We start from the raw sequence: 137,615 nt of genomic DNA, 5'->3' as shown, positions 1-137,615 counted from the left end.
ATATATATTACAGGTGAAAAATGTAATCACACATTTGTCAATCACGTAGAAACCACTGTTGGAGTAGAAAAGACTGGAAACGGGGAATCTATATATTTCGATAGCAAACTGCAACTTAGTAATTTAGCTTACCCGGATTGGTTCTTGGTCAAAGCCCTCAGCCGAGCGAGATCCAATTTTTTCAACACCACCCCCACTTCCTCTAATTTTTCATTGGGCAAGAGCTCTTTAATCGTTCCCTTTTCTGAGTCATTCATTCCCTCGACCAAGTTTCTTCCCAAAGACAAATTAAATTTGATTGATTATTACCCTAACACCATTAATAAAAAGGTGGTAAATGCCCACCAAAGGTTAAATGAAGAGCAGAGCCAAGGGGTATATTCGATTCCATGTAAAGGTTGTGACTTAGTTTACATCGGACAGACTGGAAGGGATTTGAATATTAGGATGATTGAACATAAACGTTCCATTAAATATGGACAAGAGAGCTCAGCTGTGTTCCAACATGTTAAGCAATTTAAACATTGTTTAGATTGGGACAAAGCTGAGCTAATATATAAATCCAGATGTGAGTTCAGGAGAAAAATGGTAGAATCTACTATCATTGAATATCAGCCCAACATATTTCAAAGGGGCAATGGTCCCCGGATATAATGTCCGGACTCTTCATCACCAACCTATTGAAAACTCATTTGCCTCCTGACCTCACATACGGAGTGAGCCGAGGGTAGAGACCTCTTCCCATGTTCCCCTTTCTTTTGTTAAGGGTGCTACTTAAGCAGCACGCTCTCTCTTAATTGTATCTACTGAAGAGGATTGCAGTTTGCAATCGAAATAGATTCCCCGTTTCCAGTCTTTTCTACTCCAACAGTGGTTTCTACGTTATATATATATATATATATATATATATATATATATATACATATATATATATATATATATATATATATATATATTGGCTGGGGGTTCCCCCATTGAGTTTTTTCTTTGTACTTTTCAACAACCATATGTGTTCTAAAATGGATACAATTTTAGTTATACACGGTAAAAGTCTACGAAACTTGCGTACAGATATTTTCTGAAGACATTGTATATGTTTTCTAACCTAAGTAATATTCAGCAGTTGTAGGATTTTTGTACCTGCGATACGTCATAATAACGTATTTGTATACAGAGAAACAAGTTCGTGCAGGCATTTTCTTGGAAAAACACGGCATTTCATTGATAAATTGAAATAACGGTTAACAATCTTAAACTTTTCATTATTATTTATTCTATTTGATGTATACTAATATCTGTTGAGCCATGAAACATATTAAATTATGTAAATGAAAAATACAAGGTTTGGTAACATGCAAAAATGGATGAAATTGAGATAGTCTACAAAAATAAAAAACATGTTGACGATAATCCGTCACTTTTTTGTGTGTTGAGTTAATGTGTATAAAGATATGCGATGAATATCAGTTGGAATTATTGTATTTGCTAATAGTGACCATTGTCCACATCTTACCCGAGTGGAATCAGACTAATTGCATTTGTTTTAAATTCAAACATGTGCCACTCTCAGTAACAACACAAATCAAATAAGAAACTAGTCTCTATCGAGAAAAGCGGGGTATCAGTCGGACAGAAAACGAAATTGTGTAGGCAGAAAAACAAAATCACTACAGATATACCCAAAGGGAGTATATATATGCAAAAACGCATACTATAATCAAACAAGCATGCAGTTGGACAAAAATCCCACCAGACCCATATTAGCATAGCTCTCCGTACATCAAACCTACTATATATACTGTTGGTGTGCTTACGTCAGCAAGGAGGAAAAGCATCATGTGCTCAGAGATGTATCTTTTCGTTTGTTCGTTTTCCGTGATTTATCCATGGAAACAAGTATTTGTTCACTAGAAAATAATACATAACTATTTGGTTGGAAAGCACTATAAAGACTTGTTCACTTATAGTGTCATAATCTGTACTAAAAAATATGAAAACAAGGGAAACTTAATGTTCATGGACTATCAACGGAAGTTGCCAACCCGTATGAAATTTTTAACTTTGTTAATGGTCTTTAAAAATAGATTAAACAAAAATAACTAATAAATAACAAGTATGAATAAAAATAACATTAATAAATAACAACCTCAGTAGAGTGCCTTTCCTGGAAAGCTCGCCATCGCAGAAGCTCTAATTTAAGTTATCCTCACAACGACTCTGTGAACAATGTGTGACGTGCACAAAATAAATTGATCACATTTCAGAGCGGACAAATGCACTAGAAGTCATGGAGGTGTTGTGATACATTTCAGAAATGATGTATGAAATTATCTTACACGAGGCACTAAAGAAGAACAAATACAATAAAAACTACTACTAGACGCTACGAACAAATTCTACTTGGCTCAGATAACAAAACCAACCCATTCAGCTAACATTTTGGATTTATTCTTCAACAACGATGCTATCTAATACCACTCTTGAAAATACTTCATTAAACTGTGGATGCTGTATCTCTAGGGATTCAATAAACACTGCTCAATATATTATCATAATTATATTTACAGAAACAAATTACAAATAACAATAACGAATACTCCAGCCAACTTTGCACAATGCTAAGGTAAACAAAAATGTGTCCATCATAACGTGTCACACAACTCTCTAATATTCGCGATGGTTTTCCGTAATTACAAGAACGTTCGTGCTCTTTATGGAACAATCAAGACTTTAATTGTGAACAAGCAAAAATGTAATTACACAATAGGCCAATCCAAGGTCACTTAAATAACTGCACAGATGTGAGTAAACCAACTTTTACAACTGACCGTATGGGTGTGTGTGTGACGACTCATCAACCAAACAGGTCTACAACAGTGGATCAATACCATATAGCTGAACATACCAACATACAGGAAAGTTAATTCACTCTGGTCACAATGAGGCCTCTCAACAGGGTGGGTAATCGCACTAAAGAGGTTTATTATTTGTCTGTCTATTATCATTTGTTTGATTTTTATTTATTATTATTTGTCAATTTATTATCATTTACTATTTTCCTGTTTTTTATTATTTAACTATACCTATGCATTTATTTTCTTTATTATTATCTATGCTGTTATGATTTTTATTTTATATATGATTATTATAATTTTTTCGATTCTGAACTAGTTATGGACCAAAAGGTCTCCTGTTTGCATGCTCCTCCTTTGTAATCCTTTGACATTGATGAGACTGTAGTGCAGAGGTTGGGTGATGTTTCGAGCTAACTCCTTGATCGTATGCCCCAGTGATTCAATTACTAGGCCTAGTACGTGACATCTAAATTAAGTCCCTTATGAGAAAGCTGAACAGGATTCTTTCCTGTATGGCTCTCCGCGTGACGTCTAAGATTACTTTTTTTTTATCTTAGAAAGCTGTAGGGCACAGGTCACACTTGAAGTGGCTCTCCACTGTGGGTCACCACGTGTCGTTTGAGAGCATGCTTTCTTGAGAAAGCTGCAACGCAAAGGTCGCATTTGAAAGGCTTCTCTCTAGTGTGGGCCATCACATGATATTTGAGAGTACTCTTTTGTGAGAAAGCTGCATCGCACAGGTCACACTTGAAAGGTTTCTCTCCAGTGTGGGTCATCACGTGACGTTTGAGAGCACTCTTTTGCGAGAAAGCTGCATCGCACATGTCACACTCGAAAGGTTTCTCTCCAGTGTGGGTCATCACGTGTCGTTCGAGAACTCTCTTTGTTGAGAAAGCTGCATCGCAGAGGTCACATTTGAAAGGAGTCTCCCCAGTGTGGATCATCACGTGGTATTTGAGAGAACGCTTTGTGGAAAAAGCTGTATTGCACAGGTCACACTTGAAAGGCTTCTCTCCAGTGTGGATCATCACGTGACGTTCGAGAGCAGTCTTTCCTAAGAAAGCTGCATCACACAGGTCACACTTGAAAGGCTTCTCTCCAGCGTGGGTCATCAGGTGATATTTGAGTGCACTCTTTCCAGAGAAAGCTGCATTGCACAGGTCACATTGGAATGGCCTCTCGCCTGCGTGGATCATGGTGTGATATTTGAGATAACTCTTTCGTGAAAAAGCTACCTCACACAGGTCACATTTGAAAGGCTTCTCTCCAGTGTGGGTCATCATGTGGTATTTGATATTACCTTTTTGTGAGAAAGTTGCATCACACACATCACATTGGAAAGGTTTCTCTCCGGTGTGGGTAATCACGTGACGTTCGAGAGCACCCTTTGTTGAGAGATTTGCATCACAAAGGTCACACTTGAAGGGTTTCTCTCCTGTGTGGGTCATCGAATGATATTTGAGAGCACTCTTTCCTGAGAAAGCTGCATCACACAGGTCACACATGAAAGGCTTTTCTCCAGTGTGGGTCATCATGTGATATTTGAGAGCCCCCTTGTGTGAGAAAGTTGCACTGCACAGATCACACTTGAAAGGCTTCTCACCAGTATGGGTTATCACGTGATTTTTGAGAGCAGTCTTTTTTGAATAAGCTGCATTGCACAGGTCACACTTGAAAGGTTTCTCTCCAGTGTGGGTCATCATGTGATGTCTGCGATGAATCTTTTGTGAGAAAGCTGCATCACACAGGTCACACTTGAAAGGCTTCTCTCCAGTGTGGGTCATCATGTGATATTTGAGAGCACTCTTTCCTGAGAAAGCTGCATTGCACATGTCACACTTGAAAGGCTTCTCTCCAGTGTGGGTCCTCACATGATATTTGAGAACATTCTTTTGTGAGAAAGCTGCATCACACAGGTCACACTTGAAAGGCTTCTCTCCAGTGTGAGTCCTCACATGTCGTTGAAGCGTAATCTTTCTTGAGAAAGCTGCATCACACAAGTCACATTGGAAAGGTTTTCCACCAGTGTGTGTCATCGTGTGATATCTAAAATCACTTGTGCGATCTGAGTGCAGCAGATGACACGCAGGATTCTCTTAATTATATGATGAATATACGGAATCTTCCAAGGAAATATTGATATTTACCCCTCGACCTGAAAGAAAATATATATAAGTTTGACACATAACTTTTTGAGAGCATGTAATAGTAGTAACATGAGCATATATAAATACAGTGGGGCATTAACAAAAATGCAGTAAGAGATGGAAACAAACAACTCATACTAACGGCAAAGCTTAACGGAAGAAGAGAGAAATGGAAGGTTGAGCATATTCTAAAAATTATGAGGTTGTACAGAAATTGTGAAAAAAAACACAAAGACTGTGACATTCATTAATAGATCATGAAATATTAAGGAAAATTAGCAGCTGAATAAATACTGCTAAGAAATAGAGGACATGAGAAAAAGAGACCGGTGTATAATGTAGGACACTATAGCTTAGTTGGAAATAAGAAATCTTTATCAAAATTTCACAGATGACCACTACACACATTGACACCAATCAAGGATGTCATAAATCACCATTTCCCCCCAACCTCAGTGTTGGCAGGAAAACAAGTAACATTCAGCAGAAACACCATCAGAAGCCTGTATGTGTGTGTGTATATAAATATATATATATATTATATATATATATATATATATATATATATATATATAAATATATATATATATATAAATATATATATATATTATATATATATATATATATAAATATATATATATATATATAAATATATATATATATTATATATATATATATATATGCACATTCACAACCTTAAGTGAGAAGTAAATTACTTCTAGTCAATCCTAACCTGACCCTACCTACACCTAAGATAGGTTAGATTTACTCCTTCCTTCCATCAAATACTAAAACAAGGCACTCAGTCAGAGTACATTCTTGAGTTCTATTTATTCCATGAAAACAGCCACTTCAAATGAGTTATAAGTAATTTGTGTGAATATTTGTGTACCGTAAATCAGCATATAACTTAATTCTTTAAGTGAGTGGATGAATAAATATTACAAAGAACAACAAGCAAAATAAATAATGAATGGCAGAATAGCACAAATGACCTAATATAAGAAATATTGATATTTTTTGCAAAGGCCTACTCTCATTCTATAATCAAGGATGTCAGAAATCAATGTGCATCACATAGGTCACATTGAAAAGGATTCTCTCCAGTGTGGGTCACCATGTGTTGTTTGAGATCACGATTATGTGAGAAACCTTTATAGTGGGTGATTTAAGCCTACGATCATGTATTTTTGGGTTAAAAGCATGAAACTTGGCTCACTTATAGAGTAACCCTAGATGTACATTTTGGGATATGGAGACAAGCTGTCAGAGTTCCCTAGTGGCCACAGCAGGAATTAACATCTTTTATATGGCAGACATCACAGAAATTAATAAAATAAACTTAAATATTTTATTCTTTAAGTTAGGAATATGAAACTTGGCAGACTTCTAAAACAATTAATAAGCTCTATCTCTTAATAATAAAAAACGAAATCAGAGCCCCCTAGTAACCAAAACTGCAGTTTTTGTTGTTGTTGTTGTTGCAACCTCTAAATGCAATTGTAAAAGAAGCTGGGCCTTTTTTATGCTTTTTGTCAATATAAAAGCTGAAATTTTCCACCACAATGGATCAAATATTTAATATACAAGTGTTCTTGAAGAAATATCTATCTGAATATACACAATAAACACTGCAGTTAACACTGAACATTTATTCCAATAAGTAAACAGACTGAATGACAGTTATAATCTTTACAAATGACAAAACAAGTTGTTTTGTTGTTTGTTACATAACTTTGAATTTCATAACCACTTGCCAAAATGAATACTGTTGATTTATCAAGAGGTACATTTAAGTCACAAAAAGTTTCAATTTAAGGTGCATAAGTTTGGAAACAGTCCCCCTCACAGTTGCACAATGCAGTGTATTTGAGCTGTGCTTTGCTGCATTTACACAGACCTTTGTAAGATTTCTTGCATTTGCAGCATATCAATTCATAGTACATATCATGTGCTTGTTGAATAGTCCACTTTGGTGTCCCCCTGGAACATGCTGCATCCCATTCCCATCCAACAAGCAATGGGCTGGGCAAGGCTGAGTTTTTCTCCAGGGATTGACCCCCACACATGTCCTTCTTAGAATGCTGCTCTCAGAGTGTGTTGCTTTAAAGCAGCTTCTGTAGGGGGAATGCTTTCCAGACACTTTGATTTCCTGGAGAACATCTGCTGCCTTGCTTCGTTGATGTTGGAGAGCTCAATGGTGCGGTCATACCACAGCACCACGAATCTCTCAATGAGAGCCAGTGAGCTCTCCGTCAACTGACATTGTGGATTTGATAGTGATAAGAAAGCTTCTGTGACCTGAGGGAAAACATACCATATCTTGCATACTTTGTTTTGCCTCTCCTGGCAAAGAAAGATGTCACATCACAGCCTGTGAAAGCATGGAAGAATGGCAGAGCCTGGGCCTTGGATGATGGCAGAGCAGCAATGATCTCATGAATGGCTATGTACCTTTGAGACTTTCCAGTCCCAAATGATATCCACAGTTCAGAGGTCTTAAACTGGTGGAAACATGCCACAGCAAGTACAACAACATCAGTGTCTGCTGTTCTGATGAGGATGCGTTGGTGGCCTTTGTTGGCAGCATCCATGACATGCAGTATGGTATGTGTGTATGCTTCCTCCTGGGTGCAAGGTTCCAGGAACAGCTTGTCTGTCACTGCTGCATTGCAGAACACTTGCTCATTCAGAGTACAGAGAACTTGTTTGTTGTCCTCCTCAAAGCCTGCAGTATGTTCAACAAGAAAACAACACAGGTTTGTTGTCATTATTGTGGAGAATACTCTGCTAGTTTCCTGGGATCTGGGTGGTGAGAATTACTTTCCTTCTCCCTGGTTAATGTCTTGAGGCTTTGTTCATTGTAGACATAAAAAACGATTTCTATTCTGTCTACTTTCTTCAAGATGTTTTAAATGTGGGGCATAAAGACTTGTGTAACATAGTAAGAGAAGGCCTCTGAAGCAACTGGAGTTAGAGAGTGCACCACCATAGCACCTTCCAGCACAACTGCAGTAACCTAAGGGACTGTGTGATCAGAGTTATGTTGTGCTAGGGAAATGCTGGTAAATTAGAAAGAACCCATTGAAGTGGTAGAACTGGGGTTGTGGTCAATGCTGTCAACAGCAGCTGTTATGAATGTGCCACTAGACAGCTGTGGAGGACACACAACCCCTTGTTCTTCATTCATATGGCAAACACTGTTTGCCACATCTGCAGACACAGAGAGCAACCTTGGGTATGAAATACAAAGAACCATAGTATGAAATGTGTCCCCCAGCTCACACTTTCTGGTTTCACCATGCACTTTTAACACAAGACAGAATGAAGCTTGGGTTTCACGATCTCTGTTGTGGCAGACATGCCCCATAACGAGAACAGGTAGTGACCTAGATTTTACTGTGTTGAAAGGAACTGAGATATTGTTAAAGATGCCTGTAAATCGATGCCTTCTAGCCCTAAATGATCTTTGATATTTGGACAATTCAGTGTCATGCTTATCAGTGAAGTCCATGTTGTTGGAACAGATTTCTGTTGACAGTTCTCTATAAACTGACCAATGAATATTTGCTTGATCTTGAAAATATCTCTGTGTATAATATTCGCAGCCTCTGCTAACAACATACCCTCTGTATCATAGTCCGTGTCCCATGCATGTTTTAAAGGACCAATATCTCTCGTGAATGCCAAAGCACTTTTCCTTTATCAAATCAGGCACTGCAGCAAGAATGCATTCCTTAAACCATGTTGTGTGCAACTGCCCATTCTCAGCACCTAGCTCTTCAATTCTATGCGAGCAGAGTTTTTTAAGAGCTTGTAGTTTGAACACAGGCCATGTTTCAGGAGACTCTAAATATGACTCAATGTATGATAGCTCAGCAAATGCAATGCCATGCATAGCACTTGACTCATTTAGATTGTCTTGATTTCTCTCATATTGTTTGGCACATTTGTAGAATTTTGCTAAGCAGAGAATGTGATATTGGGCCTCTATTGTCCCCATCTCTCCTGCAACTAGTTTTGACACCACCTCTGTATTGCTAAAATCAGTGGCAATTCTTCGGAACTACCCAGCTCAAAGGTTAAAGCCCTGTGCAGGCAAAATGACCCACCCTTCTCATAACAGAAGAAGCATATTGACTCAGTCATCAGTTGACACATGTTACCTAGTTTCGACTGGACTTGCTGTATCTTGTTTCACACTTGCACCTGACTGCTCTTTCAAGCATCCTAGTGTTAATCTTAGCTCAACAAGATTTATGCACTATAGTATTATGTAACAAAAGAGTTTCTTCTATACACCTTCATCTGACCGCTCAACATTTACTGAGAATGGTAGCTGGTTCATATCATGGAACTTCTTGATATTTTCAGCCATGTACTTGTACTCAACACCTTTATCTTTCCTCTTTGAATAAGCAGGATATTGTACAGGCTCATTTATCACTGCTTGGCATAGAAAAAACTTCTTCCAGTCCACAATAACTGGTTCTGTTTGACCACAAGTGTTGGGGACTGGTCCATCAATTAATTGAAATGACATCATTAGAGTAATTCAATACACAGCATTATCAACATAAAGTGTACTACTTTTAATGGACTTGCAAACCAATTAACTCAATGCACAACAGTATTAACATAAAGTGTACGACTTTTAATGGATTCGCACTGGTTATGCACTCCAGCTCATTGATCGGTGGTGGGGACAGCTCAGTGAGTTGAGCTCCACCTTGGTTCTTCTGCTGCTTCCCCTACTTATTTGTGGGATTTTCCACTGATGACTGCTCCTGATGTGGCCTGGACTACACTCAATGCTCAATTTTCAATGATATTTAGTCCAACACCATAGAACCTAAAAAGAAACATCACTTGTGCTATACACTTAAACACCTATCTATATATCAACCATGGTGCCCTTTAAAGAATGCGACATATGATTTTTCATTAACCTTGGTCATTAAGGGGCTCCAATTAGATTTTTTATTATCAAGAGATAGTTCTTATTAATATTTTAGAAACCTACCAAGCTTCATATTCCTAACTTAAAAAATAAAATATTTAAGACCATTTTGAATAATTTCTGTAATGTCTGCCACATGGTAAGATGTTCCTCCTGTGGCCACCAGGGGACTTACAACTTGCCTCCATATCCCAAAATATTTCAAAATATTTGCCTAGGGTTACTCTATAAGTGTGCACAGTTTCATGCTTTTAAGCCAAAAATGCACGAAATGGCTCCAGTGTTGGTCTCAGATCCCCCACTATATCACAAAGGTCACACTTGAAAGGTTTCCCTCCAGTGTGGGTCACTCTTTCTTGAGAGAGCTGCATTGCATAGATCACATATAAAAGGTTTCTCTTCAGTGTGGGTCATCACATGTCATTTGAGAGAACTCTGTAATGAGAAGGTTGCATCAAACAGGTCACATTGGAAAGGATTCCCTGTCGTCTGGGTTATCACATGTCATTTAGAAATCTTTTGTGAGGAATCTGCATCACATAGGTCACATTGGAAAGGCTTATCTCCAGTGTGGGTAACCACGTGTCATTTGAGGTCATGCTTATGTCAGAGAGCTTTATGACAAAGGTCACACTTGAAAGGCTTCTCTCTAGTGAGTCCTTGCATGTCATTCGAGAGCAATCTTTCCAGAGAAAGCTGTATCACACAGATAACATCAGAAAAGTTTCTCTCCAGTGTGGGTCATTGTGTAATATTTAAGACGACTTATAAGATTTGAGTGCCGCAGACACTACAAACAATTCTCTTTATTATATGATGATTTTACGGAATCTTCAGATACCTTGCCCAATGAAATATTCATATTTACCACTCAACCTAAAAGAAAATATATAACAAGTTCAACATCTAACTTCTTGAGAGCATGTAATACAAGTAACATGAGCATATACGTACAAATACAGTGGGGCATTAACCAAAATGCAGCAGGAGACAGTAACAAACAACTCATATTAAAGAAGAATCTTAATGAAAGAAGGAAATGAAAGGTTATCCATATGCTAAAAATGATGTGGTTGTGCAGAACATGAAACAAAACAGACTGCAACAGTAAAAATTAATCAGCAAAAAATAAAGAAAATGAGTGGCTGAATAAATACTGGTAAGGAATAAAAGACACAAGAAAAAGAGATTGTATAATGTAGGATACAATAGCATTGTTGGAAATAAGAAATATTTGTCAAATTATTTGCAGAGGATTACTTCACACCCACACCAATCAAAGATGTCATATATCACCATTTGAGAGATTCATGGAAATTGGATATCTTTATCTGCAGCAAGTGACTTGTTTTCCATTATGCAATTAACCCTCCTCCTCCCCTAACCTCAGGGTTGGCAGGAATACAAGTAACATTCCACAGAGATATCACCAGAATTATATAAATCTATAAAATGTTGATTTTTTTTTATGTCCGTGTGTGAGAAGTAAATTAATTCTAGATAATCTATCCTAACCTACCCATCACCACACCTAGGATAGGTTAGATTCCCTTCCATCAAATACTAAAACAAGGTGCTCGGGTGGAATATCTTGTTGAATTATAGTCATTCAGTGAAAACAGCCACTTCAAACGAGTTATAACTAATTTGGGTGAATATATATGTCCTGTAAATCAATATATGATTTAATCATTTAGGTGACTAGTAAAGTGAAAATTAATATGAGAATAATTAGCCACAGGAGTGGTTGAATAAAAATTATAGAGATGAATTTATATATATCTATACTGTATGTATGTATGTATGTATGTATATATATATATATATATATATATATATATATATATATATATATATATATATATATATATACACACACATATGTATATCTTGATGGCGTAGTTGGTTAGTTACTACGGCACTTGTCATATGATTGCTGAGTTCGAGTCCTCGGCAGTACCATATTTCAATTTCTGCATGTGGCCCCATTGGGTTTCCCGATGCTGATGGCTTAGAATTAAAGTGCGTTGCAGTTGTTTATATACATATATATATATATATATATATTATATAAGTATAATGGAGGACACAATAGCACAGATAACCAGAAATAAGAAATACTGGTGATTGAACGAGTAAATTTTGGCAGACACAGAACATCATAAACAAAACAATAAAATGTTTATATCTATCATCTTAGACCGAGGAAAAAATAATCTAGTCAGCCAAATCTTGCCTATAGCTATGTTAAGTTACAATCACCTCCCCCCCATCAACTACTCAAACAAGAAGTATGGTGGGAGCAGCTTGTTGAATTATGGTTATTAAGTTAAAACAGTCACTTAAAATGAATTACAATTATTTCATCATGAAAACTGATTTGTGCTCATGGCAATCTTACTCTTAAACAAGAAAACGCTATTTCTGGAACATTCTGATATAAAGTAAATTACTAATATATTTTGAGGCAATAGTTCCTCTTGGACTTGTGAGATATCTTGCTTTATGCATTTGATGTATTCCTGTCCCAAATAATGTATGATACTCCTGTAACTCGCAAACTTTGCATTAAAAAGAACCTCCCAAGAATATAGTAACCTAAGATATGTATTGCCTAATTTGTGGCTTTGTATCTGTGGTCATTGCATACCTATCATGCAAGAATGTACACAAATAATAATCATTTGACATGACTGCATTCTGCCTAACATACTGGCAATGCCCATATCTTATGCGATTGGAAGTAACATCAAACCAGGAAACATCCACTAATGAACAGATGAGGAAAATAACCTCTATCACAGAATAAATACATATACACCATTGACGACTGCCCAGAATAACAACTGTTTATTATTTGGATGACTGTTGCCCTTCCAAATTCTGTCACTTATTGATCTCACAGACGTCCCGGGAAGCTCAAAGATTCCTTAAAGTCTTATATAACTGCTCATAATATGAAGCACTTGTTTGTATTCAATTAATGCGAAGTGGATTTGTGGAGTGCATATAAAGAACTCGTAACCATATCTCAATCAATGTACAATGAATTGAGAGATCAGACAATGAATTTCTTAAATTGGATTTTTTTGACTGGGGAAGACGAAGTGTTGGCCCACCAAGAAAAATGTAAACTAAAGAATACGTCCATTTTTCTTTGCAATCCTCAAAAAATATATTTTTTGTTTATAAATATTGATGACACTTTTGGCCTGAATTAAGCATGTTTAATGAGTGGAAATACATATATAAAACATGCAAAATATACTTAAAAGTATTGATTTGTCAAAGACAATGTAATGAAGACTATTATTTAAACACATATTTGTATCCTTCATACATGCGTGTATTCATGCAATATTAAAATAAATATTAAAATTTACCACTGAGAAAACTGTATACTGTATACTAACCAAATTCGATTCACAAACTAAAGAAAGTGGCCTACTTAACATAGACATCCATAATGGCAGTCTTTTTACCTGCCATCTCCATGAGTTTTCTTTTGTCCAGATATCTTTTACATATGGCTAGGCACTCTTTTGAGAAATTGTTACGTATTTGGCACTTGCAGACGGTGTCTCTTGTTTTCCCAAGCTGAGGTCATCACTGAAAATAAAATCGTTGTGTGAGAATTTCTGCATGGGAAAGAAGAAATATAAGCGCTCATCTTCTTTGTGAATGGGACCTTAGATTTACTGAACAGCTTCAGATAACGTTCCTCACTATGGTTATCTATCATCTCAGGAGTATTGATATTTAATTGCCACCAAAGTCCCATAATCTTCATATAATTGATCCATATCCCTATTGCATGTCTTTATGGTCACTTGCCTGATTTCTGTGGCATTCCCGTTTCTCTGGTTGATTCTGCTTCACTGTTTAATCCCCCGACACGCTTCTCTCACTCTGGTATGCACGCTGTCGTGCACCCTCCGCCCACCTGTGACCTTTTTGACCCCGTGCCGGGGGTGTCAACTGTGCACCCTTATCTGCACCACATTCACACCACACACACCCTTGATCTCGAGATCAACCTATTCTTCGTCTTCTCCTCCATTTCCTACTTCGTAGTCCTGCAGCCATCTTGGAGGATGTCTGTCGCGCTGGGGTCTTCGGGGCGTCGCTCCCCCATTCACTACCGCGTCGTGACTCTCTTCCTCATTTTCTCCGTCACTCACCACACGACGAAGATCCAAGATATGTCGCGGCACTCCCTCGACAGAGATGTTCCGCGAATTTACCTCCGTTACAAAGCCCTCTGTGAGGGGCACCGTTCCTGCCTTCCGATAAGGGGGAGTTTGTGACGTTAAACCATATCATAAACCATATCACGATCCCCCTCGTCCAGTGTGACGTGCCCTACCATCCTTTGTCTTCACCCATACCCCTCCCCCCCCCCCAACACGCACACCTGTACTGAGGCAGGGCATTATTCAGTATTGGCTGGTAGCACCGGCCCTACCCGGGGATGTCGCCAATCATATCTAAATAAGGCTTTCTGTGAAACTGAGCCTTCGTCTTGGCCTGACCTAGGGGACATTCTATACCAGAAGAATGCCTCCATGGGTTGTATTAGTTCCCTATCGGCGATGGACTTAATCGTGCAATGGTGTCGTTGGACTATTACGTTTCCGCTCGGGCGGTGAGCAGCCCTAAAGAAACGGTACTCCACTTGTCCAGCGTTTCTTTCAACGCTCCCGTCCGAATCGCAGTGCTATTATCCATCAGGACTTCATCCACTGGATCCCGTTCCAAACATATCTCATTCATCACCTGTGATTTTTTTTTTTTTTTCGTCTCTTTCTTCAGCTCCCGCTAGATGGCGAAGTGTCCTGGGCCGCACTCAACCATCGATAAGTACATGCCCCGCCGATAGTGGGTTACATCAACCTCAAGCCTCCTCTAGTTCTCTTCTACGCTAAGTTCTCCCGCCGTGTGCGGTCTAGGGGCAGGATCTATTGACTGACATCAAACACACGCTCTCATCGCCCGCCGGACTTCTTCCCTAGTTATATTTGGATCAACTTTCCTTGCTAAGAGCAGTGACCTATCAACACCTAGGTGATGAGTTCTGTGCCACTCTTTTGCTTATAGGGACCCTGGGGCGCACCTTCTCCTCGTCCTGTTCTTCCGGCACTTTCAGTCAGTTTTTGTTTGCGTATCCGCGAGCGAAGCGAGGAGGACTGACGTCATATTTTTCTGGTGTTGGATCAAACATTTTGGTGTTTTATAATTTTTTGTTTTATTTGACCAAATGACAAGACATCTTGTCATCGGAGTTTAATGGGTTTATTAACTCCCTCAGGACCCCAAGGCGCCCTTTCACGATGACCTCTGTTGCCCCTTTCGTGCGTATTCTCTTCTCAGCCGTCAACACAGTTCATTCACCCCGCTACTGTGGCTGAGTCAGTCCTGATTTCGATCTCGCGTACCCCCCATTTCAGCGCTAAATTGACTCTATTTACAACTGCATCCAACTCCGATACGTTAATGTGATGGTAGTCACCTTTTTTTCGCTGCCACTCACCATCTTCGACAACCACACCTGTCTCTAAGATTACGCCGGTTGCTGTGCTGCTAGCATCACCCCCATTCTACACCTATACCCTGCTGTGGTGCATTCCACTATCCTCCCACTGGATCATCGTGCCTTATCCGTTGCACGACATCACGTATCATCGTGAGCGTGCCCTCATCAACCTCCTCTCCCCTGATCGCCTTTTAATATAACTGCATGCTACACGGAGCCAACCAGTAATCGGGTAATGACCAACCAATTTGCCACAAAGGGAGAAGAGCTCTCGATTGCTCATCTCGTCCGTTACGTTCAGGATCTCGTTGCCTCTCCTGAACTGCAGGTTTCCGGTTCAGTCTCTCTTAGTCGAAGTCCCAACTCCGTTCCTCCTTCCATCGCTTCCGGTTCCTTCGAGACCAATCTAAACCGAGCCAAGTGTTCCACTACGTCTGACGCCGGTACAACAGTATCACCCACCAGTATGTCATTGAAGTAGAAGTCCATGCCCTTCTTCATCCTTTCAGTCTCCTCCATTATGGTCTTCAGGGCCCTCGTCATTATCCTCGGAGCTGAGCACAGCCCAAACTCCAGTCTCGCCGAGCAATATGTTTTGCCTTTATATTTTATTAGTTGGTATTTCCATAGCTTCTTCGCCACGTGAATTTGTAGGTAAGCCACCTGCAGGTCTATAATTGAGGACGCCCCTTCATTTCATCAGCGTAGGGTCTCGTTACATATGTCTACAAAATCATTTCCAGTATGACACCTCATGAACTGGTTCAGTTCTCGGAAATCCAACACCGGTCGCACTTTGTTCATGGTTGGTTGCACCACTGCCATCAAGGGCAAGATTCCACCCTCCACCGGCTCCTCCCAGGGACTCAAAATTCCCTCATCAATGCACCACTCTACTTCGATGTCAAAGTCATCCCTCACCCCCTCTCTGATAGTCTGTTCGTAGCAGTCGACTTTTTTCTTCAACAGAGGTCAGCTTTTTTCAGGTACCACTCTACCTCCCACTTCTGTCCATCAAATTTCGCATGGAAGTCTTTGTCCTCAATTGTGCAAAGCATCGCCTTCTCGTCAAAGTCGAGCTTCGCGGCGACACTGCCCTCCATGGCTCTCATTGTCATTTATACATCCATTTCCGGCCCTCCACCGTCATTTCAACTTTCGTACTTTGTCTCCCTCCCGTCGACTGTCATCAGGGCTATCTCTCCCATTCTGAATTCTCTAATCAGGAACAACAATGGTGGCCTTTCAGAGCTCCCATCACTAGATGCAATGCTACAGTGCAATATATAATCCTTTATAAATAAAACGAAATAAGTAGAGTGAATAAACTTTAATAATAAAACTGATCATTTTTATGACAGTCGCATGCAGCATTCGAACCCACTGCATGCGACTGTCATAAAAATTATCAGATTGGTGTCGCTGTTACTAGCGAATTTCTCTTATAATAATAAATATAATAAATAATAATAACCACAATTGTGTGTCTCCTAAAAAAGCTCACCATCGAAGAAGCTTTAATGTACGTTGCCCTAACAAACTCAAAGGATGAATTACATACAGATAAATCAATTGAGAACTACATTTTATACAAAGGCACTTGAAATCATGGAGGTACGAGTATAGTGATATATCTCGGAAATTATGCGACCATTAAATTCTATCTCAGGAGGTACTAAGAAAGAATACAATCAAAATTGTTCCTAGATTCCACGATTTTTTTTTCTTGTCTCAGATAATGACAAAACCAACCAATTCAATTAATATCTTGGATTTATTCTTCAGCAATGAGCAAGTCACCATATTCAATCTGACATCATTCTTGAAAATGCTTCATTAAACTGTTGGTGTTGTATTTCCAGGGATTCAATAAATACTGTTCAATATTTTACCGTAGTTATATTTACAGTGACAAAAATTACAAGCACCAATGGCGTATATTCCAGACAACTTTGCAAAATGCTAAGATAAACACAACTATGTTATGACACGCAGATATCTATATCCACCAGTCACGCCATTAACATTCTCGATGGCTTTCCTTAATTACAAGAACATTCGTACTCTTAATGGAACACTCAATACCATTACGATGAAGCAAAAATGCAATTACACAATATGCCAATCAAAGGTCATTTAAATAACTGCACAACTGAGAATCAACCAACATTTAGAACTGACAGTATGCATGTGTGACGACTGAACCAAACAGGTCTATAACAGTGGATCAATACTTAGGAGCTGAGCATACCATCAAATAGAAAAGTTTGATCACTCAGGTCATACTAGAGAAGACTCTCAACAACATGGTCCATCACGCAAAACACCTTTCGTGAGGAAGTGTAAGTCACTACGTGAATTTGAAATAAATGTCTCGTGAGAAAGCTAAAAAATATATATTTTCCTGCATGGGTCACCACGTGACGTCTCATATTACTTTTTTTTCTAAGAAAGCTGCACTATGTGATATTTCAGATTAGTAAGATGCATTGTACATGTTAAGATCTAAAGTCTTTTCTCGAGTGTTGGTCATCACTTGATATTTGAGAGCACTCTTTTGTGAGAAAGCTGTATCGTGCAAGTCACACTTGAAAGGCTTTTCTCCAGTGTTGTCCAACATGTGATATTTGAGAGTACTTTTTCCTGAGAAAGCTACATCACACAGGTTTGAAAAGCTTCTGTCCAGAATGGGTCACCACGTAATATTTGAGAGCATTCTTTCCTATATAAAAAAAAAAAAAGCTGCATCCTGCAGGTCTTACTTGAAAGGCTTCTGTCCAATGTGGGTCCTCGTGTGATATTTGAGAGCACTCTTCCCTGAGAAAGCTGCATCGCACAGGTCACACTTGAAAGGCTTCTTTCCAGTGTGTATCATCACGTGTCCTTTGAGATTACCCTTTAGTGAGAAAGTTGCATCGCACAGGTCACACTTAAAGGGCTTCTCTCCAGTGTGGGTCATCACGTGATATTTGAGAGCACTCTTACCTGAGAAAGCTGCATCGCATAGGTCACACTTGAAAGGCTTCTCTCCAGTGTGGGTCATCACGTGATATTTGAGAGCACTCTTTCCTGAGAAAGATGCATGGCATAGGTTACACTTGAAAGGCTTCTCTCCAGTGTGGGTCATCATGTGATATTTGAGAACATTCTTTCTAGAGAAAGCAGCATCACACAGGTCACACTTGAAAGGCTTCTCTCCAGTGTGGGTCATCACATGATATTTGAAAGCACCCTTTGTTGAGAGAGCTGCATCGCACAGGTCACACTTGAAAGGCTTCTCTCCAGTGTGGGCCATCACGTGTCGCTTGAGGTTATCTTTTCTTGAGAAAACTTCCTCGCACAGGCCACACTTGAAAGGTTTCTCTCCCGTGTGGGTCATCACGTGCTGATTGAGAGAACTCTTTCGTGAGAAAATGGCATCGCACAGGTCACACTTGAAAGGCTTCTCTCCAGTGTGGGTCACCACGTGCTGTTTGAGTTTACTCTTATTTGAGAAAGCTGCATCACATAGGTCACACTTGAAAGGCTTCTCTCCAGTATGGGTCATTACGTGGTATTTGAGAGCGCTCTTTCCTGATAAAGATGCATCACACAGGTAACACTTGAAGACTTTCTCTCCAGTGTGGATCATCATGTGTTGTTTGAGAGAACTCTTTTGTGAGAAACTTGAATCACACAGGCCACATTGGAAAGGCTTCTCTCCGGTATGGGTCACCACGTGTCGTTTGAGATCACGGTTATGTGAGAAAGATTTATCACAAAGGTCACACTGGAAAGACTTTTCTCCAGCGTGGGTCGTCACGTGATATTTGAGATCACTTTTTTGTGAGAAAGCTGCATCACACATGTCACACTTGAAAGGCTTCTCTCCAGTGTGGGTCATCATGTGATATTTGAGAGCACCCCTTCCTGAGAAAGCTGCATCGCACAGGTCACACTTGAAAGGCTTCTCTCCAGTGTGGGTCATCACGTGATATTTGAGAGCACTCTTTCCTGAGAAAGCTGCATCGCACAGGTCACACTTGAAAGGCTTCTCTCCAGTGTGGGTCCTCATGTGATATTTGAGATTACTCTTCCTTGAGAAAGCTGCATTGCACAGGTCACACTCGTAAGGCTTCTCTCCAGTGTGGGTCAACATGTGTCCTTGGAGATTACTCTTTCGTGAGAAAGTTGCACTACACACGTCACATTGGAAAATCTCTCCGGTGTGGGTCAGGTGTTGTTTCTGATTACACTTATGTGATAAAGCTTCCTCAGTCATGTCACTCTTGAAAGGCTCCTCTCCTGTGCGAGTCCTCACGTGTCATTCGAGAGCACTCTTTCCTGAGAAAGCTGCATCACACAGGTCACTTTGGAAAGGTTTTTCTCCAGTGTGGGTCATCACGTAATATTTGAGGCGGCTTGCAAGATTTGAGTGCCGCGGACACCACACAGGATTATTTTTTATACAATGAAAATACGGGTGCTTCGGATACTATATTGAGATTTACCCCTTCGACCTGAAAGAAAATATACAATAAGCTCGACATCTACTTTTTAGAGCACGTAATAGGAGTAACACGAGCGTGTACAAACACAGTGGGGCATTAAACAAAATGAAGTAGGGGAAGGGAACTAACGACTCATATAGTTGTGTAGGATACAAAAGTATTGTTGGAAATAAGAGATCTTTGTCAAATTTTTGTAGAGGACCACTATTCACACACACACTAACCAAGGGTGTCATAAATCACCATTTGAGATATCCATGGGACTCTGACATTTATTTATACAGAAAATGACTTGTTTTCCATTTTTCGGTATAGCCCCCCTCCCCTAACCTCAGGGTTGGCGGGGAAAAAAATAACATTCCATAGAAATACCACCAGAGGTCTATAAAAATATATATAAGATACTGATTTTTGACATCCTTGTGTGAAAAGTAAATTACTTCTTGTCAATCTATCTTAATCTGTCCCTACTAACATATAGGTTAGGTTGGATTCACGCCCCCCGTCTATCAAATAATAAAACAAGGGGCACGATTAGAACAGCTTGTCGAGTTAGTTATTCAGTGAAAACAGCCACTTCAAATGAGTTATAAGTAATTTGCGTGAATCTTCGTGCCCCGTAGCAATCTTACTCGTAAATCAACATAAAATTTAATTCTTTACGTGAAAATTAATAGGGAAATAATAAGCCACACGGGTCAATGAATAAACATTGCAAAGAAAACGGAGCCACAAAAAAATTATAATAGGAGTATAATGAAGGGTAAAATAGCACATAACTAGTGAATTTTTTTTTTTTTTTTTTTACAGAAATATCACCCAATAATCAGGATTGGTGAGTAATTTTGGCAAAACGAATATAAATTTTTTATGTCTATCATATTAGAGAAAAAATCTAGTCAACCGAACTACCTATCTCTACCTACACCTAGGTTAGGTTAGACACCTCACTCCTCTTCCCCCCCTCCCTAAAACATACCGATATAAAGTAAATTATTAAATATTTTGGAGGCAATGGTTATTCTTTCGAGATATTTCGCTTTGTGTATTTGATGTCTTCCAACCACATAAGCTATGATACTCCTGTAACCTGCAAAATTCACAATATAAAAATTCCCAAGAATATAACAACCTAGAAACGTATTACTTAGTGGTTTGGCATCTACGGTCTTTGCATACTCACGGGAGAATATAAATGATTAATAAGCCATTGACAAGACTACATTTTACCTACGAGATTGTCTGTGCCCATATGCGATCGGAACTAATATCAAACCAGACAACATCAAGTAATGAACAGATAAGAAAAATAAGTTCCACCTGGTGGCGGTTAGCCAAGAATGTAAACAAAAATACGAGGGTGTATCGTAAAGTATTAATTATCACCCAGAAGTTATTCAGCTATGCCGATGAAATTTTGTCAGTGTAATCACTGGTCCTCATGTACATGATGGTGCAAAAAAAAATCTCTTAAGTTTGTTTATTTTTTACCGGTGGCGCTAGATGTCACTAACCTGAAAGATGAAGAATGAGGATCGCAGCGTGAATAAGTTCCTGCATTTGAAGGGTTACAGTGCCTGGCAAATCCATGATGAAATGAAGGCTGTCTATGGTGATGATTGCCTTTCATATGACACTGTTGTGAGATGGAAAAGGAATTTCCATACTGGCCACATGTCCCTCACAGACGAGCCAAGAACTGGACGATCATCACTTTTTGGACAGTGAGGCCACAGTGAAGAAAGTGGAGGATCTTATCCTCGAGGACCGACAAGTAACCATCCGTGTGATCATGCATGAGACTGGTCTTATTTACGTCAGTGTGTGGAAAATTATTCACAACGAACTGCACATGTCTAAGGTGTCAGCACGCTGGGTTCCACGCTTACTGCTGACTCCTCTCCAAAGTGGCGCCAATGATTTTAAGAGAACATTTTTCTCTATTTCATTTTTCTTCACAATTCAAACTCTGTAGGAAATAGTGAAAGGCTTCAGAATGTTGATCCATTTTACTGACAGCTATTTCAACCATTACAAATGGTCATCTTCTGGGCAATACATTACTTAAAGACAAACAAGGGTATAGAAGGCCGAGTAACAACGAGGTAACTTGTAATGCGGGAATCTGTCTCATCTAATAAGACGGAAAGAGCACCCGGGACAACCTCTTAGTCTAGACACAATCCTCATGAGGGTTTATGTCCCGTGGTGGAGGTCTGTATTTTCTACTGGAGGGGGAGAAGACATAATCAGATTATACCTGTACCTTTAAAATAGGCTTTTGTAAAGCGATGCTCACTGCTTCAGCTACTATCAAACTTCCATAATTGCTATGGAAGTTTGATAGTGGCTGAAGCAGTGAGCATCACTTTGTTGCACCTTTGTTTGAAGCATTAGTTGCTATTGAAAAGGGAAAACCACATTCTTTGATGTATTCCATATGTGTTTGTATAGGAAACAGTGCTAGGATGTTTTCATAAAGATCTTTTGTTGTAGTTTTCCCACATGTATGTAGACACTTTATTTAGATTGAGATCCAATGCTTCTAGTTCAGATAGTAGCTGATTTATGGCCCCTGATGATTAATCTCCATAAAAGTGAATGGTGCACTACCTTCTCAATATTAAAAAATCTCTGAAGTATTGGAAATAACTTTAATACATTTTTAAAGCATCAGTTCCTATTGAAAAGGAAAAAAAACACAATCTTTAAGTACTTATGTGTTTATATAAAATAGTGCTTGGAATATTTTCACACAGAGCTTTTGTTTTTGAAGTTCATTATAGTGATTCTCGATAAGTCATCATGAATTTCTGTCAACATTTGCTACACAATAATTCTGTATGACTGATGAGGCTTCACAGCATGATACACTTTACACATTTCTGTAGCCATTATTTTTTAACATTGAGATTATCAAGCTGGGCATATTAATGGCTAATAATAACAAACCCAAGCGATACAACTAATATTTTGGATTTGTTCTTCAACAACAATGAGCAACTCATCTTATGCCATCTAATATCACTCTTGAAAAAAATTCATTAAACTCTGGGTATTGTATCTCCTGGGATTCAATAAACACGGCTTAATATATGATCATAGTTATATTTACAGTAACACAAATTACAAGTAACAATGTCATAAATTTCAGGCAGCTTTGCAAATACTAAGGTAAACAGAAATGTATCTGTCATAACGTGCAGATATCAGGCCCCAGTCATGCCACTTGGCAATTTTCCATAATTACAAGAACATTCCTGCACTTAATGGAACCCTGAAGATTTTAATTATGAACAAGCAAAAATGCAATCACACAATAGACCAATCAAAGGTCACTCAAATGACTGCACAATTGAGAGTCAACCAACTAACTTACCAACTAACTTTTACAACTGACAGTATGCGTGTGATGACAAAAACAGGTCTATACAACCGGATCGATACTTAACCCATTCAACTCCGATGACAAGATGTCTTGTCATTTGGTCAAATAAAACAAAAAATCATAAAACACCAAAATGTTTGATCAAACACCAGAAAAATATGACGTCAGTCCTCGCTTCGCTGCGAGCGAAGCGAGGACCGGCGTCATATTTTTCTGGTGTTTGATCAAACATTTTGGTGTTTTATGATTTTTTGTTTTATTTGACCAAATGACAAGACATCTTGTCATCGGAGTTGAATGGGTTAATAGTTGAACATTCCGTCATAAAGAAAAGCTAAATCGCTCAAGTCACACTGGAGATCTTTCTCACCACTGTGGATCATGCAATAAATGAGATCAACTTTCCCTGAGGAACTATGAGTACATACATACATACATATACCACGGCTTTTTCCCCCTTTCAAGGGAGGTAGCCAAAAAGGGAAAGGCATAAAAACACTCCCACCCATTTCATCCCTAAATACAACTCCACACCCACACCCCTCCCATCCTCCCTCTCATCATGAGTGACCACATAATATTTGAAATGAGTCTTTCGAGAAAAGGGTGAAAATGCATCGTTCCTGTATGGATCACCACATGACACAAATATTACTTTTGTTTTCTGAGAAAGCTGTACGGCACAGGTCACATTTGAAGTGACTCTCCACTGTGGGTCACCATATGTCCTTTGAGATCATACTTTCTCAAGAAAGCTGCATCGCACAGGTCACACTTGAAAGGCTTCTCTCCAGTGTGGATCATCATGTGATATTTGAGTCCACTCTTTCCTGAGAAAGCTGCATTGCACAAGTCACACTTGAAAGGCTTCTCTCCAGTGTGGGTCATCACATGATATTTGAGACCACTCTTTGTTGAGAGAGCTGCATCACACAGGTCACACTTAAAGGGCTTCTCTTCAGTGTGGGTCATCACATGAGACTTAAGAGTACTCTTTGTTGAGAAAGCTGCATCACACAGGTCACACTTGAAGGGCTTTTCTCCAGTGTGGGTCATCATGTGTTGTTTGAGACTGTTTTGTGGGAAAGTTGCATCACACAGGGCACATTGGAAAGGCTTCTCTCCAGTGTGGGTCACTACATGTCGTTTGAGATTACTTTTAAGAGAGAAAGCTTTACTACACAGGTCACACTGGAAAGATTTCTCTCCAGTGTGAGTTGTCACGTGTCGATCCAAAGCAATTTTTTGTAAGAAAGCTGCACTGCAGAGGCCACATTTGAAAGGCTTCTCTCCAGTGTGGGCCATCATGTGATATTTAAGATTACCCTTTTGTAAGAAAGCTGCATTACACACATCACACTTGAAGGGCTTCTCTCCAAAGTGGCTTTTTCTATGCTGTTTGAGATTACTTTTTTTTGAGAAACCTTTATTACACAGTTCACATTGGAAAGGCTTCTCTCCAGTGTGGGTCATTATGTGTTGTTTGAGAGAACTGTTTTGTGAGAAAGTTGCATCACACAGTTCACACTGGAAAGACTTCCCTCCAGTGTGGGTCACTACATGTCGATTGAGATTACCCTTATGAGAGAAAGCTTTATTACACAGGTCACACTTGAAAGGCTTCTCTCCAGTGTGGGTCATCACATGATATTTGAGAGCACCCTTTGTTGAGAGAGCTACGTCACACAGGTCACACTTAAAGGGCTTCTCTTCAGTGTGGGTCATCACATGAGACTTAAGAGTACTCTTTTGTGAGAAAGCTGCATCACATAGGTCACACTTGAAGGGCTTCTCTCCAGTGTGGGTCATAATGTGTTGTTTGAGACTGTTTTGTGGGAAAGTTGCATCACACAGGGCACATTGGAAAGGCTTCTCTCCAGTGTGGGTCACTACATGTCGTTTGAGATTACTTTTATGAGAGAAAGCTTTACTACACTGGTCACACTGGAAAGGCTTCTCTCCAGTGTGGGTTGTCGCGTGTCGATCCAGAGCAATTTTTTGTAAGAAAGCTGCACTGCAGAGGTCACATTTGAAAGGCTTCTCTCCAGTGTGGGCCATCATGTGATATTTAAGATTACCCTTTTGTAAGAAAGCTGCATTACACACATCACACTTGAAGGGCTTCTCTCCAGTGTGGGTCATTATATGTTGTTTGAGATTACTCTTATCTGAGAAACCTTTATTACACAATTCACGATGGAAAGGCTTCTCTCCAGTATGAAATATCACATGTCAATTGAGAGCACTCATCTGTGATAAAGCTGTATTGCACATGTTACAATTAAAGGGCTTCTCTCCAGTGTGGTATTTTATATCACTCTTTCTTGAGAAAGCTGCACTACACAGGTCAAACTTGAAAGGCTCATCTCCAGTGTGGGTTATCACATGTCATTCATGATCACTCTTTCCTGAGAAAGTTGTATTGCACAGATCACATTTGAAAGGCGTGAATCATTATGTCATATTTGAGAGCCCTCTTTGTTGAGAGAGTTGGACAGATCACAATTGAGAGTTTTCTCTCCAGTATGGCCACGTGTAGCTTGAGAAAACTCTTTTATGAGAAAGCTCCTACACACAGGTCACATTGGAAAGACTTCTCCAAAGTGTGGGTCACCATGTGTTGTTTGAGAGAGCTCTTTTGTGAGAGAGCTGCATAACACAGGTCACATCTTGGATTACTTAAGATGACTTGTAGGATATGTGTGCCACACACACCATACCAGTTACAGTATATGAATATATGGAATATTCAAATACTTTTTCCAAGGAAATATTGGCATTTACCCCTCAACCTGAAAGAAAATATATAATAAGTTTGACATCTATCTTTTTGAGAACATGTAACAGAAGTAACACGAGCACATACAAATACAAAGGAGCATTATCCACAATGCAGTAGGGGAAGGGAACAAACAACTCATGATAGAGACGAAACTTAAAGGAAGAAGAAAGAAATGAAATGATGAGCATATACTAAAGTTGGTGCGTTTGTGCAGAATATAAATTAATCAGGAAACAATGAAAAAAAAAATGAGTGCCTGAATAAATACTGCAAAGATATAGAGGACACTAGAAAAGGAGATCAGTATATAATGTAGGATACACTAGCATGGTTAGAAATAAGAAATCTTTGTCAAATTTTCACAGTGGACCAATACACACACACTAATGTCATAAATCAACATTTGAGGGATTCACAAATAACTTATCTTCCATTTTGCAGTGACCCCCCCCACCTTACCTCAGGGTTGGCGGGAAGAAAAGTGTTATTCTGCAAAAATACTGTTATTCTGCAGAAACCTAAGAAAATATAAATTGTTGATTTTTGACATCTTTGTGTGAGAATTTACTTCTAGTAAATGTATCCTAATTTGTCCCTACCTACACCTAGGATAGGTTAGATTCACTCCTCCCTTCCATCAAGTACTAAAACAAGGTACATGGTTGGAGTAGCTTATTGATTTATAATTCAGTGAAAATAGCCACCTCAAATGTGTTATAAGCAATTTGCCTGAATCTCTGTGCCTCATAGCAATCATACTCATAAATTAACATAGCCTAATATTTAAGTTTTTAGGTTGTGGTGAATGATGCCATTTCTAGAACATTCTGATACAAATTATATTACTTGCTAATATTTTAAGAGTATGATAAAAATAGAGAAATACATTCAGGCATTAACCAAAGGGCAGCTAGGTAAGCCAACATACAACTCATACCAGAGAAGCTAAAAGAAGAAACTAGACAATTGAACAAATATCAAAATGATCAAGCACAGAAACTGGAAAAGTGAAAATTAATTATTAGTGAAATACAAAGCCACAGGAGTGTATGTATAACAACAATAATAATAATAATGATAATAATAATAATAATGATAATAATAATATGATAATAATAACAATAATATTACAATAATACTAATGATGATGGTAGCAGCAACAATAATAGTTCTAATAATAATAATAATAATAATAATAATAATAATAATAATAATAATAATAATAATAATAATAATAATAATAAATGGTAATAAATACAACAGATAACTGGAAATAAGAAATTTTTGTATTATTTTCACAGAGATCTACTCCAACTCAATTATCAAGGACTTTGGAAATCCATGTTTGTGTAATCTTTGCAAATCATTTAAGGTACAGTCACACTAGTCAACATATTGGTTGGATTCCGAGCCTAGGGATGGATTTCATCCAGGACTGGATGATTTGGGTTGGAATCCAAGCCACAATACCATTGTAGTCCACACCTCAAAAAAAGAAAGAAACTGAAGATATATGTTAATAATATTCATATTTACATTCAAAATATATGTATACAACTTATCCAGTAATATGAGATAAATTACTTAATAGTATAAAATTACCTTGAAATAGAAAATGAAAATACTGGAATGTATATTGTAACAATAATCAAACAGTCATTTGAATACTGCAGTATGTAAACATTGGTAATTTTTCTTAATTAAGCATGAAAATTCTTCTCATCATTTCCTTGATATCTACACTTTTCACTGTGATAGAGTGGAATACTGAAGTTATCCACGTTCTATTAGGGAAGATATGACCACAAGAGGTGCTCTGGTATGTGAGGCATCTTGACTATATTGAGAAATAATGATAATATAATCAGTCTATGGATGACAAATATCTTCCCCCTAGTGCTCAATAATCTATGTGTATGCATGCGTGTGTTCAAAATTATTTGAGATAAAATATTCAAGAGAGTGCTATAGGCTCTGCCCCCAAGAGTTCCTCATTCTGGATAGAGAGTGGGACTTCCTGTAACTCCTTTGTTGTGATTGGTGGGGCATTCTCTACACTGTAAGGCTGGATTTACACGTAACCACTTATTAGAGGTTGAACAAATGCAAAAGTTGGGCTGCGAGTTTTTCATTGACTAGTATAAACGTACCTTAACTGGTTTCCATTTATAGCCTACACACAAGACTGCCAAGTAATCGAGTAAACTTTGGCAGAAACAGCACCAAAAGCCCAAAAATAAAAGTAAAATGTTCATGTCTATCATCTTAGAATGAGAAAAAAATCATCTAGTCAATCGCACCTTACGTAGCACTACCTATACTTAAGTTAGGTTAGATTAACCCCCGCCCCTATCAACTACTAAAATAGGGCGCACGGAGGAAATTGCTTTAAAAAGAACTTCCCAAGAATATAGTGACATAAAAACCGTATTACTTAACTTACAGTTTTGTATCTGCTTATCATGCAAGAATGTCAACAATGAATATCCGTTTCGACAAGACATTCTGCCTACTATATTTCCAACATCCAAGTAATAAAAAGATAAGGAAAATTACCTCTACCATAGAATGAATACATGTACACGATTGAAAAGTACACAGAATAACACTTGCTTATTACCTGCATGATTATTGTGCTTCTAGATTCTCTCACCTCTTGATCTCACACGTCTTACGCAACTGCTTATACTATAAAGAATTTGTTTGTTTTCATTTAATACGAAGTGAACATGTCGAGTGAATATAAAGAAATCTTAACAATATCATAATCAGTGCACAATGAATTGAGATATTAGGCACTGAATTTTTTATAATGGATTTTCGTACCGAGGAAGACGAAATGGCTCCCCGTCAAGTAGCATGTAAACAAATATATATATATATATACATATATATGTATATATATATATATATATGATATATATATATATATATATATATATATATATATATATATATATATGTATAAAATATATATATATATAATATATATATATATATATATATATATATATATGTATATGTATATATATAATTATATCAGTGGCGGCGCCGGGGGGGGGGGGGGCTTGGGGAGGGCTTTAGCCCCCCCAAAAAAGTGGCCAGCCCCCCCATTAGCCCCCCAACTGAAATGAGCAAATTGAACATTTAAAACACTCATTGAAATAATTCTATTAAGTGGAATTTTTAATTGCCAGGGCTAAAGATTTGTCAGCCATCAGTGCTAGCCCTACCATTAACCCCCTCCCTTCCTGAAATGAGGATGATATATGTGTATTATCATATTATTATTAGCCCCCCCCCCAAATTTGCTCAGCCCCCCCTTAGCCTCCCCAACTAAAAATTCCTGGCACCCCCGCTGATATATATATATGTGTGTGTGTGTGTGTGTGTGTATGTGTGTGTATACACATAAATATATATACATATATATATATATATGCAAAGTAGACCACTTGGAAAAAGAAACTAACGAAGCAGAGCGCTTTCGTATATTACATCTTCTGAAGATGTAATATACGAAAGCGCTCTGCTCCGTTAGTTTCTTTTTCCAAGTGGTCTACTTTGCATAAGTGAACACACGTACCCGTGTTCTTATTAGCATATATATATATATATGTATATATATATATGTATATATACATATGTATACATATATTTATATATACATATATATATATATACATATATATATATATATATATAGTGGATATTGAATTAGCTCTGGTCTTCAATCGAACATGTCTACAAGAAAACTTACTGCCCATTTATACTAATATATATATATATATATATATATATATATATATATATATATATATATATATATACATATATGAATATATATACACATATATAATATATATATTATATCATATATGTATATATATATATACGTACATATATATACATACACACACACACACACACACACACATATATATATACATATATATATATATATATATATATATATATATATATATATATATATATATACGTACATATATACGTGCATAGATGTACATATATATATACAGACGCTCCTCTACTTACGCTCATTCGTTTTGCGTTTCTTCGATTTTACGTTTGAACTGACTGTGAAAAAATGTAAAAAAAAAAATTTTAGTGAATTTTTTAGTTTTTTAGTAAATTGAGGAGCGTCTGTATATATATATACCGACCACAACTACGAGTACCGTAACAAATTAGAATATGGTTGCATTATTTGAACTATTTTCTTTAAAATGTGTGATTTTCATGTAAATTTACCAAAGAGAAGTTACGTTTTTATCCTCTGGAAAATTACCGACCACAGCTGCGAATATCGTCCAGCCCGCCATCTATGATCACTGGTGGTATGAATCAAACTTCACTCTATTAAGTTTCTTACCATTGTGTTTTAAAGGGGGAATAGCTCTTGGTACGTTTACACACACACACACACACACCCGGTGGCGGATTGGTAAGGCACTGGCCTCACAAGCCGGAGAACCGGGGTTCGATTCCCCGGCCGGGCGGAGACAAGTTGGGATTGTCTCCTTTCACGTGTAGCCCCTGTTCACCTAGCAGCGAGTAGGTACGGGACATTAGTCAAGGAGTTGTGACCTTGCATTCCCGGTGTGTGGAGTGTGAGTGGTCTCAGACCTACCCAGAGATCTGCTAATAATGAGCTCTGAGCTCACTGCCGTAGGGTGGTGTCTGGCTGTCTCGAAAAAGAGGCTGCAGCAGATCCGAGGTGAATACACACATATACAGACTTTGCAAAACTAAAGACGTTCTTCCAGAATGAAAACTGGGAAAAATTCTATATGGAAGAGACAACAGTGGAAGAGAAATGGAACATACTGTTGGATAATTACAATGAAGGGGTAAACAGGCATGCACCAAGACAAAAGCGAGAGAGAGAGTACATTAAATGTTGGTTCAACAAAAGATGCAGTGAGGCAAAAGACAGAAGGGACAAAACTTGGAAAAGGTGGAGAAAAGACAAAAAAACAAAGCAAATGGCAAATTTATATAAACTATAGAAATGAGTATTAATGTGAGAAGAGAGGAGAAAAGGAACCATGAGAAGGATATTATAGATAAATGCAAAGATCAGCCCAAGCTATTCTACCGGTATGTAAATGGTAAACAAAAAACCAAACAGGAACTAGTGAAACTACGCCAAGGAAATATAGAACACACAGAAGAATTAGAGATGGCCGAAATCATGAACAACCACTTTAAATCTGTCTTCACCAGAGAGAAAATACAAAATTGGGACGTAGATAATAACAAACATTCTCCCCACATGAGTGAATTTACAACATCACAAAAAGAAATACCAGAACATCTATCAAAACTGGACGTCAGAAAATCACATGGCCCGGATGGTATTGCAAATTGGATTCTAAAAGAATGCAAAGAAGAGCTAACGGACAAAATACACATCATGATAAATAGCTCACTCAAGGAAGGAAAGATACCTAATGACTGGGATAATGCTAACATTGTACCAATATATAAAGGAGGAAACAAGGAAGAACCCACCAACTATAGACCAGTATTACTAACAAGCACTATAGCCAAAATTTGTGAGAAAATCATCAAGAATAGATGGGTAGAACACCTGGAAGATAACAACATATTAAACCCAAGACAATTCGGGTTCAGACAAGGTAGATCACGCACCACAAACTTGATATGCTTCTACTCAAGGCTAATAGACATAGTGCAAGAAAGAAACGGATGGGCTGATTGTGCATTCCTAGACTTGCAAAAAGTATTTGACAAAGTACCACACAGAAAACTAATAAAAAAAAAACTGGAACACATAGGAGGAATACAAGGGAACCTACTAAAATGGATAGAGGACTTCCTGACTGGAAGAAAGATGAGAGTAGTACTCAGAGAAAAATATTCAGATTGGAAAGAGGTGATCAGTGGAGTACCGCAAGGATCTGTACTGGCTCCAATAATGTTTTCTATCTATATGAATGATAAGGACGAGGGCGTGAACTGTTACATGAGCTTCTTTGCTGATGACGCCAAACTATTAAGGAAAGTAGAAACTGACAAGGACTGTGAAGCACTGCAAGAAGATCTGAATAGGGTATGGAACTGGAGTCAGAAATGGGAAGTGGATTCTAATACTAAGAAGTGTAGCATAATGGAGTTTGGAAAAAGCAAAAACAGAATATCAAGAAAATACACAATTGGAACCAAGGAAGTAAAGAAAGTAGGATCCGAAAAAGACTTGGAAGTTATTATCACAAACGACTTGTCCTATGATACACAGATTAACAAAATTGTCGGGGAGACTTACAACTTGCTAAGATCAATAAAAGTGGCTTTTGCTTACCTGGACGAAGACATGATAAAAAAAAAATTGGTTACATTGATAAGGCCTAGACTAGAGTATGCGGCGACATTGTGGTCTCCCAGTACCAAAAAGAACATAAAGAAAATAGAAAGAATCCAAAGAGCAGCTACAAAAATGGCACCTGCACTTGCAAACCTATCATACGAGGAGAGATTGGCTAAACTGGAGCTACCGACACTGGAGGAAAGAAGAGAGAGAGGAGACCTACTGACCATCCACAGAATCATGAAAGGCACAGAGATACTTGATAGAGAATAATTACTAAACTGGGACAAGAGAAACACAAGAGGACATGGAAGGAAATTAAGAAAACATAGCTATAGAAGAGAACTGAAGAAAAACAATTTTCCACATAGAGTTTTAGACACTTGGAACAAACTGGATAATGAAATAGTAAGCGCAAAAACCATTCACGAGTTTAAAAGCAAACTAGACACTGAGAGATACAATGGCGGGACAACACGAGCATAGCTCCCCTTCCCACAAAATACAACTAGGTAAATACACACACACACACACACACACACACACACACACACACACACACACACACACACACACACAGTCACTATCCGAGTGACAACCTAGATCGGTTCCGACCAACCATCGTAAGTCGAATTGGTCATAAGTCGGATCCCATTCAAAATGGCCGACACGAGGGTTATACTCTAGGATAAATGATATCAATCTGTTGCGTTTTTAAGTAACTATTCCTATTGAATAAATACAAGCTGTTTACTGTTTATTAATTCTATGTCTTTTGGTTTCATTTTTATCATTTTTCTTAGTCTTTAAATATTTTAACACTGTATTTGTTGAAATATGAATATTTGTTATTGTGCATCTTGTGTTGTTTTTTATTGAATGTACAATGCAATGTATAGTAAGAATTTTGTCATTTGATTTATTGTATAATCTGTACTTAATTTGCATGTATAACAAAGTTCAGTTGCTAGGCCTGAGAGATTTCCCGCGCTAAGGGAGACGTTACTCCTTTACAAGTCAGTCATTGTGAAGCCACAGTGTGGAGAGGTTGATGAGTACATTTTTGTCTAAGCATAAACTTATTTGTGTCATGTGCATTGTGCCTTTGAAGAACAATAAACAGTCAAGTGCTTTTTCTAAGCGTTTATAATACCCATAACTTTCAACAGTATTGTATACGTATACAGGTACTGTATGTATATACTACACACACACACACACATTGCATGCGCAAAAGAAAACAACAAACGATTAACCTAAAATTAACTCATTCTTTCTCCATTTATCTTTCTCGCTTTCTCTCTTCATTATTCTTCGTCATTCGTTATTCTTCGTTAATTCTTGTTATATATATATACATATATATATATATATATATATATATATATGTATATATACATATATATATATATATATATATATATATTTTTATATAGTATATATATATATATAAATACCAATCTCTGCTCATGACATCACGGCGCATGCGCCAAAGACAACAAAACTGAAAACCACCAACAATTAATACCTTCAAAATTTATTCTCCTCTTTTTCTTTCTCTCTTTTCTTTGTTATCTGATTTTATGTTTTATCTTTTTTTTATCCATCAATGTATTCGTTATTTATTTTTTTATCTACCAATCTCTGCCCATGACGTCACAGCACATGCGTAAAAGACAACAAAGCCGAGGACGACTAATGATTAACCTAAAATTAAAAATGGTCAGGTCTACATTCCATACTCGCTAGTAGATGACGTCACATAAAAAACTCAATAAAGCTAGATTGCCTCAAAATGAGAGGTATGAAACTATCACCAAATATTGTCAGTGTCATGTCTACCGTCCTGGCAAACTGATGATAGAGTGCAGCTCTTGTAAACAATGGTATCATAACAACTGTGTAAATCTGTTTGTGCATGACGTCAGGGAAATGTGCACAGATGACACTTACACTTGCCCTCAATGTAGGAATGATTGAGAATTGTGCTGCAAATAAAAATAAAGTCTTTTCCTAGCAGTTCAAACTTTTTTAATGTAAAAAACGTCCACCCAGTAATAGTAATGTATTTATATATTATATAATTCATCATTCCACGTGAAAAAATGTTATAAAGTTTTGATATTCTAATTTTCTTCCATGTAAGAAGCTTTAAGTCTAATATTACGTTTTATTTGGGCCTCTGGACTTCGGAAACTTCCGAAAATACCCGACATTGCCCGAAGTGATAACAACACAAAAACGTGACGTCTTCTACTAGCGAGTATGGAATCTAGACCTGACCATTCAAAATTAATTCTTTCTCCTTCTTTTCTTTCTCTCTTTACTTATTTATTTATTTATCTATTCATTGATTTATTTATTCATTTGTCTAAATTATGTTTTATTATTTTCTTTCTTTTCTCTATTTATTTATTTATTTATTCATTGATTTATTTATTCATTTGTCGAATTTATGTTTTATGTTTTATTCTTTGATATTTTCTTCGTTTTCTTTTTTTTTATACTCTGCTCATGACGTCACGGCGCATGCGCAAAAGACAACAAACATGAAGACGACCAACCATTAATTCTTTCAAAATTAATTCCCTCTCCTTCTTTTCTTTCTCTCTCTTCTTTGTTAGTTTTATATTTTTATCTATTTTTTTTTATCTATTCGTTATTTAGTATTTATTATCTACCAGTCTCTGCCCATGACGCCACACGGCGCATGCGCAAAAGACAACAAAGCCGAAGACGACATTCAAAATGAATTCTTTCTCCTTCTTTTCCTTCCATCTGTCTTTCTTTTTTATCTATTTATTCTTTTTTTTTTATCTAATTTTGTTATATTATTTTCTTTATCAATCGCTTTCCATGACGTCACGTTGCATGCGCAAAAGAAAATAAACTATTAACCTATATTGACTTATTCTTTCTCTTTTTATCTTTCTCGCTTTCTCTCTTTTCTTCGTTATTCTTCGTCATTTGTAATTCTTCGTTATTTCTTCGTTTTATTTTTTAATTTATTTTTTCTGTATACACCAATCTCTGTTCATGACGTCACGACGCATGCGCAAAAGACAACAAACCCGAAGACGACCAACAATTAATTCTTTCAAAATTAATTCTCTCTCCTTCTTTTCTTTCTCTCTTTTCTTTGTTATCTAATTTTATATTATATCTTTTTTATGTATTCGTATTATGTATTATGTATTCGTTATTTATTTTTTTATCTACCAGTCTCTGCCCATGACGTCACGAGGCATGCACAAAAGACAACAAAGCCGAAGACGACCAACGATTAACTAAAATGATTCAAAATTAATTCTTTCTCCTTCTTTTCTTTCTCTATTTCTTTATTTCTTTTATTTAATTTATTGTTATCTAATTTTATGTTTTATTATTTTCTTTATCTATCAATCGCTGCCCATGACGTCACGCTGCATGCGCGAAAGAAAACAACAATTAACTAGAATTAATTAATTTTTTTTTTCGCTTTCTCTCTTTTATTTATTATTCCTCGTCATACGTTATTCTTCGTTATTTCTTCGTTTTCTTTTTTCTTTTCTTTTTATATACCAGTCTCTGCTCATGACGTCACGGCACATGTGCAAAAGACTCGAAGACGACCAACAATTAATTCTTTCAAAATTCTCTCTCCTTCTTTTCTTTATCTCTTTTCTTTGTTATCTTTTTTATCTATCAATGTATTCGTTATTTATCTTTTCATCTACATTTTTCATCATTTTTCATCTCTGCCCATGACGTCACGGCGCATGCGCAAAAGACAACAAAGCCGAAGACGACCAACGATTAACCTAAAATTCAAAATCAATTCTTTCTCCTTCTTTTCTTTCCGTCTTTTATTTTATTTCATTTTTTTTTTTTTTGTTATCTAATTTTGTTATATTATTTTCTTTATCTATCAGCCGCTGTCCATGACGTCACGTTGCATGCGCAAAAGAAAACAACAAACGATTAACCCAAAATTAACTTATTCTTTCTCTTTTTATCTTTCTCGCTTTCTCTCTTTTCTTCGTTATTCTTCGTCATTTGTAATTCTTTGTTATTTCTTCGTTTTATTTTTATTTTTTTTATATACCTTTTTTTATATACCACGGCGCATGCTCAAAAGATAACAAATCCGAAGACGACCAACAATTAATTCTTTCAAAATTAATTCTCTCTCCTTCTTTTCTTTCTCTCTTTTCTTTGTATATCTTTTATATTTTTATCTATCAATGTATTCGTTATTTATTTTTTTATCTACCAGTCTCTGCCCATGACGTCACGACGCATGCGCAAAAGACAACAAAGTCGAAGACAACCAACGATTAACTAAAATTATTCAAAATTAATTCTTTCTTCTTCTTTTCTTTCTCTTTTTCTTTTTTCTTTTGCTTATTTATTTTCTTTATCTAATTTTATGTTTTATTACTTTCTTTATCTATCAGTCGCTGCTCATGACGTCACGCTGCATGCGCAAAAGAAAACAACAAACGATTAACCTAAAATTAACTCATTCTTTCTTCTTTTATCTTTTTCACTCTCTCTCTTTTCTTCATTATTCTTCTTTAGTTGTTATTCTTCGTTATTTCTTCGTTTTCATTTTTCCCTTTTTTTATATACCAGTCTCTGCTCATGACGTCACGGCCCATGCGCAAAAGACAACAAACCCGAAAATGACCATCAATTAATTCTTTCAAAATCAATTCTCTCTCCTTCTTTTCTTTCTCTCTTTTCTTTGTTAACTAATTTTATGTTTTATCTTTTTCATCTATCAATGTATTCGTTATTTATTTTTTTTTATCTACCAGTCTCTGCCCATGACGTCACGGCGCATGCGCAAAAGACAACAAAGCCAAAGACGACCAACGATTAACCTAAAATTCAAAATTAATTCTTTCTCCTTCTTTCCTTTCCGTCTGTCTTTCTTTTTCATTCATATATTATTTTCTTATTATCTAATTTTGTTATATTATTTTCTTTATCTATCAGCCGCTGTCCATGACGTCACGCTGCATGACGTCACGCTGCATGCGCAAAAGAGAACAACAAACCTAAAATTAACTTATTCTTTCTCCTTTTATCTTTCTCATTTTCTCTCTTTTCTTTGTTATTCTTCGTCATTTGTAATTCTTCGCTATTTCTTCATTTTCTTTTTTCTTTTTTTTTATATACCAGTCTCTGCTCATGACGTCACGGCGCATGCGCAAAAGACAACAAACCCGAAGACGACCAACAATTAATTCTTTCAAAATTAATTCTCTCTTCTTCTTTTCTTTCTCTCTTTTCTTTGTTATCTATCTATATGTTTGATCTTTTTTATCTATCAATGTATTCGTTATTTATTTTTTTTATCTACCAGTCTCTGCCCATGACGTCACGACGCATGCGCAAAAGACAACAAAGCCGAAGACGACCAACGATTAACTAAAATTATTCAAAATTAATTCTTTCTTCTCCTTTTCTTTCTCTTTTTCTTTTTTCTTTTGTTTATTTTCTATTATCTAGTTTTATGTTTTGTTATTTTCTTTATCTATCAGTCGCTGCTCATGACGTCACGCTGCATGCGCAAAAGAAAACAACAAACGATTAACCTAAAATTAACTCATTCTTTCTTCTTTTATCTTTTTCACTCTCTCTCTTTTCTTCATTATTCTTCCTTATTTGTTATTCTTCGTTATTTCTTCGTTTTCTTTTTTCTTTTTTTATGTACCAGTCTCTGCTCATGACATCACGGCGCATGCGCAAAAGACAACAAACCCGAAAATGTCCATCAATTAATTCTTTCAAAATTAATTATCTCTCCTTCTTTACTTTCTCTTTTTTTCTTTGTTAACTAAATTTATGTTTTCTCTTTTTCATCTATCAATGTATTCGTTATTTATTTTTTTATCTACCAGTCTCTGCCCATGACGTCACGGCGCATGCGCAAAAGACAACAAAGCCAAAGATGACCTAAAGATTAACCTAAAATTCAAAATTAATTCTTTCTCCTTCTTTTCTTTCCGTCTGTCTTTCTTTTTTATTCATATATTATTTTTTTTATTATCTAATTTTGTTATATTATTTTCTTTATCTATCAGCCGCTGTCCATGACGTCACGCTGCATGCGCAAAAGAAAACAACAAACTATTAACCTAAAATTAACTTATTCTTTCTCCTTTTATCTTTCTCATTTTCTCTCTTTTCTTTGTTATTCTTCGTCATTTGTAATTCTTCGCTATTTCTTCATTTTCTTTTTTCTTTTTTTTCATATACCAGTCTCTGCTCATGACGTCACGGCGCATGCGCAAAAGACAACAAACCCGAAGACGACCAACAATTAATTCTTTCAAAATTAATTCTCTCTTCTTCTTTTCTTTCTCTCTTTTCTTTGTTATCTATTTATATGTTTGATCTTTTTTATCTATCAATGTATTCGTTATTTTTTTTATCTACCAGTCTCTGCCCATGACGTCACCACGCATGCGCAAAAGACAACAAAGCCGAAGACGACCAACGATTAACTAAAATTATTCAAAATTAATTCTTTCTTCTCCTTTTCTTTCTCTTTTTCTTTTTTCTTTTGTTTATTTTCTATTATCTAGTTTTATGTTTTGTTATTTTCTTTATCTATCAGTCGCTGCTCATGACGTCACGCTGCATGCGCAAAAGAAAACAACAAACGATTAACTCATTATTTCTTCTTTTATTTTGTTAACTCTCTCTCTTTTCTTCATTATTCTTTGCCATTCGTTATTCTTCATTATTTCTTCGTTTTTTTTTTATATACCATTCTTTGCTCATGACGTCACGACGCTTGCGCTTAAGACAACAAACCCGAAAATGACCATCAATTAATTCTTTCAAAATTAATTCTCTCTCCTTCTTTTCTTTCTCTCTTTTCTTTGTTAACCAATTTTATGTTTGATCTTTTTTATCTATCAATGTATTCGTTATTTATTTTTTTTATCTACCAGTCTCTGCCCATGACGTCACGACGCATGCGCAAAAGACAACAAAGCCGAAGACGACCAACGATTAACTAAAATTATTCAAAATTAATTCTTTCTTCTCCTTTTCTTTCTCTTTTTTTGTTTTGTTTATTTTCTATTATCTAGTTTTATGTTTTGTTATTTTCTTTATCTATCAGTCGCTGCTCATGACGTCACGCTGCATGCGCAAAAGAAAACAACAAACGATTAACCTAAAATTAACTCATTCTTTCTTCTTTTATCTTTTTCACTCTCTCTCTTTTCTTCATTATTCTTCCTTATTTGTTATTCTTCGTTATTTCTTCGTTTTCTTTTTTCTTTTTTTATGTACCAGTCTCTGCTCATGACATCACGGCGCATGCGCAAAAGACAACAAACCCGAAAATGTCCATCAATTAATTCTTTCAAAATTAATTCTCTCTCCTTCTTTTCTTTCTCTCTTTTCTTTGTTAACTAAATTTATGTTTTCTCTTTTTCATCTATCAATGTATTCGTTATTTATTTTTTATCTACCAGTCTCTGCCCATGACGTCACGGCGCATGCGCAAAAGACAACAAAGCCAAAGACGACCAACTAAAATTCAAAATTAATTCTTTCTCCTTCTTTTCTTTCCGTCTTTCTTTCTTTTTTTATTCATATATTATTTTTTTTATTATCTAATTTTGTTATATTATTTTCTTTATCTATCAGCCGCTGTCCATGACGTCACGCTGCATGCGCAAAAGAAAACAACAAACTATTAACCTAAAATTAACTTATTCTTTCTCCTTTTATCTTTCTCATTTCTCTCTTTTCTTTGTTATTCTTCGTCATTTGTAATTCTTCGCTATTTCTTCATTTTCTTTTTTCTTTTTTTTCATATACCAGTCTCTGCTCATGACGTCACGGCGCATGCGCAAAAGACAACAAACCCGAAGACGACCAACAATTAATTCTTTCGAAATTAATTCTCTCTTCTTCTTTTCTTTCTCTCTTTTCTTTGTTATCTATTTATATGTTTGATCTTTTTTATCTATCAATGTATTCGTTATTTATTTTTTTTTATCTACCAGTCTCTGCCCATGACGTCACGACGCATGCGCAAAAGACAACAAAGCCGAAGACGACCAACGATTAACTAAAATTATTCAACATTAATTCTTTCTCCTCCTTTTCTTTCTCTTTTTCTTTTTTTTTGTTTTGTTTATTTTCTATCATCTAGTTTTATGTTTTGTTATTTTCTTTATCTATTAGTCGCTGCCCATGACGTCACGCTGCATGCGCAAAAGAAAACAACAAACGATTAACCTAAAATTAACTCATTCTTTCTTCTTTTATTTTTTTCATTCTCTCTCTTTTCTTCATTATTCTTCTTTATTTGTTATTCTTCGTTATTTCTTCGTTTTCTTTTTTTTATATATCAGTCTCTGTTCGTGACGTCACGACGCATGCGCAAAAGACAACAAACCCGAAGACGACCAATAATTAATTCTTTCAAAATTAATTCTCTCTCCTTCTTTTCTTTGTTAACTAAGTTTATGTTTTATCTTTTTATCTATCAATGTATTCGTTATTTTTTTTTTTATCTACCAATCTCTGCCCATGACGTCACGGCGCATGCGCAAACGACAATAAAACTGAAGACGATTAACGAATAACCTAAAATTCAAAATTTTGCTTTCTTCTTTGTCTTTCTTTTATCTATTTTTTGTTGTCTAATTCTATTTCATTTTTTTCGCTTTCGCTTTCTTTTCTTTGTCTCTCTTTTATCTATTTTTTTGTTGTCTAATTCTGTTTTATTATTTCTTTTTATCTATCAATCGCTGTCCATGATGTCACGGTCAGGTCTAGATTCCATACTCGCTAGTAGATGACGTCACGGGATCATATGCAAGGATGTATACGTCATCAGTTCCTGTGCATGATGGCAGTGTTTTTACCAGTAGAGATTTTCCACCTACATGTATAGGCCTACATGTATTTTAATTGTGTTGCTGTAAATAAGAATAAGTGATTTTCCACATATATGTATTTTAATATTATTCTGCAGTAAATAAAAATAAGACCATTTTTATATAAAAAAATTCAAGTCTTTTCCTAGCAGTTCAAACTTTTTTTAATGTAAAAAACGTCCACCCAGTAATAGTAATATATTTGTATATTATATAATTCATCATTCCACGTGAAAAAATGTTATAAAGTTTTGATATTTTAATTTTCTTCCATAAAAGAAGCTTGAAGTCTATATTGCGTTTTATTTGGGCTTCTGAATGTCTTCCGTCACATCGGACTTCGGAAACTTCCGAAAATACCCGAAGTGATAACAACACAAAAACGTGACATCATCTACTAGCGAGTATGGAATCTAGACCTGACCATGATGTCACACCGCATGCGAAAAAGAAAACAACAAACAACAACAAACGATTCAAAATTAACTTATTCTTCCTCCTTTTTTTTCTTTTTTTCTCTCTCTCGTGTCTTCGTTATTCAATTTTATTTTTTCTTCTTTTTCTTTCTTTTCTTTATGTTTTATCTTTTTTATTTATCAATCTATTCGTTATTTAGTTTCAATTGTGTTTCGTGGTTATGGTGAACTATCAAACTCATCGAATTGGAAGAGGAACAAGTAGCTGAAGAGGAAAGAAGACAGGCAGAGGAAGAAGAAGAAAAGTTCCCGGCAAGGAAATTCTCCACTATGGGATGATCAGAAAGTTTCGCTATAAGTAATCAATTCCTTAACCAGTAGGAAGAAATTGACCCCAACTTCGAATGATTCACAAGGATTGAAGGGAAAGTAAACGACGCAGTGCATTCATATTGTGAGATGACAGGAAAAAGCAATCACTCTAATCGAACCATATATTGTTCATAAAACGCACAGCTATACTAGCTACTTCTACCATATCCCTGCATCTACGTTACCGACTTATCTGATGAAAACGGTCTGATTTGATACAACTGCAATAATTTTCCCTTAACATGTGCATGAGCAATTTATTTTGCGCAGTTAAGATTCGACAAAGTAATATAATAGGCCGTCCGCCATCAAATACATATTACATTGTAAATAATTAAAGCTATGAACAAAGTATGCAAATAAATCTAGATATAAATATATTGAACAATACAACAGTAATCCTCGTACTATATATAATTTTTTAAACATATTGTATAATCTAAAAGACATGTATAATAAATTGATGCAGAATAATAATTTTACAAACAGTATAATGTGTACGCTTCGGGGAAACTAGCAGTGGTAGCGTGCTGCTACACAACCTACGACCCCACGACCTACAACACCGACCGTTACCCCTCCTCCTCCCACTACAACAACAGCTGACCCAGATGATCCACAGCCCAGCACCAGCTATCTGAGCAGTGACTAAGTTTTGTTTGTGTCTTTGTTTTAGATACTGTAGTTTTTTTTTGTACTTCCACGAGTGTTTTCTATTTCTTATCAACATCTTCTGTACATAATTGTATTTTTCAGTATTACTGTATTATTTTTGTTTTCAATATTAAACCAATTGTAGCAACTTTAATATTCTGTATTTGAATTAATCCTAACTTAACAATATGAAGCAGTGTGATTAGAGAAACGGTTAGAGACATGTGTTCATAGCACTAGATATGACTTAATATGACGATAAATAAATAAATATATATATATATATATATATATATATATATATATATATATATATATATATATATATATATATATAAGAAAATGTGGGTAAATCATAACTTTCAAAGTCTACTATTCCTATGGGAATTTACACGTGTCACACTAGTTACACAATAGTAATAGAATGTAGTTTGATCCATACCACCAGTGATCATAGTTGGCGGGCTGGACGAATTAAACTATGGTTGGTAATTTTGCAGAGGATAAAAACGTAACTTTTCTTTGATCAAATTACATGAAAATCACACATTTTAAAGAAAATGGTTCAAATAATGCAACCACATGCTAATTTATATATATATATATATATATATATATATATATATATATATATATATAAAATCGTGCTTGAGCAAAAACCATCCTTATTCGGGTTTGGTCGGCGTTGGTCGGTAATTTTGCAGAGGATAAAAACGTAACTTCTATGGTCAAATTACATGGAAATCACACATTTTAAAGAAAATAGGTCAAATGATGCAACCATATGCTAATTTTTTATATAAAATTGTGCATTTGAGCAAAAACCGTCATTGTTTGGGTTTGGTCGGCGATTAGTGAGACAGAGTGTCCTTTTCCAAAATTCCAAGATTTTTTCTCAATATTGCCAACACTTGCAACCTAAATTAAATATGTTTAATGAGGTGTTGAAATATTAAAAGCTGTATAAACTATACAAAATATACTTAAAATTGTTGATTTGTTAAAGATATGTAGTGAATGTTATTTTCAAATGAACTGTATAAGTTACATACACGATACATGCATTCATATAGTATAAATAAAGAACTGAAAGAAGTTGATATTAAAGTTTACTCCTAATAGAACAACATACTGTATACTAACCAAATTAATTTGATTCACAAAATAAAAGAAGTATTGCCTAATTACCACATAGCCATACCCATAATGTCAGTCTATTTTTGTCTAATTTCACCCCTTTATTTGCCATCTCCAAGAGCTTTCCGTTGGCCAGGGATCTATTGCACATGGCTGGGTACTCCTCTGAGAAGTTCTTAAAGATTTAAAGCTCTTCTTTGACCGATTCCAGTGACAGACGGGTTTTCTCGTTTTTCCAATCTGAGTTCATTGTTGAAAAAAAATTGTGTGAGCATTCCTGCATAAAATAGAGAAAATGTAAGCGCTCACCTTCAGATTTGCGAAAGGGAACTTAGACTTACTGAACAGCTCGAGAAAAACGCCTGGATAAACCACATTAAAAAAAAAACACAGTGGAGCCAAGCAAGAATTATACGTGAAAACCTAAGCAGACCACAAAGAAAAACATTATGAGCAACGTACATAAAAATAAACAGTTGCATCAACACCAGAAGAGGTGATATTAGAATTACAAAACATGCTGCCAAATATGCCTTGGGACATTCGATCACTCACTAGACCCGATATAACCAACGGACCAATGAACATGCAGATTCTCACCAACGGACCAATGAACATGCAGATTCTCACCAACGGACCAATGAACATGCAGATTCTCACCAACGGACCAATGAACATGCAGATTCTCACCAACGGACCAATGAACATGCAGATTCTCACCAACGGACCAATGAACATGCAGATTCTCACCAACGGACCAATGAACATGTAGATTCTCACCCCACATTCCTCATGAGTTTCAGCAATTTCCCTATAAATACCAACGCATTCACAGGCACTGCAACAACACACCCCAGCAGACAGCGTGCGTCTCGTTAATTCTGTAATGGTACACATTCAGAGTCTAGCTGCCGAGGGTCGACAAGTGCAGTTCAACTGGATCTCAAGTCACGTGGGACTAAAGGGGGTTTTACACAATCAAACGTGTCGGTCAACTCGCTCATCAAACCTCCAATACAACATGTTTGAAGAGTTGTTACACGTTGAGACCAAACAGACAGACAACCTCACTCGGTGCCAAGAGAAGAGGGCAACATGCCCCTTACTCAAGACGAGGTGATGGCAATTGGGACAGTGATTGCCTTTAACGAAAAGAAAAGGAAGCGTTCAAAGTGGACAAAGGACTGATTACTGAAAAGGGACCACATTTCTCATAGCAACTTAATGAAGGAGCTGATGATTGGCATGGACGAATCAACATATTTAGAACTTTTGAATTTGGTCACTCCATTCATTACTTGTAAAGACACCGTTATGAGAAAGTCCATTAGCCCTCATGAACGGCTGAGCGCAACATTGCGTTTTTAGCAACGGGAAGATCTCTGCAAGACTTGAGATTTTCAGCTCTCATCGCAACTAGCACCTTATCTAGGATTATACCAGAAATTTGTCATGCCTTCTAAAAGAACTACGAAGACAGTTGATTTTTTTCATCACATCATCCCGCGTGCACTGAGGGTCAAGTTCTTTTAGCTTTCCATGCAATCCATGTATACCTTTATTAAATTCTTATTAGATTATTTTCTCGACTACACCATCCACAATGCCATATGCTTCCTGTATATGTCAATGAAATCCACCATAATTTCCCTTTCCTTGTCCTTAATGGCACACGTGTCATTCATTTTGGAAATAATCGGCAAGTCTGTCACTGAAGGAGCTGCTATAGATGTTACCTCCGCGAGATTTGAGTTTGTATGACGGTTGGAGACTGGTGCGTGTTCAGACGTTCATGCATGGACATGAACGAACAAGCTCCGCCCACAAAAGTCAGGCCAGATCAGACATCCGTCCAACACGTTTACCACTTTCACATGTTCAAACATACTCTCAAACATCGTGTTGTCAAACGTGTTGGCCAACATGATTGATCGTGTAAAGCCCCCTTAAGAGGTAACGAGGCTGTTGCTTACTATCACAAGTGACGTCCTTTCTAGCCAGCTGCCCTTAGAACCACTGCCGAACGCCAGGAACAAGAGAAGTCATGGAGACAGGGGGCATTATGGTTACAAGAGCCACCGCCTACCATCCCCTTCAAACTGACCGACAATAAAACAGGGTGGACCAAGTCACCCTGCATCGCTTGCGCATAGGGTACTGCAAGCGGGAGGGAGGATTTACGGGACGACTTCCTCGAGCGGCAGAATGAACGCTGCGGCCTCCACACAAGTAGCTCATTGGTCCATTACTTGCTGTCTTGTCCCGCCACCGCGGAACTGAGGCACTGCATAGTGGATGTGGACACTGAACGGAGCAGGGAAGCCAGGGCGGGCCGCCTTTCTCGTCCAGAGGGCACAACAGAATGAAAGTGTGCTGGTGGGAAGTGGCATGCCGTGCGCCTCCCCCTCGTTATTTTATCTATATATTTTCATCTCATCTTGTTTTATTTTGTTTATTTGTTACTATTTTTGTTTATATATTTATATTTCTTATCAACTTATCTATCTTTTGACTGAAAGACACGCCTCTCTCCCAAAAGGGTGTAATGAAGCAAGCCTCCAGTGGCGGGCTTTTGGCCCGCCTTTTTGACGACTCAGATGGAAACGACCAGGAACAGCCACAAAATACGACACACGAAAGAAAACAAACTCGTCAGGAAACCCCATCAGAGTCACCTTCAAAAGATTCAGGATTGGCTGCAGTTAGCGAGGGGAAGAAATCTGAAGCAAAAGCTCCCTCGAATGCAGTACCTCCCAACGAAATGATAGCAGCTTCTACCTCAACGATGAGCAGATCCGGAACAAGCACGGTCCCCAAGGTCTGGCCCAATTTCAAATTCATACCACATAAGAAAACCCTGTATCAGGCCAGTGGACAATCATGCCCTTGGACGACACAGCACTGAACACACTTCGACGATCTCCTGTCCAAAAGCCAATCAAGGGAATCATAGAGGGATATCCCCTCGAATTCTGCTTGGAACCATTACGAGAACTACAGATCGTCAAGACGTGCAGAGAGGACCATGGGCAGACAAAAAAAAAAACCACCACCTCTATACTCATCACCTTTCTAGGACCCCTTCCAGACAGAATAACGCTGGGGACATGGAGATCCTATTCCGTCAGGAAATGGTACCCAGAGCCCCATACACACTGCAGGTTCAAGGCGGCCTGTGCAGTGTGCAGCAAATTACACGAGACGAAGGAATGCATTGCCAAACTAAAGCAAAATCAGCCTGTAAAACACTACTGCCCGAATTGCAAACAAACGCATCACGCCTGGAGCTCAAGATGCCCAGCAAGGTTGAAGGAGATACATGCCTTGCCACACGCAAAACAACCGGAAAGGTCGGTTATCAAGCAAATATCTCGCCCACCATCGCCAGCCTCAAGGAAAAACAGAGGATGGTAGACCGTACACAAAGAACAACTCAACTCCTTCCAGACAAAGACTTCAAGTACCCCAAACAGGGAATCACAACTCCAACACAACACAACAAGGAGTCACAACCCCCAACACAACACAACAGGGAACCACAGCACCAGCCACCCACGGAGTCCCCGAAAACTCTAAAAAGGGAAGCGCGTGATACTGCTAAGGTTACATGACAACGACAGATCTAGAACCAGTCCTGCTCACACAGGAGATCGAGAAAAGTCTCCCAAAGAAACAAACGCCAACAGACACAAGAAAAATAGTCACCTTAGAAGTAACAGTCCTCAGGCATCTTCTGAAGGACCTGGCAACACAACTAGCTGCGGCACTGAATACTCCCTTGGACAAGCATGTGACGGAGGCTATTGTCACCCAGGTCATGAAGAATAACCTGCCACCACCGAACAACCCGTTAGAGACAGAGAGGGACCACACCGGACAGCGGGCAACAACGGGAGAAACCAGGAAAGCAGACCAGTATTTGAGCGAATTTCCTCCTCTGTATCAGTAGCCAGTAGCAACATGGGACCTTCAGGCGGAATTCACGGTACAGCTGCAACACGACCAACTGTCCCCTCAACAAGATCAGCGAGACCCGGAATCAATCCTCCTAGAAACAGTAATGGAATATTGAGTATATCACTACGCCAACATAGCTGATTACAGCCCAGCTCAACAGACCATATTTTAGACAACACTTATGGGCCTCCGAAGGGAATAAGGTCCGTGCGTAGATAACGACTTATCTACCAAATCTTCAACCAACTAACCATTCTATAAATTATTACCTCTGAAGAAGCCTCGTAAGGCAAAACCGGTCAGGTAATTTCCATTCCTACCGCTCATACACCCATCATGATGCCATGATAAACAGTCCTGTCGACACAATCACCCTTTCATACAATCTCCTCTTAGCATCCATTCCTAAATGTCTATTTCTCGTTACATTTGCTAATACCCTAGTGCATTTACTTGCTTCTCTCAGTCTACATTCTACCTCCACTTCTACTACTCCCTTTCCCGCCACATTCGCCCCAAGTATCTAAAGCTATCCACATCCTCCAGTCTCTTTCCCTTAATACTCACATCCAATTTGCTGCCATTCTTTCCCCTTGTACATCTCATTACCTTACCCACACTTAGCTTCAACTTCCTTCTTTCGCACATCTTCCCAAACTCCACAAATAACTCTCTTAACAACTCCTCTGATCCTGCTAGAAACAGTGACTTCAGCAAACAACAATTGGCTTATCTCCCATTTTCTCAATTTTCTTTGACCTTCTCTAATCCCCTGCCCATTACTCTTGCATATACTTCCCGCACCACCCCATTCATGTATACATTGAACAGTCATGACGACATGACACATCCCTGGCGAAGTCCCAGCTTTATTTGTTTTGTTATCGTTTGTCCGTTTGTCTATTATCATTTGTTTGAATCTCATTATTAGTTATGTCAATTTATTATTATTTACTATTTACCTGTTTATTATCTAACTATATGCATTTATCTTATTATCTACACTATTATTGTTAATCATCATTATGATTTTTTTGCATCCGACCTAGATATGGACCAAAAGGTCTCCTGTCGGCATGCTCCGCCTTTGTTAATAGTGTGTGCATGGAAGAGTTCCTTCCTATGTTCATTTAATCTTAATGTCCATGCTCATTTAATCTTAATATCTAATGTAATTGTTACGGGACGGGCTGGTTAGTGAAGAGACGTTACGTATAACGGATAAGTGCTTAAGAACCAGCTCACTTCTAGAAGCCACTGTAGGACTGAACTATCTGGTCAGGGCCTAGATAATTCGTAAGACTAGAAGTAAAGGTAACAAAGAAGATTCCAGGAAAGGAATATTAAACTAGCGATAAAACTAGTAAACGAAATTATCAATATGGAAAATATTTACAGGCAATCAACACAAAAGAGAATGGGCAGTAGGGTCAATGGGACCGTTACACGATTATAAGAATATGGAAATTATCGTTCAAATAAGAAACACAAGATACGTATACAATATGGTACTATCTAAGTACAAAGAGATCAGGAACATGCATCAAAATAAGTAATAAGTACAAATATAAGTATAAAGTAATGCAATGTATATCAGACACGTAATGTAGGCAAAAAGGGTGATCACTTCACACCAATCGTCTCATGAATCTAAACTTCTAGTTTTTATCAAGAGATCAATATGTGAGAAAATGACGAGGAGTGAGCGATTTCCACCGCTTATATACCATTGGACCGGAAGCGGGATACTTCCGGTTAAGGGGCGGGTGAGCGAAAGGAGGGGAGGAGGGTAAGTTAACACACGTCAACATGGGTAGTTTTAAGACCCTCGACTCGCTTGAACAATCTACTTATTTAGTAACTGTCAAATCTGTGCGCTCCGAACTATTCAGGATTTCGCTTGTCTGTTTGTTCTACAAGAGTGCGCACCTTTTTCCGCACGTAGGCAAGATTACATATAGTGGACGGGCGTTACTGCTTAACATTGTTACAATACATACATAGACAAGAAATATGAACATAGTTATGTAATACAAAGGAACACAATTCTATAACATAATTACACATATGACGTAATATCTAATATTACGTTACATAATAAGCTTATTTCTCCAAATTGGAATATAATCTCAGCTGTTTTGGCATGATCTCACAATGTTGAGGGAATATGCTCCCTCCTCAAAATCCTTCCAGGAACCACAATATCTTTAGTTTGCCAGACAAATATTGCATTCTCCTAATAGACATAATTGCAACAATAGTTAAATGACCCATGAATACCTATGTTATAACATTACATATGATTTGGTTTATCATACAGGTAATGTGAAGTTAAGTCATACACCTGGCAGTATAATGCGTCCTGAGATTCAGGTAAAATGTTAGATTTAATTAATAAATAACCCTAGCTGCAGTGTAGGATTCACCTTGATTTTCCAATAAATTATTATCTCTATAATCATTAGCAGCAGAAAATTCCTCTTCTATTTCCTCAAGAAGGTCAATCACAGACACTTTGCGAGATCTAAATTGTTCAACAAAACCACTGTCCCTCATTGCTATGAAAGGGTTCATACAATCTGCACAAAAGTATCCAGTATAATATTTTGGTAAAAAGTATTATTAATTCATGCATAGCAAATTATTTGTTTTATACAGAATAATATACACAGAGTAATTTTCAACCATATCTTACCAGTAACAATTCTACAAGGATGACATCCAAAACCTCTGAAGGCAAGCACCTCTGTATGCATCTTATCATCCTCATCCCAGCTGCCTCATGCATCAGCAATCTGGTGATAGTCTGCTATTTTGATTGTTCTGCAATAAATGTACAAGAAATAAGTTATTGCCACCATTATAAGCAATCCTAAAGTAACATTGTATTGCTTCTGACCAAGGGCAGTGGGCAAGAAGCAGGGATGACCCATCATCCAGGAGGAGCCAAGATATGAGGGGGCAATGGGTGTGAATGGAAGTGGAGTATGTGGGGAAATGGATTTTATGCCTTTGTTTTTTGGCTATCTCCCTTATAAGGGGGAAAACCACTGGTATATATATGTGTGTGTGTATATATATATATATATATATATATATATATATATATATATATATATATATATATATATAGACATATATATATATATATACATATATATATATATATATTTGTGTGTGTGTGTGTGTGTGTGTGTGTGTGTGTGTGTGTGTGTGTGTGTGTGTGTGTGTATAAAATGTCATACTTCAGACTTCTAATTTGTTTTGTTGATTATGTTGTTAGGTTTGGTTAGGTTCTGTTTACTCAATTTTTCTACATCCTAGTCAAGGGCATGCAATGTAGTATGCAATGTGTAATGCAAATTCAGTAAGAGTTAATGTGAATGTAGCCAGTGTCAGGTAGTTTTGTCCTCACAAATATGTAACATGGCACAAAACAACCTTAATCTAGCTGAATAAAAACTTATCTCACCTAACCTACCCTACAAAAGGAAGCAGACCTGCTTGACCCTAAAAATATAAATTGACTCTCTCACATACACACACACAATTAAGATGAGTTGAGACTGGTAAAAGACTAAAATAATATCTTAGGTATGATTTGTTAGGTTTGATTTAGGTAACACTCCACTATTTACACCTATATATTATATAAAAGGGCTGTATTTGTATTCTCGGGTAACCTAAAATGCATTACAGTGGAGCAGGTCCTGAAACTTCATTAACAGTAACTAAACAATTACCTATTTTTAAAGGCTTTATGTGGCTTATTGCTGTTCACATTCAAACTCTATATATGAATATTTCATGCTATATGACTATAATATGGAGATGTAAATTGTAATTTTGGAGGCAGGTAACTGCTGTTAATAAATAACAGGGAAAATTTGCATATCTATTTTTGCACAGTGGATTTCATGAAACTGTCAGTGCTATCTCTTTCTCTCACAAACACAATTAAATGTCACTAATCAACTAAAAAGTACTGTGACAGTATGAGAATGTGAGTATCAAAGCAAGTACAGATGAAAAGAACACAGGCAGATGAACATCTCAACATATTTTGGCAAATTTATCATGAACTATGATAAACACTGTTAGTATCACCTACACATGTTCAATACATAAAAAAAGTTACATGAAATCCATTAAATGTGCCTACCTGGTCAATACTTGTGAAGATATCTACTGAGGTGATGTCATTGTGATCCCATCTGTACAAAAGGGTAGCTGAAGAGGTGGTCTGTGCCAGTCCTTTGTTGTCATCTCCTTGGTCTTTGGATCACATGTTGGACTCGTGATCAACAGCTATTTTCCTCCCAGAAGAGAGCTCAGAGCTCATATGACCAATCTATGGCTAATGCTATGACATTACACGCACACACCAGCCTAGTAACCCCAACCATACTTCTCAGACATTTCATCTCAAACACATTTAAACACTTCCTTTCTGCTTCTCTTAAATTCCAAGTCTCTGCCCCATATATAAATAATAATAACCACAGTAAAGTCTCTCCTGAAAAGAACTCACCATTAAGGAAGCTTTCATGTACATTGCCATAATACAGGATCAAAGAAAGATGTATTACAAGCAGAAAGATAAATCAAGACAAGGGCGCTAGAAGTCAAGGAGGCATCATGATCTATTTCAGAAATTATCTGACCATGAAATTCTCTCTCAGGAGGTACTATCTTGGCTCAGATAATAAACAGATCCATTTAACAAATATCTTGGATTTATTCTTTAACAACAATGAGCAAGTCATCATATGCCATCTGATATTACTCTTGAAAAAACTGTATTAAACTGTGGGTGTTGTATCTCCAGGGATTCAATAAACACTGCTTAATATATTATCATATTTATATTTACAGTAACACAAATTACAACAATGATGTATAATCCAAGCAACTTTGCAAAATGCTAAGGTAAATAGAACTGTATCAGTTATGATGTGCAGATATCTGTTATCTGCAAGTCACATCACTCAAACATTCTTGATGGTTTCTCATAATTACAAGAACATTCATCCACTTAATGGAACACTCAAGACTTCAATTACGAATGAGCAAAAATGTGATTACACAATAGACCAACCATAGGTCACTCATATAACTGCACAACCAAGAGTCAACCAACTAACTTTTACAACTGACAGTATGTGTGTGACGATTTCTTTGTGAAAAATCTGAAAAAAAAATCTTTCCTGTATGTGTCACCACATGGCATCTAAGATTACTTTTTTTGAGAAAGCTGTAGGGCACAGGTCACACTTGAAGTGACTCTCCACTGTGGGTCACCACGTGTCGTTTGAGATATTTCTTTCTTAAGAAAGTAGCATCACACAGGTCACACTTGAAAGGTTTCTCTCCAATGTGGGTCATCACATGATATTTGAGAACACCCTTTGTTGAGAAAGCTGCATCACACAGGTCACACTTGAAAGGCTTTTCTCCAGTGTGGGTCATCACATGATATTTGAGGCCACTCTTTGTTGAGAAAGCTGCATTGCACAGGTCACATTTGAAAGGCTTCTCTCCAGTGTGGGTCATCACATGATATTTGAGACCACTCTTTCCTGAGAAAGCTGCATTGCAGAGGTCACAAGTGAACGGCTTTTCTCCAGTGTGGGTCATCACGTGATATTTGAGAGTATTCTTTCCTGAGAAAGCTGCATCGCACAGGTCACACTTGAAAGGCTTCTCTCCAGTGTGGGTCATCACATGATACTTAAGAGCGCTCTTTGTTGAGAAAGCTGCATCACACAGGTCACAAGTGAAAGGCTTCTCTCCAGAATGTGTAATCACGTGATATTTGAGACCACCCTTTCTTGAGAAAGCTGCATCGCACAGGTCACACTTGTAAGGCTTCTCTCCGCTGTGGGTCATCATGTGATATTTGAGAGATTTATTATGTGAGAAAGCTGCATCACAAACGTCACACTTGAAAGGTTTCTCTCCAGTGTGTGTCATCACATGATATTTGAGAGCACTCTTCTGCAAGAAAGCTGCATCACACAGGTCACAGTTGAAAGGCTTCTCTCCAGTGTGCATCATCACATGATATTTGAGAGCACTCTTCTGTGAAAAAGCTGCATCGCACATGTCACACTTGAAAGGCTTCTCTCCAGTGTGGATCACCACATGTCGTTTGAGAGAACTCTTTCGTGAGAAAGTTGTATCACACAGGTCACATTGGAAAGCCTTCTCTCCAGTGTGGGTCACCACATGTCGTTCGAACTTACTCTTATAAGAGAAAGCTTCATTACACAGGTCACACTTGAAAGGCTTCTCTCCAGTGTGAGTCCTCGTGTGTTTACCAAGAGTATTCTTTCCTGAGAAAGCTGCATCACACAGGTCACTTTCGAAAGGTGTCTCTGTAGTGTGAGTCATCCCATGATATTTAAGATGACTTGCAAGATTTGAGTGTTGCAGATGCCACACAGGATTTTCTTTATTATATGATGAATATATGAAATCTTCAGATACCTTTTCCAATTGAATATTGATATTTACCCCTTGACCTGAAAGAAAATATGTAACAAGTTCAACATCTAACTTTTAGAGAGCAAGTAATAGGAGTAACACGAGCGTATGGAAATACAGTAGGGGCATTAACCAAAATACACTAAGGGAAGTCAACAAATAATATGTATTAAAGAAGGCTAATGGAAGAAGAAAGAAGGATGAGCAAGTACTAAAAAAGTATGAGGTCGTGCAGAAAATTATAAAAAAAAAAAAAAAAGACTGCGACAGTAAAAATGAACCAGGATTTTTGACATCCTTGTGTGAGAAGTAAATTACTTCTAGTCAATTTATCCAAACCTGTCCCTACCTACACCTAGGACAGGTTAGATTCACCCCTCCCTTCCATCAAATAAAACAAGGGGCACAGTTGGAAGAGCTTATTGAGTTATATTCAGTGAAAACAGCCACTAGCAAATCGTTATAAGATTTAAGCTTTCAGGTTATTGTGAATGATGCTATTTGTATAACATTCCTATACAAAATATATTACTTGATAATATTCTAGGAGTATGATGAAAATATAGAATTACATTCAGGCATTAACCAAATAGCAACATGGTCAGAGAACAAACAACTCATACCAAGATGCTTAGAGGAAGAAGAAAAGAGAGAAAATTAATGAGTAAACAAATATTAAAAGGATGGAACACAGAAACTGGAAAAGAGAGATTGGCAAAGAGAAAATTAATATAGAAATAAGAAGCCATAGGAGTGGATGAATTAACTTTATAAAGCCACAAAAATAATAATAGAAAATATAATAAAATAATGATAACAATAATAATGATAATAAAATCAGAGTATGATGAAGGATAGCATATCACAGATAACTGGAAATAAGAAATCTTGGTAATTTTTTTACAGAGACCTACACCCACCCAATAATTAATCAAAGATGTCTGAAATCAATGTTTGGGTGATCCTTGTGAATCATTTACTGGTTTCCATTTGTCAGGGAACACCTTCTCCCCTCCCCCAACACACACACAAGCCCACGAATAAAACTAAAGTGTTGTCCATCATCTTGGAAAATAATTTTGTCAATCAAACCTTACCTATCCCTACATATACTTAGGTTAAGTTAAACTTTCTACCACCCCTCCAGTTCTATCAACTACTAAAACAAGAAGCAGGTGGGAATAGCCTTTTGAGTTATGGTTATTCAGTCAAAACAGTCACTTAAAATGAACTGCAATTTCTTTGTGAAAACTGGTTTGTGCCTGTGACAATCTTACTCTTCAGTCACAAAGACAACATAAGACTACTTTTTGGTTAGATTATGAAGAATAATGCTGAATGTATTTGATGTATTCCAGTCCCAAATGATCTATGATACTCCTGTAACTCACACACTTCGCATTAAAAAGAACTTGCTGAAAATACAGTAACCTAAGAAACATATTTCTTAATTGATGGTTTTCTATCTATGGTCATTGCATACCTATTTGTGAGAATGTAAACAATGAATAAGTGTTTTGACAAGACTGCATTTTGCCTACCAAATTGGCAGTCTCCATATCCAATTGGAACTAACATCAAACCAGGCAGCATGAAGTAATGAACTGATAAGGAAAATAACCTTCCCCTGCACAGTTGACATGTGCCCATAATAGCATTTGCTTGTTACCTACACAACTGTTGTCCTTCCAACTCCTATGCCACATCTGTATTTCACAGATATCCCAGGGATCTCAAAGATTTGTTCAAGTCCTATGTAACTGCTCATACTATGAAGCACTTGTTTGTATTCAATTAATAAAAATGGACTTGAGGAGTGGACATAAAGAACTCGGGTTTTATTTTAGTTGTGCATACCTACGTGATATAGCATTACAAAGTTAAATATTAATTTTGTAAATTATAATACATGAACATAAAATGCGATTTTATTGGCGGAAATAAATAAGAAAAAACCTTGCTCCAAGCAAATCTACTAACGAACGAAACCGCTAGGATTCAGTCCAGACGCCATGTTGTCTGACCAGTCCAGTCACTGTCAGTTAGACGATGGCTTTCACGTTGTGGACTAGGTGTTCTCCAACTTCAGGTGACATTAATAAGCGCTGTTACAAAGACAATAGGACTTCCTTGGACTTTTTGAGAGAACACGGGGTTCTGCCGTCGTCTGTTAATTGCCCGAGGTACAATAATATAATCAGGCCGTCAGCATCCGTGACGACGACGACGACGACGACGACGCGGATGATCTTTAAAATTTGAGGTACCGAATTACTAAATATAGGTTAGGTTACGTAGGTTAATTAAGTTAGGTTAGGTAGATTAGGTTAGAATAGACGAGTTTACACTTTCATTTCTTCGACCTCGGCATCTATCAAAATAAATATAGGATATCATTCAACCGCCGCGACTTCATTCGTTAATAAATCGGTTTTATCAACTTTTTTGTTATTGGTTTCCGCCCAGAAAATCGCATATTACGTTGATGTACTATAATTCACACAATTGGTCATTAATTTTCTATTGCTATATCGCGTAGGCGTGCACTTCTAAAAATCATAATCAGTGCAAGGTGAATCGAGAGATTAGGCAGTGAAGTCCTTAAATTGGATTTTCGTACTGAGGAAGACGAGGCTGGCCGTCAAGATGAATATAATCAAACATGATGTACACATCTTCCCCTGCACAAGTGGCTATTTGCAATTCTTAAAGAAAGGATTCTTGCTGACACTTTTGACCTAAATCAAACATGTCGAAATATAAAAAGTTGTATGAAATATACAAAATATACCTAAATGCTCTCCCACTATCACCTTCCTCTACAACTAGACTCTGCGGACGATAGTTTAGTATATAGGTATGTAAGTAACAGAGCCAAGTGGCACATGACATTTAGACCAGACAAATGTCACCAAATCACATTCACCCGTACTAACTAACCTATCTAATTTGCCCATACAGTACACTACATTACACAAACTTGGATGTAGTTTACCACCGCAAATACTTGGGGGTCCACATTTCAGTGGACATGAGGTGGGCCACATATGTGAGCAGCGTCAGGTCTACAATCATCAGAGCCCATGGATTCCTATGCAAGAACTCAGGAGATGCAACGCAGACATCAAAATTCTTCCTTACAAAACACTCGTTAGGCCACACTTAGAGTATTGCGACACCGTCTGGGATCCACACACTACCAATGGCGTATGCAAATTAGAGTCGACACAAAATAAAGCGGCAAGATGGATCAGACGTGATTACAGACACACTACATCGGTCACTGGGTTAAAACAAGACATTAAACTTGAACCACTTGAAACAAGAAAACGAATCCACACACACCAAATTATGTACAAAATCACGAACAATTTAGATGACACAAACAAAGAAATTGACATCCAACAAATACACGAATAACTAGAGGCAGTCATAACTCAAAATACCACACATACCTAACAAGCACTAACATATTCAAGTGCTCATTTTCGCCCGCAAAACCTAAGAGTGGAATCCTTTCCCATTTTATGTAGTTAGTAGTCCCAAACGTACCAACCCCATCAGTTCCTCTGGCGAAAGTTTCTCATTCTCCGGGAAGCCCCCGCGTTCACGTTCATCGCGGACATGGTGGATCGCCTTACCGGGTCATGCGGTTAAGACGTAAACATAAAATTTACGTCAAACGAAACGATCATTTCATCCTCCTCCACACAGATGCCTCGAATTTCTCCCAGGAATTCACTGGAGTTCTTCAACATCCACGAGTTCACCACCAGTGGCCCGAGTCGTTTACGGGCCGTGTACGCACACCGACCACTTGTTGGATTACTAGGGCAACCATCCGGCATGTCACAAAAGGAGTGTGGTGAAGACATTACGGAGCATGGCAGAGAGAGTGTGTTCAACGCCTCACTCAGTAAAAGAAGAGAGGAACAAGCTGAGAGGGGTATTCTGGGCCAATGGTTACCCGGACCAAGCGGTGAAGAGGTGAACGGTACCACAGAGGGAAAGCGACCGAAGAGCGACGCCACAAGGAGCAACAAGGGTGACGATTTCTGACGGTGCAGTCCATACACTTGACCTCGTAGACCGTCTCTGTTTGGACCTCCTTCACTCTCGATCTTTGACCTTCGTGGGAGCACCGTTCAAAGTGTTGTTTGGTTTATGTGCCACATTGACCCCGTGTCTCCGAAGCAGTCAAGACTGCTTCGGAGACACGGGGTCAATGTGGCACATAAACCAAGCAACACTTTGCACGGTGCTCCCACGAAGGTCAAAGATCGAGAGTGAAGGAGGTCCAAACAGAGACGGTCTACGAGGTCAAGTGTATGGACTGCAACGCGCACAACGTTGGAGAGGCCGGGGGCAGGCCAAGAGACTGCATGAACACCACAGAGCAGTCAACAGGAGGGACCAAAGTTAGGCCATGTTGAATCATTGTGGCAAGTAGCATGAGTTTGATGGTCAGGGAGTGGATGTTTTGTACGAAAACAAGAAGGGTAGCAGGATGTTTTTAGTAGCGTGGGCTTGTGACGAAAACAGCATAACAGGCACCCGACAACGGGCGGGAAGAGGACTTTTCATCCACACCCACAAAAGGGCAAAATCCCAGACATTTGGTCACTTGGGTAACTGTGACGGGAGATTGAGAGCATCCCGCCAGGTCACCGGTGTTTTTTACTTTTTCCTGGACTACGGCGGTCCGGGTTCGAATCCCGCCCAAGGATGAAATAATTTCAGTATCACTACGCTGAGGGTTGTTACTCCAACTTTCGTGCGCGGGGAGTTGGGTGTGTGTGTGTACGTGTATTACCCATAGATCGGTCATACGAGCTCTGATCTCTCATCCGAGAGGTTAATAACTGTCAATCACGAGTCCAACACGTGATCCAAGACTATGGTGAACCATGGTGAATCACACACACCATGTATGTGTGTGTGTATTTACCTAGTTGTATTTTACGGGAAGGGGAGCTATGCTCGTGGGGTCCCGCCATTGTATCTCGCAGTGTCTAGTGTGTGTGTATTCACTTGGTCTTTGGATCACGTGTTGGACTCGTGATCGACAGCTATTTCCCTCCTGGAAGAGAGCTCAGAGCTCGTAGGTCCGATCTAAGGGTAATGCTATGACCTTGCACACACACACACACACCCAACTCCCCGCCCACGAGAGTTGGAGTAACACCCCTCAGCGCTGCGATACTGAAATTATTTCAGCCCCGGGCGAGGGTCGTGTGTGTATTTACCTAGTTGTATTTACCTAGTTGTATATTACGGGAAGGGGAGCTATGCTCGTGGGGTCCCGTCTTCATTTCTCATTTTATCTAAACAATTTTTAAATTCATGTATTGTTTTTGCACACACCACTTTCTCATCTAACTTGTTCCAACTGTCTATTACTCTGTGTGGAAAGCTGTTCTTTTTCAAATCTCTTCTATAGCTGTCTTGTGTGTGTGTGTGTGTGTGTGTGTGTGTGTGTGTGTGTGTGTGTGTGTGTGTGTGTGTGTGTGTGTGTGTGTGTGTGCATTTACCTAGTTGTATTTTACGGGAAGGGGAGCTATGCTCATAAGGTAAGTAAAGGAACAGAATATAATTAAGATACAAAACATTGTCACCAGCACTATCCTTATTATTATAATTATTATTATTATCATCGTAATGTGTCTTGCTACATTGCTTCTGACCCAGGGTAATTGGCGAGATGCAGGGATGACCCGTCATCCAGGAGGAGCCAAGAAAGGAGGGAGAGAGGGGTGGTGAATGGGAGTGGAGTATGAGGGAATGAAATGGATGGGAGTGGATTTATGCCTTTGAATTTAGCTACATCCCTTGTAACGGTGGAAAAGCCATTGGTATGTAAAAAATTATCGTTATTATTACTACTACATTAAATACATATAACAATGTCTTTTTTCCCCTTACAAGGGAGGCAGCCAAAGTCAAAGGCATAAATCCACTCCCACCCATTTCATCCCCACATACTCCATTTCCAATCACTACCCCTCCTTCCCTCTTTTCATTAAATGTCTACCCAAATTTAAATGTCATTGAAAATAAAAGTCTATCTAAAAGATAGCCACCAACAACACCAGCATGCAATTTTCATGGCTAATAGCAACATTGAAATTGATTTAGTAGGATTAGATATGTTAGATCACCAAAATGAAACAATTAGCCCTTTAAATGTCCACCAAAATAAGGCACTTTACATGCCTACCAAAACAAAAGTACCTTTAAAATTTTCCAACATCAGTTTGCAAATTTCATGGATAACAGCAATGAAAATGGTTTAATCTAAAGCATTAGGCATCATATTTAAATGACCAACACAAAACAGCAGGCTTTTTGATTACATGTCCCTTTAAAATTTATCCACAAAATCTACATACAACATGAAAACAAATATTATTCTCTACTCACCAAATATTACATAAAACATATTTATAATTACATTTATAAAAACTGATGTTGCTAATGTAATGTGACCACAATGATAAATTATTATTAGATTAATCAGAATGATCAAAATACTCATCTTAATATTATCCAGTATAGTCCTATGATTAATTTCAAAAACGTTAAGTAAAACATGATATAATTTGATGTGTACTAAAACGGATGTCCCTAATGTAATGTGACCACAATGACAAAATATTAGATTATTCAAAATTATCAAAATAATCCCAATAATCCAATAAATTGCAATATGTCCACTAAAATATCATAAATTTTATGTTAAATCACTTAGAAAGTTAAGTTATACGTATTGTAACCACTAGCAACTATAATATATTATTTAATAATGATCAGTGACCCATTACTGTGGATGAATGACACATGCAACTCAGCTCATCCCTGACATTTTTGTCTTTGTACAGTTGATGTTTCAATTGTCACAGACTCACGTTATCCTTGTACAGTTCTATCAATTGAAGAATGTCCTCACAAAGCCAGTAGAGCTGCAACTTCTGTGACATGATGAGTAAGGCAGTTTGGTGGGTCTTCTGTTGCGCCTCACCAATCCACCACAGTTGGGAGGATACTGGCGCCTCAATTTGAGTGTGCTGCTAGGACTGCCGGGGCTCGGGTCCCTATGATTTGATGCATAGTGTGAGGGGCCTTTAGTGCCATAATGCTCTGCTGGCACTCACGACATTGAAAAAAGTTGTGCGTGAGTTGCTCCAATGATGCATCATGATGACTAAGACCATGTTACAGTAATGATGATGATATGTTTTAACGTCACACACTCCCCCCAATCGGGAGGCTAGGACGGTGCCCCTCACAGAGGGCTTTGTAGCATGGAATTTAATGAACCATGCCCTTGGTTCAACTTCGCCGGTGGCAGGATTCGAACCGCCCTCACCTCGACCTTCGCCGCAAGTAATGACGCCCTAACCCGCTCAGCCAGCAAGCTACAAAAAATATGTATATAATAACAAGTACATGGCCGTGTTGGAAGTGGTTGACATCATATAACAGTTCTTGCAACTCACGCTGTTTACCAGGCTCTGGCTCACGGCTGACCAGTCAGCAGAACAATAAATATGGGCAATTTTGTGGCAGTGTTTTGTAGATTTGGTATTTTTTTAATTTCAGCCAAATTGCTGAAGCAAAAAATAGCACACATCCAGAGATGAAATGACGAATAACAGTCTACAGATGCGTGTGTTTACTTATTTACCTAATTGCAGAATATAAAGAGCAATGCTCATCCTGTCCCCTACTCCAATCTATTATACCTAGCTTCAAATTCATGTATGGTTCCAGCATTATCTATATCCTGAAGTTTTCAGTTATATCTAGATTTAAATCTATGTATTCTTCCAACTTGGTCTATATCATCTAAGCTATTGTAAGTATTTATGCATCTATATAGAAAACTATCTTTTCACATCCTTTCAACGTGTAGTCTTCCTTTGTTTTCATGACCTTGAAGCCCTCCCATCATCAAGAGATCTCATCTGTTAATGTAATCTATCCCCATTAGTGAACTGAATGCAGTAATCATATCACCTCTTTCTCTTCAATCTTTCATAGTTGGCAGACCCAGTGTGTCTTTCCTCATATGGTTTATCTGCCAGGCTGGGAACCTAGTTTGGTTGCTGCCTTGTGTATTTTCTTGATTTTACTTATATTCTTCACTCAGTATGGGGACTAGACCACTGACACACATGCTAATCTTGGACAAATTAAGGTTCCTGAGTTTTTACATCTCTTTGTCCATACAGTGAAAAGTCAGCTTAGTCTTCTGCAGCAACCTGTACATCTCTCCCATAATCTTAATGATACATTTGTCAAGTAACACATTGTTTTGTTTTGTTTTTATCGACACTCCCAATCTTTCTCCTCTTTTGCTTTAATAATGGATTCACTTAATAAGAACATAAGAATGAAGGAGACTGCAAGAGCCCATAAGGCCTACACTAGGCAGCTCCATATCCATCACCACCTGTCACCCCCATCCATAAAGTTGTCTGTTTCTTAAAACAACTGATAGTTTCAGTGCTTACTAAGTGCTGAAACTATCAGGAATAGTTTAACCCTTTGAATACGATGACACCTACATAGGTGTCATGAGGTGTGAGTATATGAGGATGCCAGCATTGGCTTCCTGATTATCTTTAATTTGTAGTTGTAGCCAAGTGACCCTCTTATCCTGGGAACAGGCTTGATCACTTGAGGAGGAGAACAGGGGTGAAAAAGGATTTGGGAGATAGGGTTGATGAAAGAATATTAGGATGGTTTGGACACATGGAAAGAATGAGTGAAGAAAGACTAGTAAAAGAGGTATGGAAGGCAGATGTGGAGGGAGTGAACATGAGGGGACGTCCTAGGATGAGGTGGATGGATGGGGTGAAGGGGGCTTTGGGGAAGAGGGGAATGTCTGTTGAGGAAGGAAGGGAGAGGACGGAAGACAGAGGTGAGTGGAGAATGGTTGTATATGGATGATGTTGTGACTGCATGAGGAGGAATGGGCGGGGGGGTGGGGGGTGGGGTAGTATGTGTGAGTAAATTTTGACGCAGCCCGAAGGGATTTCTCCCCGTCCTCTCCTTATATGCAAAGGGGGACGGAGAGGGGGGGTCGCCGATTAAATGAAGCGGCCTTGCTGTGGATGTACTGTGTCTTGCGACACTGCTTCTGACCCAGGGCGGTGGGCAGGGTGCAGGGATGACCCGTCATCCAGGAGGTGCTCAGATGAGGTGCTCAGATGAGAGGAAGGGTGGGAGGGGTGTGGAGTGTATTTAGGGATGAAATGGGTGGGAGTGTTTTTATGCCTTTCCCTTTTTGGCTACCTCCCTTGGAAGGGGGAAAAAGCCTTGGTATATGTATGTATGTATGTACAAACATTCTGGGGGAGAACGAGTATAACAACTATAACTTTATATTTTATAACACGCATATTGTAATGCATCATCGTACATCAGGCAGCTAATGTGCACATTAATATTTGACTCGGTATTGAAGAGGTTAATATTTTATAGCTATTGCCTATGTCCATTATATATTTTTAATTTCCCATTCCTGACTCAATGCAAAAAGTGTCTAGATATTTTTGCAATAGTCTAGTGTGTGAATGTGTGCTGAAAGATTAGCAAAAAATAGTGGGCAGAGGTGAGTGGAGTGAACTTAGGGGGAAGACCAAGAATGAGATCAATTGATGAGGTGAAGGGGTTGTGGGTAAAATGGAAATATCTGTTCACCAGAGAAATAAGAGGGCAAGATGTATGAGTAGAGAATGGCTGTGAATGAATATTAAATTAGTGTGGCACAAAGGTATTTCCCCCTGTCATTTGTAATAACTTGAGTGGATGAGGGATGCTTACCATACAAACGAAGCAGTGAAGGTGAACAACCTTTGGTTATCAGGCCCAGCTGTGGTGCTGCATTGCTTCTGATCCAGACAGAGGGCAGTGGATGGAGTAGGGGACAGGAATGGCCATTCATTCACAAGGAGCCAAGACAAAGAAGTAAACAAATAGGTGTTGTGGAATGGGTCAAGTGTGGATTGATTCCTTGGCTGCCTTCCCTTATATGGATTAAGAGGCCTTTTGGTGTGTATATCCCTCAATTTAAATGACAAAAAAAAAGGGGGGTAAATCAGTCTGATATAATAAATTCAACATGTTTACTGTAATTCAGTATCATACTTGCCAAGGATTGTGAAGATGGATGTTGATATGAAGTGATTGTAATTAGACTTGAAAATTTAATTTGAGTCACTGTATTTAGTCCATTGCCTCCAAAATCCATTAAATTAGGTTCTGTTACACTGAGGGATGTGTTTATAAATATGTATTACTGATGACACTTCATTAAGATTTGTTGCCAAACTTCTCGGGATTGTGGAACCCCATGAAGCTGGACCAAATATGTGGTCAATTATGGTACAGTAATAAACAAAAGGAAAAATCAATATGCATAATAGTTTCAGGTATTTATACTCAAACTACCCATTTAATTCCAAAGTTTGTACATAAAACACTCAAGAGGTTCAACATCATCTAGTATTAGCACATTTTAGTTATCCCCTACATTCCTAGTTACCTTTCCTCCAATTAAGTCTCAAATTATACCTAAACTTTCCCTGAAAACTGAAATTAAATTATTAGGATCTACTTTTAAATAGGTAGGGAAAAAATGCATATATTTAAATTCCTAGAACAAAGTAATTTAGGAAACAAAATATAAAATATTTGACAAACTTTCATCTGTAATCATATAAAATGAGGCAGTCTTCTTGAAGTAACAAAAATATATAAAGTTCAAACACATACATGATGGTTGAATTGGCCATCCACTGCAATGTCTACACTATAATCCTCAATATTTTTTTTTTAAAACTATATGGATCTGCTCCAACTAAATCTTGTCTCAACTAATTTGTGCTCATCTATTTCCTCGGCTATTAATACCAGGATTACTGTCCAAAAATCTAATTCATTTAGGAGTTTCACTTTTAAACAAAGATGCAGAGAGGAATGGAAGGGAATGGAATATGGAGTGCTGGACAAAAGGCCAGGCATCAGGGCCTAAAGAGTCATTCAGGTCAACAGGATCTGCCTGAGGTGAATAAGAAATACAACTTGCACTCTTTCCAACCGTTTTACATGTATGCGTCTCAAGATCCTGTACACAAGAAAATTCTGCATTACAAATAGTACAATGAAGATCATTTTCTTCAGTATGTGTTTCCATGTGTTTTTTTAAAGTTTCGGATTGCGTAAATACTGCAACACAAAGTCTACATCTATAAGTTCTTTCACCTTTGTGGCCTGCATGTCTCCGAAGGTGATATCTCAAACCACCTCTCTGGGAAAAAGCTGCATTACAAACGGAACATTGATAAGGCTTTTCGCCGGTATGAGATCGAATGTGCAATTTGAGGTACACAGCCTGAGCAAATGCAGAACCACATATCGTACACTTGTAAGGTCGTTCTCCTGTATGATTCCGGAGATGCGTTTTCAATGTCCCTGCGTATGTAAAGGCGCGATCGCAAACTGAACATTTATAAGGCTTTTCCCCAGTATGTCTGCGAAGGTGCACTTTTAGATTTGCCGCCTGGGCAAATGCAGAATCACAAAATGAGCACTTGAAAGGCCTCTCCCCTGTATGTGTTCTCGTGTGTATTGTCAGACCTCTTGCATGGACAAAAGTAGCACTACAAATTAAACACTTGTGAGGTTTGTCATTGGTGTGTGTCAGTACATGATCTTTCAAGGTACCTGTGCGAGCAAAGGCAGCATTACATATTACACATTTGTGAGGCTTCTCGCCTGTGTGTGTCCGAATGTGAAGTTTGAGATGAGCTGGTCGCCGGAAGCCAGCACTACAGATTGAACATTTGTGCGGCTTTTCACTCGAGTGTATTTTCAGGTGACTTCTAAGGGCTTTTGCATGAGAAAATGCAGAACTACAAATTGAGCATATGAGGGTCTTTTCACCAGTAGTAGCCATCTTGCTAGATCTTGGCATATTTACTTTTTACACTTTACCCTGTAGGAAGCCACTGTAGCGCAGTAGTAGCAGTTGCAGCTGGCAGCCACTAAGGAGGTCAAGAGCATGGATTCAGGATCTGGTCACAGTGCAGAGGTTAAACAGACATCCACTCTGAGCAATGGTCCTTAACCACTGTCCCAGCACTGAACATGAGAGTTTGTGGCATAAAACAGAAACATCACTTCTGCTACCCTGTATCTTGTAACTACTTATGTGATAGAACTTCTGTATATACTTCTTTGCTTCATCAAATCTTGGATGAGATTTTATAGCTCAAGTCCCAATTCCTGTTTTCCAATCATGATTCCTTTCCTAATGATTTGTGTCATGTTTGTAACAACCATTTCTGAAAGTGTTAAAAATAGCCTTTGTTAGAAATCCTACACAGTGTAATGGTGTACAGTATTACATTAATACATGGATTTGCAATGCAAAAAAGGTACTTAAACATGCATTATGTGAATAACCATTTCAACTTGTAGCAATGTGCACATTGCATCAATAAATTCATTAGGATTAATGAGGAAGATTTGAATGTATTGTCTCAAGGGATGGGCACTGAGAAGGACAACCTCTCTGCTACCCTTCTCTGAAGCCCATGAATATCCTCATCTCTTCCTGGAGCTCCAACCTCAAAGAGCTAATACTTAATTTGCAGAAAACTGTAAAAAAAAAAAAAAATGTAATTTCTTCATTCCTCATCCTACTACCCAAAGGCATAGATTTACCCCTACATTCACACCACAAATGCAACTGTCCAGTCCTGGAGAGACCTAGGGAAGATGAGGAGAAATGTTGGGTGTTACAGGATACAAGTTTATAGAAGAAAAAATTTATTATGAACATATACACACACAAGGTCTGGGAATGGAGTCAGAAGTGGGAAATGGACTTCAACATTAAGAAATGTAGTATAATGGAATTTGGAAAAAAAAAAATATATATATCAGGGCAATGTAAAAATCAGTGCAAAGGAAGTAAAGAAAGTTGGTTCCAAAAAAAGGCCTAAGAGTAATCATCACCAATGACATGTCCCCAGACAAGCAGATAAATAAGTCTGAGAAACCTACAATTAATTAAGATCAATAAAAGTGGCTTTTAATTACTTGAATGTGGTAATGGTAAAGAAAATACTAGGCACACTGATAAGACCAAGAATGAAGTATGCAGCAACACTATGGACACCCAGTATAAAAAAGAATATAAGGAAAATAGAAAGAATCCATGGATCAACAACAAAGATGGCCCCAACACTTTCAAGACATATGAGCAAAGATTATCTAAACTGGAACTACCAACCCTGGAACAAAGAAGAGAAAGAGGTGATCTGTTGACCATTTACAGAATATGAAAGGTATGGAAGTCCTTGATAGAGAAGATTTATTAGATTGGGACAGAAAAAAAAACAAGAGGAAATGAAGAAAAACTCAAAAAGGACAGTTACAGCAGAGATCTGAAAAAAGCAGCTTTACACACAGAGTGGTGGATGTCTGGAACAAATTGGATGAAACAATAGTGTGTACAAACATCATACATTAGGAACAAACTAAATGTTGTGAAATACAAAGATAGGTCACCATGAGCATAGCTCCCCTTCCCACATAATACAAGGTAAATACACATTTAAGGCTAGGTATAATAAAATTGGAGGGTAGGAGATGGGACCCAACAAGTGTTGCTTCTTTTCTGTATACTACAATTAGGCAAATACAATCAGGTAAATACAATTAGGTAAATACACACACACACACAAACACAGAAAAAAGCTAAATAAAACTGAAACAATAGGTGGAGTACAAAAAAAGTTACTGGAATGGATGGAAGATTTCTTGAATGGGAGAAAAATGAGAGTGGTACTTAAGAGACAAAAACTCAACCTGGGAAGAGATGATAAGTGGAGTCCCACAGGGTTCTGTATTAGCTCCAATAATGTTTGCCATATATATATATATATATATATATATATATATATATATATATATATATATATATATATATATATATATGTGTGTGTGTGTGTGTGTGTGTGTGTATGTTTATGAGTATTTGTGTGTGTATATATATATATATATGTGTATGTATTTATATGTATATATATATGTATTTGTATGTATATATATATATATAATATATATATATATATATATATATATATATATATATGTATATATATATATATATATATATGACATGGATAAAGGTGTGGAATGATATATGAACTTCTTTGCAGATGATGCAAAACTACTAAAGAAAGTATAAAGGAAGATTGTGAATCACTACAAAATGACCTGGACAAAGTCTGGGAATGAGGTCAAAAGTGTGAAGTGAACTTCAACATCATGAAATGTAGTATAATAGAATTTGGAAAAAGTAAAAAAAGAATATTGGAACAATATAAAATTGGTACAAAGGAAGTTAAAAAATTGTATAGACTTGTATAGACACGGTAAAGGAAACATGGACTGGAGGTGAAGCTTTATTCCTGACGTTTCGTCTAACGACTTTCTCAAAGGAATGAGCATACTAGAAACATACAGAGATTATAAACCCGCCTTATGGCTCAAGGGGGTGTGCGAACGTATAGCGCTGCGTCCTGATTGGCCCGCTGAGACAGCCAATCACGAAACGCTATATTAGCTGAAGATTTGGCCCAGGTGAAGCTCCCAGCCTTATTGTTGATATTCGGACGAGTGGTGAAGTACGCAGCTTCTATAGATTTTCTGACCTTCTTATCCATACCTTCGTGTAGAATCTCGGCTCGGTTCCATTGTGGAAGTTAAAAAAGTTAACTTGGAAAGAGACCTAGGAGTAATTATTAGCAAAGACATGGCACCAGACAAACATATCAACAAAATAGTTGGAGAAACATTCAATTTACTAAGATCAATGAAAGTGGCCTTTGACTACTTGGATGAAGAAATGGTAAAGAAAATATTAGTTACATTGATAAGACCAAGATTGGAGTATGCTGTGACACTATGGACACCCAGTACTAAAGAGAATATAAAGAGATTAAAAAGAATTATAAAAGCAACAACAAAGACAATGCCAACACTCTCTAAATTGACATACGAACAAAGATTGGCCAAACTCGAACTACCAACCCTGGAACAAAGAAGAGAAAGAGGAGATCTACTAATCATCTACAGAATTATGAAAGGGATGGAAGTCCTTGATAGAGATGATTTATTAAAGTGGGATAAAAGAAAAACAAGAGGACATGAAAAGAAACTTAAAAAGGATAGCTATAGAAGAGATCTGAAAAAGAATAGCTTCCCACACAGAGTGGTGGATATCTGGAACAAACTGAATGAGGAAACAGTGAGTGCAAAAACTATACAAGAATTTAAGAACAAACTTGATGCTGAAAGATACAAAAGCAGGTCATTACGAGCATAGCTCTTTTCCCGTAAAATACAACTAGGTAAATACACACACACCATTCAGGTCACTCATGGGGATACATTGCACTGATAGAAGAGATCTCCTGATTAAAGATGGGAGGTCATGGATGTAAATTAAGACCACATGTTGATAGGATGTGAAGAAATACAGTTTTCCATTTAGATGTATAAATATGTGGAATAACTTAGAAGGTGATATAGTCCAAGTTCAAACATTGCACGAGTTCAAATCTAAATATAATAACTGGAAATCAAAGAGAGAGATTAAGATGGAACCTTACATGAATTTGAGTCAAGGTATGTTAGAAAATTAGAAAAGATGGGACCCAATGACCATTACTCCTTTCCTGTATACTACAATTATGTAAATACACTGATCCCCAGCCTGACAGAAAGGAAAGACCAAAAGTACTGGGTCTGACAACTTTTAGAGATCGAGAGAAAGAGGTGATATGATTACATTATTCTGGTTGCTAAAGGGGATTGCATTGAGAGAAGAGATATCCTGATTTAACATGGGAGGGCACTAAGGTCATGAGAACAAATTAAGGATGTGATAAAATACAGTTTTCCATATAGATGCATAAACACTTGGAATAGCTTAGGAAGTGATACAGCCCAAGGTCAAACAATAAATGAGTTCAAATCTAAATATGATAATTGGAAATCAAGGGTATAGATTAATTCGGAACTGTACATGAATTTGAGGGTAGGTGGCATGAGGAAAAATTAGAGAATAGGAGAAGGAACCCAATGAGTGTTGCTCCTTTCTTGTAAACAATTAGGTAAAATATGTAAATACACACATGTAAATGGCACCTGCACTTGCAAACCTATCATATGAGGAGAGATTGGCTAAACTGGAGTTACCAATGCTGGAGCAAAGAAGAGAGAAAGGTGACCTACTGACCATCTACAGAATCATGAAAGGCGAGATACTCGATAGAGAGGACTTACTAAACTGGGACAAGAGAAACACAAGAGGACATGGAAAGAAAATAAAAAAACATAGCTACAGAAGAGAACTGAAGAAAAAACAGTTTTCCACATAGAGTAGTGGACACTTGGAACTGGATAATGATATATTATGCGCAAAAACCATTCATGAGTTCAAAAGCAAACTAGACACTGCAAGATACAAAGGCAGGACACCACAAGCATAGCTCCCCTTCCCGCAAAATACAACTATGTAAATAAAACTAGGTAAATACCTGACACCTGACAAACATGTAAATAAATTATTTGGAGAGACATACAACTTATTAAGATCAATGAAAGTGGCCTTCAATTACATAGATGAGGAGATGGTTAAAAAAATCATTGTTACGCTGATAAGACTGGAATTAGAATATGCTGTATCAATGTGGGCACCTAGCACAAAAAAGAACATAAGAAAATTAGAAAGAATCCAAAGAGCAGCAACAAAAATGGCACCCACACTGTCAAATCTGACATATGAACAAAGATTGGAGAAATTACAGTTGTCAACACTAGAACAGAGAAGGGAAAGAGGTGATTTGTTGACCATTTTCAGAATTATGAAAGGGATGGAAATTCTTGATAGAGACGACCTATTAAAGTGGGACAGAAGAGAAACAAGAGGACACGAAAAGAAACTAAAGAAAGACAGTTACAGAAGAGACCTGAAAAAAAAAAATAGCTTCCCACACTGAGTGACCAATGTCTGGAACAAACTGAACAGAGAAACAGTGAATGCCAGAACTATACACGATTTTAAGAACAAAAAGGACATGGAGAGGTACGAAAACAGGTCACTACGAGCATAGCTCTTGTCCCGTAAAATACAACTAGGTAAATACACACACAGGGATCAGAAGCACAAGGGGACGGGAAGAGGAAGAGTAAGGGCATAAAATCAAGGGCAGTGAGGCATGGATATGGGCATGGGGAGGAAAGATTGGAGTGGGGAAGCAGAGATAGGGTAAGTGGGGGGGAGGAGGAAAGGATGCAGAGGTGGGACAGCAAGGTTATGGGCGGAGTAGAGGTGGGAGAACAGGGGAAGGGAAGTAGGGATGAGAGGTGGATGAGGAAGAGAAGGTTTACAGGTGGAAAGGCAGGATTATGGGATGGGACTAGGGGTGGGAGTGAGTGAATAAGGGCAAGGAAACAAGGTTGCATTTACCTAATTTACCTATTTGTAGTATACAGGAAAAGGAGCAACATAGGGTCCTGCCTCCTACTCCCCAAGTTATCATACCTAGCTTCAAATTTGTGTGGAGGAAGAGGAGGGGAAAGGGAAGGTAGGCAGAAGGGAGAAGAAGGAACGGAAAGGGAGCAGGGAAGGAGGAAGGGGAGGAGGAGGAAGAAAGGCAGGGAGGAGTGTACAGGTGTGTGTGTGTGTGTATTCACCTTGGATCTGCTGCAGTCTCTGTCGAGACAGCCAGACACCACCCTACGGCAGTGAGCTCAGAGCTCATTATTTGCCGATCTCTGGGTAGGTCTGAGACCACTCACACACCACACACCGGGACAGCAAGGTCACAACTCCTTGACTAACATCCCGTACCTACTCACTGCTAGGTGAACAGGGGTTACACGTGAAAGGAGACAAACCCAACTTATCTCTGCCCGGCCGGGGAATCGAACCCCAGTTCTCTGGCTTGTGAGGCCAGTGTGTGTGTGTGTGTGATTCACCTTGGTCTTTGGATCACATGTTGGACTCATGATAGACAGCTATTTCCCTCTTGGAAGAGAGCCCAGAGCTCGTATGACCGATCTATGGGTAATGCTGTGACCTTACATGCACACACACCCCGAACTCCCTGTCCACAAGAGTTGGAGTAAAGACTCAAAGCACAGCGTTACTAAAATTATTTCAACCCTGGGCAGGATTCGAACCTGGACCACCATAGTGACAGTCAGGGACTCTACCAAGCATGCCACTGAGTTAAATACCAACAGCATCTGGTGTTCCCAGGCGGTTACCTATCAAAGTACTAACCAGACCCAACACTGCTTAACTTCGCTGATTGGACGAGAAGCGGTGTGTTCAGAGTGGTATGGTCATTGTGTGTGTATGTGTGTGAGGAGGATTCCTTTCTCCATAATAGGCAACTCAGCTCAGACCTCAGTCTATTATCATTGTTGGTTCTTTCCTTCACAAAGGTATACTACAGAAATAGATGCAACCATCTGGAAGAAGTGAATCCTCAATAGGGAGTCTAAATAAGATTAAATCTCTTCCTATATGATAGGGTGTTTTAGAGATAAACAACTTGATGGCTACCAGTCCAAGTGAAGGGGTATCAATGCATCAATTTGAAAGAGTGAAAACTTCTCCTGTGTTGTAGCTCCAAAAGACCAAATGCCCCATAGGTCCAAAACAGTTGATTATTTTTGCTGATGTTCCTCAAAACTATTCCCCTATTTGATACTGCTTTTAGCCCATGGGCATGGCAATACTTTCATTATAAGAACATAACCAAAATATGTGTGTGTGTGTGGATATATATATATATATATATAAATATATATATATATATATATATATATATATATATATATATATATATATATATATATATATATATATATATATATATATATATCCAAAGCAGATATGCAGATATTTTTTCATTATCAAAAACTAATGTAAGGGAACTCCCCTTGGTTAATGCCTATGTATACTGGAGGTTATTTATATTCTAGGGTGCCGTCAGTCTTGCTTATTCTTTCTCTGGTATCAATTCACAAGGTTGTTAGAATATATGTTTAGTGACCTTTACCATTCTGAAAGACATTTGTTCTCCAATTCTGGCTGCTTCCACATAATTTAAAAAAATTCTGCAGCCTCCGCCCCATTCGGTATTTAGCTTTCTCAACATTAATTAATAACTTTCTTCTACCGAACCAATACCCTCCCGTTACTAGTTACCGTAACTGATGAAATCAAGAGAAAGTGAAATTTGAATCGATTCAGTTTCATTAGGTTGACAACACTGAACTAACTGTTAACTAAGTTATCTAATAATTACTTATTAGTTTCCTACATATGTCATTTCCTACCGATAGCTACATGCAAAATTGTCTGGAAATTAATGTGATTATTTCTATTTATTTAAATAATCAACCTTTCACTTTTGGTTGGCTATATGTATGGACACGATACTGTGAACTACTATTGTGGCTAAAATGCTTACGTTTACATGTTAACAAAGGTAGTTCAGTCAAACATGACGAAATCGAAGCTAACAAAACATAACAACATTATTTCTCTGTTGTTTGAAAGGAAGCCATTTTTGTTTACATGTCTGCGCCATCTATTGAACCGCTTTGCACTTATATAATGTTTATTTTTTTCCCCGTAGGTCATGTCTTACGCGGGCATTACAAACGGATCGTTTTGTAATAGTGAACTTCTTATGATTACCCAGTAAGACTTTCAACCATTATAGTTTTGAATACAAGCTATCTCAGACTTCTGCTGACATACGGTCTGGCGACCAGTATGCAGTTTCAGCCATCAACAAAGGAAAGGCTAATTCCAGGTCCTATGCAGAGCGTGCAATCATCATCATGACAACTGGCGTACATGGCCTATCGGAATACAATACGCCGTTTTCATAACCCTCATAGGTGACAATATCTTGGGTGCATTGCCCCGTTATGGCAATGATTATGGTATTTGTAATGTTGATTATATTTTTGATAATCTTCAACGTAACATTACTCTCCCCGTTTATATTTCGTTCGATTTGAATTAGTCCTAGAATTTCAGAAACCCCCCCCAAAAAATCCGGACATCGCTGTGAAGCACTGTCGACCATATGTGATTTGCATTCCATTCGTGCAGACTTTAAGACTTCTTTCAATTTAATTTCAATACCTTCGTTGTAGTTTAATTTTCTAATGTCTGGTGGAAGATTATTCCAGTCTCAGATGGTGAAGATATTGTATGTTTTTGTGCGGCATTGCAATTGAACTTTTCGATTTTGATTTATTCAAGTATAAGGTAATTTCACAAACGGTGCAATTCAATGACCTATACAAATTAATTAATCCACAAATATAAAGAATATACAGTCACAGATAAGAAAATAATAATATACTTCGTATCAGTAAAAAAAAAGGGGGGGGGATTATTTTCATTGAAGTCTGGTTGTGTATCATGGTTGACCGAAGGGCCTCTGTGACATATTGGAATGTCTACTGCAGCTTCACTGTGGAGTGTTTTATAGGAAATTGTAAATTAACTGGGCTTCTTTATTACTTTAAGTCAGTTGAGATTGCAATAGATTGGTTACACTTGTAGGACGCTAATATTCAGTGAAGACGATTTGGGCTGATCGTCTTTAGACCATGTGCATGTTATTTGAGAGGAATACTATGTATACGAGTGCCTTGACTCCAGCAAATTTCACATTGATGTCACATCTAAAAGATTTCTTTGGACAAAACCTAGTATGTTATTGGCATTATTTGCGACATCATTTCCACAAGTCATGTCACTTGTAAGGTTGACACCAAGATAGGTACAGTGATCAGTAGATGCAAGGTTTACACCAAGCATACTGTAAGTGAAAGCTCTGGGATTTCTGCCTCGTTACCTACATTTTTTTTAAGATTGAAGCTCATTTGATGATTTGCCATGCAAGAGACCTTTTACAGCATCTAGATCACTTTGTAGCTGTAGTTGGACTTCTCTGGTTTGAATCCGTCTCAAAAACAGGAGTCATTCATTAGCAAATAGCAACCTAGGTATCAAAGCTTAAATTATCACCAATGTCATTGATTTATAGTAGGAACATTAAGGGCTCAAGCATTATACCTTGTGGTACTCCAGATATGGCAGATAAAAGGTGTGATGTTCCGCCCTTAACAATTACTTTTTGCGTTCATTTATTATGCCACGTGTTGATCCATCCCAATATGTTGTCTTCAATCCCATTTTGGTTTAGTTTAAGTAATAGTTTAGAGTGGGACAGTGTCAAATGCTTTGTTGAAATCCAGTACCTGCATGTTGATCTGACCTCCAACATTTCTGTCTGGGGATTTTGTCTTGTTTCATCACAATTCATCCAACACATTCCTACTCTTTGCTACATTGCGTTACTGATACAAGACAATTGAAATAGACAGGTTCTTGACACACCATCCCAATCTTCAAGTACAATAGATACAATGGTACTAAGGTTTCAGATAATTCACAAATAGGCATACTACTGAAAAATATTCACTCATTTTTTTCCTTTCTTCTTTTAACATATTGGTACCAATAAATATCATCATATCTTGTATTGATGATGAAGCCAGGCTTCACTTGGATATTGCCTGGCACACTGTTAAGATAGCAAGACCTTGATGAAGCTATGTTATTTTGGTCACTACTAACTAGCTGTGCATTCTAAATTTAAAGCCATACTTGCTACTGGAGATATTTTTGTGATGTCAAGGGACAATAGATATATACACTTCTTGTATACAAGTTTTTCATAGGTAATGCAGATGATGTGTTTAGGTGTAGGAAAAGAAAGTATATGGAATCTAATATACAGATGAGGCATAGGCCTTGCATCTATAATAAACTCTTACTTTGTACAAGGCTTTGGTAAATAATGTCCATGGTTCCCCAGCTTGTGTAGGAGAACAATATAAAATAATAGAATTACAAGTCCCCACTAAAGAATTGGTGACCCTCCCTTCTCATTCTCTCAAAATAATTTGGAATAGAAAAAAAATCCAGAACAGCTTATTCTTTTTTTATCCATTAGCAATTTCACATAACAAGAGAGAACTAACATAAGATATGACTAGTTATCAAACCACACAGATGGTACAAAATAGGTGTCAAGTTATTTGTAAATGAAATTCTAAACTCATGATAAAATAAAATACCAAAAAATTAGTTTCAGGTACTCTGTGTTGAGCTACCCATTTTATTTCATTCTATTTTCCATACAGCATACTCAAGAAATCTTACATTCATATCTATTAAAAGCTCATTCAAATGCTCCAGAGCATTACACAACCTTTCTCCAGTTATGTCTCTTACTACACCAAAACATTCATTGAAAACTTCTAAAGAAATTATTTGGGTCCAGAAGGAGTACGTGGGAATCAGAATGAGTGGGAATGGATTTTAACCCATTAAACTCCGATGACAAGATGTCTTGTCATTTGGTCAAATAAAACAAAAAATCATAAAACACCAAAATGTTTGATCAAACACCAGAAAAATATGATGTCAATCCTCGCTTCGCTCGCAGCGAAGCGAGGACTGACGTCATATTTTTCTGGTGTTTGATCAAACATTTTGGTGTTTTATGATTTTTTGTTTTATTTGACCAAATGACAAGACATCTTGTCATCGGAGTTTAATGGGTTAAGCCTTCTTTTTTTTACCTCCCTTGTAAGAGGGAAAAAAAAAAAATGGTGAATGTACCTTTCAAATGAAAGGACATTATTTTCAATAAATTAACTGCTAAAAATATACACAAGAAAATACAATAGAAAACAATACTGCAGAGTTCAACAGCACAATGAAAGCTGAAATAGCCATATACTGCCCCAATTATGTACCTCTAACCTATATCCTTCATTGTGCTCATAGATCAATACAGGCTTTCTCACACAAAACATATATTAACTGTCATGTTTCTCTCATTCTTGCTTAAAGCACGAGGCCTTTGTACTTTCTCCTAGGTGTCACTCTGTAAACTATCAACAGATTGAGCTAGGCTTACTGTATAAAAATGGAACTTACTTTGGTGTTTCTTTTGGTAATTCAGTTTTAAGCAAAGATGCTGAAAGAAATGGAAGGGAATTGAATATGGAATGCTGACCATAAGACAAAGTGTTGGGAGTTGCAGGATTATTTGGGGGTAATGCCTTAAGAGAGCTTATTTGTGGTGAAGAAAGAGAACTTGCTTTCTTTCCAGTTTTTTCACATGAATGTTTCTCCAAGTCCTTTTCATGGGAAATTTTTGCATTGCAAAGAGTGCAATGATGAGCTTTATCTTTAGAATGTGTTTCCATGTGTTTCTTCAAACTGTCTGGGTGTGGGAATACTGCAGTGCAGATTTTACATTTGTGGATTTTTTCACCAGGATGCCTGCGCCGAAGGTGATATCTCAAGCCTCCTCTCTGAGTGAAAGCGGAATTACAGAAAGAACATTTGTACGGTTTTTCCCCGGTATGTGTTCGGATGTGCAACTTCAGATTCACCGATTGAGCAAATGCTTTATCACAATAGGTGCACTTGAAAGGCTTTTCTCCTGTGTGATTCCGAAGATGTGATTTCAGAGTTCCTGCGTAAGTAAAGGCACAACTGCAAACTGAACACGTGTAAGGTTTTTCGCCCGTATGTCTACGAATGTGCACCTTGAGATTTGCCGCCTGGGCAAAGGCAGAGTCGCAAAATGAGCACTTGAAAGGTCTCTCTCCTGTGTGCGTCCGGACATGCAGCATCAGAGCCCCGGCATGAACAAAAGAAGCATCACAAACCGTACACTTGTGAGGTTTATCACCCGTGTGCGTCAAAAGGTGATCCTTCAGGGTACCTTTACGTGCAAAGGCAGTACCACACACTGTGCATTTGTGAGGTTTCTCGCCTGTATGTGTCCGAAGGTGGAGTTTCAGGTGACCTGCGCGCGCAAAAGCCGAACCACACGTTGAACACTTGTGTGGTTTTCCATTGATGTGTGCTCTGAGGTGTTTTTTAAGATACTTTACATGAGCAAATGCAGCATTACAAACTAAACATTTATGGGTCTTTTCACACTTAGCGGCCACTTTGTTAGATTGAGTTTTGATTTTTTTCTTACTCATTTTGATTAGTTCTGAGCTCAGAAATATCTGTCTTTCTTCATACTATGACCTATTAGGTCAACATCTCTCATTCCATTTGCCCATTTTTCATATTTAAGTTCAGAGCATTTCTCTGTTGATCCCTGCAGCAACTTCTTATCAGCATTTCTGAAAGCATCAATAAAGCTTTTGTTACAAGTTCAATACTAAACTAACAATTGATGAGAAGACATACCAAAATTACAAACTTTCCTATACATAGAATATATATTGTATATACATATATACATACATATACATAAGCTTTTTCCCCCTTACAAGGGAGGTAGCCAAAAAGAAAAAGGTATAAAACCATTCCCACCCATTCCATCCCTAAATACATTCCACCCTCCCTCTTATCTTAGCATCTCCTGGATGATGGGTCATCCCTGCACCTTGTCCAATGCCCTGGGTCAGAAGCAGTGTCGCAAGACACAGCACATCCACAGCAAGGCCGCTTCATTAAATCAGTGACCCCCCCCTCTCCATCCCCTCATGCAGAAAAGGAGAAGACGGGGAGAAATCCCTTCGGGCTGCATCAAATTTTTCTCACACATACTACCTCGCCCCCCATCCCCGCCCATTCCACCTCATGCATCACAGCATAATCCATATACAACCATTCTCCATTCACTCCTGTCTTCTGTCCTCTCCCGTATTTCCTCAACAGACATTCCCCTTTTCCCCAAAGCCCCCTTCATCCTATCTATCTATCTCATCCTAGGATATATACAGGAAGAGAGAATCATATCAGAGGTAGAAAGAAAAGGGAAGAGAAGTAAAGCATAAGATAAAGGAGGCAAAGAGGAGAGCAGATGTGAAATGGAGTAAGAGTATGAAAAAAAAATTGAAAGTAATAAAAAGATGTTTTGGAAAGAAATTAAGAGAGGAAGAGGAGGTAAATCAAGTTGAGAAGAAAAGGTAAAAGGTGCAGATGGAATGATGGTAATGGAAGAGACTGCAGTAAAAGGAAGATGGGCAGAGTATTTTAGGGAGTTGCTAAATGTGAAGGAGGATAGAAAGGGAAAAGTAGTTGCAGTGGGAAACACTAAGAAAATGACAGTGATTAGTGAGGAAAATGGAGGAGAAATAAAGAAAGATGAGATGAAGGCAGCTGTTAAGATGATGAGAGCAGGTAAGGCACCTGGGTTGGATGGATGCCATGTAATGTCTGAAAAAAGGAGGTACAGTGATGGTGGACTGGATGGTGAGGTTAATGTTTGTTTAAGAGAGGGTAGAGTACTAGAGGACTGGAGGAGTGCCTGTATAGTTCCACTTTACAAGGGAAAAGGAGACAAGTGTGAGTGTAGTAGTTCCAGAGGGATCAATTTAAGTGTTGTTGTCGTTCCCTAGACTGTCTGTCCGAGCAGTCCCGTCTCCCCAAGGAATGCCACAGCCGAAACTGGGTTTTCCCACAAATCCTTTATAGAGTGTATGTTGTGTTGTTTGCGTGCATGATTGTGTATAATGCAGTCTTCCATTATGTGTTGTATGGTATGGGGTGAAGTGTTACATCCTGGGCAACTGTTCACAATGCGGTCATCCAGCCTCTTCTGGTAGCTTAGAAGTGCTGGGTGGTGGCCACACCGCAGTCTGGCCAGGTGGACTCTGTCCTTTCGTGGGAGAGAGGATTCAGAAGGGTGGATATCAGGGGGTCTGGCATGCAGCAGTGTGTTGTCTTTCAGTGTGTTAATGGAGCGGTGAGTGATATGATTATGAATATGTTTCCGGAGGCTGGTATTTGGTGGTTGTGGAGGAAGAGAAGAGAGTATCTGTGTGTGATACAGGTCTTTGGGTGTTATTTTAATGTTTCTTGGTGTGTGTGGGTGTTCTGCTATGTAGTGTAGCGGGTGTGATGTGTTTGTGGTGGCTGCGGCAAGTGTTTGTGTGCCTCTCATGTCGAGGTGGTCCTTGACTTTGAGGACTTTTGTTTCATGGTGTAAATGGTCTGTTGGTGTTGTATTTGTGCAGCCTGTAATTGTTTTTAGGGCTTTGTTTGATTTGAAGGGTGTTGTGGTGTGTCTCACTGAGATTAGGAGCCCATGCAGGACTCGCATAATTCAACACTGAGCATATGCATTGTTTGTATATTGTTATATTAGTTTCTTTGTTTTGTCCAAATGTCGTTCCAGTGATTGACTTAAGTGCATTAAGTCTAGGTGTGCATTTGTTTTTTATGTTTGTGATGTGTTGTTTGAAAGACATGGATGTATCGTATGTTACACCAAGAATTTTCGGTGTGTTTGTGTGTGGTATTAGAGTGTTGTTGATGTAGAGATGAGGTATGTATTTGTGTTCTATTGTCCAGTTGGTGAGAAGTGTTGCTGTAGATTTGGTTGGAGCTATTTTGAGTCTGTTTGTGATGAACCATGTGTTGAGTGTATCAAGGTATGGCTGGATTATTTCTGCAGCTTTGTCTGTGTTACGATGTGTGCATGTGATTGTTATGTCATCTGCGTAGGAAGAGATTTGTATTTCTGAGGTGTCTGGTGTGGGTAAGTCATGCATGTATAGATTAAATAGTGTGGGGGATAGAACTGAGCCCTGTGGTACTCCATTCTTAATGTTTCTGATGTGCGATGATTGGCCATTATATGACACATAAGCATTCCTACCTGCCAGATAATTGGCCAGCCATCTTTTGGTGTTATTGTGCATGCCTGTGTTATATATCTTATTTGTTAGGTTGTGGTGGGGGATTGCATCAAAAGCTTTACTAATGTCCAATGTTATAAGAAGTGTTCTGTGGTGGGGCCTATCTGAATTGATGCCATCTAAAATTCTTTGTGTGAGGTTTGTCAGAAGAGTGTTTGTGGAGTGTAGTGGCCTAAAACCGTGTTGTGAGTGAGCAAGGGGAATATATGGTGTGACAAGTTTAAGTATTAGGCGTTCAATGACTTTAGAGGGGGTGCAGAGAAGTGTGATTGGGCGGTGCGATGTTGGGATTGTTGGGTCTTTGTTCGGTTTTGGAATGGTGATTATTTTACCATGCTTCCAGATGTCGGGTATAGTGTTGTGTGAATAGCTGTAGTTTGCAATGTTTGTGAGTGCGTGTATACCTTGTGGTCCAATGTGTTTTAGGTGGATGTTGCTTATGTTATCAGGGTGTAGTTGAGAAGGCTTATGGGAGGGTCTTGATTTAGAGGATTAGGAGAGAAACAGAGGGAATAATTGGTGAGGAATAGTGTGGATTTAGGACAGATAGGGGCTGTGTGGATCAGATTTTTGTGGTAAGACATATGTAAGAAAGCTTTGGGAAAAGGTAGGGATGTTTTTTGGGCCTTCATGGATTTGGAAAAGGCTTATGACAGGGTAGACAGGAAGGCACTGTGGGAGGTATTGCAGATATATGGGATAAGAGGAAAGCTTTTAAGAGTAGTCAAGAGATTTTATGAGAGTAGTAGAGCTTGTGTTATAATCTGGAATGGAGAGTGAGTGGTTTGAGGTAAAGGTGGGACTTTGTCGGGGATGCGTTATGGCGCCCTGGCTGTTCAACTTAAGCATGGATGGTGTGGTGCAAGAGGTAAATGCAAAGGTAATGGGTTGGGGATTGGAGATGGTTAAAGAAAATGGAGAAAAGTGGGATATAAGCCAGTTTTTGTTTGCAGATGACACTGCACTTCTAGCAGGATCAGAGGAGGGATTGAAGAAGTTAGTGACAAAGTTTAGGAAGGTGTGCGAAAGAAGGAAGTTGAAGATAAATGTGGGTAAAAGTAAGGTGATGAGATGTACAAGGGGAGAAAGTGGCAGCAGACTGGAAGTGAGCATTGAGGGAGAGCGACTGGGAGGAAGTGGATAATTTTAGATACTTGGGTGCAAATGTGGTGGGAAAGGGAGTGGAGGTGGAGGTAGGATGTAGATTGAGAGAAGCAAGTAAATGCCTTGGGGGATTAAAAAGTGTAATGAGGAATAGACATTTGGGAATGGATGCTAAGAAGAGATTTTATGAAGGAGTGATTGTACCAACACCACTGTATGGAGCAGAAACATGGAACATAAGAGAGGAGTTTGAATGTGAAATGAGGTGCTTGAGAACTATGATAGGGGTTACTAGGCTGGATAGAGTGAGAAATGAGGTGAGGAGAATGGGGCTGGAAAGGGAGTTGGGAGATGGGATTGATGAAAGAGTACTGGAATGGTTTGGACACATGGAAAGAATGAGTGAAGAAAGATTAGCAAAAGAGGTGTGGAAGGAGTGAACATGAGTGGGCGACTAAGGATGAGATGGATGGATGGGGTAAAAGGGGCATTGGGAAAAAGGGGAATGTCTGTTGAGGAAGGATGGGAGAAGACAGAAGATAAGGGTGGAGAATGGTTGTGTATGGATGATGCTGTGATGCATGAAAGGGAGTGAGCGGGGGGTGAGGGAATATGGATTGGAATGAGGGAAAGATTATCTTTAATTCAAAATGCAGTTTTAAAAGAAAAATAATAGAATCATCCTTGATTAACAAATTTCCAAATTTTAATATATCATATGGGCAGTGGTCACCTGACTGCATTACCACCTGGGCAGTCAACAAATTGTTACCATCGTTGGTGAAGGCGGGTGACCTGCCCCGCAAAGCACTAGATGCTACCTGAGTCCTACCCTTGTCCCTTATTTTTATTGTATATAAGACATGCCTTTTGCTCTACCTTTCTGTATTCCACTGAAGAGGATCACAGTCCGTGATCGAAATATATGGAATTCATTTATTTCATTTCTTCTTATCCAACACAGTGGGTTTTTGTTGAATAGGTACTTGAATGATGCTGTCACATTCACCTCCCCGCCACCCATATTCAATCCCCCATCACCTTCCTCAATTTCCATTCAAAGCCCTTCTAAGCTTTAAGATTCATTTAGATAAACACCTAAGCAAGATGCTGCAATGTCTGCCATTTATTTTGTGAAAAGAAAAGAAAAGTAAAGAAAAAGGTAAAGGAGGCAAAGAGGAGAGCAGATGTGAAATGGGGTAAGAGTATGACAGAAAATTTTGAAAGTAATAAAAAGATGTTTTGGAAAGAAATCAAGAGAGGAAGAGGAGGCGAATCAAGTAGAGAAGAAAAGGTAAAAGGTGCAGATGGAGAGATGATAATGGAAGAGAAGGCAGTAAGGGGAAGATGGGCAGAATATTTTAGGGAGTTGCTAAATGTGAAGGAGGATAGGGAGGGAAAGATAGCTGCAGTGGGAAATGCTAAGAAAATGACCGTGATGAGTGAGGAAAATGGAAGAGAAATAAGGAAGGATGAAGTGAAGGCAGTTGTTAAGATGATGAAAGCAGGTAAGGCACCTGGTCTGGATGGATGCCATGCAGAATGTCTAAAAAAAAGGAAGTACAGTGATGATGTTGTTGTTGTTGTCGTTCCCTAGACTGTCTGTCCAAGCAGTCCCGTCTCCCCAAGGAATGCCACAGCCAAAACTGGGTTTTCCCACAAATCCTTTATAGAGTGTATGTTGTGTTGTTTGCGTGCATGATTGTGTATAATGCAGTCTTCCATTATGTGTTGTATGGTATGGGGTGAAGTGTTACATCCTGGGCAGCTGTTCACAATGCGGTCATCCAGCCTCTTCTGGTAGCTTAGAAGTGCTGGGTGGTGGCCGCACCGCAGTCTGGCCAAGTGGACTCTGTCCTTTCGTGGGAGAGAGGATTCAGAAGGGTGGATATCAGGGGGTCTGGCATGCAGCAGTGTGTTGTCTTTCAGTGTGTTAATGAAGCGGTGAGTGATATGATTATGAATATGTTTCCAGAGGCTGATATTTGGTGGTTGTGGAGGAAGAGAAGAAAGTATTTGTGCGTAATAAAGGTCTTTGGGTGTTGTTTTAATGTTTCTTGGTGTGTGTGGGTGTTCTGCTATGTAGTGTAGCAGGTGTGATGTGTTTGTGGTGGCTGTGGCAAGTGTTTGTGTGCCTCTCATGTCGAGGTGGTCCTTGACTTTGAGGACTTTTGTTTCATGGCGTAAATGGTCTGGTGTTGTATTTGTGCAGCCTGTAACTGTTTTTAGGGCTTTGTTTTGTATGATTTGAAGGGTGTTGTGGTGTGTCTCACTGAGATTAGGAGCCCATGCAGGACTCGCATAATTCAACACTGAGCGTATGCATTGTTTGTATATTGTTATATTAGTTTCTTTGTTTTGTCCAAATGTCGTTCCAGTGATTGACTTAAGTGCATTAAGTCTAGGTGTGCATTTGTTTTTTATGTTTGTGATGTGTTGTTTGAAAGACATGGATGTATCATATGTTACACCAAGAATTTTCGGTGTGTTTGTGTGTGGTATTAGAGTGTTCCTGATGTAGAGATGAGGTATGTATTTGTGTTCTTTTGTCCAGTTGGTGAGAAGTGTTGCTATAGATTTGGTTGGAGCTATTTTGAGTCTGTTTGTGATGAACCATGTGTTGAGTGTATCAAGGTATGGCTGGATTATTTCTGCAGCTTTGTCTGTGTTACGATGTGTGCATGTGATTGTTATGTCGTCTGCGTAGGAAGAGATTTATATTTCTGAGGTGTCTGGTGTGGGTAAGTCATGCATGTATAGATTAAATAGTGTGGGAGATAGAACTGAGCCCTGTGGTACTCCATTCTTAATGTTTCTGATGTGCGATGATTGGCCATTATATGACATAAGCATTCCTACCTGCCAGATAATTGGCCAGCCATCTTTTGGTGTTATTGTGCATGTCTGTGTTATATATTTTATTTGTTAGGTTGTGGCGGGGGATAGCATCAAAAGCTTTTCTAATGTCTAATGTTATGAGAAGTGTTCTTTGGTGGGGCCTATCTGAATTGATGCCATCTAAAATTCTTTGTGTGAGGTTTATCAGAAGAGTGTTTGTGGAGTGTAGTGGCCTAAAACCGTGTTGTGAGTCAGCAAGGGGAATATGTGGTGTGACAAGTTTAAGTATTAGGTGTTCAATGACTTTAGAGGGGGTGCAGAGAAGTGTGATTGGGCGGTGCGATGTTGGGTCTTTGTTCGGTTTTGGAATGGTGATTATTTTACCATGCTTCCAGATGTCAGGTATAGTGTTGATTGAATAGCTGTAGTTTGCAATGTTTGTGAGTGTGTGTATACCTTGTGGTCCAATGTGTTTTAGGTGGATGTTGCTTATGTTATCAGGGCCACAGGCAGATGAGTGCTTGAGATTATGTATTATGAGTTTTGTCTGACTGTCTATGAAGGATGTATAGTCTGAGTCTGTAGGGAAGTCTTTCTTACGTCGAATGGTGAGTCGGTCGTCAGGGTGAGAAGTGAGATGGCTTGTCTGTGCAAAATGACGTATGAGTGCGTTTGCTTGTTGTCTGTTTGAGGGTAGATTATCTGTTGTTGTGATTATTGCTGCGTGAGAGCATGTAGTGTTACTGTTGGATAGTGTAATGCTGTTGAATGTTTTTTACAATTTGCTGGTGTTTGTTTTGTGATCAAGTGCATTGATAAAGTTTTGCCAATTTTGTGTTTTTTGTTCGTGTATTTTATTAGCAATCACAGAGTTTAATGTTTGTATTTGGTCTGCTATGTTTTGAGGGACAGGTGTGGGGGTATCGTGTTTAAGTGTGTCACGTTGTCTGATGAGGTCTTGGATTTCTGGTGTGAAGTTGGGGTTGTGTGATTTTCTGTTGCCTCTAGGGATGTATCTCTTGTCTGCGTTTTGTATGATTGTATTAAAAGTGTGCACAGCATTGTTTATGTTTGTGATTGGTGTACTGTTAAGTGTTTCAAAATGTTGTTCTGTCTTTTTAGTAAAAACTTCCCAGTTAGCTGTCTTGTAATTGGTGTATGTGTGTCTGTGGCCAACTGGGGTGCATCTTGTTTTGGTGGTGATAATGATTGGAAGGTGGTCAGAACCAAGGGTTCTGACCACTCTCCATGATGTTGTTGGGGTTAGGCAGGGGGAGCAGAGGGTGATATCAGGAGAGGAGGGAGTGTAGAGGGCTTGGTGTGGGATATGTGTATGATTATGTGTGTTGTTCATGATAGTCAATGTGTCAAACTGAGTCTATATCAAGACCTCTGTCTGTGTCAGGGTTGTCGACATACCAGGCCGACGACTTGGCATTGAAGTCACCACCCATGATCAGGTTGGGGATTGAGGCTAGTTGGCTAAATTGAGGCCTGAAGGTGTTTGGAACTGTGGGGGATGATTGTGGGGGAATGTACATGTTAACTATTGTCAGTGTTGATTTGTTGCCTGTGCGGATTTGAATGGATTGGATTTCTGTTGTGATATCTGTGATAGGGAGGAGAATTTTGGTTGTGGCACTTTTGTCCACAAAACAGATGGAGTGATGGATCAGGGTGATGAGTCCACCGCCATTGCCGTCGGTCCGGTCTTGTCTGATGGTGGTGTAATTATGAAATGATGGTGTTTTGTGTGAGTGTCTTAGTTTTGTTTCTTGTATAATCGCAATGTGTATGTTGTGTTGTTTAAGAAAGTGTTCAAGTTCATGTTTTTTTGTGTTAATACCATCACTATTGTGTTGTAATATGTTGATGTTGTGTGTTTTGTATGTGTTGTATGTTGCTGTTTGGGGTTGAGGTTGGGGTGGTAATGGGGAAGGTGTAGGATCTGGGTTAGGGGGGGGGAAAGGAGAGATCGGGGACAAAGGAAGGGGAGTACTGATCGGGGGTAAGGGCAAAGGGAAATTGGGAGTGGGTAAGGGCACTGGCTGTGGTTGGGGAGGTGGGAGTGGGGTTACTGGAGGGCAGGTAGAACATGTCCAAGTGTTTGTGTATTGGTTTGTGTCAGCAAGTGTTGTACAAGTGAGGTGGGCCCAGTTTTTGCACTGAACTGAGCCCTTTGTCTGTCTGCTCGAAGTAATGGGTTTAGAGCATGTTGGGCATGTGTATTTTGTGGTGGGCCCAGGATTGCTCTCTACATCTCCGGTTAAAAGTAGAGGAAGAGGGGTGATCGCCGGAAAATCACCCCTCGGTGCAGAAAAAACGTAACATTGCATGTTGGAAAAAAGGATTGTGGTACTCCCCGAGGCAGGCGTAGCTCCTCTTGGGGATCGGTGCCACCTGCGTAGAGCTGATGGCCAGGGGTAGTTGCTGCTGTTTGGCCCCCAACTCTTGGGGTTGGGGGGGTGGTCCTATGACGTAGACGCTGCAGCTCCAGGACCAGTACAGTGATGTTGAACTGGCTGGTGAGGTTATTTAATGTTTGCTGGAGAGAGGGTAGAGTGACGGAGGACTGGAGGAGTGCCTGTATAGTTCCGCTTTACAAAGGAAAAGGGGACAAGTGTGAATGTAGTAGTTTCAGAGGGATTAGCTTGTTAAGTGTAGTTGGGAAGGCTTATGGGAGGATCTTGATTGAGAGGATTAGGAGAGGAACAGAGGGAGTAATTGGTGAGGAACAGTGTGGATTTAGGATGGGTAGAGGTTGCGTAGATCAGATTTTTGTGGTAAGACAGATATGTGAGAAAGCTATAGGAAAGGGGAAGGATGATTTTTGGGCCTTTATGGACCTGGAAAAGGGTAGACAGAAAAGCACTGTGGGAGGTTTTGAGGATATATGGGATAGGAGGAAAGCTTCTAGGAGCTGTCAAGTTTTTATGTGAGCAGTAGAGTTTGTATCAGGATTAGAAATGGAGAGAGTGAGTGGTTTGAGGTAAAGGTGGGACTTCGTCAAGGATGCATTATGTCGCCCTGGCTGTTCAACTTATACATGGATGGGGTAGTGCGAGAGGTAAATGCAAGGGTAGTGGGTCAGGGATTGGAGATGGTTAAAGAAAATGGTGAAAAGTGGGAGGTGAGCCAGTTGTTGTTTGCGGACAACACTGCGCTTGTGGCAGGATCAGAGGAGGGATTGAGGAAGTTGGTGACAGAGTTTGGGAGAGTGTGTGACAGAAGAAAGCTGAAGATAAATGTGGGTAAAAGTAAGGTGATGAGATGTACAAGGGGTGAAAGTGGCAGTAGTCTGGAAGTGAGCATTAAGGGAGAGTGACTGGAGGAAGTGGATAGTTTTAGATACTTGGGTGCAATTGTGGCAGGAAAAGGTGGAGTGAAGGTGGAGGTAGAATGTAGATTGAGAGAAGCGAGTAAATGCCTTGGTGGATTAAAAAGTGTAATGAGAAATAGACATTTGGGAATGGATGCTAAGAGGAGACTATATGAAGGAGTGATTGTGCCAACAGCACTGTATGGGGCAGAAACATGGAACATAAGAGAGGAAGAGAGATGGAGTTTGAATGTGTTTGAGATGAGGTGTCTGAGAAGTATGATGGGGGTTACTAGGCTAGATAGAGTGAGAAATGAGGAGGTGAGGAGAACAGGGGTGGAAAGGGAGTTGGGAGATAGGGTTGATGAAAGAGTATTAGGATGGTTTGGACACATGGAAAGAATGAGTGAAGAAAGACTAGTGAAAGAGGTATGGAAGGCTGATGTGGAGGGAGTGAACATGGGGGGACGTCCTAGGATGAGGTGGATGGATGGGGTGAAGGGGGCTTTGGGGAAGAGGGGAATGTCTGTTGAGGAAGGATGGGAGAGGACAGAAGACAGGGGTGAATGGAGAATGGTTGTATATGGATGATATGATGCATGAGGTGGAATGGGTTGGGGGAAGGGGGGTGAGGTAGTATGTGTGAGCAAATTTTGACGCAGCCCCAAGGGATTTCTTCCCGTCTTCTCCTTTATACATGGGGGGACGGAGAGGGGGGGTCGCCAATTTGATGAAGCGGCCTTGCTGTGGATGTGTTGTACCTTGCAACACTGCTTCTGACCCAGGGCAGTGGACAAGGTGCAGGGATGACCCGTCATCCAGGAGGTGCTAAGATGAGAGGGAGGGCGGAGGGGTGTGGAGTGTATTCACGGATGGAATGGGTGGGAATGATTTTATGCCTTTTCCTTTTTGGCTACCTCCCTTGTAAGGGGGAAAAAGCCTTGGTATATGTATGTTATTATTTGTCTGTTTATTATTTATGTCCACTTATTATTTACCATTTACCTGTTTATTATTTAATTTTACCTATTTATTCATTTATTGTTATTCATATTATCATTATTATTTGTTTATCATTATAATTTTTTTGCATCCAACCTAGCTATGGACCAAAAGGTCTCCTGTCAGCATACTCCTCCTTTGTAATCCTGTACCACAAGAGGCTGGATGACCGCATTGCAGATAACTGCTCAGGATGTAACACTTCACCCCATAATATACAACACATTATGGAAGCCTGCAAAGTATGATGGGGGTTACTAGGCTGGATAGAGTGAGAAATAAGGAGGTGAGGAGGAGAACAGGTGTGGTAAAGGAGTTGGGAAATAGGGTGGTTGAAAGAGTATTGGGATGGTTTGGGCACGTGGAAAGAATGAGTGAAGAAAGACTAGTAAAAGAGGTGTGGAAGGCAGATGTGGAGGGAGTGAACATGAGGGGAAGACCTAGGATGAGACTGATGGAAGAGGGGAATGTCTGTTGAGGAAGGATGGGGGAGGACAGAAGACAGGGGTGAGTGGAGAATGGTTGTGTATGGATGATGATGTGATGCATGAGGTGGAATGGGTGGGGGGATGGGGGGTGAGGTAGTATGTGTGAGAAAAATTTGACGCAGCCCAAAGGGATTTCTCCCCGTCTTCTCCTTTTCTGTATGAGAGGACAAAAAGGGGGGGTTGCCAATTTAATGATGCAGCCTTGCTGTGGATGTTTTGTGTCTTGCGACACTGCTTCTGACCTAGGGCAGTGGACAAGATGCAGGGATGACCCGTCATCCGGGAGGTACCAAGAGGGAAGGTGGAGGGGAGTGGAGTGTATTAGGGATGGAATGGGTGGGAATGGTTTTTATGCCTTTGTTTTTTGGCTACCTCCCTTGTAAGGGGGAAAAAGCTTTTGGTATATGTATGCATGCAATGTACACAACAGCAAATGCCAATAACACAACATAGGATTTGTGGGAAAACCCTGTTCCAGGAGGTATGACATTCCTCAGGGAGATGGCACTGCTCAGCCAGTCTAAGGAACAACAACAACTTCCGTTCAAAAACGGAGCCCTGAGCTGACACTTCGTCGTTGGACTGTGCCCAAGACCTTATGAACGTTACTTGTATTTCCTCCACAAGGAGTGCTGGCAACTTCAACTACTTTTGGCTGGGGAGTGAAAATTTCCCATGTTGGTACAACACAGACATCAGTCCAAGTTTTCCTCCCAGGGAAACCAATGGGGGTAAACCAAGGACCAGTGCCAGCTACTACAGTAAGTCCCCATTATACGGTACACATGCGTTCCTGAAAACCTTACCGCATATTGAAATTACCGTACACCAAACGCGGGAAGAGACTGATTGTTGTGGTGGCTGCACGGCGTGGTGGCGTTACGGTACGGTGTAAACAAAACATGAGCAGATACCGTATCTGTGAATTTTTCTTACCATAAATAGAATCGAGGGTAGTAATTACCAAATACCGTAACTGTGAATTTACCGGATAAAGAATTACCATATAAGGAGGACTTACTGTATAGGGATGCGAGTGTCCATTCAGTGTAACTTGAGGCAGTGAGAGGGATACGGGAATAGCCCATCACCCAGAAGGAGTTGAAATGAGAGAGAAAAAAAGGATGGTGGATGGGAGTGGGTGTGTGCATTTAGACGTGGCTACCTCCCTTATAAGGTGAAAAAAGCCTTTGGTATATATAACAAAATGAATCATAACATCTAAACATGTTATTTAAAGATTATTACCCTTATTAAAGGGGGAAATTCCCTAAAAACAATCACTGGTAATGGTCATAAAATCTGTACAAATACAGTCACCATCACTTGTAACAACTGTCATTGTTAAACTTATACATAACAAGATAATTAATACAAATGTTTACTTATGGATTAAATTTTTCACAGCTCCATACAATCACCTAACAAAAGCTAGATAAATATTCTTCAAGGGCAACTACCATCATGACCAATACTATATAGAGGAACCTACCTTAACTTACCTTGCTGACCCACATTTCTCTTATAGGAAACCCATGGCTTTGAGGTAGTTGGCAACACTTCCTGGTTTCTCCCAGAGCCTGGAAAATAAAAATATTACCATTCTTTTTCTGTACCACGTGAGACTTGTCATCTATGTTGTAGCTCCTGCTAAGCTGCATGTAACACAATCAACATTTTCTGTACTATCATCCACAAGGAGCTAAGATGAGAGAGAGGAGAGATGGTAGATGGGAGTGGAATGGGCATGTGCCTTTAGACTTGATTACCATCCTTGTCAGGGGGAAGAAGTCTTTGGTATATACAGTAGATAGATGTACCACATTCCACTTATTTCTTTACTTCACCCTGTGTGGGGTATTGATTACACAAGCTTTATAGGTTAAATATACAGTAGATAGATGTACCAGATTCCACTTATTTCTTTACTTCACACTGTGTGGGGTATTGATTACACAAGCTTTATAGGTTAAATATTTTTGGAGACTTAAAGAATATATCTACAGGCCAAGGAACTCAACATTCTCCTATGATTAGATTCATCACCCTCATAAAAGTATGCCAATTGTTTTTAACTTCAACAACCCCACTTTTTATGACTGCCTCGTAAGTGTAATGGCATGATCAAATGCATGCCGGTCTTCCCTTCACATAGTTGAGGGTTCAAATCTCACACTTCCCTTCAATCCAAGGCAGGAGCTGTTGCCATGAAACTTGGTGGAGAACATTCATGATGTTTTGTAAAACAATGACAGGTTTTGTGTCACTGGTTATGTGCAAGCTAATGTCATGTCAAGACAGCCTCAACAAGTCTGTGTTTGTTCTCAATAATTTATGTACATGTAAACGCAGTTGTGGCTAGTTTTAAAAGACCACTGGTAAGACACACAGAAGACCTGCTCACGTTCAGCAAAGATTCCAATTTACCGGTAGTTATCATCATAGTAGCATTCACTATAACATGTTGATGGCCTGCTACCTTCTATCCCATGGTACATAATATTCACTCTTACCCTGGGATGGACCCCCTTTTATCATCCTACACTTGCTGATACAGCTGTAGAACAATGTAGTATATCCTTAATGGTGCCACCTGCGTAGAGCCAATGGCCAGGGCTGGTTGCCGCTGTTTGGCCCCCAACTCTTGGGGTTGGGGGGTTGTCCCACGACGTAGACGCTGTGGCTCCAGGACCACAGAACACTTCTTATAACATTAGACATTAGTAAAGCTTTTGATGCTATCCCCCGCCACAACCTAACAAATAAAATATATAACACAGATATGCACAATAACACCAAAAGATGACTGGCCAATTATCTGGCAGGTAGGAATGCTTACGTGTCATATAATGGCCAATCATTGCACATCAGAAACATTAAGAATGGAGTATCACAGGGCTCAGTTCTATCCCCCACGCTCTTTAATCTATACATGCATGACTTACCCACACCAGACACCTCAGAAATACAAATCTCTTCCTACGCAGATGACATAACAATCACATGCACACATCGTAACACAGACAAAGCTGCAGAAATAATCCAGCCATACCTTGATACACTCAACACATGGTTCATCACAGACTCAAAATAGCTCCAACCAAATCTACAGCAACACTTCTCACCAACTGGACAAAAGAACACAAATACATACCTCATCTCTACATCAACAACACTCTATTACCACACACAAACACACCGAAAATTCTTGGTTCAAACAACACATCACAAACATAAAAAACAAATGCACACCTAGACTTAATGCACTTAAGTCAATCACTGGAACAACATTTGGACAAAACAAAGCAACTAATATAACAATATACTGTACAAACAATGCATACGCTCAGTGATGAATTATGCGAGTCCTGCATGGGCTCCTAATCTCAGTGAGACACACCACAACACCCTTCAAATCATACAAAACAAAGCCCTAAAAACAATTACAGGCTGCACAAATACAACACCAACAGACCATTTACACCATGAAACAAAAGTCCTCAAAGTCAAGGACCACCTCGACATGAGAGGCACACAAACACCTGCCGCAGCCACCACAAACACATCAAACCTGCTACACTACATAGCAGAACACCCACACACACCAAGAAACATTAAAACAACACCCAAAGACCTGTATCACACACAGATACTCTCTTCTCTTCCTCCACAACCACCAAATACCAGCCTCCGGAAACATATTCATAATCATATCACTCACCGTTCCATTAACACACTGAAAGACAACACATTGCTGCATGCCAGACCCCCTGATATCCACCCTTCTGAATCCTCTCTCCCACGAAAGGACAGAGTCCATTTGGCCAGACTGCGGTGCGGCCACCACCCAGCACTTCTAAGCTACCAGAAGAGGCTGGATGACCGCATTGTGAACAGCTGCCCAGGATGTAACACTTCACCCCATACCATACAACACATAATGGAAGACTGCATTATACACAATCATGCACACAAACAACACAACATACACTCTATAAAGGATTTGTGGGAAAACCCAGTTTTGGCTGTGGCATTCCTTGGGGAGATGGGACTGCTCGGACAGACAGTCTAGAGAATGACAACAACAATCATTAATGGTACTACTCTGATATGGTACTCACTCATACTGTTCTGGTACCTATTAGCATTATTTTGTTGTTCCTTTGTATAATGCAATGTTCCTTACTGTGATGGTGCTAAAGTTTTGGTCTCAATATCCTATGTGTTCCAAACATTTTAGTAATATTAGCAAAGCTATAATAATGTTTGTGTCATGTGTACTGATTGGTATTACTCATTACTGTCTGGTCTCTTTAACCCCCCTACATAATGATAATAACATATGTTGTCTTTGCAACTAAGTGTAGAAAAATAGTCTAATGAGTTATGAGGAGCACAATGGAAATATATATTTGCTTTTTTGTGTTATCCTCGCCAATTGTTATTTCGAACTGTGTTCTTGTCATTATCTGCACTTCATGTATATTGAATCTTTGCCATATAAACTTATTATTATAATTATTATTATCATTATAATTATTATTTAAAGTCACTACCTTCATTTACCCTTTGACGAGACGCAAATACGATTCCCTTACAGCCTGCAGAGCATATATGAACTGAATATTCCTGTCGTATGATAAATCAAGGCACACACTGCAGGTTTCATATGAATTAAACATGATATCAAGGCTGACCCTATAGCTATTGGTCGACTAAACATAATCACCTGGAAGTAGGTAAAAGGAAAACATGCACTGACGACTGCAATCAAAAAATTAGTTTGAATTAGTATTTAACCATTTCACCCGTAATTAAACCCTTATATACCATTCAAACTTGTGTACGGATAAGGTGACAATAATATGTAAATGCTGGTAAAATGCTTACAAGAATTTAAATCTTCAAATGTCCCGTCAAGAGAAATTGGTAAGGATTACGCTAAGCCAAGCGTTGAATGTCGTGCCTGTTTAGCGGGAACCCAAGTTTGTTTACATGACAACGCCATCTGCTCAGGCGCATCGTATAAGTATTTATTACTTGTCTCTATGTATTCAGTAACGTTCAAAGTGTTATTTCGAATGCCCCCACGTTAAATGGTACGAAAAAAAGTTAGTGTTTCTAGTTTGATATTGCACGGTCTTAAAAGAAAAGCACCCTTAATTATTAGTTTCATTTGACAGCACCCATGCCACAAAGTACTAAACATTACTTCATTAATAAACATGATGTTTATAAACACGTAAAATGTACATATATATGTACCTACATAAATTGCGATTAATATGTTGGCCGTCTTACATCGCATGGTCGTGTGCATGAGATATGTCACGTATACATTTGTCTTCCAATAATTTCGAATGGACAATATTTGAAGCTCAACGAAGAAAAGATGTTAGTGTGAATTATTGATTTACCTGTTTAGTAAACACCTCAGTACGGAATGTTATCCACACTTTGAGATTACTGTGATTAACCAAAACAAAGACGATATTTGTTAGAGGGTAAGCGTTGTCTACATTCTACAAGACGCTGGTTTCACTCGCTTGAGAAATGATGGTATGGAATATCCCATTTGATGTTTCTGCAGTTGTAACCTAACTTTAAAGGCAGAAGAATTTCTTACGTTTTGTCAGTTTAATTAAAATGTTGTTCGTGGAATGTTGATAGAATTAGATTTTCTTTGAAGAACTGTAATATTCAGTCAATTTTATTATCTGTGCAATGGACAGGTGCATACTCTATTATACATAAAAAAAGTAATGTGGTTATTATTTCTATAAACTAATTTTATTACACTTTGATATTGGATATTGTACTGTCACTGGACTGTAGTTAATTCTAATGTTCATCAAAAACAAAAGTCACCCCCACTAACGAATGTCCAATAAATAGCTTTAGCTGCAAGAACAAGTTAAAAAAAATTATCACAATTATTTACTAACCACACAATATAATTAAACCGTATTTTTCTTCTTAAAATCAAATATGTTCAAATATCATACTATCTAACGAGTCTTTGAATCAAATGTACTGATAAACTTATTTTCCCTAGAATTTACATTCCAGTCAATTTTACTTTGAACTTTAGTGTACTTTATGGGTCGAAAGCCTTAAGATGAAAAAGAAATGGTGCTAACATGAATTCCTTGTCGTTGTGAGGAATTCTAATGGATATAAAGTTAGGTTCCTTTGGGGTAAATAGTACTTGGAATAATTAGTTAGGTAGAGGGCAGGATAGATAAAATGGGGGAGAGGGAGGGAGGGAAGGGGGATTAGTGGAAGGAAGTTAGAGTTATGATAGATGTGGGGCAGACCCACTTGCACGTTAATTTTTATAATCTCGTGGACTGTTATTAATTTCTTGGAATAATGCCTTTTCCTAACTTATATTATTACTTTCTAAATTGGAATGCATCTAATGCACTGAAGTTTAAGTGGGCTGGCAATTCTGAGGCTAAGCTTACACTCGCTTAGTCGGCGATAGAGAAGAAAGCAGATGTTAGGTCTCCTTTTGTGAGAAGGTGAGGAAATACAACTAAAGTTGATGGATATATATATAGGGCCTTGTCCATGGACAGAATGAGGTGGGACTGTAAATTTCGAAGATGGACAGAGAATTTATCTTCACCATGCAGCAGGTATTTTATTGGTAGTGTATCTTGTGAATTGTCAAGTATAGTAGATTCCATGAAACAGAGATGCTTACCACACCCCCTCCATGTGTTTACAAAGGCGGAGCATGCCCACACAGAGTGTACACACACATACACACAATAGAAGAGACCTGAAAAAGAACAGCTTCCCCCCACAGGATAATAGATGTTTGGAACAAGTTAGATGAGAAAGTGGTGTGTGCAAAAACAATACACGAATTCAAAAACAGTCTAGATAAAACGAGATATAAAGACGGGACACCACGAGCATAGGTACCCTTCCCGTAAAACACAACTAGGTAAATACACACACACACACACACACGGCTCGGTGGCGGATTGGTAAAGCACTGGCCTCACAAGCCAGAGAACCGGGGTTCGATTCCCCGGTCGGGCGGAGATAAGTTGGGTTTGTCTCCTTTCACGTGTAGCCCCTGTTCACCTAGCAGCGAGTAGGTACGGGACGTTAGTCAAGGAGTTGTGACCTTGCTGTCCCGGTGTGTGGTGTGTGGGTGGTCTCAGACCTACCCAGAGATCGGCTAATAAGGAGCTCTGAGCTCACTGCCGTAGGGTGGTGTCTGGCTGTCTCGACAGAGACTGCAGCAGATCCGAGGTGAATACACACGACTAATACAAAAGAGTGATGTGCCCAATTTCCAGCCCAAAGCACCTGCCCCCCCCCCCTTGCAATGTCTGTGTACATTACTACTAGAAGTCCTAGTGCAGCCACCACCACCGCCGCCGCCTGGGAAGAAGCCATTCTCTCTGCCCCTTGTGTGTGTGTGTGTGTGTGTGTTGATTTAAACAATGGCAAATGTAACTGAAGGCGGGGGAAGTATACGAGGAATAATGGATGAATTTTACTGCCTTAACGTTTCGACCCTTAGGGTCTTGATCATAAAGCTTGTCATCAAGACCCTACGGGTCGAACCGTTAAGGCAGTAAAATTCTTCCATTATCCCTCGTATACTTCCCTCGCCTTCAGTCACACACACACACACACACACACACACACACACACACACACACACACACACACACACACACACACACACACACACACACACATATATATATATATATATATATATATATATATATACATATATATATATATATATATATATATATATATATATATATATATATGCAAGGTAACCACGGAACAGAGCGCTTTCGTATATTACATCTTCAGTGTATATTAAACTGAAGATGTAATATACGAAAGCACTCTGCTCCGTTTGTTTATTTTCTTAAGTGACCTTGCATTTATAAACACGTTCCTAGTGTTTTTATTGTATATATATATATATATATATATATATATATATATATATATACATATATATATATATATATATATATCCGACTCCGGTTATATGCACAAATATTTAACATCAACGAGAAAGAAAAGTAGATTTCGATGTGAAGCAAAAGGAAGAGGTTCTGACAGAACAGCAAGACAATCGCATCATATTATAATGATGCACCAAAAGTGAAATTATTCCACTTGAAAGAAAACGCATCACAACCGCAAGTTGGGAACCTTAGTAAAGGTAATATAATGGAAAAAATATTTCATATGATTTTATTTATCCCCACAATTTTACACATTGCGTTTTTGATTTTTTTAATCTGTATATCCTATTGCCAGTAAACCTTTCTGTGTATCCATCAAGAACAAATCACTCCCAAAAGAAAGAAAAAAAAATTAAGTAATTATTTAAGTTACCCCTTAAAATTTTATCTATTTTCGTCTGACTTGAATGAAAGAAACATTTATACAAAAGAAATTATGAAAACTTATATAATTTTTAATTTATTTAAAATACTAAATATAAAAAGGTAAAATTAGAGTAATAATAAATGTACCTACAATCTATTGTATATGAAATCTGAAATATGAACAGTTATATATAGACATGTCTTATATACTGTTGCTTTTTATTTATTTGAGGATATCCAGTTCATATTACCAAACTATCAATCTTACAGTAATTGAGTTCTATATGTACAAACAATGCCAGAAATGTAAAATCGGTTACACATCGAATTTGTGTAACAGAGGAGGAACTATCTAATCTCGCGATTCAGATTATTAACTGTCGTCAGTACCAAGTTGGGAACATTCGATTCTCTTTTAAACATTTATTTATGAGAGAATCACTGAAGAAAATCGGGTACTTGACTCACTCGATTCAGTAGCCTACGTGCTGCAGTGGACCGGGTCGGGTAGTTCTGCCATAGGTTCCTATCATTATATATATATATATATATATATATATATATATTACTGATTCACTGAAGAGAATCGGGTACTTGACTCATTCGATTCAGTAGCCTACGTGCTGCAGTGAATCGGGTCGGGTAGATGTGCCAGCTCAGCATTGGATAGCTCCTATTTATATATATATATATATATATATATAATATATATATATATATATATATACATATATATATATATTTTTTTCTTTTTTTTTTCAGAAGAAAAAACACTGGTAAATAAGAAACGTAGTCCGAACGTTTTCGTCTATTTAAGACATCATCAAGGGAATACAGTAAGGGAGATACAGAGACAGTGTATATACTACAGAAGTATCTAAACATGATGTGCTACTGCCTCCCAAAACTATCATTGAATTGATTAAGTTATGTATAGTTAATGCAAAATAATAATAGTAATGAAGGATACGATATACAAAAGTTTGGAATGGCCACGGGTAATCCGTTATCTCCATTAAGCTGAATGGAGATAACGGATTACCCTCTCGAGCCAAATGCTGTTCTGCTGAATTTGCGGTTCTGAAATGGACACGTGATAGGATGTTTACGAAAAAGGCATGTGTTCCCATTGGCCAATTTTAGTATACAGAAAGATTTGGAGCCAATCATATTTAGTTGTAGGAGGAGCCTATATCATTCAGAAGTTTCCTTCTAGCCACCAGAGAAAAAGTCGGTCTTCAGTCTTGTCTCTTAAGAAGTTAAAACAGTGTCAAGTTCAGTCTTATCTGGAATTTCAATTTATTCATATTAACGTCAAATAGTCTACTCGTGACTCGAGTAGTGCATCGTGAGCTTTGAAGCATCCTCGCTAACCAGAGAAAGGTCTGTACCAATTAAAACATACGAGCACGTGCCTCCACGGTTCTTCCGATGTTGATGGCTTAGAATTAAAGTGCACTGTGGTTGATGATATATATATATATACATATATATATATATATATATATATATATATATATATATATATATATATATATAAATATATATATATATATATATATCCGACTCCGGTTATATGCACAAATATTTAACATCAACGAGATAGAAAAGTAGATTTCAATGTGAAGCAAAAGGAAGAGGTTCTGACAGAACAGCAAGACAATCGCCTCATATTTTAATACACCAAGAATGAGAGTATTCCACTTCAAAGAAAACGCATCACAACCGGTAAGTTGAGAGCCCTAGTAATGATGTAATGGAAATTATGTTTCTTATGATTTAATTTATCCTCACAATTTTATACACTACATTTCTGAGTTCTTGAATCTGTATATCCTATTGCCAATAATGCTTTCTGTGTGTCCATCAAGAACAAATCGCTCACAAAAGAAAAAAATGAAGTAATTATTTAAGTTACCCCTTAAAATTAGATCTATCTTCGTCTGACTTTTAATGAAAGAAACATTTATACCAAAGAAATTATAAAAAAATATACAATTTTGTACTCATTGAAAATACTAAATGGTAAACGTAAAATTAGAGTGCTAGTATATGTATCTAAAAGTTTATTGTATATAAATTCTGAAATATATACAGTTACATATAGACATGAAGTAAATTCTCAATTGCTTCTCTTTAGCTGAACAAATGTAGAAACTTAATCACGCCATTTTTGAACGGGATTGCATAAGCGTGTCCCACCCTAATCAGGAATATTGACTCCTTTATGGATCGATAACCTTAACATCCAACCCGCCGAAGACGCGCTGCTTCAACATTACCAAAATCAAATTTTGACAGGATTTGCGAATCCTAGAGTTAGATATAATCAAAGACAATTTAGAAACATATCTAATTTGTGTAAGTGAGGATGAACTATGTAGTCACTCTATTCTGATTAACAACTATCGTCAGTACCAATTTTGGAACATGTGATTTTTTTTAGACTCATTTTTTATGAGCACTGAGGACAATCGGGAGGTTTACCACAGTATAGCGTGAAATCTATCTCCCGTTAGCACTATTATAGCGTGAGTCTACCATTTCCATACATTTATTTTAGTGATAAACACACAACACGGGCTCAAACAAAGCCCGTGGGAGTGATTCCTCATTCCCGAAAAAAAAAAAAAATAAAAAAAAAAAAAAAAAAAAAAATAGTGATAAACACATATTTTGTACATATCCTAGGAATGACTTAGATAATTGGATTTCTAATTACATTCATGTTAAAGGAAGAAATGTAGAAATGAACACGTTATCATATATATCCATACATTTATTCTGGCGATACACACTTCGTACATCTTGTAAGAATGACACAAAGAGGTTAGGTCAGGTCACGTGGAGACAGGGTCACGTTTTTTATGTATTTGGGCAGGTCACATGTTTAACGGACAGGTCAGGGGAGCGTCCCGAAGAAAGGCGGGTCAGGCGGTAGACCTCAGACTGCACCTGGGTACGCGACATATATATATATATATATATATATATATATATATATATATATATATATATATATATATATATATATATATATATATATATAAAACAGTCCAGGAGACTATAAAAATAACCGAGCGAGTGAGTGGGTCTGCCCCCACATCTATCAAAACTCTAACTTCCTTCCATTTCATTATTTCCTTCCACTAAACCCCCAAATCCCTCCCCACCCCTCCTTCCCTCTCCCCCAACTTATCTATCCTGCCCCCCTCTAACTAACTAGGCGACATAATTATGGGAGTAGAACTCACGCTATAGTAGCACCGACAATCGGGTACTAGACTCACTCGATTCACTAGCCTGCGTGCTGCAGTGGACCGGGTCGGGTAGTTCTGCCAGCTCAGCATTGGATAGCTCCTATCTATATATATATATATAAACATATATATATATATATATATATATATATATAGATATTGTTAAACTTAATGGCAAGATTATTATTGCAGAGTTTTTTATCTGCCTTTTCTCTTTCTCTGAGAATATTTTTCCCTTCCACGGGAAGTTGTCTTATAATGTCACCATATGACATTATTTTGTCAGTTACTTTGGGCATGGCTTTACCAAAGTGAGAAACTGGCCAGAACGCGTTTTCACACTACTTAGTGCTTCATCAGTGGCTAGACTGTGAATATCTGATTGAATTATTGTGTTTATATATTGTTGGTGGTGGTCTGATATTACATTTTGAGGCTTCTGATTGGCTAGTGGGCTGGGCTGGGACTCCCAAGCTATTCTACTTCCTCATTGGTCGGCTGTTGTGTGACGTCATCAGTATTGTGCCTTCTTTCAGTGGGCTTAGATCTCCTTACGCTAGGGAGGGCTTCTAAATCCCTAGTTTGTATATTAAGATTGGGAGATGTTAGGAGTGGTATCACAACGATACCACTCCTAACTGTGATATCCCAGAGAAAATAATGAAAGACCTTTTGGAATGTTGCACCAAAGAAGCCCCCTTTATGTGCCCTAGAGGAAATAAATATTGCCAAACCGATGGTGTTGCAATGGGATCACCACTTGGAGTACTTTTTGCTAACTTTTTTATGGGTAGCATCGAAAATGAAATTTTCGCAAATCTGCAAAAACCTCACATTTACTGCAGATATATAGACGATATTTTCGTCAAAGCTGAAAATTGCCAACAAATAGACGATCTAAAAGAACGATTAATAGAGACATCTGGCATCAATTTTACAATTGAGCACAGCATAAATGGGTCCCTTCCCTTTTTAGACACATTAGTGAAACAGAGAGATGAAGGCACATATGACACATCTGTGTACATAAAAGCATCTAATTCAGGACATTGCCTAAATGGGACTAGCGAATGTCCCCAAAGATACAAAGATTCTACCATCAGCGCTTATATTAGAAGAGCTCTTAGTCACTGTAATAATTGGGAAACAGTACATAATGAGTTAGAAAGAGCTTCTCAGACCCTTATGAATAATGGATTCGCCAATAAGGATATAGAGCGAATCACAAAAAGAACTTTAGACAAATGGTACCAGGACAAAAGCCACCCAGACAAAATCCCACAGGACAAAAGCCACCCAGACAAAATCCCACAGGACATTAACGCCAAAAACCTGATTAAAATTTACTATAAGTCCTTCTTCTCCACAGCCTACAAAGAAGATGAAAGGGTTATGCAACAAATTATTAAAAGAAATATTAAACCTAAAGAAGAAAACTCTAAAGTACAACTTATTATATATTATCAAAATAAAAAGACATCTCAACTGCTACTAAAGAATAATATAAGAGAAAGTAAAAGTGACCTTCAGAGAACTCACGTCATATATAGGTACACGTGTAAACTTGGGAACTGTGCATCCCAACCTTCAAACTATATTGGCATGACAACAATGAAGCTCTCACGCCGGTTATCATACCACCTCTCTTCAGGAGCTCCCAGAAACCACCATCACTCTGCTCACAAAAGAAATTTAAATAAAGAAACTCTAATAGAAAACACAGAAGTGCTGGCAACAAATCAAGACCATAGAAGGCTACCTATCCTCGAAGCTCTCTTTATTAAAGAAACATCTCCCAATCTCAATATACAAACTAGGGATTTAGAAGCCCTCCCTAGCGTAAGGAGATCTAAGCCCACTGAAAGAAGGCACAATACTGATGACGTCACACAACAGCCGACCAATGAGGAAGTAGAATAGCTTGGGAGTCCCAGCCCAGCCCACTAGCCAATCAGAAGCCTCAAAATGTAATATCAGACCACCACCAACAATATATAAACACAATAATTCAATCAGATATTCACAGTCTAGCCACTGATGAAGCACTAAGTAGTGTGAAAACGCGTTCTGGCCAGTTTCTCACTTTGGTAAAGCCATGCCCAAAGTAACTGACAAAATAATGTCATATGGTGACATTATAAGACAACTTCCCGTGGAAGGGAAAAAGATTCTCAGAGAAAGAGAAAAGGCAGATAAAAAACTCTGCAATAATAATCTTGCCATTAAGTTTAACCATACATGCTTGAGAGAAAATCTCCTGCCCATATATACAATGAATATATATATATATATATATATATATATATATATATATATATATATATACATATATAAATACATATATATAGACACACACACACACACACACACACACACACACACACACACTGGAGCAAAGAAGAGAGAGAGGCGACCTACTGACCATCTACAGAATCATGAAAGGCACAGAGATACTTGATAGAGAACTACTAAACTGGGACAAGAGAAACACAAGAGGACATGGAAGGAAATTAAAAAAAACATAGCTATAGAAGAGAACTGAAGAAAAACAGTTTTCCACATAGAGTTTTAGACACTTGGAACAAACTGGATAATGAAATAGTAAGCGCAAAAACCATTCACGAGTTTAAAAACAAACTAGACACTGAGAGATACAATGGCGGGACAACACGAGCATAGCTCCCCTTCCCGCAAAATACAACTAGGTAAATACAACTACACACACACACACACACACACACACACACACACACTGAATGGTCCCCAGGGCAGATATTAATCTTTTTCAACCACATTAACTTTTTCACTTTAATTCCATGTCATCACGATCGAGACTGACAATGCGCTCGACGGACACACATATGTGGAAACTGTGCTCGACTTATATCTCTCTAGATGGCGCAGTGGTTAGAGTCACTATTCACTTGGTACGTCGGAGCTGAGTTTGAGTCCTTGGCTTCACTACGTATCAGTTTCCGCATATATCTCCGTCGAGCGCATTGTCAGTCTCGATCGTGATGACATGGAATGAAAGTGAAAAAGTTAATGTGGTTGAAATATATATATATATATATATATATATATATATATATATATATATATATATTATGCAAGAGTGCATTTTTTCTATGATAAACTATGTATTATGTTAAAAAAAAAGGGTGTAAGTCCCTTCGCCTCTAGTGACTGATAGTGTCGTCTGCTAGGTGAGATACGATGCTTGGGGGTACTAAATATGTATTATTTGTATTGTGTTGTTGGGTATGAATGTTTAGCACGCACTGGTACATGAATAATTTTATGTCATTATTATGTACAATCTGACGAAAGAAATTATATCTTGTAACGAAGATTATGGATGCCTTACGGTTTGTTGTACTAGTTGCCAAATGTGACGAGGGCAGTTAGACAGGCTGGTGAAATTAAGGAGAGTTTGCCAGGAGGGACCGAGCTATTAAGGACCTGGTGAGAATACCCTGTTTCAAGTAAGATTTAATAATCTGGTTCCAGTGCAGTTAGGTCTCTAGTGGGTAACATAATTTTGATGTTTATATTCCTTGCGTTTTTATGTCTCTATGGTGATTGCTATACTTTTCCAAATAAAATCATGTTTAAATACTCTTGTTAAAAATTACTGGTTTTTCCCATGTGTACCTATTTTCACTCGCCGGCTTTATTCTATTTTACATTGGAATTGTTTTGTAACATGATTAAACTTTCATTTATATTCAAACTTATATAAAGTTAACTTTCACTTTACCTCTGTTGATCTTGATTTGAGACATGATAGTGAGATGCACGGAAACAGTTGGTTGATACTTAACATAGAACATAAGGGCTCAAATCCTCTCACATTACCTGGACTTTGGTACGCCATATTGGGGCCCTTACTTAGGTTACTCAAGGATCATAGTGCCCTGGGAAATTATGGCATAACAATATATATATGTGTGTGTGTGTGTGTGTGTGTGTGTGTGTGTGTGTGTGTGTGTGTGTGTGTGTGTACGAAAAAAGCTGGAGTCCGGGAACCATAATGGTGGAAATGTGGAAAACACCAGACTCAGAAGTAGGTAATTTATTTCCGACGTTTCGAGCCCTGTCCGGGACCCGTCCTCAGGGGATACAATGGAATACTGAAATCACGTGGTATAAATATACGAGCGACCACGTCCACAGGAGGGACGCTGCAACCCGCGCCGGGCGAGAGAGCGTGGTGGTGGATGGGTAAATGCCCCCCGCCGTTGTTCGTGATATTTTCCACCTCTTCCTCGCACCTGCATAGATGGGATTGAGTGTTATGGACCTATTTATGTTATCTTTGTTAGTGGATCAAGCCTCTAAGAACAGTCTGCCTCCTTTCCTGTTATTGTAGAGTACTTTTGCGTCCTGCCAGTCGAACTCGTGTTGGTGCTGTTCAGTATGTTTGCACACCGCCGAACTCTGGCATTTTGTATTCAATGCCCTTTGGCGTTCTTGTAGTCTTGTACTAGCCCGTTTTCCTGTTTCACCCACATAGCGCGCTGTGCAATCGGAGCAACTGACGTTGTACAGCGCCCTAGGCTGGTACAATTTGCTCACCTTCTCCTTGACCCGGGTGAGAGCTCCGTGCAGCGTGTTACAGGGTCGTCTGTGTGCAACGCTCACCCCGTTCTTATTCAGTATCCTCGCTGCGACCTCTGAAACACCCTTCACGTAAGGGACCGTTATCCTGGTTGTGGCTGTTCGTGTCTCGCCCTGGTCTAGTTTTCTTCTCTGCGGCGCCGTCCACCTTTCCACTACTTGATTCGGGTAGCCGTTAGCCCGGAATACCCTCCTCAACCTGCTTCTTTCCTCTTTCAGCGACGCCTCTGTGGAGCAGACCCTTTCCGCCCTGTTCCACAACGTTTTCACTACACTTTTCTTGTGGCAAATCGGGTGATCACTACCGAAATCCAGCAATCGATTGGTATGCGTTGCCTTCCTGTACGTGTTTCACCATTACGTCCAGGAACGGTAGCAGCTCGCCTTCTGCCTCCTTCTCCATCTCGAATTGGATAGCCTCATACTTCCCATTGAGCTGTTCCAGGAGCCCATCCAAATCTCTGTCCTTCAGGATTGCCAACACATCGTCCACAGCTTCAATGATGTTCGTGCGAGGGCGGGGAAGCAGGTGAGAGAGTTGGGTCCTTAGAGTGGTTAATGGTATCAAGGAACGAGTGAGTTAGATGCTCAGCAATTATCTCAGTGATGTCGTCGAGTTGTGTCCGTGATGCTCTTATGCCTTTGATTAACAGTAACTGTTTAATGCTGTTAGTATGTAGTGAGAATAGGCTATCTGTAGTGGTGGTTGATAAGACACTTGTAGTGTGTTCAGGGCCAGCTGCTGCAGGTGTAGGAGGAGCTGCACTAGATGTGAAGCCGGTCCCTGAGCAAGGTGTTGCACGCGTGTCTCGCTCGTGGCGCTGTGGTTGAGTTCTGCGTCGCGTGGGCAGGCTTGGCAGTCACTCGCCGTTGCATAGGAGGGAAGTGAGTATGGTCAGTGATGCCAGGAGCATCGGTGGTGGAGGTGAAGTTTTCTTGCTTTCCCAAACATAAGTACCGGGTGGCGCATATGTGTAGTCCTCACGCTTCTTCGCTCTCTCTCTCTCTCTCCAGGCAGCAGGCCATTACCCTTGTCCATCTAACAGAGCACCCAACATTCCAAGCGTGGTGACGCTTAGAGCAATTGGGGCACTTGGCCTCGAGGTTGGTGGAGCCCGCCTTGAGTTTGGCTAGACACTCTTCTGTCATGTGGTAACTACTGCAAATTCCACATTTCGGCTTCGCTACACTGCATTGGTGGTGTCCAAACATCTGACATTTGTAGCAGCGCAGTGGCTCAGGAATGTACTTGCGTACAGGATACGTTCCAAAAAAGCCTAAATCCAGACGGTCAACAGGCTTACCTTGGAAGAGAGTGAGTACTTGACGCGTCTGTTGCTTGTTGAATCTGGTTAATCTGACTGCTTCAAGAACTTGTGAGTGGTCTTCTAAGACATCGAGGGTGTACTACCATCTTGGTCGTCCAGTTTTCAGGCAGAAGTCTAACTATGTTAATGGGCTTCCCATTAGCTTCTTTAATATTGTCGAGCAAGTCGATCATTTCCGCAGTATCAGGTGTAAGCAGTATGGGGACGGAAGGAGATAAGCTTCCCGTTTAGGGGACCTTTCTCCAGGGCCCTGATTACTTCTAATGATGTCTGAAATTCTTCTGAAGCAGCAGACTTGAATACAAGCAGTGCAGGATGTTTGCGGTTAGTCATCTTGTCATTCAGCGATGTCGTGGGTACCTTTACGGGGGTTGGGGAGTTCGGTTCGTCTCGTTTTCTTTTGGACGAGAGCGACGCTGAAGTTGCCACATCGCAGAGGCAGGGAGTGCGCGTGGAGGCGCCGCAAGTATGGAATCAGATCGAGAATTACGATACGTTGGTCCGGGTGCGTTAGGGCGTGCGAGACCGGACGTCACTCACCTGGTGGGGCCATGTCACCCAAAGTCCAGCCAGTCTGGATCAGAGAGGGAGGGACAGGCCCAAGAGTGCAAGACAGATACTCAAGTCAGGCTACACGGGCAGTACTACTATTACATATGAAATGACTGGTTGAGTGCATCTTTCCATGGTGATTATACTATAGATCTTTAACAACAACAACAAGTTTTAAGACCGTATGGACAATGTTGGCCGTACAAGGAGCTTATTTGGGGACCTGCTTTCACTGACAGAGCGAGATTCCACAGAGAAGGGGGAATTTTCTCGGGTACCAGAATGACGAAAAATGAATATGCTATGCGACCTCAACCTGAGTGAGAGACTAGGGTAGTTGAGGGCAAAGGGGCATGAACGTAACGTAGAGCGTTTGAGCGCAGTTCCTCTCTCAGTGGAATCATCCTTTTCTCCGCAGGAAACCTACATTCATTCATTAAAGTGGAGCGACATTGAATGAATGGCTATATGAAAAGAATTGGCTATTTAATTCATACAGCATGCGTGGCTTTAGTAGTACTGCCGGCTCAGATAATTCAACAGTACTGCCTCAGGCTTTGTCGACTGAATGTGCATGTATGCATTCAGTCATGGCCGCATCTGTTAGCCCAATTTAGTGGACCGCAAGACGCCCACAATTTCATAGATTTACTGAAGCTCTACCCCTGCATAAGAAATATTAAGAATGCCGAATGAGGAACTTTAGAAATGCTAGGTTAGGTTATTCTCTACTGCATACCTCGACACCACACCCAAATGTATATAAATTCGACACCACCCCCAAATATATATAAACCGCTACTGACGTTAATATTAATTTGCGCTATTTGAGTGGGATCAAAATACTAAGAATAAGAACTATCCAATGCTGAGCTGGCAGAACTACCCGACCCGGTCCACTGCAGCACACAGACTACTGAATCGAGTGAGTCAAGTATCCGATTCTCTTCAGTGAATCACTCATAAAAAATGAGTCTTAAAAAATAATTGAATGTTCCAAAATTGGTACTGACGATAGTTGTCAATCTGAATCGCGTGACTACATAGTTCATCCTCACTTACACAAATTCGGTTCATTACCAACAATACCTTTCTTGGACTAAATATTATAGTAGGATTCGCAAATCCTGTCAAAATGTATTTGGGCAAAAACTGAAGTTCGGCGATCGAAAATTAAAGCAATTGAAAATTTACTATATGTCTATATATAACTGTTTATATTTCATAATTCATATACAATAAACTTTTAGATACATTTGCTATTACTCTAATTCTACGTTTTTATATTTAGCATTTCAAGTGCATACAAGTATGTACCGCTAAGGTCTCGGTAATTTTTTACCATTAAAACAGTTTTTTCTGCACTTTTTTCATTTTTATGTTGTATAATATTGTATAGTGATGATATATCTTGAACATGAAGGTGTCCATAACAACTGCCTATGCAGGAAGTGAAAGATTAGACTCTTGGTAACAACTTGTTAAGATTATATTTTATTTCATTTTCGTATTTTTTCATGGTTTCTTTTAATAGTGAAAAATGCTGTGAAAATTTGTGAGAATGAATGAAAAAAAGTTAGATTCCTTTGTTTTTTCTTAAACAAATTAAAGGGTGGTACTTTAGTATGCTATCTACCGCGCGAATGAGTGAATGGAGGGTGTCTGAGGGTGGGTGTGGTGTATAAACTTTCGTCCGCGTCTGTCTCCATAAACACAATATCGTAAACAAAATAGAACTGGCTATCGAAATTTTGACTTTATTATACAGAATATACAATGGGGTTACCAGAGGTAGCCAATAATATATAATTTATCTATTTCACTCTGTATAAAAAAATGAAACTGAATTGAGCTGTAATATTTGGTCGAAGTGTTACCACCATCATAGAGGTGATGGCGTCCACGGCCCGCTAACGTTACCGGTAAACTTCTACCGTTAAGCGACCGCTAACGTTACCGGTAAACTTCTACCGTTAAGCGAGTGTACCGCTAAGGTCTCGGTAAGCCCGTCTCGGTTTGGTGGTACTGACGGGCCCAGTGTCCCGATAACGTTACCGGTAAACTTGTACCGTTAAGCGAGTGTACCGCTAAGGTCCCGTTAACGTTACCGGTAAACTTTTACCATTAAGCGAGTATGTACCGCTAAGGTCTCGGTAATTTCTAACCATTAAAACAGTTTTTCGGCACTTTCTTTAATATAAAAAAAAAAAAAAAAAAAAAAAAAAAAAAGTAATAATAATAATAATAATAATAATAATAATAATAATAATAATAATAATAATAATAATAATAATAATAATAATAATAATAATAATAATAATAATAATAATAATAATAATAATAATAATAATAATAATAATAATAATGTTATTTCTGTGATCAGCATACGAAACTATATTAATTGTGAAAGTTTCATCGAAAAATTCCGCGTCGCCAAACGGAAAAGACCCATATATGTATATATTTCCCTTTACATTTTGCCCATAGCACCGGTAGGCATGTAGGTTAGGTTAGTGCTTCCTTTGCCCGTTCGTGATGCTGCAGGAGGCAGGATTTTTATAGTGACGACGCTACAAAACTTGAGTTGTGACCATTCACCCTAGTAGGATAAACATTATTTAAAGAATTAAGTCATAAAGGCGACTCGGACTTGGGCCGTCACTACTACCTTCCTAGTCTTTTACCGGTGAAGTGCCAGTAATACCAGCAACGGCATCGTTGTTTACCGAGACTTTAGGTGCTGTAAGTAGGGGTATTTGCCCAACACTACTGTGTAGTTTCGTTTACACAGGCATTAACCTCTCTATGGTTACCGATAATAGATCAAGTTTAACAAGATCGATCTTTCATGCGGTTGTAGCGGTAAAGCAAGGTTGACACTAGTGGTGGGCAGCTACCGGTAAAGTTACCGGTTTTATCGGCAACGACCTTGACGGTAGCTTACCGGCAAAAATTCTGCTACCGTTAAGGCTCCGTTAACCGATAAGCTATACCATAACACTCGGAGAGCGGTAAGCACGTCTCGGCTTGGTGGTACTGAGTGACGGTACTGACGGTAGTGGTGGGCAGCTACCGGTAGTTACGGGTTTTATCGGTAACAACCTTGACGGTAGCTTACCGGCAAAAATTCTGCTACCGTTAAGGCTCCGTTAACCGATAAGCTATACCATAACAGAGAGCGGTAAGCACGTCTTGGCTTGGTGGTACTGAGTGACGGTACTGACGGGCCCACTGTATCGCTAATTTTACCGGTTAAACATTTACCATTAAGCAAGTATGTACAGCTAAGGTCTCGGTAATTTTTTTTACCATTAAAACCGGTTTTTTCGGCATTATTGTTAATTTCTCAATAGAATTAATGTTATTTCTGTGATCAGCAAACGAAATAATATTAATTCCGCGTGTCGACAAACGAACACTCATATATGTATGTATATATATATATATATATATATATATATATATATATACTGTATATGTATATTATATATATATATATATATATTATATATATATATATATATATATATATATATATATATATATATATATATATATGCTTAAGTGATGAAAATGCCAATATGCTTCTGTTTCTAAATAAGAATATGAACTAATTTGTATGAAAAGATAATTGAGGAAATAAATAAAAAAACATGCTGACAATGAAATCTAATATATCCTTGAGTATTCACCTTGGTCTTTGGATCACGTGCTGGGCTAATTTGTATGAAATAAGTATTAAAACAAGGGAGCATTAAAACAGTTTTTAGGAAAACATCTATTACAAATTAGTCAGTTTAGGTTAGTTTTTAAGAAAACATTTATTACAAATTAGTCAAAGCTCATTATATGTGTATGTGTGTGAATTAACAAAACTCCCACTCCCACATGCACTCTCCAAACATGAACCCATGCATGCAGAGGGCGGCCAAAAGTTTATACACCATACCCACCCTCAGACACCCTCCATTCACTCACTTGCGCGGTAGATAGCATACAATAGCACCAATTAAAGTATGACTTTTTCCCTTTACAATGACATAGCAATCAAAATAATATGTAAAATAGAACCAGACATATAGCTTATTAAAGGACAAAAACATTGATTTTTCAGGAGAGACAGTTAAACTGGGAGGCTGGATACTGTGGATAGGCGGCATGCTTCTACCTCTAACTTTGATAACGCACTGATATCTATAAAATTCAATATAATGTGTTTACTGTTTAGAGTCATAGCTTGCTTCCGATTGGTGGGAAGAGTTGCCAGATATCTCCATAAACACAATATCGTAAACAAAATAGAACTGGCTATCGAAATTTTTACTTTATTTCAATATACAGAATATGCAATGGGGTTGTGACTACACACCATAGTAGGATGAAATTTGTTTAAAGATTTAAGTCATAAAGGGCGACTACTACCTCACGAGTCTTTTACCGGTAAAATACCGGTACTTCCGGTAACGGCATTGTTGTTTACCGGTAATTCCGGTACTGAGATTAGCGGTATTTGCCCAGCACTAACCCCTGGCGTCCCCCCACGCATACTCCTTGCTACCCCGAACCACGCATCACTCACACGCATACCAACCATCCAGGCACACTATGCAACATTCATTCATGCTCATTTCGCCACACTATTATTTGATCTGCATCGATCACCGGCATGTATTATTTCTTTTGTTGACATGATCATTTATTTTGAACAAGTTGGTTTGACCCAGGTTGATTAGAAAGCAGTAAAACAATGTAAAGAAAGTAATATTTCTCAGGATATGCCCTTTTAGTGTGGAAAGTAACATTGCCGGGAGGTGATCGGTCGAATTTGATTGGTTGTCTTGGACAATTATTTCGATACGTAAAATACACACGCTAAATATCAACTATTTATTAAGCTCCATTATCAAATGAGAGCGAAGTACAAATTATATTGAATTGTTTAAAATAACGGAAAATTTCGACAGTGAAGGATTAACTTATTGATGCTACATACAATCTGCATTAGCCTTCGGCATTTATTTGACCTTTAGTTGTCATGGTAATTTATATTGAACGAGTTTAATTGGCCCAAGTGGATTACAAAGCAGTATAAACAATGTAATGAAAGTGATATTTTAGTGTGGAAAGAAGCATTGCCGGGAGGTGATCGGTTAAATTAGATTGGAAATCTTGGTTACCAACGAAACCACTATTCTAGCATAAAAGATTTGTTTCTGTGCCTAAGCGTAATGCTCGGGATGAGCTCCATCAATGCCGCGAAACAGAACGGTATATCCGGGACCGGTCCGTTAATCACGGGAAGAAACGAAATGCATACTCATGAAATCTACACCAACCGTAGTATACTCAGCCAATGAAAGTCCAATTTTGACTGCAAGAAGTTACGGTAGCACGCGATGTATGGGATGTATTTTAATGAATACAAAAAAAATATGTCGATCACAGATGTGGAACCTATAGTAAAAAAGGATTTGCAAAAATGAAACAGCAGTTCACACCGTTGCAGGCGCTGTTAACTGAGACATCTGATGGCGGACGGTGACATTCCACGGCTTGGGCCATTCGTTGGCTACCCTACAGATTTATTAGGCTCCACCGATTATACTGAACAAGATGGTACCAAACAAATATCTCGCCGGAGATTGACGTATCATTTGAGTAGGAAAAAAGAACTTATATCCAGGTACATCCTAACTTGACCTAGAGATGGACACGGGGGTTCGCCGATTAAATGAAGCGGCCTTGCTGTTGATGTGCTGTGTCTTCCTGCATTGCTTCTGACCCCCCAGGGCAGTGGCCGATATGCATGGATGACCTGTCATCCAGAAGGACCCAAGAGGGAAGGAGGGAGTGGATGGGAGTGGAATATGTGGGAATGGAATGGGTGGGAGTGGATTTTATGCCTTTTTTTTTGACTACCTCCCTTGTAAGGGTAAGGCCGTTGGTACATGAATATGTGTATTTATTTTGCTGCATCTGCGGTGAGTAGACACTCAAATCCCGGAAAGAGTATTTTATGCGCCTGATTAAAAATGCTCTGTGTAGTAATTTAGTTGTAAAGCGAGTGACCATCATTAAAATTGAAATTCCCATAATTATTTTGTCTCATGTGTCAAGCTTCTTACAGCATGGAAGGCAAAAAAATTATGTCGCCTAACTTTTGCTATTCCCAAGGCTTGAAGAGAACACAAACATCACATTTCGCATGACTTCCTCTGTACGACAACTATAAATGGCAAGTCAAAATCCAATCATAATATCAACTATTTCAATTTATCGTCTGTTATGAGGTCAATACATCAAAGTCAAAAATTCACCGTGCTAGAGCCTCCAAGAAACATGTGACAGCGGGTGACAATAAGTTTGGTGATGAGATAGTAGATCAAATAAAAGACAGTATGGATCCAACGTGTAAAGCTAAGTCAAAATCTTAAATCTTAAATCCTTCATTTAGATTTAAGCAAGCCGAACTCTTGGCTTTCAGGGTGAGAGGAGGTTGGAATAGTCTCCAGAAGGCAACTAAATTTTGTTTTATCGTGATCCCATCACATTATATATTTATATATATATATATATATATATATATATATAAATATATATATATATATATATATATATATATGTATGTATGTATGTATATATGTATATATATATATATATACGCATATATATGCATGTATATATATATATATATATGTTTTTGTTTTTGTTTTGCTATCTTTTGTCTGTATGATTCTCATTTATTATTAGTTATATGTCAATTTATTATTATTTACTATTTACCTGTTTGTTTATTATCTAACTATACCTATGCATTTATTTATGTATTTTATTTGTTGTTTAGATTATTACAGCTTTTATGTATTCATTTTTTATCATTATGATTTTTTTTTTCTTTCTTTTTTTTTGCATCCGACCTAGATATGGGTCAAAAGGTCTCCTGTTGGTATGCTCCGCCTTTGTAATCCTTTGTAATATATATATATACAGTATATATATATATATATATATATATATATATACATATATATATATATATATGTATATACGCATATATATATATTACAAAGGAATACAAAGGCGGAGCATGCCGACAGGAGACCTTTTGATCCATATCTAGGTCGGATGCAAAAAAAAAAAAAAAAAAAAAAAAAAAAAAAAAGAATCATATTAATAATAAATTAAAACTATAATAATGTAAAAATAACAAATAAGATACATAAATAAATGCATAGGTATAGTTGAATAACAAACAAAGAGGTAAATAGTAAATGATTATAAATTGACATATAACTAATAATAAATGAAAATCAGACAGACAAATTATAACAAAACAAAAACAAATAATATAACATAAATTATAATCATTACAGCATCTTAGGTATTTATCTAAATGATTCTTAAAGCTTCGAACTGAACTACATTGCACTACCTGTGCAGGAAGTTTATTCCATTCATTAACTACACGGTTTCTACCTACTTCCAAATTGAATCTATTTCCGGACAGTTTGAGACCATTGTTTCTTGTCTGATTCTCATTCAATGTGAAAATTTGGTCACTTTTGATGTTGTCAATTCCCTTTAAAATCTTAAAGACCTGTATCAAGTCACCTCTGAGTCTACGCTTTTTTAGGGAAAACAGATTCATGTGCTTAAGTCGATTTTCGTATGATTTATTTTTGATATTTGGAATCAGTTTTGTGGCTCGCCGTTGTACTTTTTCCAGTCTGTCAATGTCTGTAATGAGATTCGGTGACCATACGGAAACAGCATATTCCAAATGTGGACGAACTAACGATTTATATAGCTTGTTAATGAGTGATGGACTTTTGAAGTCAAAAGATCGCGCAATCAATCCCAGAATCTTATTTGCTTTCTCAGAGGCTGAAATACACTGCTTGGATGATTTGAGGTCGTTACTGATAATTACGCCGAGATCTTTTTCACTATCCACTTTTGTTAACGAATTTCCAAATAACTTGTAATCGTACTTACTGTTATTTTTACCTATGTGCATTACCTTGCATTTACTTGTGTTAAATTTCATTAGCCACTTTTCAGACCATTGCTGTAATTGATCTAAATCTTCTTGAATATCTAATATACAGTATATATATATATATATATATACATATATATATATATATATATATATATATATATATATATATATATATATATATATATATATATATATATATATGATAAAGATAGACTGGTGTTTTGTAATGGTGTTCGTTCAGTCAACGTCACTTGGCTACAAACATGATAGGTGAGTGTCACTTGTTGAGACTCGTCCAAAGTAAACTTGAAAGAGGTTCCATTCCCCTATAGAAATAAGCTACCATTTGTTCCTCTGGCTAGAGAACTGAGATGAAGGAATTGTATGATAAAAAGCCTAGAATACTCTAAACTAACCGAGCAAGTGGGTCTGCCCCACATCTATCATAACTCTTACTTACTTCCATTTCATTCTTTCCTTCGACCAATCCCCCAGTTCTTCAATTAAAAGTCCACGATGGTGGCATCTATTTTCTCCCCATAATGTATGCTTTGCATTAAAATCCCCCATTAAAATGATAGGTTGAGGTAGTTGGTTTAAAAGTGAATGTAAATCGTTAACTTCTAGTTGCCTTGGATTAACATCTCTGTCCACTAATCGAGATTCTAAGTCAGGTTCTAGATAAAGGGTGCACAAAGTGATCCATTTATTAATGAAGATTTGTGTTGCACAAGCTTGTAGTATCGTGTTTAATTGTACAGCTTTTTGTGGTAATGACTTGGTCAAAATAATACTTGTGCCACCATGAGCACGTTCACCTACAGGAGGTGGAGATTTGTAGAATGTAAAGTTGTGTCCACAGTTGGGTATAACATTGCCCAGTTTAGTTTCTTTAGACAAATGGCGGCTAAATTATGTTCTTTAAAAAGAAGCCAGATCTGTTCTCTATTTGAATGGAAACCTCGCATGTTCCATTGACATAAGACCATTATTTGTTATTGGATGTTTTTTTTTTCTTCCAGTTATGGAATGGTTTGTTTTGGGAAGATTCGGTTTATGTTTTGTAGAGGAATATGACAGGTTCTCGAGAGTTCTGCTATTTCCTTTCTTTGGTGTCCTACCATGATGTGAAGATTTAGTTGATGGTGAGGGAGTACGGGGTCTCTTTTGTCTTTGAGGCTCCATCTCCACATCTTGCACCTGAGCTGTACGAGTTGCTTTGATCAAGGTGTCATTCTGGGAGTTATCCAGATCAGGTGGTAAAAGCTGTCTGAGAGGTCTTTCGTGAGGCCTGAGAAGTTCCCTGGAGAGGGGTTTTGGTCAAAGGGTTATTCTGGGAATTACCCAGATCAGGCGGCAAAGCTGCCTGGGAGGTCTTTAGTAAGGCCTGAGAAGTCCCCTGGAGAGGGGTTTTGATCAAGGTGTCATTCTGGGAATTACCCAGATCAGGCGGTAAAGCTGCCTGGGAGGTCTTTAGTAAGGCCTGAGAAGTCCCCTGGAGAGGGGTTTTGATCAAGGTGTCATTCTGGGAATTACCCAGATCAGGCAGTATAGCTGCCCGAGAGGCCTTTGGAGTCCCCTGGAGAGGGGACGAAGGAGCTTTCCGAGATGAAGTCTGAGAAGTTGAATGCACTTCAAGCTCAGCGGGGAAAGGCTGAAGTTTTGGATTGGGATTGGATTTTATAGGTTGATTCTTAATTGAATTTCCATTTTTTAGGACATCACTATATTGAGGTCTACTGAACAGAAGTCTTTTTGCCTGGCCAATGCTTAAATGTTCTGCTTGAGCTTTCTCTATAGCTGGTTTTTCCTTTTTAAATGACTCACATTCTTTATATCTAGCGCTATGATTTCCCTTACAATTTATACATAATGTAGGATTAGAACAATCATCTTCATGTTTTTGTAATGAACAGGTTGCACATGGTTGATCTTTTGTGCATACCTTTGATGAGTGACCATAGCCAAAACACTTGAAGCATTGTAGTGGTCTATGCTTAAAAGTTCTGACATGAAATCTTTCTCTGTCAATGTATATATATTCTGGAATTTGATCATTTTTAAATGTAAAAATAATCATTTTTGACTTTGGTACCTTGAAAATTTTCCAAATTTTATCATCACACATTTCAAGTAGTTCCTCATCAGACAGGTCATATAAATCTTGACTGAAAACTACTCCCTTGGCATAACTAAAATTATAGTGTGGTTTGACCTCTTTTATTATATCTGTGTTTTTAAGTTTAGAAATCATGTGCCCTTGTCTATAAGACCTTGTAGAAACCAAAAATCTGTTCTTTCCGAACCTGGTAATATCAGAGTTGTTAATTGTTCCTACTATTGATCTCAAATGTTTTTTGAAATAGAAGATACTACAAAATTCTGAATTTGTTGAAACAATTAGCCACCTGGCAGGTAGAGGTGTCCTCCCAGCACTTCTTTCTGTTGTTTCTTCCTTTTTGAATTAAATTACATTTTAAGCTCTCCGAAGATGTATGCTTAAAAGCATTAACGGCATCCTTATGAGAAGCAAATTCTATCCATATTCTCCAAGATTCAAAATTTCTAGTTTCACAATACTTTATAACTTTAATTTCTCCGAACTTTCCAAACATCTCCAAAAATTTGGAACAATTCAAATCTGAGGGGAGAGGATTAATATAAAGAATTCTCTCGTCTCCATTTGGTACAGTACATGGCAGGTTATCTTCGGGTTTTTTAGGAGCTCCTGCTCCTGGGGTGGCAATATTAGGAAAGGGATCGGGGGGTTTAGGAGGAGGATCAGGTAGTGGTGGTGGTTTAGAATGTGTAGAGTCAACAGCCACCATGATCGTATATATTTATAAGCCACACCATGTGTTAACCCATTAAACTCCGATGACAAGATTCCTTGTCATTTGGTCAAATAAAACAAAAAATCATAAAACACCAAAATGTTTGCTCAAACACCAGAAAAATATGACGCCCAGTCCTCGCTTCGCTGCGAGCGAAGCGAGGACTGACGTCATATTTTTCTGGTGTTTGATCAAACATTTTGGTGTTTTATGATGTTTTGTTTTATTTGACCAAATGACAAGGAATCTTGTCATCGGAGTTTAATGGGTTAAGAAGGAAGGATCAGTACATAGAAGAAGATACTGCAGCAGTTGCCTGATGCCTCAAGCAATAAAAGAAAAGTGTGTGCAGAGTCGGGAAGTTCCAGAAACGACTATTTACACATGCAGGGGCTCGGAGGCGAGTTAGAGACTTTGTCAATCAACCCGGAAGTTTGTCGTCCTCTTTTGTTTTGTCCCACCTAGGATGGGTCCGGCGTAGTCACTCTGCATGTGTACTGGCTAGGGAGAAAGGAAGTCGGTAGCCTAGTACCTGCCTCGCAAACATGCATTCCTCAGTCGGTGAGCTTTCGCGTCCTCGCAGGGAGTAGTGACCTCGCGGTATACATCCCTACTTGACTGGGCTCAGACATGTAGCTTGGGAGGCACCAAGATACTAGAACCTTCCTTAACAAGTATTAGAGAAAGATGGTGAAAAGGAGAGTAGGGTAGCAAATATGAAGGATAGGGATAGGGGAGTTCACAAAGGAAAAGAGTGAGGGACCCCCTATCTATTCACTACCCCCCCCCCAAAAAAATCTTTTGGCTCAGTTTTCGTCTGGTAGCTCGGGGCTGACCTCTCCAGTAGGGTTGCACCTAGCTGGCACAGCTCATCCCGTCCTTACTACACGGAACCCCCCCCCCCCACTACATCAAAGTACTGGGCCTCGGGGGGGCACATGTTCAGAGCTGGCCGCGCTCCTAGGTGCGTTCCCATGTGCGTTCCGCTTTAGTTTGGCCGGGGTTAGCGCTCCCAAACAATTAAAGCTTAAGAGAGAGGCGCATACCGACACAGGGAAAAAACAAAAAAAACATAGAGACTGAAGAACTTCATACCAGGCTTAATGACTCCCTTATGGGTCGATAGCCTTAAAAAAAAAAAAAAAAAATGCATACCGAAATAAAAGTCCGTTAGGCCACATATGATACCAAATAAAATTTTCGTAGGCCACATACTATACCGACACCTATATTGCTTCAATAGTTTGGGAGCGCATCTAGGAACGCACCGAGGAACGCGCCCAGCTCTGAACATGTTACCTATGTAACCAAAGTTGACGTTCAGGAATTATGTTGGAACCAGCCTAGACTGACAGTATAGTATCTGGTTTGGTACAATGTCATTATAACAATACCCCACGAGTATCTCCGTAGACACATTTACACGACTCGGTGGCGCGGTTGTTAGAGTCCACGACTGTCACTACGGCGGTCCGGGTTCGAATCCTGCCCACGGCTGAAATAATTTCAGTATCGCTGCGCTTCGAGTCGTTACTCCAACTCTCGTGGGCGGGGAGTTGGGTGTGTGTGTGCGTGTAAGGTCACAGCATTACCCATAGATCGGTCATACGAGCTCTGAGCTCTCTTCCGGGAGGGAAATTGCTGTCGATCACGAGTGCAGCACGTGATCCAAAGACCCAGGTGAATACATGTAGTCTGTGCGCTCCACAGAGTCCGTTCGTGGTGTGGAATAAGTCGTGGTTTGCTACAAGGCATTTTTCCAAAATAAGCCTTAGCCTCTCTCATATGCCATCTATGTGCAATTTATTCATTTTAAGCTGTATATAGGTAAGGTAGCTGTATAGTAAAACAATTGTCACTTTTCGGGATTATAACAACGATCTGGATTAAATATTTGACATGTGGCATTAGCGCTTTTTATCTTTGACATGTGGCGGCAATAGCGCTTTTTCTCGTGATGCTGTAAAGGGGGTTTACACGGTCAAACATGTTGGCCAACACGTTTGACAACACGATGTTTGAGATTATGTTTGAACATGTGAAAGGGGTAAACATGTTGGACGGATGTCTGATCTGGTTTGACTTTTGTGGGCGGAGCTTGTTCGTTCATGTCCATGCATGAACGTCTGAACGCGCACCAGTCTCCAACCGTCATACAGACTCAAATCTCGCGGAGGTAACATCTATAGCAGCTCCTTCAGTGACAGACTTGCCGATTATTTCCAAAATGAATGATACGTGTGCCATTAAGGACAAGGAAAGGGAAATTATGGTGGATTTCATTGACATGTATAGGTAGCATATAGCACTGTAAAAGGTGAAATCGAAAGAATACTCTAATAGGAATTTAAGAAATAAATTTATAGATGAATTGTATGGAAAGCTGAAAGAACTTGACCATCAGTGCACGCGGGATGATGTGATGAAAAACTGTCTTCGTAGTTCTTTTAGAAGGCATGACAAGTTTCTGTTACAATGCTAGATAAGGTGCTAGTTGTGATGAGAGCTGAAAATCTCAAGTTTTTCAGAGATCTTCCCGTTGCTAAAATAAATAGATAAATAAATAAATAAATAAAAAATGAAATAAAATAAAAACGCAATGTTGCGCTCAGCCGTTCATGAGGGCTAACAGACTTTCTCATAACGGTGTCTTTACAAGTAATGGATGGAGTGACCAAATTCGAAAGTTCTAAATATGTTGATTCGTCCATGCGGCAATCATCTGGGTGTAATTTCAGCTCCTTCATTAAGTTGCTATGAGAAATGTGGTCCCTTTTCAGTAACCAGTCCTTTGTCCATTTTGAACGCTTCCTTTTCTTTTCGTTGAAGGCAATCACTTCGTCTTGGCACCGACTGAGGTTGTCTGTCTGTTTGGTCTGAACGTGTAACAACTCTTCAAACATGTTGTGTTGGAGGTTTGATGAGCGAGTTGGCCAACACGTTCGATTGTGTAAAACCACCTTACGGTCATCCCAGGTATGCCATTTTGAGGGAGAAATTTGCTCACATAGTATGAACGTATGAGGAATTATATGAGTAATACCATCCATATCTGCGTTCACTCATAACTGTTCTGACCTCCCCTCCCCCCTTTTTTTATGTTCTTCAGAAGTTTAGTTCAGCATAACAATGATTGATGTTCCACCTTTGTTTTGCCAGTCATAATATAGTACAGGCAAATTAGATGAAAAAGTCCAAATAGGGGAAAAATAATAATAAGTTTTTTATATTTGGTAGAAAGACTCCCCAAGGATCACAAAACTAAGATTCAAAGAGTTCCCCACCGTCAGATGGGTGCAACCCCCTTTTTGGGGGGTAACCCCCCCCCCCTTCGGAGGGTACTTTTCCCCATATTTACTGTTTTTTCTCCAAATGGGTGCATCATACGGATAAAATGTATAGGGACCAAAAAAATGAAAAATTAGATTTTGCACAAGTTTATTTCAATATCTTTTTGCTCTAAATATTATAGTTTTTGCGCAAATAAGCCCGAAAGTAGGAGACTCATTTTCGCCGATATGCAAAAAAATCCATTTCGCCCTTACATTTTGTTCAATAACTGTTAAACTACTAATTTCTCGTCAAAATACAATATAGATGATATTGTTGAGTGAAGATTTTTCATTCATATGGTATCCTTGTTTTCTTCTATATTATTATTATATATTTTTTTCAGAATCAAACTGGAGAGTAGAAGACCCGTTTTATCGTAAATAAAAGCAAAAATACCCATGCCACAGTCAAACGAATAAATTCTTGTGAAAATCGCATGTAAATGTAACTGGGGTATACCAGTTGATAATGAAACTAGGCCTTCTGTTCTGATGAATGGGTAGTGGTGATGAAGCCATTCAACAAATGTTTGAACATTCTCCTCATCCTTTCCAATCCTTGACTCTCTTAATTCAACATGTTGAAAGCTATTGCAGCTCTGAATGCCACTAAATTGCTCGACACTCTTGCATAGATGATGAGCTACAGGTAAACCGAAGACCCATTTCTTCAGAACACTTTCAGTGAAGCCTCTTCCATGAGTGATGTCTCCAATACTCTTCATATTTTTCATCAATGTTTGTTCTATTGTCATATCACCACACCAGTACTTTTCAGAACGTCGAATGGTAAAGTACCCATCCGCCGTAAATTTCTGAAACTCATTGTGTGGCATGTTGAGAGGAAGAGAATCCATATCTTGGAGATAGAGTTGGCAAGATTTGGCGTACTGTATATGGCCAGTGGCATAGAAAATGGGCAACATAGCTCTTACGTAGTCTAAACGAAGCTTCCAGTTTCCCATGCGCTCTGCCTCAATGAAATGCAATGCAATAGTCACAAGGTCAAAATATTGTAGCCACAACTGAGCCGTCTTTCCTTTTTCCAAAATATTAGACATGTGATCATTCAAGTTTACTTGGATTCTTTTTAGAACATCATCACTTTCAACTGCACTGAATGATGGAGGATGGGTCTTGAATGATGAAAGAAGTTGTTCTACATGCTGTCTGTCACTATCGTCAATAGCAACTTCTTGAAGTATGAGTTTTGCCAGGGCACAGTATGTCAGCATGTGAGTTCTGATGAAGAACCATAAACAGTTGACCATAGTTCTGAAATCCCACTGCCCTCCATTATGTATCCAATGGACCCAAGATAAGACATAAGGAGATGGAATCCCCCCAGCCTTACAATTACATTGCTAAGTTCACCATCTGGACTTGAGGACACTATATCCTTGGCTTTGATGTAGAGTGGCTGGTCAAAAGTTACAAAGCATGTTACTTGCATTGATTTTTTTGTTTCCTCGGCAGCATAGTTTAAAGCACTTAGCACTGTACTGTACTCAGTTGGTGGTAGGCTAATGAAAGGCAGTGCAAGAATTTTTGACTGATCATAAGAATGACTTTGTGTTATACCTTCCATGAAACCTTGCCATGATGGGAAGGAAGGGGTTTGGAGAAATTTTCCATACATCCACAAAACATCCTTTGGTGCTGGGGTTGAAACACACTGTACAGCTTCACTGTTAGACACAATTTCCAGTTCTAAGGCATTCAAACCTTCTTTTTGTTTGCCTCCATACTTTTTTATTTGAATTTGTCCAGCTGCAGCGATCTCATTAGAGGATAAAATACTTCGCAATTTATTAATTTCCTGACTTCTTACAGTTCGCACTTTATTCCACCCATTGAGTGAAACGTTCCCTTGACAGTCAAGGTTTGAATGTTAAAGTCTGCATTATCAAATACATACTGACAAAATGAATCTCCTTCCACATCTGGTTTCCAAGAAATTGTAGCGTGACATCATTATAGGCAGAACAAAACCCAAAGTTTGATACCGTGTTGACAATGGTTCTAGAGCCAGTTTTCCGAAATAAATACACAGCCAAACCAAGCAATAAGTAGGACAAAAATGATCGTGGACGAGTTGCAGTAATTATTGCATGGGCAATTGCTGTACACTTTTTTTCTAGTTTTTGCTTTTCACTCTTTTTGTCTTTTTGAATAACTAGTTCTAAAAAGGGACACAGTGTCTCAGGTACTACATCGTTTGCATTCTTCATAAAGTCTGTGGCATCTGGATAATCTGTGATATTGTAAGGATTTGTTCTAATATCCTCACGAATTACTGTTGCTGCAGTTTTTACAATTCTTAATCTTTCATCCTTCTCACTTTTCTCTCTCTCTGTGTACCAGGTATTGATCAATTGTAGTCCAGAACCACGGAAACAAACTACTGTTGGTCTCTACTCCATTTGACAGAACATAACTCCATCTCCATATGTGTTCATTAACCTATTTTTCAATGTTTTCTCTGTTACAGATGAACTTTCTGGCATATTTTCTTCAAGATTTCTCATTAAATCATGTAAAGTGAATTGACATTCCTCTGAATCATCAATGTACCTACACAATTTTTCAAAAGCACTGTCAATGTGTTCATCATTTGGACGTCCTCTTTTTAAAGATGGTGTGCAAAAAAAAAAAAAAAAAAAAAAATTGTGTAGCACGCTTCATGATAACGTGCTTCTTCATCAACAAGACATAGGACACTGTTAACTCGTCCCCATTCATCTTATCTTTGTTTAGCAAAGTCTGAAATTTTCTGTTTCAAATGCAAAACTCTAACTTCCCAAATTGTTTTGCGTTTGTCCACATTCTTTTTTTTATGCAACATCACATATATCACCACAGAACAAGCACTTGCTTTTGAAATAAAAAATTTCTTCTGATCTCATGGTCTGCTGTGTTTCTTGTGAATTTTCTCTTTTCTTTTTTTCATCTCTGGCTATATTCTTCTCTTTTATGTACTCACACCTACATATTTTATGCACTTCAACAGTGTCAACTTTCTGTAGCATTTCAAAATTACCGTCATTTCGGATTTTACTAACACGTCTCAAATTATGGATACCATCTTTCACTTTCACAGTTTCACTTCTACTTAATGTCTTATGGCAACAAAAACACATCTCGTTTCTTGAAGCCATGGTTAATATTAATTTCATACACTTCTGAAAATAATTTCATTCTCCTCTGAAAAAAAAGAAAAGAAAAAATCACAAACATGTTAATCACTTATTATGAGAGAAAAGCACGGTATTGTTTTATTTACAAGTTTTTTTTTCATATGAATTTACTAGTAAAGCTTATGATGTAAAAGAAATCGAGATATGGATTTCTGTGGATTTACAGTTTCTTCTTTGTTAGTTTTTTTTTTTTTTGCATCATTTTTTAATATTTAGAGCAAAAATAGGACACCAAATGAAAGAAAAATTTTCACTCTACAATGTCATCTATATTACATTTTGATGAGAAATTAGTAGTTTAAGAGTTACTGAACAAAATGTAAGCGTGAAATGCATTTTTTTTTTAGATTTTGGCGAAAATGCATCTTCTACTTTCAGGCTCATTTGCGCAAAAACTATAATATTTAGAGCAAAAAGATTTTGAAATGTATTTGTGCAAAATTTATTTTTGTATATTTTTAGTGCCTATACCTTTTATCCGTATGATGTACCGTTTTGGAGAAAAAACGGTAAAAATGGGAAAAGGTACCCTCCTGAGGGGTTTCCCCACCAAAAAGGGGGGTTGCACCCATCTGACGGAGGGGAAATCTTTAGGTATTTGTATTTTGACCCTTGAGGAGTCTTTCTACCAAATATAAAAAACTTATTATTTTTGTTCCCCTAAAAATGCTAATTTGCCTGGACTTATATGGTATATGTCTCAGGTAGGTTCCGAGAACAGTAACTTATGATCTGACCTTTTTCCTCATTCTCCTTGTTGTTTTACTCATTCGAGTACTGGTCCCCTGTACCCTACCTCTGGTGCTTCAGGTTATAATGTACTACTCCTTAGTGCTCATAGTAATTGCCCACTCCGTCCTGAGATTCAGGTTAAATGTTAGATTTAATTAATAGGTGACCCTAGCTTGTAGCATTCACTATAACTACATGTTGTTACAGATGTAGAATATTGTAGTATATCATTAATCGTCCTACTCTGATATAGTACTCACTCATACATGTTGATGCAGATGTAGAAAAATGCAGTATATTATTAATGGTACCACTCCGATATAGTACTCACTCATACTGTTTTGTTACAGTTTAACATTATTTTGTTGTTCCTTTGCTTAACGAAATGTTCCTTTTGGATGGTGCTCAAATTTTTGGACTCAATGTTCCTATGTGTACAAACATTTCGGTAATATTAGCAAAACTATAACAATGTTTATGTGTCATGTGTACTGACTGGTATTACTCATGAGTGTCTCTGGTCCCCTCAACCCCCTACGTATGTTGTCCGTGTGACTTAGTGTAGAATAATAACCTGATGAGGACCACATTGGAAATAAGCGTACATGCTTTTTGTGTTATCCTCGGCAATTTACATTTATTATTCCGAACTATATGTTCTTGTCATTATTTGCACTTCATGTACATTGATTCATTGCCAAATAAAGTCTATCTATTTGTGTATATAATAATAATTCCTTCTTTTTGTGGGAAAATTGTGGAAATCCAGATCTTCTTGTGGGAATCTTGTTGAAAAAAAAACTCACTCATTTGTGGGAACTGGCATAGATCACAGTGGAAATCCTGGATCATGCATAAAGAACATTAAGAGTAAGGGATGCAGAATGAGGAACACAAAGAAAGCGACCCTTGATATAACTTATCCCGAACCGTGACATTAAAAATGATAGATTTTAGGTTATTTTCCATTGCATCCCTCGCGCCCCCCCCCCCCAAAAAAAAAAAAAAAAAAACGCTAATGACGTTACTATTAGTTTGCGGTATTTGTTTAAGTGGGATCAAAATACTGAGAATGATAGGAACTATCCAATGCTGAGCTGGCACAACAGTGAATCTCACTACACTTTTTAGTCCACCAAGGCATTTACTCGCTTCTCTCAATCTATATTTTATCTCCATCTCCACTCCTCCCTTTCCTGCCATATTCGCACCCAAGTATCTAAAACTATCCACTTCCTCCAGTCTCTCTCGCTTCCAGTCTGCTGCCACTATCACCCCTTGTACATCTCATCACCTTACTTTTACCCACATTTATCTTCAACTTCCTTCTTTCGCACACCTTCCAAAACTCTGTCACTAACATCCTCAATCTCTCCTATGATCCTGCTACAAGCGCAGTGTCATCAGTAAACAACAGCTGGCTTATCTCCCACTTTTCTCCATTTTCTTTAACCATCTCCAATCCCTGACCCACTACTCTTGCATTTACCTCTCGCACCATCCCATCCATGTATAAATTGAACAGCCAGGGCGACATAACACATCTCTGATGAAGTCCCACCTTTACCTCAAACCACTCACTCTCTCAATTTCTAATCCTGACACATGCTCTACTACTCTTGTAAAAACTCTGACAGCTTCTGCAATACATCCCACGGTGCTTTCCTGTCTACCCTGTCATAAGCCTTTTCCAAATCCATAAAGCCCCACCCCCCAAAAAAAAAATCCCAAAGCTTTCTCACAAATCTGTCTTACCACAAAAATCTGATCCACACAACCCCTACCTGTACTAAATCCACACTGTTCCTCACCAATTACTCCCTCTGTTCCTCTCCTAATCACCGCAATCAAGACCCTCCCATAAGCCTTCCCAACTCTTAAAAAAAAAATATTTCCCTTCCAAGTATTCATATAAGGAAAGATTTTTTTTTAAGAATACCACCAGCTGGGTCCCTCTGTGCAGGCCCTGTGACATCACCAGAAGGGGAGACACGCTCACCCCATATCGTCTTAGATGCCAGTTCAAAGTTCCCCCCCCCCCCATAATGTTTTCTTTTTTCTCCTGATTATACTGTCTGACACATACCGGTAGTTCAAACAACTTCACCAACTGTGTAGTTAATGAATGGAATAAACTTCCTGCAGAGGCAGTGCAATGTAGTTCAGTTCGAAGCTTTAAGAATAATTTAGATAAACACCTAAGCAAGATGCTATAATGATTATCATTTATTTTGTATTATTTGTTATCATTTGTCTGTTTATTATTATTTGCTTGATTCTCATTTATTATTAGTTATATGGCAATTTATCATTATTTACTATTTACCTGTTTGTTTATTATTTAAGTATACCTATGCATTTATGTATTCTATTTATTTACATTATTATAGTTTTTATTTATTCATTTATTTATCATTATCATGTTTTTTTTTTTTGCATCCAACCTAGATATGGACCAAAAGGTCTCCTGTTGGCATGTTCCACCTTTGCAATCCTTTGTAATGACATAAACTTTCCTCCAAGACTGTATACAATTACTGACACCTTCTTCTTTACATAAGCACAGGTTCCTTCTCCAGAAACCTTGGACTGGGTGGCAATGCAGGGAGGCTAGGACAGCAGCGGCCAGCGACATCTTAAACGTCGATGGAATCTTGGCTGTTGTGATAAGAGCCTATGGCCAAACTGCTACGAGGACAAGGAATGATGGGATACTAGACCCATGTCATCTAAGAGTGCTTACAATTGTCAAAATCTATTGTATATATTGTTAATTATCCTCATTTTCTGTTAAGTCAATGACCTTTGAGGAGGTAGTGGGTTGTGACCCATGCAAGAATTGTAACTTGCGAAAGAAAAAAAAAGAGAAAAAAAAAAAAAAAAGTACTAGCAGGAGACTCGATGTAAAGCTGGAAGGTCAGTTTAAAGGAATGTTTTTGCACACTTCCCTCTACACATGATCATGATACTCTTTCAATGTTTATGTTATATATGTATGTATGTGAATATTTATATATGAAAAAATCCCACTGTCAGAGACAGTTAAACAGATGAAGAATAGAATTAACCATATACTTTTACTACACTCTGTGGTCCTCTTCAACTATCCGCTGAAGAGGACCACAGAGTGGTCAAACTATACGGTTAATTCTATTCTTCATCCATTTACTTTCTCTGAATATATATATATATATATGGCATACAATTCAATCAATTGCTGCTTCAAGTTTCACTACGTTAAAACCTGCAGTAGCTGTTCCTCATGACCTCTCGCAGATCTCTCCGAGAAACTTCAACTTTGGAATCTTGTCTGTGCTGCATCAACGTAGAACTCTTTCCATGCCACCATCTCAAAGTGGCACAGGGAGGGGAACTGTTGGTGGATATGAATTCTCCCTCTGTGACAGAATGCAAGGAATGCACTTCCTGATGAAGGGCAGTGGATTGGCAGGCTTCAGAAATGGGCAACTTAGATGTCCATCTCGCAGACCTCCACGTACAATTGCTCGCCACTGGATCCCATGGCATTTGCATTCCGGTAACAAAGGATTACAAAGGATTAGAAAGGCGGAGCATGCCAACAGGAGACCTTTTGTTCTATAACTAGGTCAGATGCAAAATATATATATATATATATATATATATATGTATATAATGATAAATAAAATAAATAAAAATTATAACATAAATAATAATAAATAAAATAAGTTAATACATAGGTATTTATTTACAAACAGGTAAATAGTATATAATGATAATAAATTGACAGGTAAATAATAAATGAAAATCAAGCAAATAATAGACAAATAATAACAAATAGATATCAAACAAATGACAGTCATTACAGCATCTTGCACCAGGATATCTGTAGTGCTGTGACCTACACAGAGGCCTGTTTCAAGGAATAATGTGAGAGAATGACATTCTTCTTGTGAGGAGAGTCAAAACGAAACGACATTTTGTAAGAGGTTACCGAGGCAGTTCGGAAGGGCAGCTGGGCGGAAGTTTTGTCGTTCCCCGGTTAGAGGGGACAGAGAGAATGGCTTCTTCCCAGGTGGCGGTGGTTGCACAAGGACTCTTAGCTGTCTATTTACCCATAGGTCTCTTTCCTCTTATAAGGGAAGGAACACCTCCCACGACCACACATTTCCCCTTTCGAGTCAGCCCCTTGAGGAACAAGGCTCATCCCCCGCCCAAGTCGGAAACAATGCAGCAAGACACAGCACATCTACAGCAGGGCCAGCCATGTTATTTACCATCAAACCCCACGTCTCATCTGGAAATGGACGAGGCGAGAAATTATTCTGATCTTTGTCAATTTATTTTCCATCCATGCCTATCTTTTGCCTCCTTCTCCCTTCCGTGAAGACTTACCTGGAGAAATTCTTAGAATGGTGATCATGTGTGTGACCCAAGGAGTTCTCTGGCGTATGATCCCAAATGATTAGTGTGACTTCCACACATTATACATTTTCTCATTAAGTCTTCAAAGATATCTCTTACTTCCACAAGTGTTTGGAATTTTGACCAATCTAATTTCTTTAATTTATAACTCTTATGTATTTCTTTCAGATTTTAGTCATACTGTTATGGACTATAACACGTGGAGGGGGTGTGGTAAGCATCTCTGTTTCATGGAATCTACTATACTTGACAATTCACAAGATACACCTCCAACATAGGACAAATACCTGCATGGTGGATGGAGATCAAATTTCTGCCCATCTTCGAAATTCACAGTCCCACCTCCACCTCATTCTGTCTATGGACAGATCCTTAGATATCCATTCACCTTCTCATGAAAGAAGAGTTAACGGCAGGTTTGTTCTCTACCTCCATCTACAGTAAGTTCTAAACACAAAAAATGTCCCACACACTCGATGGTGCGGTGGTACCATTCACAAATGCTGCTGCAGAAGATCAATCTCAAATCCCGCCCAGGGCTGAAATAATTTCAGTATCGCTGTGCTGTGAGTTGTTACTCCAATTCTCGTGGGCAGGGAATTGGGTGTGTGTGTGCATGTAAGGTCACAGCATTACCCACTGATCAGTCATTTATGAGCTCTGAGCTCTCTTCTGGAAGGGGAATAGCTGTCGATCGTCAGTCCAACATGTTATCCAAGACCATGGTGAATCACCAATACAACACCAACAGCAGTTCATAATCACCAGCCACCCTCTCTGAAGAAAGATCTAAAAAGACCTTGAGGACTGTTGGCAACCAGTACGAAGATGTGAGTTTGCAGTCAATCAAGTCCGAGGCAATAATTCTCATTATTAGTATTACTATTAATAAAAGTTATAATTGTCGCTTCCACTTTCATTGATCGGAAACTTGCAGCCCCCCAGTGGCGGGCAACAATCTTTCCGCAGGTCTCTCTTGGAAGATTTGCGTGGATAAGTGTGAGTCTGTTTCTATGTTACCAGTTTACTGCGTTAGGCAGAGGGAAGCAGTCATTGGTTGAGAAAAGATGGAAAATAAAGAATTCGACAAGAAATAATGGTTTCAAACTGTCCATAGATTTCATTTGGAAGTGAGTAGAAACAACTTCACCAACCATGTAGTTAATGAAAGAAATAAACTTCCTGCAGTGGCAGTGCAATGTAGTTCAGTTCAAAGGTTTAAGATTAGATAATTACCTAAGCAAGATGATGTATGCCTGCCATTTATTTTATATAATCTGGTATTGTCTGTTTATTTCCTCGATTATCCTTTATTATTATTTTTCTCAATTTATTATTTACTATTTACCTGTTTATTATTCAACTTTACCTATTCATTTATCTTATCTATTTATATTATCATAATGTTTATTTATGTATTTATCATTATTATAGTTTTTATTTTGCATTCGACCTAGTTATGGACCAAAAGGTCTCCTGTCAGCATGCTCCTCCTCCTTTGTAATAAGAGATCTTGGGACAGGTAAGGAGACTGTCAGCCTCAAGCGATTCCAGATAAAGATGAGAATGATGACAAGTTCTGAAGATGGGTGGTGGGAATATAATTTTCACAACCATCTTGTAGAACCATTTTGTGTAGTTATCCATCTTTAGTCCTTTATTACGATGTTCTAAGAGGGTGTAAGCTTTGACTTGTCAAACCCTTTAAACTTCAGTGCATTAGATTCATTCCAATTTAGGTGATGAGTTAAGAAAATGCATAATACCAAGTAATATTTACTCCAAAGAAACCTAACTTTATATCCATTAGAAATCCTCACAATTACGAGGAATTCATCTTAACACTAAATTTACAATAAGTAAAATTTACTGGCATGTTATTTCTGAGAAAAACTCATTTTACCAGTACAATTGATTCAAAGACTGGTTAAAAAGTATAACAGCATCAACATATCTGAACTAAGATGAAAATAATACAGTTTAGTTGTGTTGTGTGGTTAGCAAATACTTGTGAAAACTTGTTTCAACCTGTTCTTTAAGCTACAACTTAAGAACTTTAAAACCATGCACAGTTCAGATCTCGGTCATGCTTATTGGACATTGATTAGTGTGGGCGACTTTTGTTTTAAATGAACATTTAATAGATAAGACCAGTGGTTCTCAACCTGGGGGGTCAGTACCCCCAAGGGTTACGAAACCTTGAACTTCAGGGTACGAAACATGATAGCCAGTGCATGGCACTGTATATTTACTATGAGAAAGCAAAGCAAGGTTTGTATCACTAATCCTTCTCATACGTTTGCATTGTATTTATAATGGATGGGGGTACGATTCTGAGATACCAAGGTTAAGAACCACTGGACTAGACCACAGTCCCATGACCTATCTAATAAGCATCAAAGTGTAATAACTTTGGTTTATAGAATTAATAAATACATTAAAATTTTGTGTCTATGGTACAGAGTACACACCTATCCATTGCACAGACCATAAAATTGTGACTAAATATTACACTTCATAAAAAAATATCTAATTTCGTCAACATTACACGAACAACAATTTTAATTCAACTGACAAAAAGTAAGTTCTCCTGCCTTTTAACTTTCAAGTTACAACTGCATAAGCATCACATGGGACACTCCATACCAGCATTTCTCAACTGTAGTTCTGTAAAACGGGGCTAACACAATTATATTTTTTGCTTAGTTTTATATTATTAATAAAAATTGTAAGCCATTTACTATTTCAACCAGTTATCAGAAATATGTATTATGATTATCTTGTGTGCTTTAAATTTATATATATATAATATATATTTATTTATATATATATATATATATATATATATATATATATATGATATATATATATAATATATATATATATATATATATATATATATATATATATAAAAGGAAATTTAATAACGATACATTTTTATGTGTGGATTCCCTGAGACATGAAAATAATTTCCAAGGGTTCTTCACGGAGGTAAAAGTTGAGAAACGCTGCTTCAAATACATCGAGCAAATGCAAGTATTTCTAATCAACAAAAATAGTTCACCAAACCTGAACTATGAAACATGTCATGCTTTCATTTTTTGGACTCGCTGTACTGGACACAATTTGGGAAAAGGCAGATCACCCTACATCCCACAAAGGTCACCAACCTTTAGTATCAAAGACACGTAATGGAGACATTGAGCCTGAATCTGCAGATCACAATAAATACAAACCTTCTCTACGGTGAATATTTCCCTGAATATGTTGCACAAGTTTTTACCAAATCACGCATGTTAACCTTATTGCACATTGTCCCTTCCCATGCTGGTCCAATCCTATTTACAAAGTTCCATTTTATTGTGTTATTCGTGCCTGTGATAAGTTTCCAGGATGGATGCTGACCCAAATATTAGGCACATGCTAGAGGTCTACTCTGTGCCTTCCTAAATTTTGCAGCGAAGCTATAGCATCAAAATGACCTTCTTTATTTCCGGTTTCACAAAAGTGGTGGGATGGGCAAAGATGTCAGATATGGCAGGTCAAAAAATGATAAGGTGCTTTGGGCCTTTAGAAAGAATGAGCAAAGAAGAATTAGCAAAAGAGTATGAAGAGCAAATGTGGATAGAGTGAGCCTACTGAAGGGAAGACCCAAAACAAGGTGGATGGACAAGGTAAAATGAATGCATGAGTAATGTCTGCCAAGCAACGAAAAGAGAGTTCAAAAGAACGAAGTGAATGGAGGAGGACTATGAACAGATGAAGGAATATTTTTGTTTGCTCCATTTTTTTCCCTCTTTTTTTTATTTTTATTTTTGAGTGGATGAGGAAGAGTGGGAGAGTGTCAAGATATGATGAAGCAGTGGGGTTAAACCATCTTTAGCCATTGGACTGTGGAGACACTAGGGAGATCTGACTGACAGATTCCCAAGACTTCTCAGACCAAATATTTTTGCTCTTCCCTCTTCAATATTTTCCAAGCTTCACTTTTCTTTTGCATTGATGCTGTAGTTCATCTACTCTTAAGGACTGTAGTTTGTCTACTCTTAAGGACTGATTCTATTGGTGAATGTTCTCAATGTAAAAGTAACATATTCCCAGGACTATTTAGACCAAATATTTTTGCTCTTCCCTCTTCAATATTTTCCAAACTTGACTTTCCTTTCACAGTGACGCTGTAGTTCTATTCATTCATCTACTCTTAAGGACTGATTCTATTGGTGAATGTTCTCAATGAAAAAGTAACATGATTGCAAAACTGGGGCGTTAGTACAGAAACCGTACTTCCGCATATTAGTCTCCCCTTACAACAAGAACAAGAACTGAAGTTATTAGTGTCTAACTTTTACATGAATGATGAATCTTATGAATATATTTAAATTCCTTAAAACAAGATTCTAAAAAAATAATAATAATGCACAAGCTTTTGTCAATAGCCCTACATAACGAAGCAGTTTAGTTGTTTTAACAAACACAAGTTCAACAACATACACGTGACAAAGCCATCCACTGTCCCAACTATCTTAAATATAATTCTTCAACATATTCACAAAGCTATTTTGTAATATTCATTCACTGTCAAGTTATGCCTACAAGCCTTTGCTTAATGACATGTCATTATCCAAACTAACCCATTCAACTCCGATGACAAGATGTCTTGTCATTTGGTCAAATAAAACAAAAAATCATAAAACACCAAAATGTTTGATCAAACACCAGAAAAATATGACGCCAGTCCTCGCTTCGCTGCGAGCGAAGCGAGGACTGACGTCATATTTTTTTGGTGTTTGATCAAACATTTTGGTGTTTTATGATTTTTTGTTTTATTTGACCAAATGACAAGACATCTTGTCATCGGAGTTGAATGGGTTAATGGGTTTTAAGTTCTTGAAGAGAACTTCTTGAGCCCTTAGGTAAAAGTACTAAAAGGAAAGCAAGGGAATGCAGAATTCTGGCCGTACTGGTACGTGGAATTCTGGCCGTAATGGTATGTGGAATTCTGACCATAGTGGAATGGGAAGTTATGGCTGTAATGGACTGACGGATTTTGGCTGTAAGGCCAGGTACTGGGACCTGCGGGCTCGTTCTGTCCCATAGCATTGTTTGAAGAGCCTGGTTGTGAGCTAGAATTAGAATCTGCATGTCCAACTGCCCTTTCAGGTGACGGTGTTTCAAAATTGTCTACATTTGAGAAACTTTCATTGTTAGGAGTGTATTCGCGAGATTTGTCTTCAGTGTGTGTTTTCATGTGCCTTTTCAGCTCGTCCTGTTGTGTAAAGGAAGCAATGCAAAGTCTGCATTTGAGAGCCTTTTCCCCCGTGTGTGTCCGAAGATGATACTTCAGACCTCCTCTCTGGGTGTACGCAGCATTGCAAATATTGCACTTGTAGGGCTTCTCGCCGGTATGAGAGCGAATGTGCGATTTCAGGTTGACTGCCTGAGAAAATGCTAAATTACAGATCAAGCACTTGAAAGGTTTTTCGCCCGTATGGTTGCGAAGATGCGTTTTCAACGTTCCTGCATAAGTGAAGGTGGCATTACAAATCGAACATTTGTACGGCTTTTCACCGGTATGTGTCCGAATGTGCACGTTCAGATTGGCTGCCTGAGCGAAAGCCGAATCGCAAAACGAACACTTATAAGGCTTTTCCCCCGTGTGCATGCGCATGTGCAACTTGAGAGCCCCGGCGTACGCAAAACTGGAACTACAAACTAAACACTTGTGAGGTTTCTTGCCCGTGTGTGTCATGAGGTGGTCTTTCAGAGTCCCCTTGCGAGCAAATGCAGCGTTGCAGTACGTACATTTGTGAGGTTTCTCGCCCGTGTGTGTCCTAAGGTGGATTTCTAGCTGACTCGCACGCATGAAGGAAGAATCGCAAAACGAACATTTGTGAGGCTTTTCAACGACGTGCGTTTTCATGTGACTTTTGAGATCCACGGCCAAGTCGAAACCAGAATCGCACGTCGAACACTTGTAGGGTTTCTCTCCCGTATGGTTCTGGACGTGTGTTTTGAGACTGTCGGCAGAGGGGAAAGCAGCAAAACAAACGGGACATTTGAGAGATTTCCCACCCGTGTGTGTCCGAAGATGATTTTTGAGGTGATTTTCTCGTAAGAAGGCAGCATCGCACAGCGAACATTTGTGAGGCTTTTCACTCTTTTCAGAAATGTGTGTCTGAAGGTGACTCTTGAGATTAGCTGCCAGATCGAACGCGATATTACAAACGGAGCATTTAAAAGGGTTTTGTGCCGTGTGATTGTCAAGATGCCATTTCAGCGTCTCCTCAGTGGCGAAACCCGCATTACAAATTGAACATTTGTGAGGTTTCTTACTCGAGTGCGTTCTGAGATGGCTCTTCAGGTGATTTGCACGCAAGAAAGCAGAATCGCAGAGTGGGCATTTGAACACGTTTGTGTGTGTTTTAAGGTGAAGTTTAAGATTATCTGCTGCATCAAATGCAGCTTCGCAAATTGAGCATTTGAAAGGTTTGGCCCCCGTGTGATCCCGGAGATGCGCTTTTAGGGTTCCCGAATACGTAAAAGCTGCACCACAGATTGTACATTTATACGGTTTTTCTCCCGTATGTCTTCGAAGGTGTACTTTCAAATTAGCTGCTTGAGAAAATGCCGAACCACAAAACGAGCATTTGTGAGGTTTCTCTCCCGTGTGTGACCGCATGTGCATCTTGAGGGCCCCTGCGTATGCAAAGGAGGAGTTGCATAACGTACATTTATGAGGCGTTTCTCCCGTGTGTGTCAAGAGGTGATCCTTGAGAGTTCCTTTCCGAGCAAAGGAAGAATCGCACACGTAACATTTGTGAGGTTTCTCGCCCGTGTGGGTCAGGAGGTGGAGTTTCAGATGAGCCGGACGCCGAAAAGCAGAATCGCAAAAAGAGCATTTGTGTGCCTTTTCAGTCGTGTGTATCTTGAG

At 38.5% G+C, this 137,615-nt stretch overlaps 5 protein-coding genes and 1 pseudogene across 25 annotated transcripts in view; all 6 read right to left on the bottom strand.

Moving 5' to 3' along the window:
• Nucleotides 1-2,568: 2,568 nt before the first annotated feature.
• LOC143030724 (uncharacterized) lies at nucleotides 2,569-5,483 on the bottom strand. Its single transcript, XM_076193915.1, has one exon. The coding sequence runs from the start codon at nucleotides 4,889-4,891 to the stop codon at nucleotides 3,431-3,433; it is 1,461 nt and encodes a 486-aa protein (XP_076050030.1). The 5' UTR covers nucleotides 4,892-5,483; the 3' UTR covers nucleotides 2,569-3,430.
• Nucleotides 5,484-16,915: 11,432 nt separating this feature from the next.
• On the bottom strand, nucleotides 16,916-74,141 carry LOC143030363 (uncharacterized). The gene is made up of 6 exons (XM_076193514.1): nucleotides 73,992-74,141; nucleotides 65,368-66,773; nucleotides 61,442-61,569; nucleotides 21,500-21,621; nucleotides 21,067-21,075; nucleotides 16,916-19,790 (listed from the first exon to the last, which is right to left on the bottom strand). The coding sequence occupies exons 2-6, from the start codon at nucleotides 66,401-66,403 to the stop codon at nucleotides 18,254-18,256; spliced, it is 2,832 nt and encodes a 943-aa protein (XP_076049629.1). The 5' UTR covers nucleotides 66,404-66,773; nucleotides 73,992-74,141; the 3' UTR covers nucleotides 16,916-18,253.
• Nucleotides 23,644-57,616, bottom strand: LOC143031594 (uncharacterized). Of its 3 annotated transcripts, none has more exons than XM_076195661.1 (2): nucleotides 57,419-57,486; nucleotides 23,644-26,165 (listed from the first exon to the last, which is right to left on the bottom strand). In XM_076195661.1, the coding sequence occupies exon 2, from the start codon at nucleotides 25,513-25,515 to the stop codon at nucleotides 24,061-24,063; it is 1,455 nt and encodes a 484-aa protein (XP_076051776.1). In that variant the 5' UTR covers nucleotides 25,516-26,165; nucleotides 57,419-57,486; the 3' UTR covers nucleotides 23,644-24,060. The 3 variants fall into 3 exon arrangements, with proteins under 3 accessions (XP_076051776.1, XP_076051775.1, XP_076051777.1); XM_076195660.1 differs by lacking the exon at nucleotides 57,419-57,486 and adding an exon at nucleotides 28,776-28,990; XM_076195662.1 differs by lacking the exon at nucleotides 23,644-26,165 and adding an exon at nucleotides 52,722-54,461 and having other exon boundaries at nucleotides 57,419-57,616.
• Nucleotides 72,745-72,863, bottom strand: LOC143032081 (5S ribosomal RNA; annotated as a pseudogene).
• Nucleotides 74,142-77,144: 3,003 nt separating the features above from the next.
• On the bottom strand, nucleotides 77,145-95,562 carry LOC143031592 (uncharacterized). 7 transcript variants are annotated; one of them, XM_076195654.1, is made up of 4 exons: nucleotides 95,460-95,562; nucleotides 91,535-91,622; nucleotides 89,651-89,789; nucleotides 77,145-78,765 (listed from the first exon to the last, which is right to left on the bottom strand). In XM_076195654.1, exon 4 carries the CDS (start codon nucleotides 78,616-78,618, stop codon nucleotides 77,551-77,553), a length of 1,068 nt encoding a protein of 355 aa, XP_076051769.1. In that variant the 5' UTR covers nucleotides 78,619-78,765; nucleotides 89,651-89,789; nucleotides 91,535-91,622; nucleotides 95,460-95,562; the 3' UTR covers nucleotides 77,145-77,550. The 7 variants fall into 7 exon arrangements, with proteins under 7 accessions (XP_076051769.1, XP_076051771.1, XP_076051767.1 ...); XM_076195656.1 differs by having other exon boundaries at nucleotides 91,545-91,622; XM_076195652.1 differs by lacking the exon at nucleotides 95,460-95,562 and adding an exon at nucleotides 94,933-95,045.
• Nucleotides 95,563-135,502: 39,940 nt separating this feature from the next.
• LOC143031590 (uncharacterized) overlaps nucleotides 135,503-137,615 on the bottom strand; it is a 14,912-nt gene continuing 12,799 nt past the window's right edge. For all 13 annotated transcript variants that reach the window (XM_076195647.1, XM_076195643.1, XM_076195639.1 and 10 more), the window contains one exon: nucleotides 135,503-137,615. This exon is cut by the window's right edge and continues 800 nt beyond it. In XM_076195647.1, the coding sequence (XP_076051762.1) occupies nucleotides 135,594-137,615 (2,022 nt within the window). In that variant the 3' untranslated portion in view covers nucleotides 135,503-135,593.

This window comes from Oratosquilla oratoria, chromosome 12 (genome assembly GCF_046742065.1).
Source record: "Oratosquilla oratoria isolate Oo_2021 chromosome 12, ASM4674206v1, whole genome shotgun sequence".
Lineage (NCBI taxonomy): Eukaryota > Metazoa > Arthropoda > Malacostraca > Stomatopoda > Squillidae > Oratosquilla > Oratosquilla oratoria.
This window is presented reverse-complemented; position numbering and strand designations above follow the sequence as displayed.

Coding starts and splice junctions, on each gene's coding strand:
- LOC143030724 (XM_076193915.1), bottom strand. CDS start 4,891: ATGACACACACTGGTGGAAAACCTTTCCAATGTGACTTGTGTGATGCA.
- LOC143031594 (XM_076195661.1), bottom strand. CDS start 25,515: ATGACCCACACTGGAGAGAAGCCCTTCAAGTGTGATGTGTGTAATGCA.
- LOC143030363 (XM_076193514.1), bottom strand. CDS start 66,403: ATGCCAAGATCTAGCAAGATGGCTACTACTGGTGAAAAGACCCTCATA. Junction 61,570..65,367: donor TAAAAGTGAAACTCCTAAAT/GAATTAGATTTT, acceptor CAATGTCGTGAG/TGCCAGCAGAGCATTATGGC. Junction 21,622..61,441: donor CTCCCAACTGTGGTGGATTG/GTGAGGCGCAAC, acceptor ATCTCACAACAG/TGTCATATGAAAGGCAATCA.
- LOC143031592 (XM_076195654.1), bottom strand. CDS start 78,618: ATGAGTAAGAAAAAAATCAAAACTCAATCTAACAAAGTGGCCGCTAAG.